Below are 136,338 nucleotides of genomic sequence, written 5' to 3'. Positions count from 1 at the left end.
TGGTTACTGTAATTTCTGACCTGCAAGCCTTGACTTTTTTTCCAAACGCTTTCAACCCTGCGGGTTTATCCAGTGATGCGGCTAATTTGTGAGTGAGACCGGTGGAATATATGTGCCGAGGAAGTGACTTTTACCGGTCCGGCCCTGTTAGCGCTGCGCTAGCGTGTTACTTACCGCCGTGTCTCAGTGATTTTTACTCATATGTTTTTTTTGTTTTAAACCGGGTCTGTTAGCCCGGCGCTAGCATTAGCATTAGGGTTAGCGCGGCACTAGCGTTAGCATTAGCTGGTGTTAACAAATGTATCGGGTGAGGCTTATCACCAGGTGCGCTCTGTAGGCCGGGAATGACGGTAATTATCTGTTTTTATTTTAAAAATAAATATTTATAAAGTAAGAATAATTTAATAAATTTCATAATAAAAATAAATCACTAAGATGTCAGCACTTAAATTGTCCTCAAATTCTAGAATGAGTGGAAAAAAAAATAAATGAAACATTTAAAAAAATGCCATAAAAACTACATGAGCTTAATTTAAAAAGTAGATTCAAATTCAGTTAAATTAAATAAATATGCTGTATATACTGTACTTAAAAATGTCAATAAGGCCTTTTGTAATGATTTCATAACTACGACTACGCGAAAGGGTGAACCCAAACCGTTGGCTTTGATGTCCACAAAGTCCCTGAAGGTCTCCCGCCACAGGTTATCCTCCGCCAACTGCCAGAAAGATGAGATGATAATCATCAAATAATTTTAAACAAACATCAAACCGGTTTCCGGCATCGACTTCGCGAGTGTGCCGCGCAGGAAGTCCTCTGACCTCGTCGGCGTCTGCCTCGGCCCTGAGGAAAAACACCCCCGAGACAAAAACGTCTGTTGGTCTTTTTTCTCCCCTCATTAAAAAAATCTAATATTAATTACCGTGAGTTAATTGTCATGTAAATGAGAAGCTCACTCCCGGGGACGTTCCCGCAGGGCCTCGAACCACAGTTTGCTCCGCGCGTTGAACGTCACCGCGGCTCGGTCCTCGCAGAGGAGCTCCAGGCGGAAGGGGAGGCGCCGCACCCGACACCGGTGGAGTCCCGAGGCCCAGGAGAGCGTCACGCAATCGGGCCGCCGCTCCTCCAGTCTCACCCTGCCCACGGGCCACGGAGGGGGGGGGGGGACGGCAAAGAGGTCAAACGAGGAGCGCTCGGGCCTCAACCCGAGAATCGGGCCAAATTCGCGCCAGCGGGCCTCACTTTTCGCACGGCGGCTCCCGGGTGAGCACGTCCGGCACCCTGTACCGCGCTTTGATGGGTTTCAGTTCGTCGATAACGATCCGGACCGTGCCGTTCTCGCAGGGCGACACGCACACGAGCAGCTTGCTCTGCGGGGGAAGAAAACCCGGCAAACTGTGCAAAAACCTCGCTTGGCTCCAAACTTACGGAGGTGAATTTGTCATTTGGAATCGCAACTGGAATCGGTATCCGTACCTGGAGGTCCGGTTCCAGCAACTCCAAGCGTGCTCCCTTTTCGGTGAGCACAAGCGTCTCCAGGAGGGCTCGGTACTGCCTTTTGGGTCCCTGCATCTGACGTCTTGAAATAGAACATTTTTTTTTTTTTTTTCAATTTTGTGACTTTTTACATATGAACAAAAAGTTACATACAAATGAAGACTGAACTCAATACTGGAATTCATATTTTGTATTATTGCGATTATTTGGGATTTTTCTTTTTGTTTCCATTTCTGGTTTCACACATTTGGTGGTATTCTGTGAAGTAATCGCATCCAAAAAAATGTAATGAAAGCATTATTATTTTTTCATTATTATTCGCTCGTTTGGTTTCACACAACTGATTGTAGTTTAATAATTAATAACATTAAAAAATTCCAATGAGAAAATATTGTTAGAAAAACTTTACTTGCTACTGTGAAATATAAATAATATATTCTCTCTCTCTCTCTCTCTCTCTATATATATATATATATATATATATATATATATATATATATATATATATATATTATATATATATATATATCTATATATATATAGCATTTTGTCATAGCAAGCATTTTGTCATAAAATCATTCCATTTTAAGTCAGATATATATATATATATCTATATATATATATATATATATATATATATATATATATATATATATATATATATATATATATATATATAAAAGGCTCCAGTACTCCCCGTGACCCTCGTGAGAATAAGCGGCAAAGACAATGTACATATATATATATACATATACATATATTTAAAACTATAGACATATACTATATACTGTGCATACACGTTTTTTAGTAGAGTTATTTGAAAATTTGATTTGAAAACTATAAAATACCGATTTAACAATTTGTAAAACACCATAAACATGAAACATTTAAATATATTAAAACATAGTTTTTTTTTATTAAAACTATATAGCGTTCATAGAACAAAAATAGGAATATATTTTGAAAAATTGAAACCACTATCAGATTATAAAGTGAATTTAGCCCAACATAAATGAATACTAAACTAAAAAAAATAATAAAGTTCAGAATTGTGATGATGAAATGACACACGCACCTGTAAAAGGCAACTTGATGACTTTTCATGAACTTGTCCTTGCCATCACCGCCAGGTACGCCACTGCGGAGCAAAAAACAACAGCGGCAAATTTAGAAGATATAAATATAAATACTTAAATTACATTGTTAAATCGAAATAGAAAGCAGAAGAGGTCGTCGAAAGACGCCGCTGTTATATTTGACGCGTTATTATTAGTAAACGGAACAAATGATACCCGGGAATGGGTTGTTTCACGTCCACCATGTCGAAGGCGACACTGCTTCTAGACAAACATTTAGATCGACACCTTCTGCTAAGATAAAACAATAACTTCACGTTTTGCCTTTTTATATTTGCTCGGAGTTTTGACAGCGACGTCAAGCTGAACTACTATGATTCGTCTTTCCGGAAGTGCAAAGTAGGGAACAGTTCCGGTTTTATTTACTTCAAAACAAAGCTAAATGTGTTTTTTTTTTTTTTAGTGTGTGTTCCCGTAAATACTGCCTACAAGTCGCCCGACCGGATCTGCGACGGGGGACCAAGCGGATGCTCTCCAGGCGTTATTCGGATTCCTCCCACTGATCTAAAAAAGATGGCTCATTGGCCACAAAAACTGAAGTCACTGAAAACGGATATCCGCCATCTTGATACTCCCAAAACAACCACGCCGACCTGTGAGTTCATCGCCAGTTTCGTGACTGTGAGAAAATATTCCACAGCGAAATTGGAAAGATTTACTTTGACTCTGTTAAAGTTTGTTTATAAAGGGGTTTTTTTAAATTTATTTATGAGCTTAATTCACTTGAGCAAAGTTTTGTTTACGGTTATTGTTGTTCACCGTTCACTCTTTTCTTCACCTTCATAGGCCGACGTTTTTTCACGAAAAAGCAATGTGAATATTTTCCCAAACGTCATCAGTGGGTAAACAAGAAAACACATTTTCTGTGAATTTTTTGGATGAATTTCATAGTTCAGAACTCTGCAAATTGAATTTAATTTTCAAATGCGAGGTAACAAGTTAAAATTTTCTGATATTGCAGAGACAACAAATGAACAATGCGTTTAGCATGTATTTTCCCATATTTCCAAAAATATATCTAACTGATTGACTTAAAATGTAATGTTTTTATGACAAAATAATGCTTAGTTTTTTGCTATGTTATGATCATGATAGTGCTTCACAGCGTATTTTGGGAAAAGTCAACAGGTCACGGAAATCGGGCCCTAGGTAATATGCAAGGTTTCTTGCTATGTCTTTCCTTTGCACTTAGCCTTTTTTGGGCGTATCAAGTCGATTTTAAAAATCCTTCATGTTACAAAACTGAAAAAAATGTCAAGCTCACACGACCGGTTTTAATAGTACATGGCAAATTTTGAGGAACAACACCACCATAATCCAACTTGGGAAAAAAAAAGGAGGCTGACTAAATGGAAGGAAAGGGGTGCGAGAATGGATGGTAGGTAGGAAGGATGGAGATGGAAGGAATAAAAACAGGATGGAAGAGAAGATAAGGCATGAAAAAGAAGTAAAGGATGATGGAAAAAAAGTGTGAAATAAAGAAAAGAGAGGGTGAATACAGCAATGGAAGAAAAGACAAAAGGGTGCAAGGCAGGAAGAAAGGATGAATGGTGGCTAAAAAGTTCGGAAAGGGAAGGATGAAGTAAAGGAAAGATGGGTGGATTAAAAGGAAAAGATGGAAGAAATGAAGAGTAGGAAAAAAAGAATTGAAGTGGGATAGATAGTGGGATAGTGGTGAGGAAGGAAGGATGGACGGACCGGGGCCCTGATCACGTGGTAAATTCAGATAATCGGTTTTGTGTAAGGCATCCGAGCGCTGTGATTGGCAGAAAGCACGATCACGTGAAATGTGGCCGGCGCTTATGACATCATCACGCCGCGACGCGAAGAACTAATGTCGCTTCATCCCGGCGAAGAAAAACTGACTGTGCGGCGGCTACATTTAGCGCACTTGCGCGATAGTTACTGACCAGGGAGTGGGGGACTTTAAATAAACCCCCAGAAATGTACGCTTAGCTCCCGGCGCCGCATTTTTCGCGACCACGGAGCTGACGTTAACCCACGAAAGAGGTGTTTACTGGGCTAGACGACGCTCCGAAGTTGAAGGTAAGCTGTTTGGACAAAGCTAACTCGCATAACTGGGTCGGTGGGGGCGGGCGGGGGAGCTAACAGGTGGAAGTATCATGCTAGCAGGGGTTTAGCCGTGTTGTTGTTCTTTTGTCCGGCAAACTTCTCAAAGTTGTCATTTTACTGCCGCGTATTTTGTCCAACTGCCGACATTTTAATTAGTCCCAGTGAATAATCTGCCGGTATTGTCATTTGATGTGAATCCGTACTTTTGAGTTTGTGTGCCTGTGTCTTTTCCGATCGTGTTTTTTTTTTTTACTCGTTGCTAATACAAATATGAATAATAGCTCTCATGTGATAGATTATAGCATTAATCGTGTGATTTTTTTTTTTTTTTTCCCTAAGAGGTGGAGTAGGCTCAGCCGAGTTTCCATGTAACCAAATAGTGGAGTTGCGACATGTTATTTCGCCGCATTGGTAAACAGTGCCAGGCGCTGTGTTTATGGAACACGCCTTTACGTATGTGCAATATGTTGACAAGGTGTGTTATTGCAATTTGATTCTGATCACATGAGCTGTTGCAGTACTATTGGGTCAAGACGGGAATATGATCGTTTTATTTTGTCCAACGGCCACTTAACAATCATATAAATTTAGTCAAACACAAAAAATATGCATTTTAATATATTTTACATACGTTTTTTTCTTTTGAACCCATATTGGCAGAATAATTTCTTGACCTATTATTGTTCCAACTAAAATCGATTTCTTTCTTGAATATTTGTGTTGAATCGGTGCTTTTCAGAAATGTTTTTATTTTCCATCTAAAGTATTTCAAGGTATTCTAAAACGTTTTGAAATATTTCTTTGTTGTTCATTCTGAAATGTTTTCCATTTTTAGTACAACATTTTCTGAAATTTTTTTTCAATCCTAGTCCCTGTCTTATACCCTAATCTTTTGTGTAATTTGTCACTGAAATATTTGTGATGCTCAGAAATTATTTTCTGTAATTTGATATATAGTTGATATAAATACAAACATGTTTATTTATATAAATGTTGATTGATTTATTAAAAAAAAAAACAAATCATGTATCAAACCTTTACTTAAAAATCAAGTTGCGAATCAAATTTTTGCTTTGTACCGTTGTAGCTGTTTGATAAAATATAACCCCCCCCCTGCAACAAATGTGTTTATGTGAAGAGGCTGTCTTAATGATATCTAAAAGTATTTGCAATATTATTACTTTTTTTTGTATGAATATTGCTTTTACACTCCACCACAGAATGTGACTGAGTTACAAATGATGTCATATTGTGCATTTCAGGGGTTTTCCACTTCTCCTTTCAGAGAAGATGGAGGGTCTGCACCCGCACTGCCTTAAATGCATCAACCGGAGGTGCATGGTGCGGCCGGAGGCGGGCCTGTCCTGTGACCTCATCGGCTGCCCGCTGGTGTGCGGCGCCGTCTTCCACGCGTGCAAGCTCGCCGAGCACCGCCTTCTGTGTCCGTACGAGCGCCTGCCCTGCCTCAACAGCGGCTTCGGCTGCCCCTTCGTCGTGGCCCGGGCCAAGATGGCGCAGCACTTGGAGACCTGCCCCGCCAGCATCGTGTGCTGCACCATGGAGTGGAACCGCTGGCCCGTCAGCTACGCCGACCACAAGTCCTACGAGAACCTGAGCCGGGACTTTGACGAGGTGGAGCAGTTGGACATGGCGTTGGCCCTGCAGGTAGGGATGAAAGATTGATCAACATTGGTGAAGTGATTTTTAATTCATGCACCAGGGAAATTCACAGTTTCAGTACACTACACGGCAAAGTGGATATGTCGAATTACAGTGAACCCCTTGGTGCACATAATGAAAATCACAAGTAATTAATGCACACACCGAAAGTTCTGGAATGATTTATAGAGCACACAAGATGCTGGCAAAGGGCATTTTTCTGACAGATAAAACTGTGGCCGGACAAAAGGAGTCAACTGTACGCTTGGCATCGATACGCCACCAGATGGCGGGACGGAGACGTGGCCGAGCCGACGACAAAAACGGCATACAACGGAACTTCCCGACCTGTCAATCACTCGTACAATAATAGCCAATCAGATAGCCGCATTGTCTTGACACCCCCCTCTCGGCGTATTGTCCCACAAGCAATGCTGCTTGTCAGTAGCGTGCGCTTGGAAAAGTTAATTTTACGAAGGAAATGGTCCTCAGATGCGCTTGGTGAACGTGCAATTCTGATGAAAGATATCCTGCGAGGTTACAAGGGGCCCGTTTGATTTTTTTTTTTTTTTTTTACCAAAGCCTAAAACACAGTTGACGAAGTGTCTACCATGGATTATATTTCGCTGTAACTCTGACATTGCGCCGTGCTCCGTCCAAAATCTTAATTCCGTGTACGTAACCTTGAGTGAAATAGTTGTGACGTCTCTGTAGAACTCTTTTGGACAAGTCTGACGCATTTGGCAAAAAATATACCCCGATATTGTCTGGAATACGCGATAGAGAATCAACTTCAAACATGTTATATATCAATCGCCATTTTGAAAGCTTGTGGGACATGGCTAAGGGGGCGGAGCTTAAGGTTGCCATCAGAAAGGTCCATTGTGGAGTTTTTCAGCAAATAACGGAGGACACCCCTCCCCGCTTCTAAAACGATATATACGAATTCCAAACTGCGATTTATGTGAGGGTTCGCTATACAACGTTAGTCCAATTTAAAAATGTGAAAAATATAAATCACAAAAAGATATGCTGGCATTCCCAGATAACTAGTTACCTTTTATTGCTCAGTAATTCTATTTTGAATATCTTTGTCTCAAAAGTACTAAAGCGGCTTCAACTACCAGAGTTTTCGACATATTTGGCATGTAAAGATGATTCAATCAATTTTTATATGCAAAAATACATAATCATTTTCATAATTCCAGTCTCCTTTGAAGGTCAAGAATGAGTTCCAATGTGACTATTGTAAATTTAAAAAATTGCCAATGTATGGAAATTTAGTGAAAAGCTTCCGCAACATACTGGCAACTTTCCCACCGATTTGCAACACGACCCGCAGGACCAGCGCATGCTCCTGGAGTCCCTCAAGGTCACCACCACCGTGTCCAAGGAAGGGAAGCGGCTCAACGACAAAATGGCCACCACACCCGACGGCGAGGCCGCCAACGGCTCGGACGAGATGGAGGAGGAGCCGTACAGCGACCTGTACCGAGCCTCGGTGGAAACCAGCCGGAGCTTGGCGGCGGCTTTGGACATCCTCACGCACTCCAAGGCCGTCGTGGGTCTCAACTCGGAAAACGGCGGCGCGGGGAGGAACGTGGACATGCGCGAGAGCGACTCTGACTCGGAGTGTGAGCTGGGGGCGGTGGGAGGCGCGGAGGAGGAAGACGGCACTCTCGGCTGGCCCGGGGTGGACGAGGATTTCGTGGAGTTGTTTTTCGACGACAAGGAAGACTGCATCAAAGACCCGGAGGAGGAGGAAGCGGCCGAGCCCGCGTGGGCCGAGGCGCCTCGGGCGTACGCGCCCGCCGCGGTGCCCGACGCCGAGGCGGAACCTTTGGCCGCGCCCGTGCCCTTCCTACTCTCGGACCAGGTGAGGAACAACTTTTTGCACCAGCTCCCCACCGAGCTCAGGTACCGCTGCCTGGAGCGCAAACTCCTCCTGCGCGGCATCAGCATGTTTACGTTCAACGGGCGCCGGGCCCTGCTCTCTGACCCGTACCTCTTCCGGGCCAAGATGGAGGACAAGGCGGTGGACACGTCGGACCTGGAGGTGGCCGACGACCCCATGGGTCTGCACGGGATCGACCTGATCACGGCCGCCCTGCTCTTCTGCCTGGGCGACTCGCCGGGCGGGCGCGGCATCTCCGACAGCCGCTTCGTGGACGGCTACCACATTGATTTCGGCACGCAGACTTTTTCCTTCCCCTCCGCCATCCTGGCCACCAACACCATGGTGGGCGACATCGCGTCGGCCTCGGCGTGCGACCACGCCAGCCCGCAGCTGTCCAACCCCAGCCCCTTCCACACGCTGCGCCTGGACCTGGTGCTGGAGTGCGTGGCGCGCTACCAAACCAAGCAGCGCTCCATGTTCACCTTTGTGTGCGGCCAGCTGTTCCGGCGCGACGAGTTCTCCTCGCACTTCAAGAACGTGCACGGCGACATCCACGCCGGGCTCAACGGCTGGATGGAGCAACGCTGCCCCCTGGCGTACTACGGCTGCACCTACTCGCAGAGGCGCTTCTGCCCGTCGGCCCAGGGCTTCCGCATCATCCACGACCGTCACCTGGGCTCCTTCGGCGTGATGCCGGGCCTCCCGCCGAGAAGCGGCGACAAGCCGGCGAGGAGCGCCTGCCCGCGTCCGGGCTCCAAGCGCGACCAGCTCAGCGGTCTGCCCTTCGAGGTGCTGCAGCACGTGGCCAGCTTCCTCGACAGCTTCAGCCTGTGCCAGCTGTCCAGGACGTCGCGCACCATGCGGGACGTGTGCGCCAGCCTCCTCCAGATGCGCGGCATGGTCGTCCTGCTGTGGGAGAAGCGGTGGGCGGACGGCTTGCCGACGTGGCAGATCACGGACAAGGTCGGTCGTGCCTCCCTGCCGTGTTTCCTAATTCTCTCTGTCGATTTACACTCGTCCATCTGGTCTTTTTTTGTTTTTTCCGTCGCAGGTGTGGCGCTTCAGCACCGCCTTCGGCACGGTGAACGAGTGGAAGTTCGCCAACATCACCAGCATGGCCGACCACCTGAAGAAGTGCAAGTTCAACACGGTGGCGCGGCGCGAGGAGGCCATCCCGCTGCCCTGCATGTGCTTCACGCGGGAGCTGACCAAGGAGGGCCGCTGTTTACGGTCTGTGCTCAAGCCCGTGGCCTAACTCCGGAACGTCAGCCTCTTCTACGCTTTGAAAAGCCGTTTGGCAGTTTATTCCAGATCCTTGGTATCCATCTTGAGGTCCATATCTCGTCCCCCTTTGAGGCGGATATTATCGCAGTTTCACTAAAACCCAACGTAAACGGTCAGCGCAAGCCCATCACGTTTTGCCTTCTGTCTAAGATTGGTTGTTTTTCTTTGGACGCAGTAGTTTCTTGCACAATAGATGGACAAGATGGCGCCAGGTAGGGTTAATATTTTGTTGGAGATTTTATTTTTTCAAAATTGCACTAGTAATTGGGGGGAAAAAAAATGTTTACTAGTAAGGCACAGTCATTCTGCTAATGCACCCAAGTGGTTGTACTGCGCTGAAATGTCTGAATTGTGTCTCTAGTTAGGACAAAGAGGATACTAGTACACGAACTTGATATCCAGGATCTGGAATAAAAGCTCCAACAGCTTTCCATGCTCAAGTGTTTACAGAAAAAAACATCCCGAACTTCTCCACTTTTTCTGAAAAATGAGCACATCCACAACCACGCCACTGTTGTGTAAATAAAATCTCACGCTCTGTTTATTTTTATAGCAGACAAAAAGTCAAGTACTGTGCATCCGTCGTTCGCAGAGGACGTTAAGAGTCGCGGCTTTATTTCTATACGGCAACACCGACCAAACATCCGCGTTATAGCATAATAATTTGACGTCGCCTCCCGGTGAATCGCGCTGGCACGCTAAAGCAATGGCGACGAACGCCCACAAATCTGCCATCTTGAATATGAAAATGTAGCAAGAACAAAAAAGTGAGTGTTTTTCAAATGGTGAGCGTCTGAGAAAACTAAACAAAACAAGTGCCCGCTGGCCCGGGACGTCAAATAATGAGCCTCGCTGTAGCTGTGTAGCACGCTAAAATTAAATAAAAATCACGTGACAAAAGGTAAAGTGAGATTATGTTTCAGAAAAGATGCCATTAAAGCAAAAAAAAAAAAACTGCTGCAAAAAATAAATCAGAATGAGGAGCAAATCTGAAATAATTTTCTTTTCATCCAAAACTTGATAAATTTATTTTAAATATTTCATGTGAAAGAGCATTCAGGTTTTCAGATTAGTTTTTTTTTTTGGAGGGGTGTCAAAATATTTATCAGAAAATGTTTTGAGATGTTAACATTTTACTTTGAATGGAAAAAGCTTTATTTTTAATAATTTCCATTATTGTCAGATTTTAGGGGGTCAAAAGAACTGCAATTTTTCCTGCGAAAGGAAAAAAAATATTCAGGAAAAATATTTCGCAATCTTTTTTTGTTGTCATTTTGGAATAAAGTTCCAAATATTTCTCCGGAGGAAATATTCAGATTTTTTTTTTTTTTTAAACCAAAGGCTTATTCTTTAATCCAGTCGTTTGAAGAGGGGGAAAAGATTTTTTTTTTTTGTAAACAAAATTTGGATTTTAGGGGGGAAAAAAATTCTATTTAATATTTTTTTAATTATTAGAATTTTTTTCTTTTCACCTGATTTTAAAAAAAAAAAATATTTGAAGTTAAATAAAATATTAGTATTCCACCCCCACTGCCCTCCTACCCAAAAATAAATAAATAAACCCTGAAATGCTTTCTCTTGATCAAGTTCTTTCAGAAACAATAAAAAAAAAAAAGAAAAAATGAAATTCTTAGTATAGGGTTAATTTGGTTTACAGCAAAATCCTGAAATAGTTTTAACAAAATTTTTTCCAATTATTCTTTTTTGTACCCTTTTTTTTTTATATTTCGTTTCAAATTGTCCCCTTTTAATTTAAGCATAAATAAATAAACCCTGAAATGCTTTCTCTTGATCAAGTTTTTTCAGAAACAATAAAAAAAAAGAAAAAATGAAATTCTTAGTATAGGGTTAATTTTGTTTACAGCAAAATCCTGAAGTAGTTTTAATAAAAATTTTTCCAATTCTTTTTTTTGTACCCTTTTTTTTATATTTCATCGTTTCAAATTGGCCCCTTTTAATTTAAGCATGAAATATTGTGAAAGTGACACATGGATTTAATCTCACATGACGTCTTACGTTCCGTTCAGCGGTTAGTGAAAGTGAAACTGACGAAAAGGGCAGTGGAAGGCGATTTATGCTGATTTACTCTTAACGTGACAACGAGGCCTCAGTATTGAAAAGAAACGTAGCAGTGTAGACGGATGACATCAACAGAGTTATTGTTTTTAATACCCATTTTGCTCTAGATTATTGAGTAAGGAATGTTTAAAAAAAAAACATCATAGGTCAAAGTGTTAGAAAGGAGTGTGTGAGGTTTCTATTTCTTTTTGTTTTTTGTTTGTTTTTTACTTTTCCTGGTACTCTGAAAGCTGCCTCCCTAAAAATCCAGATAAGTATTTTTATTTTGGGGAATTATTGATTTGCACATGAAGCATGTACTGTAAAATGTTTAGTTATTATTATTATTATTAATGCATGTAGGTTGACTTTTTTTTTTTTGTCAGTCGCTGTTGGGTTGAAACCTCTCATCTCCCCAAACAACCGTTTTTCAAGAAAATCCTATTTTTTGGGGGTTGTCGAACAGTATTTCGTTCCATTTTGGTTTTAGGCCACAGGTGTCAAACCCAATGCCCGGGGGCCAGATCTGACCCACCGCATGATTTTATGTGGCCCGCAAAGCTAAGTCACATGTGTGAACTTCTGAGGTTATAGTTGAAAACTACCAAAATTTCAAATTATAAAGAGGCAGTTAAAGGTTTTTTTAGGGTTTTACAGTCATAACGGCCTGATGAGAGAAAGCGGATTTCCAACGTGGCCCGTGACAAAAACGAGTTTGACACCCCTTGTTTTCGACTATATTGTTGCAACCACGTACCATTTTGCACTAATAGCAATACAGCAGCAGCCCTAAATATGCTTAAAAAAAAAAAAAAATAAATAAAACCGGCTAGTTTGGCACACCATCATTGATTTAAACCGATCGGGCACGGCACCCGCAGTCCACGATCAAGTCTCTAACCGACACACCGACTCGAGCAAACTTGTAGAACACGTCACAGAATCAAACGAACGTGGTCCACACCGCCATCCCCAAACAGTTTTTTTTCTTTTTTTTTTTTTTTGGACGCTGCGTATAAAAACGGTGAGCTAACTAGCCGGTGTAATTAATTTACAGAAACCAATCTGTGCCTAAACGACCCTTTGGGGATGACCGACCGGTTCCGTCTGCACCGGAGCATGACGGCGATCAATTTTTTTTGAACAAAACAGCCTTACTCAAATGTACCTAACGTCGATATTTTCACTCATTATTGTCTTTAAAAAAAGACGTCCCTGCTTTCAATGTTGAGGCGACATAACGACCCCCACCCCCCCTCCTCCCACAGAGTGCGGAAAGACATCTTTTGCAGCACTTCTCAGTTTTGAGTTCAATTTTTTTTTCCATTTAAGCTCTTTGCAACACTTCAATTTTTGTAATAATGAGTCAAAATTTAAAAAAAATGGTATAGTGACAGACCAATTGTATTAATCTCGGGGGGGGGGGTGAAATTGACAGTATTTGCACATCCGTGGCTTCTGCCCTACAGCGACAAATCTAGTAATAGTGTTTGGTTCTCAGGCACACTGTGATGTTAACGTGTGTGTGTGTTTGTGCGTACCTCCCATTTTTTTTATTTTTATTTTTTTGGCGAGTGTGTGTGCGCGAACCCCCATTTTGTTTTTATTTGTACTTCTACTTTTCTCACCGGTGTTCTCAAGTTTTGTTTTCACTCCAGCTGTGAAGTGTGCTTTCACCACAGGATGCCATCTTTTCAAGCGTTTTAATAAAGAGGCTTTACAATAAACCTTTTTATGGTGGGGGGGGGGGCATTATGTCACGTTTATTTACCTGGCGATGCGTAAATTATTTGAGTATATTTCTCTTGAATATTACGTTATGTAATGTCATCCACATTTATTGGGTACTTTTTTTTTCATGAAAAACAATTTGGAGGAATTCTCGCCATTTTATTTGAAAACAAGAGCTGTCAGAATTTTTTAAAAATCCATTTTTGAATACCGTAATTCCCGGCCTATAGAGCGCACCTGGTTATAAGCCTCACCCGGCACATTTGTAAAGGAAATATTATTTGGTACATACTTACCGCAAGTACCCACATTGAAACACGAGATATTTACAAAAAAAAGAACGGTTGCGCCGGCACGCTAGCCCCACCGCCCTAATGCTAATGCTATCGCTGTGCTAACAGGGCCGGTTTAAAAAAAAGAAAACAAACACATACTAGTAAAAAAAATCACTGAGACACGGCAGTAACACGCTAGTGCAGCGCTAACAGCGCCGGACCGGTAAAAGTCACTTCCTCGGCACATATATTCCACCGGTCTCACGCTTAGCTTTTCCACTCCAGTGCCCCCTTGCGGCCATGAGGAAAAAAATGCACAAATTAGCCGCACATCGCGTAAAGTGTGGAAAAAAAGTCACAGCTTATAGGCCGGAAATTACGGTACTTTTCACTTTTTGTAAATGTTTTAGATGTTTTTTTTTTTGGGGGGGGGGGATTTTTCACCGCAACAGCTTTTCATCACAAATGTAAACTTTATTGATCAAACAACAAATGAGCACTTTCCATCCTCTGAAAAACCTCCATTTTCTTTTTAATTTTCCTTTCTCATTTTTCCGACCCACCCCCCCGCCGGCAGACGTCATTTTCTTCGAATGTGAATTTGAGTCCGGGCTCGCTTTTACTTCTGACCCTGAACCGGGGCTGACGTCGGTTTGTCACGCAGCCCACATCAAAAATGGAGGAAGTGGAAACGTCGTATTCGAAGTGCAAAAAAATTCCCCCTGTCAGCTTAGCAGCCGCCCTCAAGGACGCTCTGACGCTTTGAACGTCGGGATTAGTTTTACTTTTGTGGACCTTGATTCGAAGCCTCACCGGCCAATGTTTGCAGCCTTCATTTGGAATCCTAACCCTTGACCCCAAGTCCTAATATTTGAAACCCGAACGCAGGCTAGGAAACAAACCATTTTTTGAACCCCCAATCTTTGTCTTGGGACCTCTTTGCCAGTCTCAAACCCCGACCCCGTCCCTTGAAACCCTTTCTTTAGTTTAAGACCTTTATTTGAAGTCTTGGTGGTCATCTAACCTTCAACCCTTGCGTGGAAACCTGAACCCTGGTGCCGAATGACTCCTAGCGGGGAAAACGGACTTGATCCCAAGTCCCAATTTGAAACCCGAACGCAGGCTTGAACCAAGATTTACAAAACCATTTTTTGAACCCCTAACCCTTGCCTTGGGACCTCTTTGCCAGTCTCAAACCCCGACCCCGTCCCTTGAAACCCTTTCTTTAGTTTAAGACCTTATTTGAAGTCTTGGTGGTCATCTAACCTTCAACCCTTGCGTGGAAACCTCAACCCTGGTGCCGAATGACTCCTCGCGGGGAAAACGGACTTGATCCCAAGTCCCAAGTTGAAACCCGAACGCTGGCTTGAACCAAGATTTACAAAACCATTTTTTGAACCCCCAACCCTTGCCTTGGGACCTCTTTGCCAGTCTCAAACCCCGACCCCGTCCCTTGAAACCCTTTCTTTAGTTTAAGACCCTTATTTGAAGTCTTGGTGGTCATCTAACCTTCAACCCTTGCGTGGAAACCTCAACCCTGGTGCCGAATGACTCCTCGCGGGGAAAACGGACTTGATCCCAAGTCCCAATTTGAAACCCGAACGCAGGCTTGAACCAAGATTTACAAAACCATTTTTTGAACCCCCAACCCTTGCCTTGGGACCTCTTTGCCAGTCTCAAACCCCGACCCCGTCCCTTGAAACCCTTTCTTTAGTTTAAGACCTTTATTTGAAGTCTTGGTGGTCATCTAACCTTCAACCCTTGCGTGGAAACCTCAACCCTGGTGCCGAATGACTCCTCGCGGGGAAAACGGACTTGATCCCAAGTCCCAAGTTGAAACCCGAACGCAGGCTTGAACCAAGATTTACAAAACCATTTTTTGAACCCCCAACCCTTGCCTTGGGACCTCTTTGCCAGTCTCAAACCCCGACCCCGTCCCTTGAAACCCTTTCTTTAGTTTAAGACCCTTATTTGAAGTCTTGGTGGTCATCTAACCTTCAACCCTTGCGTGGAAACCTCAACCCTGGTGCCGAATGACTCCTAGCGGGGAAAACGGACTCGATCCCAATTTTTTTTGCCTTTGGCGGACGATCCCAATATGCGTTCTGTTTTTTTTTTTTTTCCCCGACTTCAGTGGCAGCAGGGAAAACAACAGCAGAAGATTTTCTTGCAAGGGTTCTCCTTCTTGTACTGGAGCGCCTGGCGCACGTGGTTCCCGGCGGCGGCCACGTAGTCCTTGGCGCCGCGCACGTTGGCCTCGACGTCGTCCACCATGCAGCCCTGCTCCTCGGCCAGCACGGCCACCTGGAAGAAGAGGTCGCGCACGTCCCGTATGCGGCCCTCCAGGTCCAGCAGCTGCCGGCGCCGGCTCTCGATCTCGCTCAGCGCCGAGCGGGCGCCGCGCACGTCCGCCGCCCCCGCCAGCAGCCCGTTCCCGGCGAACACGTCCCACTTGCCCGTCTCCGTCATCTCCTCGATCTGCTCCCGGCTCACCTCCCGCCCCACGATGGCCGCCTCCCGCTGGATGCGGGCCGTGCAGTTTTCCCGCTGCGCCATCTCGGCGCGGTTGTACTGCGTCATGGCCGCGTGGAAGCTGCCGGTCAGCGCGGCGTGATGGCACCGCGCCGCGCGGGCCGCCGCCGAGGATTCGCCGTGCAGCCGCGCCAGATCCTGGCTCAGCGCTCTCAGCCTCTCCAGCCGGGCGAAGATGGCCTCCCCGCGGGTCTTGATCCCGCGGCCCACGGCGTTGGCGTCCCGCTTGATGCTGCTGAAGCGGCGCAGCGAGGTGAGGAAGCGGCTGCTCTCCTGGCCCAAACGCTGGATGTCCATGTTGAGGAGCAGGATCTCCTTCCTGGTTGCCTGCACCTCCCTGTGGATGTTCTCCAAAGCCTCCTCCCCGCTGAAAAGCGGCACGGTAGAAGCGTCCTGCTCCATATCCTCACAAATGTACACCGCCTCGTCTGGGGGCGTGGCGGCGACGGCTTGGAACTCGCTCAGTCTGTCGATCATTTTGTCCTGCGTGGCGATGAGACAAACGTAATTGATTACCGGCCGGCTCGACGACCATCACCGGCGTTAAAGTGCCACTGTCATGAAATGCAGGATTTTTAGTATGTTATTAATATATATTGAAAATAAAGGCAGCCGGAATGGACACATCCGTTTTTTTCACCACACACCATGATTTTGACATATATGTTTTTTGTGTCACTCCCGCCATGAAAATTCTCTCGAGGGATTTGTTTTTGAGAAGCAGGAAGTGACATTAGCAGCAGAAGCCCACTCAGGTGGTCTCGCATGTTTCTGCTACTTCTACCTGCGCGTCGGTTGCGCACTGTACCTTCCTGTTAGCCAAAATGCCGGCTCGTTGTATTGCTGGATATTGTTTGAACACTCGTGAGGATGGATTCGCTCTTCATACTTTTCCAAAAGACCCGGTTCGTCGTGAAAAATGGATTGCACGGGTGCAAAGGACGAGAGCTTCGTGGGTTCCAAATGACAGGTAGGTGTGTTTTCAGCTACTTAAAAAAAAAATAATAGATGGGGGGGGGGTGTAATTCTATCAGAATGTAACAAAATTTCTGCACACATAAGTCAGTGGTGCTAAATGTGTCAATGTACCCGGTCCGCCACGGATGAGGCACAGCTTCGGCCGGGCTGCCTCATACATACTGTCGGGGAGTCTGTTGTTAGTTAAAGTGATCCGCATATCATCTAAATATGGCTTCAAACCATAGGGTAGTACCGCCCCGGTCACTTCACTCGATTGTGTCCGCGGCGGACCGCTTCGGCCCCGGGGGGCTGGCTCACACGTACTGTCTGGGAGCCTGCTGTTCGTTAGAAGTGATCCGCATATCATCTAAATATGGCTCGAAACGAAACAAAGGGGTCATAATTTGAACATTTTGAAATTTTTCTTAACATTTTGGGAAACCGTATTTCAGTTTTCCTTTTACATCATAAGCCGTAGCGTAGTCACGATTTGTCTGTGCACTCCTGAGGTCGCCATGTGCATTATCAGTGGTAAAGTTAAAAATAAAAAGACGGACATTTATTTTTGCTTGATTCGTCGGAAATATGTATAAAAAATTGTATAGCTCTCGCTCATTTATTTACAGTACAAATACATACAGTACTCCGTTGCTTCCTGAACGCTGGCCGAAAAGGAAGCTGAAGTATTACTTGAAGACTGTACGCGACGTGGACTTCCTCACACTTCAACCGTAAGTACGCTGCTATTCATTTACCAATCTTTATATCGTATATCCCGCCGCACTTAAAATCATAACTTAAAAAAAAAAATAATAACCATGTCTTGAAGTCATTGTGCTGTTTTTAAACCCACCTTTGAAAACGTATCTTAGTTTGAGACCCAAAGTAAAACTTTTAACCTGTGCGGATTTCTACTTTCAGTTCGTGTGATTTAAAAAAAATATATATTATTATTATTATTATTAGCAGACATAATTATGATGGCAAAGAAAATGAATTGCAATGAAATTACCTTGTTCTCTTCGACACTGCAAGTCTCTTAGTGTTGGTTTCCTCTTTTTTTTTTTTTGTGGGTAGATTCCGTTATAAGCCGAGCGCGTTGCGACATGTGCGCGCTAAACAAAGATGCGGAAGATGGGCCGAGTCTCGTTTTAGAAACGTACTTCGAATATGGCATCTGCGTTCCCCTCGCGATGAATCAAGCAGCGAGGGGGCGACGTCGAAATCTAATCTCACCACTGAAAATCCATATTTTCTTTGATGGAAAAAGTTAAAAAAAAAAAAAAGTTGGTGTCATCTATTCTCGGCCAGCAGAGGGAGACAAATCATAACGGCGATTTCATTGGGCATTTGGACTCATTTAACATGTCGATTGTCCAATAAGAATATCCCCATCCATCCATTTTCTTTGCCGCTCATCCTCAAGAGGGTCGCGGGGGATTCTGGAGCCTATCCCAGCTGTCAACGGCCAGGAGGGGAGGGGTTGCACCCTGAACTGGTTGCCATAGAGAGTCACAATCACCCCTCGGGGCAATTTATCCATCCATCCGTTTTCTTAGCCGCTTATCCTCACAAGGGTCACGGGGAGTGCTGGAATCTATTTCAGCTGTCAATGGGCAGGAGGCGGGGTACACCCTGAACTGGTCGCCAGCCAATCGCAGGGCACATAGAGACAAACAACGAATTACACTCATAATCACACCTAGGGGCAATTTAGAGTGTGGCATGTTTTTGGGATGTGGGAGGAAACCGGAGTGCCCACCCGGGGAAAACCCACGCAGGCACAGGGGAGAACATGCAAACTCCACACAGGCGGGGCTGGGATCGAACCCGAGTCCTCAGAACTGCGGGGCCAACGCTTTACCAGCTTAACCCACCGTGCCGCCCGCAATCAGAATAGACATCAATATTTGTGACGGGATCAGATTTTTCAAGCAAGGTTTGTGATAAAAAGAGTAAGGTTTTTAAATGAGGGTCTCAAATCCGGTTTATGGTTTTAAAAGAGAGTTTGGGTGATGGTTTCAAAGAAGTTTTTAAAGCCTTGCTGAGAATTCGAACCAAGGGTTTAGCCTTAAGGTTTCAATTACCACTTAGAGTTTTAAACTCGGGTTACAGGTTTTTGAATAAAGCCAGTTTCCATTTGGCAGGATGAGCGGATTCTGTTAGTTCGGAGAACCCGCCGAGTGAGGTTTGAGGCCGCGTCGTGTTTGCGCTGCTCGCAAATACCTCCAAGTGTTGCAAGTTCAGCAAGTGAGTCCTGAAAGGACCTGGACCTGTGACATCCAGATGGCCAACATTTCCCCAAACAAGATTTCCATGTATTCATATTTTGTTTACTTGCTCAAGAAAATGAAACTGCCAAGTCATTTCCATAACTCTAAACAACCTCCCATCTAGCCAGAAAACACGCCAAATATAATTATTTTTTTTTTGTTTTGAAGCTCAGCACTTAATATGAATATTGGACGTCTATATTCGTCAATGGCAGTGAAGGAGTATAAATTGTCTTTTATGTTGGCAAAAATAAAAGTATGTGAAAGATTAAAGCGTCGCCGACGTGGACAAAAACACAACCGGGTCTGCTGAGGCCTAAATTGACATCCATGTTCATAAAAAAAATAGAAACATGACAGCCATTGAAGGCAAGAAGTCAAAAGACACTTCGGAATATGTAAATCGGATTTATTGAAGGCTCTAAATTATTTTCACAGAATGGTCAAAAAAAAAAAAAAAAATCAAATATACAAATGAGTCTAAAAGTCACAAAAATACATAATCTCTTTTTAAACTTTGTTGAAGATTAAAGACGTTGTCAACACACACACAAAAAAAAAAGACTGACCAAATGTTGCAAATGTGTTTATTTTCGTCTAGATTTAAAAATATTGTACCCTAACTTGAATATCCATATTTCATGAAGTGGTCGCAATCATTTCTCTATTTACTTGCGATTACGGTACTTAAGTGTTGTTTTTTTTTTTTTTTTTTTTCCTCCTTTTCCCCGCGCTCGATCGCACGTCTTCTTCACCGCCGTCCGATCTTGAAGACGTCGTCGCCCACCCGCATGACGCCCGTCTTTTCCACGCTGAGCAGCTGTCCAAACAGCGGCGCCGACTTGTAGATGTGCTTCTCGTCGGGTTTGCACAGCCGGTAGCTGCGCGGGCCCAGACCAGACAACCATTATCCCCCACTCGCCCCACCCCCCCCCCCAAAAAAAAAAAAAAAAAAAAAAATGCTTCAAACTTGCCCAACATTAAAATTTGGTTAACTTAGATGCACTAATTGCAGTTTGTTAGGTACACCCGCACATTTTCGAAATGTCCAATTAAAAAGCTGGATTAAAAAAAAAAAAAAAAAGCATTTTTTTTTCCTGAATTGTGTCAAATATTCTCGTTTAACGTCGTGTGCTACGGATGGTGGGATGTGCCAAAATTAAATGTAAAGGTCATTTAAAAAAAAAAAAGGAACCTCATTCAAACTCGAAAAGAAATGGAAATTTCGATGGGGTTCAAATTAATTTTGCAAAAAACGTCACTGCATTCAAAATATGAACCAACAAAATAATTACATATAGTTAGTTCAATTGTAAAATCATATCCAAACAAGATGTGAAGAAAATGAAATCAAAATCAGGCTACAACTGGAAATTGAATCAGAGGTAAAATTGTAATACATTAAATATAAATTAATACAAATACAAAATTTAAATTATTAAATTGTGAACTAACATTCAAAAATTGTATTATATTGAGCTCATTTATAATGATTGTCCCTTTTTAATGGCATTTTTCTTTATTAAATAAAATGTCCTTATTTCATATTAATTTGACATTTTAAAAAATGATTTTTGCACTTTCATTGACTTAACTGAGTTTTGATTTTTTTTAAATGACATTTGTTTTTAATGAAAGGCCTTTAAATTCATAACTTATTTTGTGACAGAAATCAAATATTCAATCATTTTATTGAACCTACTTAATCATTTTCTTCAGGACTGTCTTGTTTAAACATTTTAACAATTACATATCAAACATTTAAATCATCACTTATTTCATGACCTTTGAACCACGCCCTGACTTTTGTACTCGACGCCATTGCTACTTATTTATTTGCTAACCGTCGCGTAGCGGCTAAAACGTCCCGCAATGGCCACGAAGGCGGCGTCGGGCGGGACCGGCGATCCGACGGCTGGCAACTGTTCTGAACGCCTTTGAGCCTTTGCAGGCTGCAACGGTTTCGTACCTCTTCAGTGTTTCGAGGGGCTCTTTTCTGCTGATGACTCCGGTTTCGGGGTCCACTGTGGTGAAAACGCACCTGACGACGGGAAAAAGTTTGCAGGTCGGCTTCAAAGGAATCGTGGACCTTTTTTTTTTTTTTAACCTACTATTTAAACCACAGGTGTCAAACTCAAGGGCCGGGGGCCAGATCTGGCCCGCCGCATGATTTCATGTGGCCCACGATGCTAAATCACGTGTATGAACTTCCGAGATGTATGTTCAAATATGTACCAAAATTTCAAATTATGATGAGGCGGTCGAAGATTTTTATGGTTTCACAGTCATAATGGTCTGATGAGGGGAAAGCGGAATTCCAATGTGGCCCGCGACAAAAACGAGTTTGACACCCTCGATTTAAACGGTTCTTCATAACACATCCGTGGCATGCTTTTTATCAAAATAGCCCAAGGGTTAAGAATTAAAGATGTACGGCGGTTTGTCCCGATTTACGACTTTTCCAATACACGGGCAGTCGCCAGGACGATTTTTTGGGGTGTCGAATTGTGCTAAAAAATTTGAGTTATGAGTGCTATTTACTGACAGCGAAGTGCACCACTAGCAACAGAGAGTACACAATCCTTAAAAAAAAACTTGTTACCACACTCATCTGAACATTTACTGCCAAACTAAACATAAAAAAAATATATGTATTTAAAACGACCACTTACCCTGCACTAGCTTAATGTTACTATATAATGGGAAACACCACAGGCAACCAAAAACTAGCATCTATGTTGGATATCTGAAAACAAATGGTGCAGCAACACGTAGACTGAAAATATGAAAAAGAAATTATTCTCTGCCAAAAATGACCAATATTACCGCCGTACTGAGAACCCAAGAGAGGAGCTGATTCTCCATGAACAGTAAGCAGACTTACAGAAATCTGTCATTACACATTTTGCTGACCCTACGACCCTTGTGAGGATAAGCGGCTAAGAAAATGGATGGATGGTAAAAATGGGCTTTTTTTAGGGGCGTCCGCCGGGCCAATAGCGAGCCTAGCTCGTTTCGAATGGACGACCAGATGTCAGCGAAGCGCTACTTTTATAACCGACGGGGATACGGCCGGACCAAATGAAGTTCCTCCCTTCACATCAACAGTTTCTCGGAACCAAGATGCCTGACGACGTTTGCAAAGCGATGGGAGCGGCACCTCCGACTCACTCGTGACCAAACTTAAACGAGGATCGATGCCGTGGTAGCTTATCCATTTTTCACACAACGGATGTTTGAACAGAAATGGTGGAGCAGCACAGGCAGTCAGACACAGTTGAATAAAAAAAAAAACGACAGCAGTTCTCTCTACCCAAAGGGAAAAACGACGTTACCTCCCGCATGACATCACCCGCCGCAGACGCACGCTGCCAATCTGGATCTCTTCCCACGAATCCTGCGCACGCACAGAAAAAGAAAAGCAGCCTGCCGCCTGAGCCTCGAGTATAATTAGCCCCTCCGCCTCCGTAGCACATGGTGACTTTTTGGCTATTCTGGAGAGAAGGAGGCTCGGCGTACTTCGGCGTACGCCTCGCAGTCGCCGATGACGACGTTGGGCCGGAACCGCTCCACGGTCAGGTCCTCGTCCAGCTTGCCGCTCAGGTCCTTGACGGACGCCTCGGACAGCAGCATGACCGGAGCGCAGTCGGGGTACACCACCTCCTGGGGGACGCCCGCAAAAAACGCAGAACTTCATTTTTCTTCGCCGCTTATCCTCAACCTATCTTTGATCCAATAACGAAATGACCTCGTTTGGAGAGAAGAGCGGCACTTCGTCCGCCAGCCTCCTGGCACTCATCTGGGGTTCAAAGTGCACCAGGCGAAGGGTCCGCTCCGCCTTCAGATAGCCGACCAACCAACGGGACGCTTCGTCGCCGCAGTCCCGCCCCCGAATGGCGGCGCCGAACACCCTGCGTCGTTTAAAAAAAAAAAAAAAATACATACATACATAAATAAATTAAAAGGTCGCGCGAGGCGAGAAACGGAATTCGAACACGGACGGGCAGACCTGCAGTCCACGACGGCGTTGCCGGGCTGCCGGATGGGGAAACGCAGATCGGACACGCCGGGCCCGCTCAGGCGCGCTTGACCCCCCTCGCAGGTCAGAGACGCCAGGACCAGACGGGGCTCCTGCCGACCCGTCACCATGTTGCCGTCCTCCGTCACCACCAACCAGTGCCTGAAATGGGAGCGAGCGCACACCTATGGTCAATTTAGTGTCTCTAATTAATATTGCATGGTTTTTGGGGATGCGGGAGGAAACCGGAGTGCCCGGAGGAAACCCACGCAGGCACGGGGGAGAACGTGCGGACTCCACACGGGCGGGGCCGGAATCAAACTCGGGACCTCAGAACTGCCAAAGCAGCAGTTCTCGCTTTAATATGTTATTACCACTCCCATGTCGAATTTGACCGTCAAACTAAACATAAAACAAAGACAATCACACAAAGTGCTGCAACACATGTAAACAAACGATAGCGATATCTTCACAGCCATAAGATTTTTTTTATCCTCCGCAAAAAAATAATAATAACACTTACTCACTAGCAGCAGCCATGCAAAATTACCAAATTTCACTTAATCCGTCATAAAATTATTTCCTATTTTTTTTTCATCTCGCTATGCCAGTTGATGTATAGCGACATACAGAATATGTAAATACTCTTCTAATGAAATAAAATGAATATGTTGACTTTTTAAAAAACCTGTATGTTATATATAATTTTTGGGAAATCGTGATTGACAGGCGATCAATCCCCAAAAAAATGTCTTATTTTTTTCCCCGTTATTTATTGATTTACTTTTCCGGAGTTTTAATTTAGACATTTTAGTTTGACTTTTTAGCTAAGTAAACCCAAGCAGCTTCCCCCGCCCCGTCGCCGACTCACCGGTCCCGCATCTCTCCGCACTTGAGGCCCTTCCTGAGGCACTCGGCGAGCGGCACCGACGCCGCCTTGCCGGACTTGAGCGGGTGGACGAGGAGCCGCGACACGACCCCCACGCGCTCGCGCGTCTCCGGCCTCCGCCAGTATTTGAATCCGACGCCGAGAGCCACCGCCGCGGCGGCCGCGGCGGCCGCCCCGCCGACCAGCACAAGTTTGAACTTGTCGTGGGACAGCGCTGCCTTCACGGCCCCCTTCGCCTCCATCTTGGAAGTTCGGACTGCCTCCCGCAGGTGTTACGTTCACGAACCCTCGGTTTTATCCCTCTTGCACGCTCACAGTTGGGACGTGTGCTGCGTTCACGGATACAAACGCAGCTTTTCCGTTCACCGAGTTTTGAATAGAGCTCGCGCACCTGCGCCACCGGATAAATCACGTGACTGGCCATCTTGACGGTCGAAACATTAGCAGTAGCAATTAGCATAACATTGCTCAACGCTAACTCGTTTGGAGACGACGCGAAAATATGTCTCCCAGAGATGATAAACGAAGCTACGTGGGAAAATGAGAGACACTTGGCACCGAGGACCCACATTTAATGCCCAAGTCGATGTTTTCGCCGATAAGAAATTGGACCGTCAACCCGCTTCCGCTTGTCTTGGACAGCTGGATCTACACACGGATCTGGTGAGTAAATCGTCGAGATTTACACGGAAAAGCGTATAAAAGTCTGGATGTGTACCAATACTTTGCTGCTGGATCTGTTCTCAATCAAGAATAAATCCCACATAGTTGGATTTAGATGGAGCCACTCATCATTTTTCAATACAAATACCAATATTTCAATAAATGAACCCTGGTTTTACACAAACTCGCATTTGTTAACTATGATGGGGGGGGGGGGGGAAGTCGTCTCTGTACACGAAGCGTGTTGCGGCCACACGTGAGACTTCTCTGTGACAGACATTTTTACAAAAATAAAATAAAAATGCATTGTTTTCAAATGAGTCCAATGCATATTTAAAAAAAAAAAAAACAACTAAATAAACCGCTGGGATAGGCTCCAGCCCCGTACACGGAAGCGTGTTGCGGCCACGCGTCAACCTACGTAAACGTCACTGTGACCAACGTTTATTTTTCTTTTTTAAAATATGCATTGGACTCATTTGAGAACAATGCATATTTTTTTTTTTTAAAAATGTCTGTCACAGAGAAGTTTAACGTGTGGCCGCGACACGCTTCCGTGTACGTTGGAGAAACGCATCGTTATCAAACGAGCAAGCTTGATACTTTTAAGTAATAATAATAATAATAATTTTAATAAGTACTTTTTGGTAATTTGAGATTGACAAGAATAATTCCTACAAGAAGTTGGCAGCATCCATCACGTTTTATTGCCAAAATCTATCGATATTTTCTGCTCTTTTCAGCAGGTATTACATATTTTTTCCTTCATATTGCTGAATATGTACTGTACAGAAACCAACCTGCTTCCCACACCCAAGCAACGTCTCGTATCTCGAAAAACTCACAAGGCGAGGCGCTCATATCTCAAGACACCGTTGTACTTCCTTGACACCAACTACTACTTCCATATTATGGATGACTTTGGTGGCATCTTTTCACATTTGGGGATTTTATAGAAAGAGGTGTACAGTAAGGCCTTGGTTCTCGAACGTCCCCGTATTCGAACAAATCGGTTTTCGAACAAAAATTTTGAGATTTTCTTGCTTCTGTTTTCAAACCAAAATTGGTACTCGAAGACCCCCGACAAAACCCGGAAATAACAAATTGTGCGCGGCCAGACCCACGACGCGCTTTGTTATTGTCAATTCGAACGCCCCCTGAAAAAAACTACTACTACTACTACTACTTTGCTACAGATACGCCATTACACTCCCAGCCTAGCGTACTCTACTACTAAAGCATACATTTTAAGCAAAAAATAAATATATTTCTTAAATTCTTTTCTTATATAAAGTATTTAAACTATACATGTATTTCTACTATGCAGTTTATGATCAGGAAAAGCTAATAAAAAATGTTTTAAAAAGCCACTTTTTTTAGGCTTGGAACGCATTATTTCTTTTTCCATTCATTGTAATGGGAAACATTGATTTGGCTTTCGAACAAATTACTTCTCGAACCGTTTTCTGGAATGGGTTGTGGTCGAGAACCGAGGCATCACTGTATATCGGAATATTCCCTGCTAGGAGGCTGAAATTCCAAGGATTTGGTCTTTTAAATTGTATAATATATATATATATATATATATATATATATATGTGTGTGTGTGTGTTAAATTATATAAAGTATTTAAACAATACATGCATTTCTACTATGCAGTTTATTATCAGGAAAAGCTAATAAAAAAATGCTTTAAAAAGTCAGATTTTTTTAGGTTTGGAACGCATTATTTCTTTTTCCATTCATTATAACGGGAAACATCGATTTGGTTTTCGAACAAATCACTTCTCGGACCGTTTTCCGGAATGGCATCACTGTATATCGTCACGCGGAAGCCCCCCCCAGGTAAAATCAGACAAATCGCGCAGTTTGCAGGAGGATTTATTAATCAATACAAGTGATTACCGGCTCCCACTTAATGCACCATAAATTCCGACAGCTCTAAAAAATATAACTTTAATCTCACGAACCCCGAAAAGTGAGCGTACAGTTGAATAATTGCGAAATCGTCGACAGTACGAGACTCGACGTGACACTCGGGACATTTTTTTTGGAGCGTTATCATTTAACATCCATTTCGGCGGCCATTTTTCTTGGCTCCGCCACGGTTCTGGAAGAAGAAGAAGAAGAAGAAGAAGAAGAAGAAGAAGAGTGTAATGTGGAAGCTACACGAGAAGAAGAACTAGCACCGTCCATCTTTGTAAAATATGTATCGGCTCAAAGCGCCGCCAGGTCCATTTTAAACTAGTTTGTCTTTTTCAGGGGACCCGACGGTGCGTTCAGTGTTCAGTTGACGCAACGCGGAGGCTGACCTTCTCGGGGGGACTATTTTCGGTCTCTGACATAGATAGCCCAGCCGGTTGCCAAATCGCAAAAAAAAAAAAAAACAGCAGATGCCCGGCCGGCGGGGGGTCCAAATACGGGGATTCGTCCAACGGACGCTCCTTCTCTCGCCCGGGCCCGACGGCCGAAGGCGGGCCGGCGGCGCCGACCCCGTTCTTGACGCTTTCCCGCAAACGTTGAGGCGCGTTCGCGTGAAAACGCCGAGCTCGAGCGCGTTATCAATCGTGTACCTTTAGCGACCGAGTGACCCCCGCTTCCGGTATCCCACGGGATAATTTTTTCCCCCCGTCATATTTTGCCGCCGCGTATTTTCCGGAACTGGACCGGGGTCAGAATTCCAAAGGGGAAACCATCTGGACCCCGCGGTGAGTTCTATACGTTCTGCGTAAGACGCGTCGGTCACGTGGAAACCGACTATAGTGTGCCTCTCCTTGTCGTTAGTGATGACGATAACAGATTATTAATCCATCCACCCGTCCGTTTTCTGAGCTGCTTATCCTCACAAGGCTCGCAGGAGTACTGGATCTTATCCCAGCTATCTTCGGGCACCCTGAACTACGGGCAATTTAGAGTGTCCAATTAGCCAACCAATGTCACTACTCATTGACTCAAATATCCATCCATCCATTTTCTTTTGCCGCTTATCCTCACGAGGGTCGCGGAGAGTGCTGGAGCCAATCCCAGCTGTCAACGGGCAGGAGGCGGGGCACACCCTGAACTGGTTGCCAGCCAATCGCAGGGCACATGGAGGCAAACAGTCGCACTCTCAATCACACCTACAGGCAATTTAGAGTGTCCAATTAATGCTGTATGTTGGGGGCCCAGATTCGAATGGCCGCAAGGAGGGGGGGGGCACTCGAGCGGAAAAGGTAAGAGTGGGACTGGTGGAATATATGTGCCGAGGAAGTGACTTTTACCGGTCCAGCCCTGTTAGCGCTGCGCTTGCATGCTAATCCCATGTCTCATTGATTTTTACCAGTGTATTTTTTTTTTTTTTTTACCGGCCCTGTTAGCGCCGCGCTAGCGTTAGCGTGGCCCCTAGCTTTAGCGTTACTGCGGCGCTAGCGTAAGCGTGGTGCTAGCGTTAGCTTCAATTTCTCTGTGACAACATGGACTCACAATCACACCTTGGGGCAATTTCGAGTGTCCAATTAGTGTTGCAGGTTTTTGGGATGTGGGAGGAAACCGGAGTGCCCGGAGAAAACCCACGCAAGGCACGGGCAGAACGTGACATTTTTAAAACTCTACCATGGCTCCAGAGGAAAGCCTGGATGTTTTTTTTTTTTTTTAAATGAGTGAAAAAGTTTGAGTAGGCTTGTTTTCTTAACACTTGATGACTGTAATCCTTTGCCTCAGAAGAAATTTGCGATGATATTACGAGCAACAGATTATGTTTCTTGGTCCATAAACTCATCCTGAGCGTTTCCAATGAACTCCATATTTTTGGGATGCGGGAGGAAACCGGAGTGCCCGGAGGGGAAACCCACGGGGGCTAGCGGAGAACACGCGAACTCCGCACACAGGCGGGGCCGAGATCCGAACGCCGGTCCTCAGAAGTTGCCGGGCCGACGCTGTCGCCATTCCCCTCCACCGTGCCGCCCGATTTATTATTTTCTTCCATAAAACAGCAAAACACGAGGTCTAAAGTGTCCCTTTGGCTGGAGCGGACTTTTCTAATCGCGCTCTATCGGAGTCTATGATTGACAGCTTGCTAATTATCCTTTGTGCTAACATGACAAAGCCCCTCCCATCTGCCAGTGTAGACCGACTCTAAAGATAGTCCCTAAAAATAGTCCCCCACTTCAACCATCTACTACTCACCCCTCCTTTTTTTTTTTTATTTAACTTTTCATAAATAACGATCACTTCATAACACAACGCCGCCTCGACGCATCCATGTCGTTCTTTTGTTTTTGGTTTTTCTGGGCAGTTAGCACCGAGTGACTCTTGAGACCTCTTATCAAGTCTTTGTGTTTTTTCAGGGTCCGGAACGGCGCCCCATCTGCTGCTTATTTCGATTTTTGATATTGTCGGACCGTTGATGATCGAAGCCGCGTAACGAGATCCCCCTTGAGAACTGTTTCAGGTGGTTCCAAAAGTCCAGAACGCTAAGGTGGACCTGCGCGAAAGGACACGGCGTGAGACTTCACCGCGTTTATTTTGGGGCCTTATCGCCGGACTGCAACTTTTTTGCTAGTTTTGAGTCGATCCGCTGTTTTTCGTAGGGCCGTCATCGTCAAACCAACACTTGGACCGACTCAGAACTTGATGACGCGTAACTAGAACACTGAACTGTCGCTAATTTTGAGACACAACCAAACACCATACACCTGAAGAATCCCTAAGTCGACTGCGTGTTGGTTTGTTTTCTAGCACCACAAGGGGAATCCTCCCCTCAACTGTGTACAAGTTGTTACGTCGCTTTTGGATTTTCGGATGAGTTTTTTCCCCCTACACGGAGCTGCGTCTCCTAAACATTCGTAAAGGCGAGAGAAAGTCCAGGCGCTTCCCCGAGCGCCGGCGCGGCGTGCACACGCAGCCGGTGGACGCCGTTTCGGCGTAGCGCGTCCTGTCCCGTGGCAGGTAGGCGTCGGAGAAGCCGAGCTCCCGGGAAACGGCCGAGGAGGGATCCCGGGTCTTGTCCTCGCTACGGTACCACAGGCAAGAGCAGATGGTCTGGAAGTGCAGCACCTCCGTGTAGACGTCTTTGGCGTTGGGCGTGGACGGCGCGGAAGCGGCGGGCGGCACCAGGCACGCCACCTCCGAAGCGGGCTTGCCGCCGCCCCGCGGGGCCCCGCGCCTCAGGGCGTCCCGCCGGTCGTCCTCGGCGTTGGCGGTGAGGAAGCGCAGCACCACCAAGTTGAGGAAGGCGCCGATGACCGTCAGGCCCGTCAGGATGTAGACAAAGCAGAAGGCCACGTAGCGCGGCTCGTTCTGCAGGGCGTCGTGCCGCTGCAGCGCCACGTAGTCGCCGAAGCCGATGGTGGTGAGCGTGATGAAGCAGTAGTAGAAGGCGTGCAGGAAGCTCCAGCCCTCGCTGCGGGAGAAGGCCGCCGCCCCCACGCAGAGGGTTCCCACGCAGGAGAGGAAGCCCACCGCCACCATGTTGGCCATGGAGACCTCGGTGCGGCGCAGGGCCAGGCACTTCTTGGCTCGGTGCAGCAGGTGGCGCACCAGGGCGTTGATGCGCTCGCCCAGACTCTGGAACATGACCAGGGTGAGGGGGATGCCCAGCAGGGCGTAGAACATGCAGAAGACTTTCCCTGAGTCGGTGCTGGGGGCCGCGTGGCCGTAGCCTGTGTGGGGGGAGGGGACAGAACGCAACGTACACAGCGTGAGCGAAACCGGCAAGCCCGATCCTGATCCGGTTTCAAATGTTTTGAAAAGGAGAAAACGTTTATGTTCACATTCATAATATCGGTAGCATAATAGCATCATTGCCTAGCTGTCGATATCGTTTTCCCAGACTTCCCCTTCCCCAGCCACTTCTTCCAGCTCTTCCGGAGAGATCCCGAGGCGTTCCCAAGCCAGCCGAGAGACAGAGCCTCACCAGCGCGTCCTGGGTCGTCATCTGGGTCTCGTTCCGGCGGGACATGCCCAGGGAGGTGTCCAGGAGGCATCCGAATCAGATCCCCCAGCCACCTCACCCGGCTCCTCTCAACGCGGAGGAGCAGCGGCACTGAGCCACCTCCCGGGCGACCGAGCTTCTCACCCTATCTCTAAGGGAGAGCCCGGACACCCTGCGGAGGAAATATCAATCCAAAATAAGTTTTAACCCCAGGCTTGAAACCCAAAAAACCCTGTCTTGTGACCCAAAACACGAAATCCTAATTCTAGACTCTTACCCTCGTTCAGATCCACCACCTACCTTGAAACCCCGACTTTGAAACCGACTCTAACATTTGCTTGAAACATTCCCCCAAATTGGATCTTATCCCAGCTATCTTCGCGCACCTTGAACTGGTTGCCAGCCAACCGCAGGGCACATAGAGACGGACAACAGTCGCAGTCACAATCACAATTTAGAGTGTCCGATTAGTGTTGCACGTTTTTGGGATGTGGGAGGAAACCGGAGTGCCCGGAGAAAACCCACGTAGGCGTGGGCAGAACGTGAGATGTTTTCAAACTCTACTATGCCTCTGCAGGACTTGTGGCATTACGTAGCATCAAATCGAGGATAACGAGTGAAAAAAAGTTCGGTTCGATACATTTGAGTAGGCTTGTTTTGTTCAAAGTTGCCCACAGTGAGTTTGATACGTTCTGCATAAAAACGCATTCGACAAATAGAAACCGACTATTGTGTGCCTTCTCTCGATAACAGATCTTGATCCATCGATCCATTCCATTTTCTGAGCTGCTTATCCTCACAAGGGTCGCAGGAATACCGGAGCCTATCCCAGCTATCTTCGAGCAGGAAGCGGGGTACACCTTGATCTGGTCGCCAGGCAATCGCAGGGCACATTTTTAATAAGCTGTGGAATTTAAATTCCAGACCCTTACCCTCCTTCAGATCCACCGCCTACCTCGAAACCCCGAGTTTGAAACCGACTCTAACATTTTCTTGAAACATTCCCCCAAATTGAAATTCCTGATCTTTTCTTGAAACCGGAGGTCCGAAATGAAAGCCCCGAACGGTTCTTCCCCGGCCTTGCTCACCTATGGTGGTGATCACAGTGATGGCGAAGTAGAAGGAGCCGGCGAAGCGCCACTGCACGCCCGCCTTGTGGGCGCGCAGCTGGCCCACCACCTGCTCCAGCTCCTCGAAGTCGGCCCGGCTCAGGTTGAACTTGCGCATCATCACCTGGCGCCGTCCCTCCAGGCGCCGCTTGTTGCCGCGCTCCTCGCGGGACTCCAGCGTCTCGAAGACGGCGGCGCCCACCACCAGGTAGGTGAGGATGCTGGCGATCAGGACCAGGGTGCGGAAGTTCTGCCTCTTCATGATCCTGAAGGAGGAGGAGGAGGGAGGGGTCCCCGAAGTCGGGGTGCCGCCGCCGCCGTCGCCGCCGCCACGGAGCTTCTCCCTTCAGAACCACTTCCTCCTCCTTCTCCCCCCGGTACGCGTCACCGGACTGTTTGTCATCGGCGTCTATTTTGGAGGAGAACTCGAGGTAGGAGGAAGGTCTCGCTCGCTCGCTCGCTCGCTCGCTCGCTCTGGCTCTGACTGTCTTCGCGCAAGAGCAAATATTGACCGTGCGGCTGAAAAATGACGAGCGGAGCGCAACTCCGCGCTCGAGTCAACACTCAAGTGACTCTCCCGTTTCTTTCTCTCCCCCCCACCCCCCACCGAAGGCAAACTTGCACTATGCGGACTGTCTCTTTAAGGGCCAGGGGCACCTCTCGAGGGGGGCCACAAAGGGCAGCCAACCCTAACCACTTTTTTTTTTAGGTAACTACACAATGAAATGTTTAGAATGGAAAAGTTATTTTTGTAGTAAAAAAAATATATACTTCAACATAGTTTTTTTTCCATCTATCCGCTTATCCTCACAAGGGTCACGGGAAAACTGGAGCCTATCCCGGCCAGCTTCGGGCGAAAGGCGGACTACACCCTGCCAGTCAGTCGCAGGCCAGATATCGACACCATCACTCAGCGGGAATCGATCCCACGCTGCCCGCCGCAAAGGCGGGTATGTGTAACACTACACCATCAGTGACTCTCCGTACATAGTTTATTACATATGAATATTAGAGTTTTCGGGAGAGTTTTGCCAAATTTATTGAAAGTTTACCCGGATAATTTGCGTTTGCGGGCCGCAGAAAATGAGGGCGTGGGCCAGATCTGGGCCTGGCGCCTTGAGTTTGATATGCTGTAAATTCCGTCCAATGAGCCGCGACTTTTTTCACACGCTTTCAACCCTGCGGCTAATTTGTGCATTTTTTTCTAACGGCCGCAAGGTGGCACTTGCGCGGGAAAGGTAAGAGTGAGACGGGGGGGAATCTATGTGCCGAGGAAGTGACTTTTACCGGTCCGGTCCTGTTACCGCTGCGCTAGCGTGTTACTGCCGTGTCTAAGAGATTTTTACCGGTATGTTTTTTTTTTTTTTAACCGGCCCTTTTAGTGCAGCGTTAGCATTAGCGCAGCATTAGCGTTAGCTTTAAACTCTCTTTGTACCGTCCTTCTTTGTGCAATTTTTCTAACGACCACAAGGGGGGGGACACTCGTGTGGAAAAGGTAAGAGTGAGACCGGTGGAATATATGTGCCGAGGAAGTGACTTTTACCGGTCCGGCCATGTTAGTGCTGCACTAGCATATTACTGCCGTGTCTCAGTGATTTTTACCGGTATGTTCTTTTTTTTTTTTTTTTTTTTTTAACTGGCCCTGTTAGCGCGGCGCTAGCATTAGCGTTGAACTCTCTGTGTACCGTCCTTTGTAAATATCTCGTGTTTCAATGTGGGCACTTGCGTCTTTTACACAGCTACGGCGTATGTACGTACCAAATGGTATTTCCTTTACAAATGTTCTGGGTGAGGCTTAAAACCAGGTGCATTTAGTAGGCCAGGAATTACGGTATGTGTTTTATTGGATTGGTTTGAATACAACAAAATATTATGTAAAGAAGGATAAGCTGTCTAAAAGATGAATGGATCTATGTGTAGTGTAGTAGTGCCCTGAGATATGAGTTTAATTTATTCAGCGACCATGGTAACAACTCGAAATATTTCAAATCAGATTTCCCCATTGATGGTTAGAATGACAAAAATAGCACTCTATAATATTGTACTTTATGAAGACAACAGCAAAGACAATTAAAGATGAAGTCAAAAAGTTCATTTTTCGCTTCATTTCAATGGGCATTGTGCAGCTTCCTCTGGTGGATGCGCCTTGACCACCCGAGGCCAGTATGAGACGGACATATGTGTTTCCATGGAGATGAAAACCCAGAGTAATATTAGTCTCTCTTTGGAGATGATAAAGAATACATACCTGGGAATGCTGTAATGTTACATTATTTGTCGACATGTGTTGCCCCACCGTTAGGGTTCAAATATTCATTGGGGAGATTGTGTACTTGTGTGGTTCGTTTTGAGAATCTTGCCCAAATGCATTGGCGCGCTTTGCCAAAAACAATGATAGCGCGATTGCTAACCGTTTGGCATTTTGCTGCCTCAAATTCTAAATATCAAATTTAGAGCTGCTTCAGCGGGAGCAGGGGCAATTAATATTTGATCAATAATTATGGCTTGATAACAAAGACGAGGACAAATAAAACAGGTTGGAATAAGTAGTCAAGTTTTATTTAAATGTGAGGAGATTCTTTGACTCAATGTTAGCTTAGTAGCATAATTACCTCAAGTCATTTTTAACAAACAGTTGGGTTATACAGTATATATATTTATATATGTATATGCTAATATGCTCGCTGAAAATTGTTCCCTTTTGTGTAAAGAAAGGAAAGTTTATAAAACTGGAGAAAACAGAAAAAAAGAGGGAAAAAGAGAGGAAAACAAAACATAAAAGCACAGAAAGAAGGGAAAAGGGAATTAAAAAAAAAATTAAATTAAAAAGATAAAATAAAAGATTAAGACAGGAAAAATTAAATAATCCCCCCCCCCCACGATGTCAGCACAGTAATCGGCAAAGATTGAATAACGGCAAATGGAAACTTGTAGCAAAAATGACACGAGCAATTATGCTCCTAGGCCAACGTAATAATAACAACAAAATAAGATGAAGGATGAAAGAGCTGCTCAGACCACATAATAACACACGCGTGCTCACGAGGGCGCGTACAGTACTCGTCTTTGTGGTTTCCCCGCGTTTGAGTGCTTGACTGGACCACGGCCGTCTTCCCCGGCGGAGGGCCGCTTCTTTGCATTACAGGGCCTCGAACTCGTCGATCCGCTGCTTGGTGTTGCCCATGCGGATTTGCCGGAGCGTCTTGTACTTGTCCCGGCCGGCGCGGACGTTCTCGGCGTGCAGCAGGTCGCTGGCCGTCTTCTTCTGGTGGTTGCGCGTCTCCTCCAGCTCGGAGCTCAGCGCCTGAGGAGGGTTAGACTTTCAATCCGCAACTCTTGCACCCTGAAAGGCTTTTCTGAACTTGAAATCCAAACCCTTGCTTCAAACTTTCACCCTGGTTCAAAAACCTCATGTGAAAGACTTATCATTGCAGTGTTGAGCGGCTCCTTCTAAAACCCGAACACTAACTTGAAACCCTGTCTCAAAACCCTAACTCAGCCTTTAAACTTTCATCTAAAACCCCAAACCAGGTTTTCCATCCAAATTTAAAACGCTGATCTTTGCTTGAAATCTTCACCGATTCCAAAGCCTTAACTCCCAAACCGGTCTCGAGATCCTAACCCTGACTCGTCGCGGGCCCCGTCATCTCACCCTGAGCTTGGCCTGCAGGCGTTCGTTCTTCTCGGCCTCGGTGAGCCTGTCCTCCTCGCGGCGGTGGTCGTTGATGCCCTGCGAGTGCAGTTCGGCGCTGCAGGTGCTGTTCTCCTCGCTGTGCTCGTGGTCGCTCTCGCTGTCCGACGAGGACGAGGAGGCGGCGGCCGCGGGGGTCGAGCTGGTCATCACGGTCCGCAGCTCCTCCTGCGTCTTCATCAGGTTCTCCTCGACCTCTTTAGCCTGGGGACAGGGAACTTGGGTCTACGGGCCACCTTCGCTTACAAAACCTTCAGCAGTCCTTGAAAGCGGACTGGTTATCTTTTGTGTTTGATCTAAGAACACATTTGTAAACCATCATTTTTTTTTTTAGTTTTACTTTGGACGCACTGAACCCGCAATATCGGGACAACTGTAGTCAAGTAAAGTCCAGATGGCAGTGTTAATAGCTCACCTTGCAGTGCCACGTCTCCGCCTCCTCCTCCTTCACCCTCTTGGCCTCCTCCAGCAGCATGATCTTCGCGCTGTACTCAGCCAGCTCCGTTGCCTGGAGAAAAACCGTTGCAGGAACATTTCACAGCAGCCGTTTAACGCTAGACAATCTGACAGGCTCTACTGGGATCTCACCAGCTGCTCCTGGCTCTTCATCTGGTCCTCAGCTTGCCTGGCCAGCTCCTCCTTGGCGATGATGGCCTCCATCCTCTCGGCCTCCAGCCTGGCCGCCTCCTGCTCCACTTTCCTCCGTTCCTCCTCCAGTCGCATGGCCCGGTCCAGCTGCTCCTGGAGCTCTGAAAGGCGGCAGCGGTTCACGTGTTCTGTCATCACTGTGCGCCAAATACTTGTGTGTAGTGACTGCCCTGGATGTTGGACCCCGTTTGTTTGTGTCGGTGGTTATGCTAGCTTGCCAGCTCCTCCAAAGATCAGTTCTTACCTCTCTGGTCGCACCAAAATTCCTAAATTGAAACCATTAAATTCCCATCTGTCCCATGTTTCCTCTGGTGTCCCCCAGGGCTCTGTCTTGCCCCCCCCCCTCTTCTTTATCAAGTATATCCAATTTTGCTACATTTTCCACAAAAAGAATTTACACTTTCAGTTTTGGTTACATGTCTAGGTATTATCCTCAACGGGACACTCTCGGTCACAAAAATCGCCTCCATCCATCCCTCATCAGCTAAACTGCGACCGTCCTTGTTCATAGCCTCGTCACTTCCTGGCTGGATTACTGCAAGTCTTATTTGGTCTCCCGTACAAGTCACTACAAAAACTACCGCTTCTCCCGAACCAGGACCCCCTCAACTCACCACATCATCGAGCCTTCGTGAGCAAGTGAAGAAATAATCCTTCAATTTCGGTGTCAATCTGGCTAAGACTCGTCTTCAAAGGTATGTGATTCTGCACCGATCCGGTCACAGTCGGGTTCAGTCGAAGCCGAGCTCGCTCGGTGGTCTCACCCCTCTCAGCTCTCTTCGTGGTCTCCTCGTACTGATGGAGCTTGGTCAAGAGCTCTCGCTTCTCCAGCTCCATCTGCTCCTTCTCGCGCTCGATGGCCTCCCTGCGTTTCTTTTCACCGTCCAGCTGGTCGCGCTCCATCTTCTTCTGCAGGCGCTCCTCCTTCGCCTGGGCCTTCATCTGCTGCACTTCGATGGTGTCCGCCTTGCGCCGGCGCATGTACAGTTCGTGGTTGCCCATGCACAGCTGCAGGATGCGCTTGTTGACGCGCAGCCTCGGCGCATAGAAGATGAAGTCCTGTGTGGGGGAGACAATAATAATTATACAAGGGAAACTGTCCATCCATACCGGTTTTCCGGGTCGGGTCGCGGGGGAACTAGCTTCAGCGGGGATACCCAGACTTCCCTTCCCCCAGCCACTTCTTCCAGCTCTTCCGGAGGGATCCCGAGGCGTTTCCAAGACAGCCGAGAGACATAGTCCCTTCAGCGTGTCCTGGGTTCTCCTCTGGGTCTCTTTCCGGTGGGACATGGCCAGAACACTTCACCAGGGAGGCGTCCAGGAGGCATCCGGGAACAGATGCCCCAGCCACTTCATCTGGCTCCTCTCAATGCGAAGGACTAGCGGCTCGACACTGAGCCCCTCCCTGATGACCGAGCTTCTCACCCAATCTCTAAGGGAGAACCCGGACACCCCACGGAGGAAACTCATTTCGGCCGCTTGAATCCGGGATCTTGTTCTTTCGATCACGACCCACAGCTCATGCCCATAAGTGAGGGTAGGAACGTAGATCGACTGGTAAACTGAGAGCTTCGCCTTTCGACTTAGCTCCCTCTTTACCACAACGGACCGAAGTCCGCATCACTGCAGACGATGCACCGATCCGTCTTTCGATCTCCCGCTCCATTCTTCCCTCACTCATGAATCAGTTTTGTCACTGCCTACGAGCCAATCAAATCCTAGCCCTTGGCAGCCCTTTTTTTTTTCGTTTCAACCAATCAGCTCCGAAGTACCTCTGATTATCCTACTTTGATGTGAATTCACTTCTGTTTCTGCTTTCCAGCCAATGAAAACCTCACTTACCGCGATCCTTTTATTTCAGCCAATTAGCTTACAACCTGCATTTATGCCTCCTGTTTTTTTTTTTTTTTTTTACTGAATCAATACTTCTCCTGGCTGCCAGCCAATCACGTTGTCCACTGTCCTCCCCTTTCAATTGAGGCACTTAGCGCCTAACCTACCCTTGTATCCTACTCACCAGGGTCGATTCGTGTAGCCGTACCCTGTTGATTAAGATTTGTTCTGGCCTACCAGGGAAATCGCTACACTGCCTACCGTGCTCATCCATTTGAATCGGATCCAGCTAATTAGCGTGTTACCGTCCCCAGTTTGTGACCCGCCTTTGTCTTATCTATACGATTCGTGTAGTAGATGGTTTGTCAGGAGTAAAGTACTTACAGGGGACTTCTTGTCGATGGGCTTGATGATGAACTTTTTATCGTTAAAGGAAATGTTCCTGATTTCACTCCAGGGAAATCCGATCTTTGGCGTCATCCTTTAATGAAGGAAATGAAAACCGTTGTTAGCCGTCAAACTGTACTGCGCTGTGGTTATATTGTAATAATTCATGATGCTGTTTATAAATCAAATCTTGGGTTAGCAGGATTGTGGGAAAAATTACATTTTTGGAGGGGGGGGTGAGCAAAGGGGAAAATGTTAGTGCATTTTGGAACAGATCCATGTCCTTAAAGGGTTTATTTATCTATGTCTTTCCTAACCCAAAGTCATTTTGTGGTTATTTATGACGCAGATTCTTCGCTGGCTTGTTATTTAGCGACATAATGCAAAAATTACATTTTAGTGACACTTTACGAAGGCGTGAGAAGGCAAAAAGTTTTTAAATTTCTACGCAAATCTGCTCTGGTCAGGCCATCACGGATGGACGCCGTCCTGTAGAATCACGGGTAAGTTCGACGACCTCGCCGAACAAATGCGGTCAGCTGGACGAGGTCGACAACCGGAGGTCCGATGACGGCGCGTGAGAGCCTGCGCGAGTCTGTCAACAAATACAAAGAAACCCACTTGTCCTCCTTCTCGTAGATGTTGAGGCCCAGGGCGTCCACGCCCAACCACAGGTCGGTGCCCTTCTTGTTCTTGATCTCAAAGTAGTTGACGCCGTACATTTCCAGGTCCTGGGCGATCTTCAGGTACTCAATTATCGCCTCGTCCCTGCGTGTCAAGCAAAAACCGTTCACGCTTTTGCGGGAAAAAAAATGATAAGCTTTGGCGTAAAACGGTAGATGCGAGGAAAGACTTTCAGCAGGGTGTTTAGTGTGAATGTTTAGACCATGAGTGATTGTTTTGGCAACATGACCGAGCAGTTTTTGTTTTGACTACATGAGAAAGTGATTGTTTTGAGACCAGAAAGTGGATTATTTATATTATAAGATGTTGCAGACTAGCAGATAGACCAATTCAAAGAGGGCGGAGGTCTCTGATTGGACCTACTTGAGCATGCATCCGTGCTCCTCGTGCCAGACCCTAATCTTTTCCTCCCATTGGTCCTTGGATAAGCTGTGTTGCTCCAGGACTCTGCGGAAATTAGCGGGTTAGCATTGCCGTGTTCCTGCTGTCGTCGTCGTCTTCGGGCATCCTCTCACCTGCGCGACATGAGGCGCTCCGAGGACATGTAGCCCGGGCGGTGCACCGACTTCTTGTACTCGCCGTACTTGGCCTGGATGGCGTAGGAGGCCAGCAGGACGGCCGTCTCGGGCGGGCAGTAGACGTCCTCGCTCAGGATGTCCTCCTTCACCTGCAGGTAGAAGAGGCGGCGGGTCACGTCCTGGATCAGCTCCTCCGCCACGTCCTCCGGGTAGTACTTGGCGCGCAGTTTGAACTGCAGAGGTGTCTCCTTGCGAACGTCCTGGGACATCACCTAGAGGAACAACCCAGAAAAATGTCTTGTCATTGTCTGTCTCCTCTCAATATAATAGGAGTTCTTATATTTGCCGGATGTTGTTTTAGAAGTCCCTTCCGCTACCAGGTGGTGATACTGCGTCTCCGTTCTCATTGTCTGCCCCTTTTCGAACTGCTATTGCCGTCTTTCGTTATTGCTTTTTCCCTTCTTCTGGCTGCCTGCCTCCTCTAAAACTACAGTAGACTCAAAGTAACCAGAAGCTGTTATAGGTGTTGCTTGCTTGTCTTATCTCCCAGTCTCTCCCCTCTCAAACTACCAAGAGTTTCATATTTTCTGTGGTCTTTGGTTTCTCTGTCCGTCCACCGTCCTACTCCGCGCAAACAGTTAATCTTGCTGATCTTCTCATTAGCAATTGCGGTTTGCTCTCTGATACTCGACCTGCGTCACAGGTTTTCAAGTGTTTTCTTGTAATTAGGCTATGTTTCTCGCAACAACATCACAGGCGTGAATAAATTATTACCATCAACATATTTCAGTGTTCCAATTGACGCAAAATAAACAATAGAACCTTCTTGTTGGTGTTGAGCCAGGTGAGAAAACCTTTTCCGTCAACAAACTGGAGCCCAAAGTACCAAACTTCGCGCAGCCCGATTGTCCTGGCCACCTAGAAAAAAACAGGAACGTATTTTTAAAAAACATATATACATAGATGTGTTAGCTATTAACAACAGAAGACGATGAATCATATCATTTTCTTTTAATAATCCAGAAAAGGAAAGGCCAGTGATTATTTCAACTAAACGAGAGAGTGATCATCTTGACTATATGAGAGAGGGAAAGTCACTGATGTGGAACATATGCCTGACGTGGGTACACACCCCTGTGGTTTCAGTCCCCACCCAGTGATGGTGTGAATTATACGGTGAGTGATTTTCTCTCCGGGTGCTTGACGTCAGCTGGGCTTGGCTCGAGCTACCCCTGACACCCGAACAAGGTGGTATAAAAAATGGATGGATTGTCGGATGAGTGGAGAGTGATGGGTTTGAGACTGAGAAAGGAACCTTAAGGATCCGCAGAAAAGGAGGGATCATGTACCAGAGTACACTAAATCGGTCTGCCTGTCCTACACTAGCTTACTACCACTTGGATGTGACTGGAGTGACTGAATCTGAAACTCTAAAGCGGCTTTGGATGCCTTGGAAAGCGCTACGTAGCTATGTTGCCGAATGAAAAATATGTTGGGATTTCAAACGCATCCCTGAGGAACGCCACTGGAAATCTTGTATGAAAAACTTAATGGAACAGCCGCCCATTCTAACTCCAGGAACTCCAGCTTCTGGAAAGACTTTCCGTAAGAGATTGGCGTGTGTGTATGTTTTTAGATCCTCACACAAATTTCTGTTGTAGAAATCAAATTGAACTGAATTTTGCGGGCCAGTTTTACAGTGGGCCCCCGACCTGGTCAAAGAGTTGCTTCCCGGTGGTGTTGGGGTGGAAGGAAAACTCCAGCTCAGCATCCATTGTGGTGACACGTACGTTGACCTGGGGAGGAAAGGTTGTTTAGTCATGTGACACATCACCGTCCTCTTGTTATACGCCACTCCCGATAGCGGTATTCACAGCGGACACGTTCCTCAACCTCCAAAACTCGCACACGCCGTTGACCGGGGTCGAAATACTGATTATTCTGCGTAAAAAGCAGGAAAAACGGTGTAAATAATTGCTTTTTAAAAGTGGAAGTGGATTGCTCATAAACAATAATTGCTCACTATCTCATTAGACTTTGGACTGCAGTCACCAGTGGAAAATAGCACAGCGATTGCTAAACACCTCGCCGGCGTTAGCGTTAGGGTCCTCTTCCCCCAACCCCTTCACTCGTGCCACAAGGCAATGAATTTTTCTCACCCAAAAGGGTTACAAAAACCAAATAAAGGAGGCCGAGAAACAGCGGGTGACCCCCCCCCCCCCCCCCCGCCCGCCAATCCCTTCTGCCCCGGATTCGCGCTTACGCAACGGTTTTATGAACTCGCGCTGAAGCACGCCCCGGGCCGCCATAAAGATAAACCCAGTGGAAGTTGGGCAACGAAAACTGGAATGCTTTTCATCACCACCACCTTAGTCCCATGCGCAGATTATGTACTTTCAGATTCTTTCTAGTTAATCATTCCACACGGCGGGACAAAAGAAGAATCCATCTTTAAGTTACATTTTTATCTGTTGAAGAAGGCAGGAAATACCTGAGACCTGAGTCAGCGTCTCTGTGACCTCTCGGTCGAGAGTTTCTCCTTGGAGCATCAAAATCTAACCCTTCGTATTTGAGGTCTCGTGACAGCAACGCCAGTGGGAAAACTGATTTTTTTTTTTTTTATCTCTCCAAATGAACAGATTTCACGTAGACAGTCACAAATGACAAGCGCATCTGAGAGTCACAAATTCTTATGCGTGCGGCAACCGGTCAAGTTCTCCTTGTGGTTAATGAGTAAAAAACCAAGAAGGAAAGGAACCGATTGCAGATTGAACAAAGAGCAAGCAGCAGGGAAAAAAAATGTTCGTTCGTTGACGTGCAAAAGTTCCCCCGTTCTTACCGTTTTCGGCATCTTGGCGGTGGCGATGGGTCGTCCGGTAGCGGCAGCAGAAGGAGGAGGAGGTAGGAAGGGTGTTTCCCAGGAGGACTGAGGAAGCAGCGGCGGCGTCCACCTGCTAAAGAAGGTGGCGGGGCTGTGGCTGGCTAGCCTGGGTGTAGGAGGACAGGGCGTGTACCCTTTGAACCGCGGGGGCCGTGACGTAATGCCTTCGACTTGGTTACTGTCACGCAAACAAGGAGGAGACGTCCGCCCGAAAAGGTAGCCGGGGACGACCTTCGGTCGGAGCTGCGGTCCGTAAGCCCGACGCGCTGCTTGTGTGCGCGGAAGGTCCGGAGAGATGGATGCTTATCGACGGGGATCGAGATAACGTCGACGAGAAATGTTTCTAGTCTGTCAATCTGGTATTTATTCACGCCTGCCTTATCGTCGAGAATCGAGGATCATACCCCAATAAAAATCAGACAGACGGCACCAAAACCTCTGGACGTTTCAGGAATGATGTGTCACAGGTCGATAGCGACATTATGAACTTTGACCTCAGTGAAATCATCTTGTTTCATTAAACCTTCACAAATTGTTCCTATACAAAACCGCAATCTGAAATGAACGTTAACATCTGTAACTTGAACATAAGATCCAAGCTACTAAACTTGACGACTTTGGACTTCTTGGTTCAGATGAAGGTTGACGGCGTTGTTTTTCTTATCCAGAGAAATGATCATAGGATGAGGAAGATTAACATTATGATATAATTATGGAAACCAACTGCAAAACCAACAACGTACCTCAAGATACTTGGGAGTTCTTGTTTTTGTCATGATCCTGCCGGTCCGAGCCCTGGCTGTGCAGGTCCTCCGACACATCTGCCGTCATCAGCCCCAGTAATTACCTGGAGTACTTATAGGACCCAGCGGACGGTCGCTTTTGCCAGATCGTCGCCATTGATTCCTCGTTCCCGCACTTCCTCGACTCTGATCTTGACTCCCGGCGTACCGACCCCTGCCTGTCTCCTGACCTGCTCCGTAAGCCTGACGTCATTATCACTCTTGCTCCGGTGGACTGCCTGCTAGGTTACCGACCCTGGACTGAATAAAGATACTTCCCGAACTGCCTCCACGTTTCCCGAGTCGTACATTTGGGTCGGACTCCGTGTTCTGGTCAGGACAGTTTTAGAGATCCGTTTCTCTGTTGCTAATAACGATCCCTGTAGGTCGATGGGAGATCACACAGAAGATATCGAAGATCTTTTGAAGATCTAAGCTCTTTGACCCAACAATACGAACTCTGGCCTCAGCTACTTGGCGTTCTTGGTTCTGACAACCGTCAAAATTGATTACCACTATTTAAAGACTTTTGCCCGAAGGCTTACGGCCATGCTACCCTGAGAACGCCCGATCTCGTCAGATCTTGAAAGCTAAGCGGGTTTGGGTAGTACTTGGATGGAGACTGCTTGGGAATACCAGGTGCTGTCAGGTTCTCTCCCCGGCTCAATGCAGAGGGGTTGCGTCAGGAACGGCACCCGGCGTAAAACTGTGCCAAACAAATGTGCGTTTATCTAAAATGACACGCTGTGGCGACCCCTAACGGGACAAGCCGAAAGGCAAAGAAAGACTTTTGCCAGAAAGAAATGAATGAAAGGCAGGCTGTGTTTATTCAACAAAAGTCAGTCAGTCACATTTCAAATGTACACAAGTGTTTAAAATTCAGTAACAGCTCACAAAGCATCATCCAAACGATGCTAATAAATTCTAAAAATGATAGAAATATGAGGAAGATGAGGTCAAAACTCATCTTTGATGTGAAAGTGCGGCTGGTCCTCCGGCTTGAAGTCCTCGTTGGGACTCCCGTCCTGGTTGAGGACGCGCGCAGCCGTGTAGCCCACGATGGGGTACTTGACTTTGTACGTGCCCTCGAAGACGCTCTCCAGGGACCGGAGTTGCTCCGGCGTCAGGTCCGACTGTCGTGGAAGAGATGGGAGGAAGTGAACAACGCGGAAGTAACGCGGGAGACGGTTGCGGCGAAGTCGTGCAACGCTCACGGTATCCGATGTCAGGTCTTCTGGCTTGAGCGACATCTTGGCCACGGCTCGAGTGGAGTCCTTCCCCACCAGAGCGTTGTAAGGCGCTCCTTTGCCGTAAAACTCTGAAATTGGGAAAAAAAAAATTCAAATTGGACACATTTTCGTTTGTTTTTGCCGTCTTTGTTTTACTCGAGTACTGATCCTGAATATGGGAGTTCTGAAGCCAACAGTCCAGGTCGCATCGGAACTACGTCGGAGCTGCAACAGAGGCGGGACGGCGTCATAAACCAGCGGCACGGGGTCGGACCCAAATGCAGGACTCCGAGGCGAGGGCATGATCTTAAGAATGGTTTTATTTCAGGAAGAGGTCGCACACAGCTAAGCGGTCCAAAAAGACGTTTGCACAAAGACGCGTGGCAAAAAGTCAAAGTCCAGTAATCCTGAAACAAGATCCGAAGTACATTCACCACCTCTTTTGAATCCTCTACTGAATCCTCCCACCTCTGAAAGGTAACTAGCATGTACACCGTTTTGTCTTTTTTCACTTTGTATGTCTTATGCCGGCGGGACGATGGATTCAGCTGGTGAAGCGCTGGCCTCACAGTTCTGAGGACCCGGGTTTGATCCCGGCCCCACCTGTGTGGAGTTTGCATGTTCTCCCCGTGCTTCCGTGGGTTGTTTTCCGGGCTCTCCGGTTTCCTCCCACATCCCTAAAACATGCAACATTAATGCGACACTCTAAATTGCCCCAAGGTGCGATTATGATTCAGCTGTTTGTCTTGATGTGCCCTGCGATTGGCTGGCAACCAGTTCAGGGTGTACCCCGCCTCCTGCCCGTTGACAGCTGGGATTGGTTCCGGCACTCCTTGCGACCCTCGTGAGGATAAGCGGCCAAGAAAATGGATGGATGATTGACACCGCTTTAATCACACCTTTTGTCTCTGGTTGTTTCTTATACATCACAGCGCTAAAAGACGAAAATAATTTCACATTTCTCACAAATGATTTCATTTGAGCAAAAAATTTGATATTTGGGGTGGGGCATAACAAAGCATACTTTTGAATAAAGCGACGTCATGTTAGGACAAGTAATGAGTGTTTTCAGTGTGGACTTTTCCGCACCTTTTCCTTTGGTCACGTCGAACACCACCCCTTTTATTGCCAAGTAGATGGGCTCGCCCTCCTGTGACAGTGACACATTTTTAGCGTACATTTATTTTCAATTTTTTTCCCATCCCGGTTGGCCACTGAAGCGGTACGTACGCGGTTGCCGTCGTACCTCCGAAGTTCCTCCTCGGTGAATAACCTGACAGGTTTTGTGGCCGGTTTGTACTTTAACTTGTCCGCTAAAGACAAGTTTAATAGCGCCACGATCAACACGAAGGCACCACCGGTTGTTGCTGTTGCCATGGCAGATTCTCGTTTGTTTGCGCCTCTCGAGCCGGACCCGGAAGCGGAAAAATTAGCTCACCATTACTTCCTGGTTGCGTCTGCGTGATCGATGGGAAAAAAAAAAAAAAGACTGGACTGCTCATTGGCCACCAAAATGAAGTCACCATCCGCCATCTTGACACTCCTAAAACAACCACGCTGACCTGTGCAGGAACAGTTTGGTGGCTGTGAAAAAAATTTCCACAGGTAAGTTAGAAAGATTTACTTTGACATTGTTTTTTGGTAAATGTTTTTTTAAAATTATTTTCTGGTGATCTTAATTCACTTGATCAATGTTTTGTTTACAGTTGTTGTTCACAGTTCACTCTCTGCTTCACCTTTTATAGGCCGACGGTTTTTCGCGAAAAAGCGATGTCAATATTTTCCCAAACTTATCAGTGGATAAGCAATACAACAGATTTTCAGTGACATCTTTCATGAATTTCATAATACAGAAAGCTGCAAATTGAATTTGATTTTCAAATGCGAGGAAACAAGTTTCAATTTTCTGTCTGAAATAGGACGTCGCAGAGACAACAAATGAACAATGCGTTTACCATGTATTTTCCCACATTTCCAAAAATATATCGAACTGATTGACTTCAAATTTAATGTTTTTATGACCAAAAAAAATGCTTAGTTTTTTGCTATGTTATGATAATCGTGCTTCACAGCGTATTTTAGGAAAAATTGACATGTCACAAAAATCGGACACAAGGTAATATGCAAGGTTTCTTGCTCGTCACCGTGTTTATGTCTTTCCTATGCACTTTAGCCTTTTTTCCCTTACCAAGTCCAATTAAAAATCCTTCATGTTACCAGAACTGAAAAAAAATGTCAAGCTCACACGACCAATTTTAATTCTACATGCCAAACTTTGAGAAAACCCCCACCATAATCCAACCTTTAAATCATGTCCTCCACAAGTTTTGGGAGTACCAAGATGGCGGCCAATTGGCTTCCACCAATCGACATACCGCTCGATGTGTATGCGCTACACAGTATTTTTATTTTTTTTCAATATATATAAATAGATCAGTGATTTAAGGTCATAGGACATACAAATAAATAGTCGGAAATACATTTTGAAATTTTTATTCATCATATCAGCAATATAATAGTGACTAGCCAAAACGACAGCTAGCGATGTCTTGTAATTAAGTTTTGACCATTTTTTTTTTAATTCAAACTTCGCTTTGAAATGTTGATTCTGGCATGAATTTGCGTTTTCAACGAACATTAGCAGGAAATAAAATATGTAACTGATCCTTGGAAATGTTCCACGTGTTTGCTGTAAGATGTTGGCCACTGAGCCGGTTAAAAAATAGTCAATTTGTGTATTCATGGAGTCTCCCATGTATAACAACACTTTGATACCCCCAAATAAGATATTATAGCTCATACGCATCTATGTAATGAAAATATGTTACTATTCCAATTAAGAAACATATTTTATTCCAATTCAATTTAGCGGTTAAGACCTTTTAAAAAATGTTAGCGACATTTCTTCTCAGGGAACAAACTGGTTTGATTTAGAAGTGCAGCCACAAAATTGATCATTATGACTATACTGTAAAAATAAAAAGGAATTTATTCATCAATTTATTGTTTTGTATACACTGCAAAAAACATATTGTGTACTTAATTTGTTTCCATCGTACCATATCATAACAGACAAAATTATCAACAGATTGAATGAATAAACCCCTCGAAATCTAATTATGTTTTCATTTCAGTGACAATTCCCATGACAATCAAAAGTTTTGATTAAATTGCCACCAGGTCGGCAAGGAGCAACTGTTCTCATTTTCCTAACCTGGCTATAAATTAAAAAAAAAAATATATATATATATATATCGCCCTGAAAATGTCATGAAACTGCGGCGTCAAACTTCCGGATTCTTTTTGTACAGCTCGTAGGCGAACTCCTCCGTGTGAGCGTAGTCTTTGCAGGCGCCGATGTAGTCGATCTCCAGCTGGAAGGGGCCGTCCGCGTTGTCGCCCAGCGTGAATCCGATTGTGTTAATCTGTATGTAATTTAATAAAATAATAATCAGAATGGATACATCTTAAAAACAACAGAATTCTTTTGAGATTAAACATATGAATAAATAAATAAACATCTCATCTTGACCTTCAGGAAAAATGGGTATTTTAGCTGAAGTAACGGCCAATTAATTAACAACTCACTCCAGCTATCCCCACGACCCTCGTGAGGATCTTTTAAAAGGTTGTAATTTTGTTTAGATGCCACAAGATGGCAGCAAATAACTGTAAACAGGGCCATAGGGCATCAACACTATCGTAGAATGCACATTAATTATGAATCAATATAATATATAATGCTGCAGCCTCAAGGAATTACATTTTTCAACACAAACACTTCACATGAAGCTCATCAATAGTATCAGTTGATATACGAATACAAAATGAATTGCCATCGCACACGTCGTTAAACTAAATTTTGGTCATTAAAATCATACGTTTTTTTACAAAATATGACATCCATCCATTTTCATAGGTGCCAAACTCACGGCCCCGCCACACGATTCGTGTGGCCCGCGGAGGCAAGTCATCCGTGTGGACTTCCATGTAAGTAACCAAAATGTCAAATTGTCATCCGTCCGTCCATTTTCTTTGCCGCTTATCCTGACGAGGGTCGCGGGGGAGTGCCGGCCCCTATCGCAGCTGATGTCAAACTACAAAAACACGTTTTGAATCTACGTATTATAACCGATTGGCATCGCAATTGAGAGTCACGTGTACCTTGTCTAGCCAGAGAGGATGCTGATCATCCTGAATCCTTCCTCGATGCGTGAGAAAAAATTTGGAAAAGGGAATCTGCAAAGAGAATTTGATGGAACTAAAAGTATTAGCGACGTTTGTGCTTTTTGTTTCTTCCCCCAGGCAATCACCTTGACCTCCTGCCAGTAGGGCCCCCCTCTGGTGTACAGGAAGTAGTTGTAAATGTCGTCTTTTTGGTGCGAGAAGTACGTCTCGGCGGCGATGTTGATCATCCACGGCCGGCCGTCGCCTCGCACGCGCAGGTGGAGCGTGTTGAAGCTGGACCAGTCGTAGTGCTGCTTGCGGTTGAACGACCCCTTGGGACAGGTGTTATGATCGTGTTATTACAATTTTAACGGCAGAATAACAGGGTGGTGAGTTTGGCTTGATTTGATGTCAGCGTTTTTGCACAAAATCCCCCCAAAAACTAACCAGCGGCTGCTTGGAGCGCATGCTGCAGTAACCGCTGTACCGCGTCTCGCCGTCCCGAGGGGGGGTCGACCTCAGCGTCCCGTAGAGAAAACACGTGGTGTTGTTCCTCCCGAGCTTCAAGTAGACCTCGCTCTGGCCTCCTATCTCGCGATCCGACGACACGGTCCACCGCTCCAGGCTCTCGGCCCCCCGGAACTCCCACAGAACTTCGTTCTGCTCTTGCATGTGCTCCATCAGGGGCTTCCCCCGGGGGCCGACCCAGCGCTCGAAGAACTCCTTTTTGAGCAGCGTCGCGTGTTTCCGGATGCCCTCCAAGCCTTTGGAGAAGCTGAAGTTGATCTTCTGCCAAGGGGGTTTATCTTCTCTGGGCTTGCCGGGTCGTCTGTACTCGCCCTGCGTCACGCTTCGACTCAGCACGAGGTGGAGAAGGTGCTGATGGTGCTGCAGGTGCTGCAGCCGCATCCGAGGAAAATGAAGGATGTTGGTCATCGTGCTAGTGACGTAGACAGTTTACTGCTGGAAGGCAAAACGGACAAGTTGAGTGGGAGATGGAAAAATAAATAAATACTTTCAAATTAAGATCATATAAATGCTTACATTGGTGTCACCGACATTGAAAGTGAACATTTTATCAAAAACACAAGTTGCACATTGAAAATTGAATAAATAGACGGGCAATGTTGCCATTATTTCGCATTTACCATTCTGACGCTGTCTGTTCCGGGATTATGTGGGTAAAGGTCGTCCTTGTCTTATCTTGAAATCATTTACATTTGTACAATCGTGGTCCAAGCAGAAAAATAAGTAGAACACTCTGGAAAAGTTTGAATTTAGAATAAAAGCTTGTAAATGTAGTGGGAAATGTAGTGGAAAGGTTTGATAACTTCGATGGTCTGCCGGTAAATGTGGAGGGCGTGTGCGCATCAACTATTTGCATCCGGAGGGAATCTATGACTGATGTCAATGGTTCCACTATGTCTATGTATTTATTTTATTCGGGACGTTTATTAATTAATACGTATTTTTAAATGATTCACTTTAAATGTTTGTTCTACGTTAGTAAATGCTCACGTAGACTATTTGTATCCAGAAGGAATCTATCAGTGATGTCAATGGTTCCAGTATGTCTATGTATTTATTTTATTAGGGACGTTTATTAATGAATACGTATTAAAAAATGATTCACTTTTAAATATTTCCTCTGCAATGATAAATGCCCACGTAGACTATTTGCATCCGGAGGGAATCTATCGCTGATGCCAATGGTTCAACTATGTCTATTAATTTATTTTATTCGGGATGTTTATTAATGAATACGTATTAAAAAATGATTGACTTTTAAATGTTTATGTTGATAAATGCTCACGTAGACGATTTGTATCCAGAAGGAATCTATCACTGATATCAAAGGTTCCACTATGTCTATGTATTTATTTTATTCGGGACGTTTATTAATTAATACGTATTAAAAAATAATTCACTTTTAAATGTTTGCTCGACGTTGATGAATGCTCACGTAGACGATGTGTATCCGAAAGGATGCATTCAACGAGTACAGGGAAAAGCTCGTGATCTATTTATTTTGTTGAGAAAATGTTTTAAGAAATCACATCAATCTATTTTACATATATGAAAATATATTTTTTTTAATTGTAGCCGAACACAGACACGCGCACACAGAAATTAACGCGGGAATGTGATGTCGTCGGCAGCGCGCATGCTCAGTGACACCTCGCTTGCTGCGCTACATTTATTAAAAAAAAGATTTAATCCAAGTAATTACATGTTACACATCCAACGTTATTTTTAAGATAATTACTAAAAGTGCTTAAAATAATAAATTAATAATTTTGAACAGTAAAAAAATGAAGTCTCGCGACAGGTTCCATGTTTGTAGCAGCACGCAGGCTCGGTGTCGCGTTATTACGAATACCACTCTAGTTATTGGAAAGCCCCTCTTGATAAAAATATATGATTGGCTGTTGAACAGGTGCTTCAGCCAACCATATTGCAGCAGTCGCGTTCCGCAACCAATCATATTGTAGAAGAGCGTGTCTTGCCGACAACACGAGTGGGATTCTGATAGGCTACGGTCTGCTAGCAAGTGGCAACAGCGGTAACCCTCCCCAACTCCCCCCCCGCCCCCAAGCTAACATAAGGCCACTCCACCGCGGTAGTGGTGGTTCTACCGTCTTAGCTTGGCCCGCTTTGCACGTTGTAACCATGGTGAACGTCAAGAAACGGAAAGGTCGCGTCGTTATCGACTCGGACTCCGAAGACAGCGCCAGCGACGACAACTTGGACCAGGTGAGGACACGGCCGGGCGAGTTGTCAACACTTTTTTTTTTTCTCCGCTCAAGTCAAACAAATGTATGCTAGTTGTTAGCTCACTTGGCCTCGCTCTGGAAGGTAGCGGTAGAGGGGGGAGAAACAACCCAAAGTAGACTCATCCTGTTGAAATTCTTCCACACCGGAGCCATAAAGTCGACTAAATTGTTTGTTGTTTGGCACGTGTTACGCCAGTTTGTCTTCATTGTGACAAATAAACAACAACACGGCAGTGCTAGGTCGGTCTTGCTAACGCTAAGGTGAACGTTTGATTTCAGACACAGGCTGCACCCGTGTGGTGAGCAATGCCAACATTTTAAGTCTACTATTTGGATTTTAAGTGCCCGGACTGAGCGGTGTCGTACTACCACCACCACTAACTACTACAACCAGCAGCGCTGCTGATGGCGGCGCCTCGTCTTAAATAGCAAACCCTATCGTCCTGGTGACGTCACTGACGTGCTATTTTGGTGCGTTGTTGTCAAACAAGAGAGAGCGACTCGACCGAGTCGTAATCCGCCAAAGCTCCAGTTTGCGGGAATGTTGTCGGTTTTGTTTATGGTGTCGCTAGCATAGTCGCCGTAAACGTCAACAATGCAGAGGCGTTTGAGGATTTATTCGATCTCCTTGCTCAGAGATGGGATCAAGTCTCAAGTAAGTATCGGGTCGTCCGCTTCCAAGTCTCAACCGAGCCGAGTCACTCAAGTTCATTCCCAATTTTAATTGTAGGTCACTTTCAAAACACTGCTGAGCCAAAGCGGACACAACAAAGAACAAACCCAAAGTAGACTGTAACGTAAAAATTATAACACATAAATGATGAATGATTAAAATGTAATTCAATAACTCCTGCAGTGCCTTTCCTTTCTCTAGTAAAACACACAGTGATGCATCCAAACGCGAGAGAACTGTTGCGAAGTTTTCATTTTAATAATCGCTTAATTGGTAAGATCCAACTTTTAATTTAAAGGTCAAGTGTCATCCCTATAAACATTCTAAAATACATGTTGAAATTAGAAATATATATAACATTCGCTTCAATGCCCATACGAAAAAATAAATATGAGCGGAGAGCTCGTCATCCATGCGCAAAGTTGTGGAATTGTCATTCGACATCCAAGCGGTCGCCATATTGGCTGTATCTCCTGTCAGTGACGTCACCCCGGACATTCGCCAATGAAAACAGGCGGTGCACCCTACCTATGGGAGACGAACACACCCCTTCAGACACGGAAGCTCTTCATAGAAGAGAACGTCTCAACAACCGAGTGAAGTTACCGGGGCAATATTACCCTATTGTTTCAAGCCATATTTAGATGATATGCGGATCGCTTCTAACTAACAACAGACTCCCAGACAGTATGTATGAGCCGGCCGAAGCCGTGCTCGTCTGCGAGGCACGACGCGGCAGCTTTCGCCGGCGAGCCCGACACGGAAGCCGTCTGACCGCACACACCAACACGTTTAGCACCCCTGTCATATGTACGCGGATCTTATGGTACATTATGAGAGACGGATTACCTGGTCCCTAACTATTATTTTTTTTTTTAGTAGCTGTGTACACACCTACCTGTCATCTGGTACCCACAAAGTTCTCGTCCTTTGGACCCGTGCAATCCATTTTTCTCGACGAACCGGGTCTCTTGTAAATTTATGAAGGGTAAATCTATCCTCCCGAGTGTTCGAACAATATCCAGCAATGCAACGAGCCGGCATTTTGGCTAACACGAAAGAACAACGAGCCATCTTCCAACAGGTAAAACTCATAGAAAGAAACGAGTCCGCTTGAGCGGACGACTGCCTCCAACGTCACTTCCTGCTTCTTGTCAAAAACAAATCACTCGAGAGGATTTTCATGGCGGGAGTTACAAAAAGCCATATACGTCAAAATCATGTTTTGTGGTGGGGGAAAAAAACAGAGGAGTCCATACCGGCTGCCGTTTTTTCATTAATAACATACTAAAAATCGACCATTTCACGACACTTGACCTTTAAAGTTGTGCATATCCCTCGCGTTCAGCCCTTCAACTGTAAATATTCAGATTTTTGTAGTCTTTCACTACAGCAGGTTATCGTTTGTGTCTGCTCAAAATAAGACATTTACAACTATCTGCTTTTACTTTGGAAAACAGTGATCATCGTTTTTCTCTTTTTGTGACATGCTACAGAGCGAGCCAGCAACTGAGTCGTCATCATCAATTTCTCTAAAAATTATACATCCATCCACGCTCTTTCGCCTCACTTGGTTTGCAGGTGTGCAAATTTTGCTGTTTGAAAGAATTTGAATGTTGTGTAACATTTTCCGTGATATCAAGAAATGGCTTCAAATTTGAGTTAAATGCTGTAACTTGAGTATTTTGCCTTTAAGTCTTCAAGTTGGCTGTCTTTTCTGCCAGGGTATCGACTTGATCGCAACTGAACTGTTCTATTTGTCTTAGAAGACTTTTCACTACTCATCTGAGCAGACCTCATCGGTTCATGCAGCGAGTCATTGTTAGGATATGTTAGCCAATGTTTGTGTGGAAAACTGCAATATTTATGCTCCAACTTAGTGACATCACATTAAACTTGATGAGCGACTGTGGCTAGGAGTTGTCCTCAAGTTCCCAGCTGTTCAGCATTTTCACTTGCCCCAATTTTGTGGTTTGATAAGTATGTTTAATAATTTTAAAGATGACTATAGCTTGCAAAAGTTTGCTTGAACTAGATTTACAACCTTTCTAATTGTGAGTGACGCTTGTACACACTCAAATGCAGACAATATAAACGTTTAACACAACAGGTGATTATCAAGAATCCACATCTGATCAGGTTGTGCTCACTGAATAGGAAAATATGCTTCTTTAGTAAGTCTCCATTTTTTTTTGTCATTCTCTGCAATATGAAATGTTAATTACGATTACATGAATGTAACAGAATCAATTGAGTTCATATATCTACATCGTGCACTCCACCCCCAGGAGCTGCTGTCACTGGCGAAAAGGAAGCGGGTGGATTCTGGCGAGCAGGAGGAGCCGGTGAGCAAACCCGCGGCGTCCACCGATTCCGAGACGTCAGACAGTGACGATGAGGTAGGGCAGTCACGTTTGTTCGAGATCTTTAATTTCATGTGACAAAAAAAAGGCAGTTGACCAACTCTTTTGCCATTCCCTTGGCATAGTGGACTGTTGGGGGCACTAAAGGGAAAAAAAAGGGGAGACAAGGCAAAGGTCCCGAGAAGAAGAATGCCACTAAGAAGAAGCTTCATAAATCAACAGCGTCCGGAAGCTCAGGTGGAGACAGCTCAGGGGAGAGCTCTGCACCAGAGGAGGGTATGTTTTTTTTTTTTTAAATTATGTTATCAAAGTTGTTATAAAATTGACGTTTTGGGGGAACTGCTAGCCCAGGGGTCGGGAACCTATGGCTCGCGAGCCACACTTGGCTCTTTCGGTGGTTGCGTATGGCTAAAGGGTACACGCATAATTACAAATGTTACAGTCCTTTCGCAGCCCATCAATGTGGTATATAATGACAGGGTGCTTATGCACCGCCCACCACTGTAATTTTTTTTACATGAAGACGTGCCTCTGTCGGCAAGCATCGTTGCCGAGCACACATAAGTGGGGATGAAAAAAAAATTCAACCTGCAGACCAGCTGATTGTGAAAACTTTGCGTCACAGACACCTCAGTGTTTGAGTATTGCTGTACTGACAATGTTTTGGTTCTACCTATGCGTACGAAAAGTTAAAAACATTAAAAAACAACAACTTTAAAACCAATCTACGTTTACGAATAACGGATGGAAGTCTCAAAGGCTGCATGAAGTTTAATGACGTATGAAATGGACGACAAAGCCATCAGCATGGAAGTTGTTTTAATGGTAAGAAGTACTTTTGTCATCATTGGTTAGCAACATTATGTTTTTTGAAATGCATCTAGAGACTTATTGTACTCCTAAAGTGTTGGTCTTACATAAAATGCACAAATACACTTGTATTTAGTTTTGAAAAATATTGGATGGCTCTTTTGGAATGACGTTTTAAAATATTTGCCATTTATGGTTCTCTCAGCGTAAAAAGTTCCCGACCCCTGCGCTAGCCTTTTTTAATCAAATGTTTTGTTTTTTTTTTTTTTCAAAATTAAAACTATCGTTCTCAGTTTTTAGCTTCCCTTCACTAATCTCTCTGCCTGACTTTGACTAAAGCTGTGCCCCCCCCAACTGATGTGCAGAGTTGTCACCAGATTCTGTCCCATCTTTAAAAAAAAAAAAAAAAAAAAAGAAAATAAATTGCGCCAGCAATATAAAACTAGCATTGGCGCTTGAAAGAAGCAAATGCTAGCAAGCCACAACTGCTAATGAGATTTGGATGTGGAATAAATGTATGAATCCCCGTGAGGGCACTTGCGGCTTCCAGGTCCAAGTGCACACTCAACAGACAAGACTCGTAATAAACAACGTCGTAAAGGACATTGCACACGTGGGAACACTTACGAGAAGTTAATAAATAAAAACAATGAAATAAGAGCAATGCAACACAAAATCTCAACATATGAAGTTTCAGAAAAGATGATTTACCGTTATCTAAAAAGTGTGATCGCCGGAAGGAATTAAAGACTTGAGTATCCTCACTAGAGCTAAAGAGCAGGGCCCGTTGGAGGGCATTTTGATTAATTCTGTGGCAAGAAAACTTTCTTTTCTTTGATAATTTATGTTCCCGTTTGTTCCAGTGAGAGTCTTTTTGATTGATTCTTTCCTTGGGGCATACGTTGACAATGGCGTTTATGCATTTTTTTTTTTTTTGTCTTTGATGACAGCTCATTGAAGTGACTGATAAAAGAAACGTTTGAATACAAGAAGTATCGTAGTAAATTAATCCTCTCTTTACGAACATATCTACATATTATCCTTTGGAATGTAGAAACAGAGTTTAAAAAAAAAAAAAAGACAGAAATGACAAACATCACTGCTGAATGGCCTCAACTGACAGAGGTTCCCTTGTTCCGCCTCCATTTCTCAGTCTTGTCCATCTTTCTTTATTTAGTCTTTCTAATTTTTGTGTGTGGGATGTTTAGTTTCGAGGGTGCATAGCGACTGACCGGCTGGCAACCAGTTCGGGGTGTAACCAGCCCTTTGTCCGAAGTCAGCTGGGTTTGGCTTAAGCACACCCGCAACCATAATGAAGATAAGCGGTATAAAAAAAAATGTACGGACGTTGGATGGTTTAATATGGAGCAGATTATCTGACTCACTCTTTGATCCTCTTCAACCGAGCTGCTCATCTTTAAGATGGCTGCTCCGTACCTGGCTCACAACACGAACTGAACACGGCTATACACCAATGTCACTACTCATTGACTCAAATATCCATCCATCCATTTTCTATTGCCGCTTATCCTCACGAGGGTCGCGGGGAGTACTGGAGCCCATCCCAGCTGTCAACGGGCAGGAGGCGGGGCACACCCTGAACTGGTTGCCAGCAAATCGCAGGGCACATGGAGACAAACAGCCGCACTCACAATCACACCGAGGGGCAATTTAGAGTCTCCAATTAATGTTGCATGTTTTTGGAATGTGGGAGGAAACCGGAGTGCCCGGAGAAAACCCACGCAGGCACGGGGAGAACATGCAATCTCCACACAGGGGGGTCCGGGATTGAACCCGGACCTCAGAACTGTGAGGCCAACGCTTTACCAGCTGATCCAACCAAGCCGCCCTACTCAAATAAATTAATTAAAAAAAAAAACCTAATGACAGTTCACGTCTTTCTCAGGCGAGGTGTCCGACTCGGAGAGCAACAGCTCCTCCTCCAGCTCGGATTCGGACTCGTCAGAGGACGACGTCTTCCGGGACGGCTACGACGACGACCTGATGGGCGACGCCGAGGACAGGGCGCGCTTGGAGCAGATGACGGAGAAGGAGCGCGAGCAGGAGCTCTTCAACAGGATCGAGAAGAGAGAGGTCCTCAAGAGACGGTGAGACTGTGCTTTCTTTTTCTTGCCAATTTTTGGATAGACTCTTTTCATAATCTTTATAGATTATGAAAGATGAATAAAAAAAAAAGGTGATATTGTATTTATGGGTAGCAGAAAATGATTGACTACTGCTAAGTTGAACTGTAAACATCCATCCATTTTCTTCACCGCTTATCCTCACAAGGGTCGGGGGGAGTGCTGGAGCCAATCCCAGCTGTCAATGGGCAGGAAGCTGGGTACAGCCTGAACTGGTTGGCAGCCAATCGCAGGGCACATAGAGACAAATGGCCGCACTCACAATCACACCTAGGGTCAATTTAGAGTGTCCAATTAATGTTGCATCTTTTTGGGATGTGGAAGGAAACCGGAGTGCCCAGAGAAAACCCACACAGGCACGGGGAGAACATGCAAACTCCACACAGGCGTGGCCGGGATCAGACCCGCGACCTCAGAACTGTGAGGCCAACGCTTTCCAGCTACGCCATCTTTCCCCCGAATTGTAAACAAAGAGGAAAAAATAGTTTGGGGTTACACCTCTAGAAATAACCCAAAATATTTGCATATTAATCCCGCAGAACTCTGCACAGGCCAGTATCATATTCTAACAATATGATAATCATAAGAAAAAATATTGTGGTATTGACATTGAAGCGCTAAAATGTATTTTTGTGAAATATTTGGGTAAATAAAAATACAGAGTGACTCATTAAAATAAAAAAAAAAACAGTATTGTACTTTACCTTTCCTTAAGTGAGCAGAACCTGGAGCACAACAATCATCACAAAAATGATTTTTTTTTTCTGGGTAAAAAAAAAAACAAAACAAAAAAACCATCCAACTGCTCAAGTGCTTTTGGAGACACTGCAGTCAGTCCTACGAATGTCCGAAGAAGAAAACAAATACAGATGTAAATTTACTCTAAATCTAAACGTGGATTAAACATACATACATTTGAAAACAATTTTAAACAATCTCATTTATTTTACATAAAAACATATACCACCAGACTTCGTACTACTACTGTGTATAAAATATCAGCTAATGGTGCAATATTAGGGTCGAGTTGAGTGTTTACTCTATACACGGACGTTTTCTCTGCATCCAACGCATTGTAAGTCCCACTTGAGTTCATAGGAGGACACGCCCCGCTGCAATATTATTGGCTGTCTGAAGCCATATTTCCTGGTTAATCTGACATCATAACATCTTGCTTTGAACTCAAGTGGGATTTATAATAGACTTGTTGGCCGGAAACTGCCAGTGGCCTGCACTTTCTTTCATTAAAACAAAATACAACTAACAAAACAAAACAAAAACACGTATGTGGTGATGGGAAGGTTTAGCAGATTTGAAACCATGACATTTTAAAACTGCAGGATAAAAACTGGTTTCTGGATGATATTTTTTCACAGGTTTGTATAAAACGTGGTCGGGTCGGCTTTGAGTAATTTACAAAATCTTTTAATGGCTACCCTGCTAGCGAACATCGACTCTATAACTCACTATATTTTTAAGCTTCTAGAGAAGCACTTTGGTCCCAATAATCTGAGTAACAAAAGTCCTCAAATGACCTCACGTTCCACTTTTTATATTTCACACAAACTACGGTGGGAGAGAAAAAGACTAAAATGGTCATTCAAGTAATTCTTATTCTTAGTTTTTTTTGTTTAAGAATTGCTCTGCCTCGCTGAAATGAGGATTTGTTTTGAGTGATGGAATCGGAGATAGCTATGAAGTCTAATTACTTGACATTTGTTTGGAAAAGGTTTGAAATCAAGAAGAAGCTGAAGACGGCAAAGAAGAAGGAAAAGGAGGAGAAGAAAAAGAAGCAGGAGGAAGAGCAAGAAAAGCGCAAGCTATCTCAGGTTCAAGACACACAAGTGGTGAGTGCCAATCGGCGCCAGATTATTATTTATAGCACAATCTGAATTTGACAAATTTGCAGTGTCGGGTGGAGTGCCCCCTGCCTCCAAAATGACAACTTTTCAGGAAGTCAAAACGGAAAACTGCTTTTTTGAAGTTGGTGTTATCTCTTCTATTAGTATCATGCAAAAAAAGCAAATGAAAAGAATGCTAATGATAAAAAATAGTGAAATACTACACTGATGGTACAAAAAGCCTTTAATACTTCACAAAAGCAACGGCCTGTGTTGCGTCACATTCTCAAACTCTTTTTCATTGGTCTTGGAGCCGTGAGAACGCCAATAAACAAATCAATGATCCGACTAATCCTGTCTATTAGGTGGATATTATTCATGCACTCCAATTGGCCTCCATGACTCAGGAGCTTCCTTCAGCAAGGATGCGTTACATTAATATATTTGAACAAAACAGGCATTCTCAAACGTTATATTTCGTAATGCATGAAACTAACAGATGACATGGAGATGGAAAGAGTATTAAATAGTTAAAAAGAAAAAAATCAAATTGACCATTTTTGGACATCTACCGTTTCCGTCAGACAATGAATTTGTGCGTGAAATAAATAAACAGTAGGACCAGAAATAAAGGTGTCTGAAAAGATGTATTCCACAATTTAAAAAAAAAAAAAAAAAATGCACAGTAACGAGAGAGGGAAAAATGCTCATGTCGTGTCTCTTATGTGTCTTAAGGTCATGTCACACAACAAGGAGCGGCGGTCTAAGCGTGATGAGAAGCTCGACAAAAAGTCTCAGGCTATGGAAGAGCTGAAAGCCGAGCGAGAAAAGAAGAAGAACAAAACTGGTCAGTGTAGTGTTTGTTTTTTGGGCTGGTCCTGACCCAAAAGCAAGTACATACTGTACTTTTTTGAGCCTTGTCTTGTGCTCCACTCAACAACAAAAAAAAGATATCAAGTCCTGATCTTTGTTTTCCAAAGTAAAAGGAAATGTTTGCAAATATCTTAATCTGAGTAATCAAGAAAAGATCATATTTTTGCCTTCATACTGAACTATATACAGTAATTCCTCGGTTTTCGAACATTCCCGTTTTTGAACAAATCGGTTTTCATATGAAAATTTTGAGATTTTTGTGCTTCTGTTTTCGAACGAAAATCTGTACTCGAACGAATACCCGGAAATAACATATTGCGCGCGGCCAGGCCAGCTGACCCACAACGCGCTTTGTTGTGAATTCCCACGCTGCCGAAAAAACCCGGAAATAATATATTGCGCAGGGCGCAAGTAGCTGATGCACCCACGATTCGTTTTGTTAATGTCAATACCTTATTAACCCCCAATCATGGCTCCAAAGAAGGCAAATTGCTTGTTTAAAGTTATTCTGCACTTTTGTTAATAAAAAAATGTTTACAAGGCTGGGGGCCGAGTCGTTACAGATACGGCAATGCACTCCCAGCCTAGTGTACTCTACTACTAAAGCATATATTTTAAGCAAAACATAAATATTTCTTAAATTATTTTATTATATAAAGTATTTAAACTACTACTATGCAATTTATTACCAGGAAAAGCTAAAAAAAGGGGGCTTTAAAAAGCCTTTTTTTTTTTTTTTTTAGCCTTGGAACGCATTCTTTTTCCATTCATTGTAATGGGAAACATTGATTTGGTTTTTGAACAGATCACTTCTCGAACCGTTTTCTGGAATGGATTGTGGTCGAGAACCGAGGCATCACTGTATATCTGAGAATATTCACTGGTGGGAGGCTGAAATTCCAAGGATTTGGTCTTTTAAATTGATTAAGCGCTCTATGAAGTTGATGATCGAAATGGTTTGCAATTTATCGATTTAATCTTTAGTCTACAGTGTCGCTTCCCGAGCCTACAAACACTCAGCAAGGGGGGGACAGTTGTCGTGTGTGTGGTGTGTGTGTGTGTGTGTGTGGCATTGACTAATTTTGTTTCACCAAGCAGCAGAACTGTTGGCCAAACGCGAGCCCCTGAAAACCAGCGAGGTTTACTCCGACGACGAAGAGGAGGAGGAGGAGGAAGATGACGACAAGTCGTCCGTCAAGAGCGACAGGAGTTCGCGCTCTTCCTCATTCGACGACGACGACGAGTGTGTGTCGTTCCTAAACCTCCCCGCTGAGTAAAGGCCATTTTGTTCTAAGCATGTCCGTCTTTATTTGATAGAAAAGAAGAAACGCCGCCGAAGTCTCAGCCGGTGTCGCTGCCCGATGAGCTCAACCGGATCCGCCTATCCCGACACAAGCTGGAACGCTGGTGCCACATGCCCTTCTTTGCTAAAACGGTCACCGGCTGCTTCGTCAGGATCGGTATCGGGAACAGCAGCAGTAAACCAGTCTACAGGGTAAAAAAATGACACGCTCTACCCTTGAGCCATGTTCGATTTTTGCTAACCTTTCAGCATTTTCGGACATGCAATCTGTAATTTTGAAGCACTCATTTTTAACAAATCCTTCAAGTTCCCCGCAGTGTCTCTAGTAGGTTGCAGTCACCCTCTCACATGTGTAAACTAGTTGCCAAACTTTACACAAAGTACAGCAGTTTCATCGATTTCGGGTGTGTCTCTATGTGCGGGGGTAGATTTCTAATGTTTTTTTTATTACTGTGTGTTAAGGTTGCTGAAATTATGGATGTCGTGGAGACAGCGAAAGTTTACCAACTGGGCACGACGCGGACCAACAAAGGCTTGCAACTACGGTTGGTAAACTGCAGTGAAATCTCCACCAAGAATGACCAGACATGTACATTTTTCGAGCCACAAACTTAATCGCTAGGCTGATTTTCCTCTCTTATTTTCTTTGTCTTTCTTTTGTTGTGTTCTGAGCAAATTTTGAGTTACAAGAAGTATATATGGTGGCGCCAGACACGAGTTTGGCAAATAATAAACAATTCTTAAAAAAAAGGAGTGCTTGCTTTAAGCTGTTTAATGGCAAATAGTGTAGACGACCCAAGGAAACTAGCATCATTCAGGCTAATTATAAACCTTTGTACATCTTTTATAAACTTTTACTTTTTTATACAAACAACAGCAACATGAACAGCATGCTGACAGACCATAATAATACTAATCCCTGCGAAAAATGGCTAGTATTACTGTCGCCTTGCAACGGCCATCTGCATTTTATCTGCGTTTTATCGAATACCTTACATTTGATATTCCTGCGTATTATACCGCGCCCTGGTGATCCATGCATATAGCAGAATAAGTAGCACCAGACCATTGTATTATGATGCAAAAATTTTTCAATTCTTTTCATTCTGTTTGTTATTGCTGTCTGTTTTTATAAAGTGCAATACAGTGTAAAAGTATTTTTTGGAATAAGGAAAAAAACAAAAAACTCTGGAACGGATTCTTCTTTTTATTCATTAACTTCAGTGAGGAAAGATGTTTTGAGTTATGACCGTGGTCATGGAATTGATTACATTTGTAACGAAAGATTTTCCATAGTGCTACTGTGTGACGTATTCCTCAGGCACGGTGGCGACACGCGCGTTTTCCGGCTGGAGTTTGTATCCAATCAGGAGTTCACCGAGAACGAGTTCATGAAGTGGAAAGAGGCGGTAAGTCGAAACACCCGCGTGAACGGCAAAACCACCAGGACGGACTAAGAGTGTTGCTTCACTCTCCCGCGGTCTCGTTTCCAGATGATAGTTGCCGGCATGCAAGTTCCAACTCTGGACGAAATCACGAAAAAGGAGCAGTCCATCAAAGAAGCCATGAACTACAAGTTCAATGACAAAGACATAGAAGACGTAAGTGTTTTATTTTTTTATGTTTTTTTTTTGGGGGGGGTGCTCTTTTGATCATTCACAAACCTCTTGGAACTAAAACCACCATCACCTTCTCTGTCACTCTTGCTCCCTCTCCGTAGATCGTCAAAGAGAAAGACAGATTTCGAAAAGCGCCACCAAACTACGCCATGAAGAAAACTCAGTTACTTAAAGATAAGGTAAAAAAAAAAAAAAAAAAAATCATCACATGCTGTAAGTGTCCTTGTATGGTACATGAGAGGTGTAAAAACTCAGCTCAACTTCATTTACAATGACATTATTGACCATCAAATATGATAATATTGAACATACAATATGTAAATGTAGTACAAGAGATGTATAGAGACTAAAAGAGGTAATTTAAGCCTATGTGGAACATTAAAAATGATTGTAAATATGGTACATTGGAGGTTTAAAACTATTAGACATATTGGAAATTTTAAGAATGCACTGCTACCGCTTGACACTGTGCTGATTTACAACATAAATAAGATAGAGTAGATGTTTATTAATTGTGGCGTAAATATGGTGAAGTGGAGCTATATTGAATCTAAATGACACATTAATCGTATTAACTAGACTCATTATTTATGTTTATTTATTTTCTATTTACTTCACATAATTCCCGGCCTACAGAGCACACCTGGTTATAAGCCTCACCAAGTACACTTGTACAGGAAATAACATTTGGTACATACGTATGCCGCACCTGTGTAAAAGCCGCAACCGCCCACATTGAAACATGAGATATTTACAAAGAAAGACGGTACACAGAGAGTTTTCAAAGTTTGAATACCTTAGCTTAGCTTAACGTAGCAACAACACGGAACAAGGCTGTTTTTAAAAAAAAAAAAAAAAAAAAAAAACACTAACAAAAAACAGCTGTGGTAGCAACACGGTAGCACAGCACTAACCGGGCCGGTTAAAAAAAAAAAACATACCTAAATCACTGAGATGCGGCAGTAATACAGCAACAACACGCTAGCATGGCGCTAACAGGGCCGGTTAAAAAAAACATACCGGTAAAAATCACTGAGACACGGCAGTAACATAGCAGCCAACACGGTAGCACGGCGCTAACACTAGCGCAGCGCTAACAGGGTTGGTTAAAAAAAAACGGTAAAAATCACAGACATGACAGTAACTCAGCACCAACACGCTAGCACAGGGCTAACGCTAGCGCAGCGCTAACAGGGTCGGAAAAAAAAACTCACCGGTATCACTCTTACCTTTTCTGCTTGAGTGCCCCCATGCGGTTGTTAGGGAAAAAATGCACATATTAGCCGCATCACCGCATAAACCGCAGGGTTGAAAGTGTGTGGAAAAAAGTCGCGGCTTATAAGCCAGAAATTACAGTGGTTTTTATTTTTTTTTATTTTATTTTTTTTTTTTTTTGTCTGAAGGCCATGGCGGAGGAGAGTGGCGACGGCGACAAAGTAAAAGTTATCCAGGATGAGTTGAACGAGCTGGAGGAGCGAGCGGAGGCACTGGACAGGCAGCGGACCAAGAACATCTCCGCCATCAGGTTTGAAGACGGTCGTTCACCGCGTCGCCGGTTTCCAAATTTGACACTTTGTTGTTTATATTTTCTCGTGAAGCTACATTAATCAGAGGAACAGAAGCTGGAACATTGTCGAATCGGAAAAAGCGCTGGTGGTAGGTCACCTCGTCAAATAAGAGGAAATGCGTTTCCATAACAACAGAGCAGTAACAGTTCGATTGTGTGTTCCTACAGGCCGAAGGACAAAATTCCAAAAACCAACAGATGGACCCGTTCACTCGGAGACAATGCAAACCCACCATGGTGTCCAACGTAAGGACTCTATTATGCAACACTGCCGCCGAATATACATATTGCTATTGCCATGAACTCATCGCATTCGTGCTTGGGCGGGTTCCAAAGGCCAGAGACCCGTCGGTGCACGCCGCCATTCTTGCTCACCTGAACCAGAAGTACGGCTCCGGGTCCACGCCGGATCCCGTCACTCTCGAGAAGAACAAACAGGTCAGAGAGATGATCCCCAAAAATGATTTAAATTTAAATTTTAATCACCAGTCGGGTCGTTCAATCGTTGCTTTAAAATTTTTGTGCTAATTTTTTACACCAAATAGTTGATAAAAAATGCGTAAGATGTCATCACATTGGTCACTTCTCTCTCGCTTTCTTTTTGGGACTTTCACACGTTGTCGTATCTCTCATTGTGTGATCAAGCGTAACTGCAGTGTGTGCCACAAAGGCTCGAAAAAGAAGCACGGGGTTACTGTGATAGAGCGTCGCACGAAATCCTGAAAAAATGCACGTTGTGTGTGTGCTTCACAAAAATCCGAAAAAGACGCACAGATGGAAAGAAGTGACAAACTTCATATTGAAATCCAACAGGATAAAATAGTGGAATCGTACTGCGCATGTAAAGCAGGGTGAGTCGTTTTTTACTTGGAAAGATCACGAGTAGTATCATTGTCAGGGTTCGTACGGGTCAGGGAATTTCTGGAATATCATGGAAAGAAACGTTGGCTTTTAGGGGTTTTGGAAAATCCGTATAAAAAAAAAATATTTGGCTTTGGTCAGGGAATGTCATGGAATTTTCAGTCAGTGGCACGATCGCACTCAAGTCTGCACAATCGAGCACGAAAAATCACACGCGTAAAATTTGTTACGAGTGGAAATACATAGACATTCTCAGCGCACATGAAAACCAATCCAGCAGTGCTAGTTGTATGTGCGCTCTTCCGCGAGGCTTAATTCATCATAGACACTTCCGTCAAGTGTGTTTTAGGCTTTGGAAAATGAATCAAGCGGGGCCCGTGTAAGCTAGCAGGATATCTTTCATCAGAATTGCACGTTCCCCAAGTGCATCAGAGGGTCATTTTCTTCGTAACATTAATTTTTCCAAACGCACACTACTGACAACCGGCATTGCTTGTGGGACAACATGGCGGCATGGGCGTGTTAAGACAACGCGGCTATCTGATTGGCTATTATTGTTCGAGTGATTGACTGGTCGGAAAGGTCCGTTGACGTCAAGTTGAGCGCGACTTCCCCAGTCTTGTTTGTCTGATCCCGTGTATAACGCGCCCCTCGTTCACCGCAGGGTCCCACGGACCCGAAGGACAAAGACGTAACCAAGCCAACCACTGACCTCTCTGAAGACTTATTCAAAGTTCATGATTTTGATGTGAAGATTGACCTTCAAGTTCCTAATGCAGGTGAGTAGGGGAGGGTGGGGGGCCCTCCGCACCCCCCCCCCCACGCCCCTCTCTCGCTTCCCTAATCGATGCTATGCTAATGCACAATGCTAACGTGCCCGTCTCCCCACGCCAGAAGCAAAGTCGCTATCCGTGAGCTCCAACGCACTCCCGGTGAAAGACGGCGCCCCCCGCCGCTCTCTCAACCTGGAAGACTACAAAAAGAGGAGGGGGCTCATCTGAAGACCAGCGCGCCGCACCAGGAACAGGCTGTGAAAGAAGCGCGTGCGTGTGGAAGATTTTCGTCAGGTGTGTGTGCGACAATGGACTTTTTATCAGAGGACATACTGATCCAGATGCGGTTTTTTCTCAAAAAGGTTTTGTCTCTGAAGAAACGTGAAAACATTAGTATTTTTCTGCATTGTTTATTTTTTAAATGTAATTTTCTTGGAGGGTCTTCCCGCTCCCCCTCCCCCCCCCCCCCCCCCAAAAGGACTCACCTGCGCTGGACTACACTATACTCATTGTTGTGTTTTGAAGTTACTGGACATTTCATAGCTTTTGACCAGCAATTAAAATATTCCCTCCGTACTTCCCAAGCCGCAAAGACGTCCTCCATGTTTGTCAAAGATCTCCCACCAAAAAAAGGAAAAAGGAGCAGATACTTTGGGGTACATCACGACATCTGTCACTTTGTAAATGCTATTAATTGGCCAAAGGGCAATATGTAAAAGTGTTTTTTTTTTTTAAGTTTCTTTTTTTTTTTTTTTTTAATGGATGTCGCTTCATTCTTCTTGTATATCTCTCAATAGGTTGCTTAAAACAAAAGAAAAAAAAAAAAAACCAACACCCTCGCCCTTAACTCCCGGAGCACATTCTATTTGTTATTAATTGTCAATAGTCGGTTGTTGTATTGATGTGGCATGCCATGTAAATATGCATTTTGGGGTGAGTTCGGGAGGAGAGAAAAAAAATAAAGAGGCACTGTTTCATATTCATTTTTTTTTGTTGTTGTTTTTATTATTCCATGTCGGCTACTGCTTTTCTTTGCCAAGCACTCCCTGGAAATGTTACACAAAGGACGTATTTTCACATTTATTACTTTGAACGTATTTATAAACTACTGTCAGAATAAATGAATTCATAGGACCTTTATGTATTTGTAAATGTAAAAAAATCTGGCATCTTTGTGGCCACCTATGTGAAGAGAAATGCTGTGCTAATTTTTATTTGTATATTTCGTATGATGATTTCTTTCACATTTTTGTGTTTTCACTCAACGATATTCCATGAAGGTTGTAAACTTTTTTTAAAAGTTATTTTTTTCGTGCGTTGTTTTTTGTTTTTGACAAGGCAACCTATGTCGCCACCTTTTGTTGCGGGGTCCTTCCATATCGCTTCCTGGTCCACGTCGAGAATATTGTTTTGTTTTGTTTTTTCCCCCCTTTCCCTCTCCTAATTTTGTTGTTATCAGCAATGACATTGATTTATTTGTCCCGATTCGACACTGCGCTCACTTGTTTGTCCGCTCAGCCTAAGAGATAGCTCGGCGGCCGAGGAGGAGGTTTTTGACGTTGGGACGTCGTTTTAAACGGTAAGCTGCAACTTCTGTAGCTTGAGCTGGACAGCTAAGCGTATAAACGTACAAGCGCCCGTGTCACTTTTATGGTCATTTTTTTACTGAAACTAATCGTTTAGGGGGATTAATCAACCAGCATTGAATGATATTTAAGAAAGATAGTCGCTTTTTAATTTTTTTTTAGCAATTTTCACGCCGCTGACGTCTATTATTGATCTAGCAGCATCATGCTAGCTGGGGTTGCAGACCCCATTTTGCCAAATCAAACTTCTCAAACGTATTGCACAAAGTACAAACTCATCATCTTGAGAACATGCAATTAGTTAAAAAGGAGCTGACATCATGACAGCAAGATTCAAACACAGTCCAAGCATCCATTTTTGTTGGAAATAGCCATATGAAAACGCAAGCGTCACAATTTGCGGCTAGACCTTCACCGATGGTCGAATCTCTCCCCCCCCCCCAATTGCTTAGAATTGACCTGCACAGTCTTGTATCTATCTCCAGAGCTTTTCTACCAGAATTTGCTGAGTCTCAACACCCTGGCAGCACATTCTCATGCACTTTCGCAAGTTCCCAAGTCTAGTCTTACAGGGCTGCGCCTGCAACGATTGAATATTTTTAGAATTTAGAGTATTGCTGATTCACCAACAGATTTGAATATTTGGTTGCAGTTGGTTTTGCATTGCCAAACACAATTAGGTGTACTCATGAGTTGCTGGCATAGCTATTCACCTTTTGGACCTGCCATTCTCACTTTCTACTGTAGTGTCTGTGACTTTGAGTAGGTTTTTGGAGAATCTAAGTTGTTAAAAAAAAAAAAAAATTGCATCTTCACTTTGTGATGTTTATCATGTCTTTCCCACCAGCACTCAAAATGTCCTGGTTTGCCGAGATTGCCGGCAAAGCCGAAAACTTTCTGAATCAAGTCGATCAGGGAGCTGCCACCGCCTTGAGCAAGAGTCAGGCCAAAGCGTCGTTCCTGGGTTCCTACTACGATGGAGATGGCGCGACGGTCCCGCCTGAATACGAGGCAGAGACCGGCGCTCCTTCTCACCATATTCCAAGCTTTATCTCCTCAGCGGCAGGCAACATCAAGAAGTCTGCACCTCCTCCTGTGCCCACTTCTGCGCACAAGCAAGCGTCGGGCAGAACTTCCAAGGCTCCCCCCTCCGCCTCTTCAACTTCCTCTTCTGGCTTCGTGAAGAGCAAAAAGAGCGCTCACGATGTGGACGACGATATGCTCTTTGACTTTTTGAACAGCTCGGATCCGCCAGTCAGTGCTCGCCGTGATCCCAGGAGGGATGCTAGCGTCAAAGTGGCGGTTGCAGAGGCTAAAAAGCTATCTTCGACTCCTCCTACCGCTGACTCGTCGCTCCCGTCCACTCCGCCCTTGACGGGCGGCATGTCCCGGGCGTCCAGCCTCGGCTCTCTGTCTACTCACAGCGTTAAACCGTCAGAGGAGAGCTCCATGAAAGATCAAACCCAAGGTATGACACACCATTTTTCAAAGTAATTAAATAAGGTGTGGAATACTTTTTTTTGTCAGAGCCAGGCAGCCCCACCCAATGTGGTACCCTAGGTGAGATTTTGTACGGCAACCTCTAAATTGGCTAATTACATACCCTTAAGAAATAAACTTTTGAATATGAAATACAATTTAAACCTTTTTCTGAGCCACTTATCCTCACAAGGGTCAGGGGAGTCCTAGGTGTATCCTAGCTAACATTGGGCAGAAGGCAGGGTACACCCCGAAGTGCTTGCAAGTTAATCGCAGGGCACATAGAGACAGACAGCAGTCATTTTCACAATCAAACCTTGGGTCAGAACTGTGAGGCCAAGACTCTAACCAGTTTAGCACCGTGCTGCCTCAATCAGAAATAATAATACTTAAAATTGACTAAAACTGATTAAAAAAAAAAACCCTCAAAATTATATCCCAAAAACATTGTATTGTAGTTATTTTTTATCAAAAAGAAAATGTTCCTAATATTTCAAATTTAAAAGAAAAAGTCATAAAACAACAAAATGTAAAATATATTTGAATAAAATACTGTCGCTGTCCAACAAAGACAGGGTAAATTCATTTGTTTGTCATCTCAGCCAGTCCAGACTCAGCTGAGACTTGCAACGCGGACTTGGCTGACCCTCAGGAGTCCAGCCGACCGGAGTCATGTGGTCCCCCGGAGGAGTCGCAGGCTCAGGTTCTGTCCAGCCTGCGTCTGGAGAACCAACTCCTGCGTAATGAGGTGGCCTCACTCAACCAGGAGATGGCCACGGTCATCCAGAGATCAAAGGACATGCAAGAAGGTAGGACTCGTTTTATTGGATGAATACAGTGGTACCTCGGTTTTCCAACGTCTCAGTTTTCGTACAAATCGGTTTCTGAACGAAAGTTTCAAGATCTTTTTAGATCTTGGAGGATGTCGAAAAGTTGCTTCTTATTTTCGTAAACGAGCAGCAGTTGGCTGATGAGGCTGAAGGCAGGAAGGATGTCTCATGCGCCGATATAAAAGCTATCTGCGCTAAATGGAATGACATCCATAATTTTGTCGAACTCCATCACCCTAACAAAGCAGAATGTTGCAGAGCACTGCAAAATTACGTTGTTTTGAGCCACTTCAGTAAGGTGCTCAAAAGACGGCAGAAACAGTCTACGTGAGATTCGTTCTTTGTGAAAAAGGGGCGAGTCACCCCCACCGAAGACATTTGAAATTGTTGTTTTGTATTGCTTTTTTCTTTTGTTCCATTAACCCTACTTCTAGTTGCAAGTTATTTTTTTTTACGTTACATACTTTCTGTGCAAAAAAACAATTTGTCCTCCTCCCCCTTCATTATTGCTTGTTTAAAGTTATTCTGCACTTTTGTTGATTAAAAAAAGGTTTACAAGGCTGGGGGCCGAGTCGCTTGCAGATACGGCAATGCACTCCCAGCCTCGCATACTCTACTACTAAAGCATACATTTTAAGGAAAAAATAAATATTTTGGGTAAATGATTTAATTATATAAAGTATTTAGGCTATACATGTATTTCTATTATGTAGTTTATTATCAGGAAAAACTAAAGAAATCGTTTTTAAAAAATAGTTTTTAGGCTTGGAACGCATTATTTCATTTTCCATTCATTGTAATGGGAAAACGCGCTTCGGTTTTCGAACGTTTCAGTCTTCAACCGGCCTTCTGGAACGGATTGTGTTCGAGAACCGAGGCACCACTGTACAAGTTTCCCAGGGAGTTTTTAAAATGTTTTATATATGTATGTGGGTTCTATAAACAAGCAGAGTGGAACCTGAGTACCAAAAGTTGTCAGTAAATTTAGTGACACCTCTCGAGAGTGTTTTTCAAAAACATGACTGGAAATGGATGAGGTGGATTGATTCATTGTCACGTAAATTTCTGTAGGAGCTCGTCGGATCGCATTTATCATTGCCAAAGACACAATAAAAAAAACGCCGGTCTCACAGTTACCACTGCTTTGAACAATGGGTTGAAAACAAACGGTGGCGCAACAACGTGCACTGACAATATACCAGTACTCACTTCTATTCATATATCCTTTATCCTCTGCGTAGAACAACTAATATCAGTGCCGTACTGATGATCAGGGAGAGGAGTTGATGCGTTATTACACCTACGAGAAGGTAAGCAATGGTGAATTTGGAAGAATAATTTTTTTTCAATCTGATCCCCGTTGTCACTCACGCAGAACTGAGCCAGGCCCGACTGCGCGCCGACAAACGCAACGCCGAGAATTCTCAGAGCGACCGCGCGCTGCGGGGCCTGCGCTCGCAGGTGGACGACCTGAACGAGGCCCTGTCCGCCAAGGACGGACAGCTCGCCGTGCTCAAGGTCCGACTGGATGAGGCCGACCAACTGCTGAGGAGCCGCAACGTGGCGCTAGAGGAGGCGCAGAAAGAAAAGTCCAGGTAGAATCTTCGTTTTTTTTTGCGAGGGGCATTTTTTTTTTTAAATGCATGTCAAGGACACCACTGTGCTCTTTAGGATCTTGGAGGACCACACAGAAGGTAGCAGCATGCACTCCCAAGCTCTGGAGAGCATGCACGAAAGGTTGCGAGAGGCCGAGAAGGCCGTCAGGAGGGAAGAGGACAACTTTCGACAAATGCAGGTGATGCATTGTTGTTCTCGTTTTTTTCACGACAATTGTGGATTAGTAGCCCAAAGGCTCATTTACCGACGGACCAATTTGATTTGTTGGCTTAGAGCGAATACGCCGGCCGCCAGTCGAGGCTGGAGTGCGAGCGGCAGAGCCTGGCCGAGGCGTTGAGTGTGGCGGAGAAACGTGCCTTTGAGGAGAAGCTCCGCGCGGACAACCTCCAGCAGCAGCTACGGAGCGCCAAGGCCGCCGCTGAGGCCGTCAAGGACGAGCTGCAGGACTACAAGAACAAGGCCTCGCGCATCCTGCAAGTAAGCAGGCGCTCGGTTCATTTGCTACGGGAGTTGTTCTCATCTGGTCAAAAGATACTTTTCATTGACGTCACGCCGACCACGTGTTTTTTGTTTACGACACCTTTCTGGACGGCAAGATCTTGTCTACATATCATGGCTAGGAAGTGAAATGTTATGTTAGGACCTGCGCTAATACCTGGTTCCAGCAACTGCCTTAGATGCAGTTGTTTTTCAGCAGGCACCTGCCTTGAGTGTCTAGTCACAACAGAGGTGTCTCTCAGCAGACTCAACGGTCTTGGCTGTCTAGTCACATCAGTTTGATCCCGTTTTGAGACTTGTCCGCCAACGACAGCTTTCTAACATTGCCTATATAATCTTTGTTCTGCTTTCACACACACACACTCCGTGTCGAACTACAGCCTTTGCCTTTGTCACAGAGCGCTCTGTTCATTAAACTTCGAAGTGTTTGTCACATTTCACGCCTCTGGAGTCCAGTTATTGACCGAATCTGGAATTGGACGAACATGCGGAAGGATCCCAAAAGGACCTCCTTCCAAGAGAAGCGATAAGTGTATACTGTAATGTTTTAGCTACGGGTTATCGTTTTGATCTTTTATCTTGAAAGTCCTTTGACAAACGAACGCTGTAACCAGAGGCGATTGAGGCACCTGTGCTGGAGTGAGGATTAAAGAAAACCTGGAAAGCAAAGTTTCACTGCAGGTTCTAGTTGGCATATTGATAGCCCAAAGACATCCGTAAAAATATGTAACAAGTGTGGAGGATACCACAGTAAATTAGCTGAATGCTTTTTCTGTCCGTTCTTACAACCATAAGCCACACAATGAAATACCTTGATGAAAAGGTCGTAAGCAAGCCAATATTCACAAAAAGATCAGTAAAAAACCCGAGTTGTCCGGTAGGCGTCGTGAACGAAAGTCAGGTGACACATGACGTCACGTGACAAGTATCTATCGGGCAACAGTTGCGAGCCACTGGTTTATTGGATGTGTGTGTCTAATCTCAATCGATCTCAAGTCCAAAGAGAAGCTGATCAGCAGCCTGAAGGAGGGATCCGGTTTGGACACGCTGGACGGCAGCGGCGCGGCGGCTCTGGAGATGGAGGAGCTGCGGCACGAGAAGGAGCTGCAGAGGGAGGAGATCCAGAAGCTGCAGGGCCAAGTGCACTCGCTCCGAACTGAATTACAAGTGAGAGAAAATGAGAAAGAAAAGTTACATCTCATGTTTGGATAGTTGTGACCAAAGTGGAAGTAGTTTACAAAAGCAGTCTCAAGTCTCGGATGGAGAACTCGACGTATGACTTGGACCCGTAGGATTCGGAGACCCAGTCCCTCGCCGAGGCGGAAACATGGCGGCAGCAGACGGCGCAGTTCGAGGAACAGCAGGCGGCGCTGAACCGCGTCAAACTGGAGCTGGAAGCCGAAGTGGAGCGGCACAAGCAGGTGGGAAAAGGGGGTCGATCGCGTCGCGTCGTCTCAAATTGGACCCTGAGCGGTTTTTGTCAAACCCTCGGTGTTTTTCCCTCAGGAGTTGCAGTATGTGGAGGAAGAGCAGAACCGCGCCAAAAGCGCCCTGCAGAGCCGAGTCAAAGACAGAGAAGATGAAATTCAGAAACTCAGGAATCAGGTTGGTCAGACCACATTGCAATTTTCGGGTATTTTTTTTTCCCCTCTAACAAAGAGGTCTCATAAGGTATCCCTATCTTCTCATTTATTATTCATTTCAAATTATTATTTATATTCTCGTTGATTTAAAACTGTTTTTGCTTTTTTTTTGGGGGGGGGGATTATTCACAAAATATCTTAAAATGCCTTTTTTATGGTTTTTTTTTTACTTTTTTTTCCTAGGATTGATTTAAAATATTTGTCTTTTTTTCAAATTTATTTCAATTGTTAATTTGTTGTATTTATAATTGATGCAAATTTGTTTGTATATTTTTACTATATAACTAGAATGTTGTGGCGACCCCTAACAGGACAAGCCGAAATAAACTTTTTTTTTTTTTTATTTGAAAAATTTAAATGTCTTCATGTTCTAGTTCATCTCATCATTCATTGAAATTCATATTATATAGATTTTTTTTTTTGCTCATTTCAAATTATACTTATAATTTGTATGTGTAATTTTGCAGTAGTCAACTGCAAAAAAATTATTTATTTGATAATTAATTTTATTCGTTGTATATTTTTTTAAGTCTGTGAGGAAAATGTCTTTTGACATTTCTTTTATATTTTCATTTTCGTTATTTTGTTTTTGTTCCTTGTCGTAACGTAAACAAATAAATCGTAACGGCGTACCCGACTGCAGTTTCATACCCGTGTGCATGCTGCATGACACTTATTGTTTTCCTCCAGTTGACCAACAAAACGCTGAGCAGCAGCAGCCAAACGGAGTTGGAGAACCGCCTGCACCAGCTGACCGAGACGCTGATCCAGAAGCAGACCGTGCTGGAGGCGCTGGGCACGGAGAAAACCTCGCTCGTCTTCCAGCTGGAGCGACTGGAGCAGCAGCTGAAGAGCACCCAGGGGGGACCGAGCACGGGAGGACCCGCCATCAACATGAGCGGCGTGGAGGGGCTGGGTAACCTCCTGCGCGCGCCACTTTCGACAACCAATATTGGAGTTATCATATTCCATTTTTTTGGTTTTTTGGTTTTCAACTTTCAGGGGCCAGACACAGGAACATTCCAGTGCTTTTCAGTAATGAAGAGAGTCCTGGTATGTACGGGAAAGTGCAAAAGGCAGCCAGCACCATTGACCGCTTCAGGTAAACGGGCGCTGCACTTTGCTTTGTCACCGGTTGCCCGGTATCATTAAATATAGCTTTGCTTTCTCTCGTTTCAGCATCAGACTGGGGATCTTCTTGAGACGCTATCCCATGGCCAGGGTTTTTGTCATTTTGTACATGGCAAGTATTTGTTTAAAACGGCCAGGCAGGGGCTGGGATGATTAACCCGTTGCAAAAGTTTAGAAAAATATTGTGGGGAAACAAAAAAATTATCTATCTATCTATCTAGCTATCGCGCTCTCACTTTATCGATCTTGCTAGCTATTATCTATCTAGCTATCTCTCTCACTTTATCGCTCTATTATCTAGCTAGCTATTTTCTATCTATCTCGCTATCATCTATCTATCTAGCTATCTCTCTCTCACTTTATCTATCTATCTATCTATCTATCTATCTATCTATCTATCTATCTATCTATCTATCTCTCTCGCTAGGTAGCTATTGTCTAGCTATCTAGCTATCGCGCTCTCACTTTATCGAAAAATTCATTATCTTGCTAGCTATTATCTATCTAGCTATCTCTCTCACTTTATCGCTCTATCTATTATCTAGCTAGCTATTATCTATCTAGCTATCTCGCTATCATCTATCTAGCTATCTCTCTCTCACTTTATCTATCTATCTATCTATCTATCGCTCTCTCTGTCTCTCTCTCTCTTTCTCTCTATCTATCTATCTCACTATTGCGCTCTGTCTATCTATCTATCTATCTATCTCTCTCGCTAGGTAGCTATTGTCTAGCTATCTAGCTATCGCGCTCTCACTTTATCGAAAAATTCATTATCTTGCTAGCTATTATCTATCTAGCTATCTCTCTCACTTTATCGCTCTATCTATTATCTAGCTAGCTATTATCTATCTAGCTATCTCGCTATCATCTATCTAGCTATCTCTCTCTCACTTTATCTATCTATCTATCTATCTATATATCTATCTATCTATCTATCTATCTATCTATCTCTCTCTCTCTCTTTCTCTCTATCTATCTATCGCTCTCTCTGTCTCTCTCTCTCTCTCTTTCTCTCTATCTATCTATCTCTATCTATCTATCTATCTATCTATCTATCTATCTATCTATCTATCTATCTATCTATCTATCTATCTATCTATCTATCTATCTATCTATCTATCTATATATCTATCTATCTCACTATTGCTCTCTCAGTCTATCTATATCTCGCTATCTCTCTCTAGCTGGCTAGGTAGCTATTATCTATCAATCTAATCTAATTTTAATATAGTAATATATATATCTAATCTATTATCTTGTAAGATAGCGAGCTTCTATCTATTTTGATCGCCTCTTTTTTACAGTACATTATTTTAATTATAAAGGTAAAAATTTTGCAAAAGATATGTATGTGTCTTGTCTTAGGAGTTTAAATTGTTCTGTTTGGGGAAAAAAAACTGTAATGTACATTGTAATATTAGTTCAATAGAATGTAAAATATTACAGTGCTCGTGAATTATTCTGACTCCTTGTTGTAGTGTAGCAGTACATTATATGCATATGATAGAAATGAAGAAGTCCCAAATGCAGTTATAATAATTTTCTTTGCAGAATAGAAAGAATGCGAGTATTGTTACTTTGTATACATGTTGCGGCACCTTTTGTGATTAAATAGCTTTAGCTGAAGAAAAGGATTATAAGTACTTTTGTGATGCTCGTTCCCTTTACCAGCTTATGCGCACTGAAAACGTGCAGCGGGTCACATCGACCCGTAAGCACATTTTCGCGTAGCAAAGAAATGTAAATGTAAACGAAGGAGTGTGAAGAATCTTGGGTTAAAGATGTGGTTTCTGCACCTTAACCTGTTAAGATTTGTCGTTGTTTTTTTTTTTTTTTTTTTCCAGGCAGTACTGCATCTGTGGGTGATGATTGTGCTCCTGACCTACTCTCCCGAAATGCACCACGCCCGGCCTGATGGAAGCTAGGTGAAACTGTCACTTCCTGCGGACCTGCAGGGGTTTTGGGTTCTGATTTTTTTTTTTTTTTTTTTTTCCCGTTTGTTTTGCACATACGGGCACTTGCTGATTGATTCATTCTCCCAATACCCAACTGACAACGGCATTATGTTTTATACAAAACGGCCGCGTGCTAGTCGATTCCTGTCTCATGAACGGTAAATGGGATCAAGGCTAAGTCGTCGCGCTTCTTCCGACGCTGCTTTCAAAGTCTTTCGCGGTTGTATTTATCGATGTAAAAAGATTATTTTAATAAATGACTTAAAGATGAAAGAGTTGTATTTATGTTCATTCGGTGCCGAAGGTATGTATTTGTCTGATTATAGATCATGCAATTTGAAAGGATTTTGTCATTTCTTTTATTAACCCATTCGTGGGCAGCGTCCCATTTTTGGGACATCATGATTTTCACGCATTATATCCTTCAGTATATCAAAATATTTAAGTGTTTTATTCTGATTCTGGGTTTTGGGATGATCTACTAAGAAAACCCAAGTACCCTCTCGCGGGCATTGGGACGAGATTATAAATGAGTAAAGTTATCATATAACTTAACCATAAATGAAAAAGAAGTATTTCCTTGATTGTGGCCTGTTAGGAGATTTTTTTTTTTTTTTTATCAATAGGGCAAAAAGTTCCCACCCTTCATGGGTTAATGATCCAGTATTTGTGAGGATTTGGTGATCTGAAAATGTTCACACATCGATGTGAATTGCTGCATTCAACCATTAAAAAAAAAAAAAAAAAAAAATCCAATGCTTTGTATGATTGGAACATCTCTGAAATTTGCTACACATGGATTTTTGACTTTTTCTTTTGCCTCACATTGTAATATCAAAAAGAGGAGTTTGTGTTAATTTGAGATGAATTAGGGGAGGGGTGATGTTTTGATATAATAAGAAATACAATATTTGCAAAAAAAAAAGGAAGGGTAAAAATACGTAATCGATTGTATTCCATTATTTTGACATTTCTTTCATAAATCCCATGAAGAGTTTGCATGTTCTGCCCACGTTTGTGTGGGATTTCCACGAGGAAGTCCTGCTTTCTCCCATTTTACTAAACAGCTTCACTCAATACTCAATTTCAACATGTCAATATGAGGGTGAATGTTTGTTTTGTTTGTCTGTGTGCTGCACACTGTCCGAAGTGTATCCTGCCCCTTGGCTGAAAATCAGCCGATAGAGACTTTAACTCACCAGGGGCCCTACTGAAGACAAATCACAAGTGTTGTATTATATTTCATACATGGTCGTCACCATGCATAAACGCGTCATATAAAGTCTTGCAACCGGATTCGCTTCCTTCACCCACGTCACCATTTCTACAATAATTCGTAAACATTCATTAAATGATTTTTAGCGTCATTTTGCAACTTAAAAATAAAACCGCGATAAAATCGTACGCCACTTGGCTACTATAACGAGATAATTGACAAAGTTAACGACGGGAACGTGACATTCGGTTTGTCCGCTTTGTGCTGACTGGCCCTTTAAAACCTGGTGCTTGTTCCGCCGGGTGTCCCACAATGCACCGCGGCGGTCACGTCCACGTCACAGCCGACAAGCCTGCCGGCCCGATAATGGCCGCCGCGGTCGAGTTGGCAGTCTAATCAACCCAAATGCGTGAAAGTTATTTTCTAACTGTCAAGGTAAACCGCAGAGGGGCTACACTACCTCATATTTTTTTTTTGTATTGACATTTTAGCTTAATGAGCTAGCTTGCTAGCTAAGCCGAAGCGAGGCTAAAAGCTATCCCTGCCCGGGTCGCCCTCACCGACCCCCGCCGTTGGCTGTTTTGGTTTGGAGACGGCGGTGTTGTTGTCGAGAAAAAGATGTCATCGTGGCTCGGGGGGATCGGCTCCGGCCTCGGCCAGTCGCTGGGTCAGGTCGGCGGCAGCCTGTCGTCCTTCACGGGGCAGATTTCCAACTTTACCAAAGATATGTTGCTGGAGGGAGTGGAAGAAGTCGGAGGTTAGTCGCCACATCATCATCCCTCGTTGTACCACTTCATGCCATCAACACTTACATAAATAAGCATATTTCATAAATAGCTGACGTCGAGGATGGAATCACATGTCTATCTCATGAGTTAGTAAATAAATTGTGAGGTACAAGATAGAGTGATCGGAAAATGTAGGTGAATCATTTGGAATTTATTGGAATTCCTGCAATCATTGGTCATAAGAATAATTGCTCAAAGGAAAACAGGCACACATTAGCCAATGCAATTTAACACGAGTGTTAAATATATCGACTGCACAGGGCGGTCAATGTGTTGTCTGTCTGCCTGTTACATGGTAGAGACACGTGATTTGTTTCCTTTCTTGCACACGTGGTTGCATTTAGTCATGAGTGGAAAATAATAAAAATATGTCGACTGTTGTCAATGCAGATGCTGCCACGGAGCTCCAGTTGTCCAATTCCAAGTTGGCGGACGTGGAGGCTGCCTTTTCCTCTCAGAAATTTGAGGTTGGATTATTATTTTATTTTTGTACTCCTCTTATTGATTTCCGAGCCACTTATCCTCACGAGGGTTGCAAGAGTGCTGGAGGTTATCCCAGCTCTCATCGGACAGGCGGCGGGGTACACCCTGAACTGGTTGCCAGCCAATCGCAGAGCACATCGAGACAAACGGTCTCAAACAATCACACCTAGGGGCAATTTAGATTCTCCCATGAATGCATGTTTTCGGGACGTGGGAGGAAACCCACGCAGGCACAGGAAGAACATGCAAACGCCACACAGGCTGGGCCGGGATTTAAACCCCGGTCTTCAGAACTGTGAGGCCGATGCTCTAACCCAGGGGCGTCAAACTCATTTTTCTCACGGGCCACATTGTTGTTCCGGTTTCCCTCAGAAGGCCATTGTGAAACAAAAAATATTTATTCATCTCATCATATTTACATCATCAATTTATGAATGAGTTTTGGAATCAGAAATCAAGGGTAATGTGTTTTTCAACTATTCACATTTGCTAACACAAGAATGGTTGTCTCAAGTTTATCATTGATGATATGTGACAATTTGAAATTTTAGTACAGATTTTTACTAGAATCGTGGAAATTGACACTATAGATTTGGCTTTGCGGGTCACATAAAATCATGTGGCGGGCCAGATCTGGCCCCCGGACCTTGCATTTGAGACCTGTGCTCTAACCAGTTGCCTCATGCTGCATGGGGAAAAAGTTTTACTTATGGAATTGTACTTATTTTTTCCACAAAAGAGGAAGTTTTGGTTAATAGTATTTATCATGCCAAATTCTGCGATTTGTTTCAATAACAATCAACAAATTTGATATGTCTTCCTTATTAGGGCATATTTAGAGTATATTTTATCACTTGTTTGCATCAAGGTTCACATCAATAGGAAAAACTGGCAAAATATGATTTTTCATTGGATGCGCTGATGTATTATTCAATAATAAATGTAAAACAATGTATTAAAAGCTTTGTTTTGATTGCCGACTTTCAAAAATTGAACAGATTTTATTTAAGATGCCACCCGATGCTCAGCCCGCACAACGACATGTACACTGGCGGTGTTGACGCTCATATCGTTGTAAGACGGTAACTCCACACCTCTTTTTAACGGAACTTTGACTGCTCGAGGTGTTTAGCGACGATATTATCATCGTGTTGTTGACATGGCAGGAATGTTTACCATCTCGTTTGCTTGCTTGCTTTTTTGGCCAACAGAACGCGGCCGTCTGTCAAACACTCCTGCTGACATTGTTTTTGTAATTCAACGCGGCTCGGAATTGTTGAAAAGCAACTTTCCTTTTTTCTTTTTTTTTAACAGTGTGAAAGATTGAAAAAACTCAACGCCGAGCTGGAAGAGAAGCTGGAGGCGTCAGAGATCCAAAACAAGCAGCAGTCGGGCGAGTACAGGATGCTTCTGCAGCAGAAAGATGTACGAGCATCAAGTTCAGTTGGTTGGAATGGAACTCTCGTTCATTTCACCTTGAAAGAAAACTCCAATTGGCTATGTTAAATTCTCATTTCTACCACAATCAAATGACAACGACGCTGCCCGTCTCCTCCAGGTGGAGATCAGTCACTTAAAAGCCCGACAAAGCGGCCTGCAGGAGGACGTCCAGAAGCTTCAGCGCTCAGCCCAGTCCGCCTCGGCCGTGGCCGCCCTGCCGTCCAGCGCCACGGCGTCCTCCGCCGTCACCGCCGCGGCTTCGTCCTTCCTATCCCGGCCCTCCGCCTCCCACCATCACGGCTTCCACGGCGACGACATGGACCTGGGCGAAGTCATCTCGTCCCAGCAGGAGATCAACCGGCTGTCCACTGAGGTGCTGCGACTAGAAGCGGAGGTGGCGCACTGGAGGCGAATGTCGCAGGTGAAGATAAGTGAGAGAGACTTGCTTACTGAACTTCTCTTGTTGCATCCATCCATCCGTTTTCTTTGCCGTTTATCCTCACAACGGTCGCGGGGAGCGCTGGAGCCGAACCCAGCTGTCAACGGGCAGGAGGTGGGGTACACTCTGAACTGGTCGCCAGCCAATCACAGGGCACATCGTGGCAAACAGTCTCACTCAGAATCACACCTCGGGGCAATTTAGAGTGACCAATTAATGATCCATGTTTTTTTCGGATGTGGGAGGAAACCGGAATGCTCGGAGAAAACCCACGAAGGCACAGGGAGAACATGCAAACTCCACACAGGCGGGACCGGGATTAAACCCGGGTCCTCAGAACTGTGTGGCCAATGTTTTACCAGCTGGCCACCGTGCCACCTCTCTTGTTACATGTAAAAGCAAAATTTTCGAATGTTACTTTAATTACTTTAAATTTAATTTCTCAATCGGTTTAAAAAATCACATTTCCAGAATCATGCAGACGATATTATCATTGCTCAATTAAAATTTTATTTCTAAAAAAAAAAAAAAATCGTGGCAAGGTAATTACATTTGAATGTCAAATAACTGTAAAATTAAGTTGAATAAAAAACAATATCAATAAAAATACTCAAAGAATTTACTTTAAATTAAAATTTGGTTCAAATTTTCTTAATAAAATTGAATCAAACAATTTTTTTGTTCAATTATTTCCTTTAAAATTGAAAAATTATCCTGATTAATTACAATTTAATTAATGTACAAATTCAAGTGAAAAGACACTTAAGTAGGGTGTATTAAACCTAAAATATTTTACCACTGAAGTCACAGTTTTTGCATTTTGTCCTTTTAGGCGTCAACAGCAGTGGGGGAAGGTAATTCTGACAAGGGTGAGATTCTCAAGCTTCAAAGAACAGTTAAGGTAAATTCACATTAAAAAAAAAAATGTTCCACTATAATGCTAAATTGACCCGACACTTTAGCAACGGCATTAAACTTGACCTTTGTTTCTGGGTTTTTTATTTTTTTTGCAGGAGCTACGGGACGAGATGAACCGCGAGGTGGATGAGCACCAGCACGAGCTCGCCGCCCTGCAGGACGCCCAGCGCCAGAAGATGTCTGACCTCAGCCGGCGCCACCGGGAGGAGCTTGCCGAATACGAGGAGAGGATCGAGGAGCTGGAGGAGCAGCTGCAGAACGGTCAGATGATATTTCTATATGTGACCTCCGACAGTGAAATTACAGCGTCCCCTCTATTGATGCAAGCAAGGGAACGAGCCCTGCCGCGAGAAGCGAGTAGCCGCGAATAATTGGACTAAATAATTGAATTAAAAGGGATGAATAAATGCCCCAAAACAGGGGTGCTCAATGCGTCCATCGTGATCGACCAGTTGAAAAAAAAAAAAAAAAAAAAAAAAAAAACGATGTAAGCCGTATTTACGCTAGTCGCAAGTTCCCCCCTATTTTAAGCCCTCGCTTTTTTCTTACAGTAAAGAAATCTTATCAAGCATGAGTATGGATGCTGGAACAAAGAAGAAGACAAAAACGTATCACTTTCATTCGGGATGGGAGGCGGACTTATTTGTTTTCCCACGATGTCATTTTCCACGTGCGTTTGCCTCATCTGCCAGTGTAGCGAAATGTGCATCGGCATTGTCGAACTGTTCATGTCGAGCTAAAATCCCAATTGGCCGCACAGCAGTCACTTTTCACACAATATAATTCAACGGCGAAAGGCGCCACCGAAGCGTCACATCACCGTTAATAACAAGAAGTACTTCCAAGACGGAGAGATGGTAAAAGAGGCATAGCTGACTCGTTGTTCTGGTCTTTTAAAGATAAGGCGGGAATATTATCTTCAATAAAATCTCTGCAGCTGTAAAGGCGCTGTGAAGCCATAGCTGATGTGTTCAAGGACATCGGAGATTGTGAGTGTTTCCCACTGCAGTTGGACGAATCCACTGACGTGAGTGACACAGCCCAAATGTGCATTTTCATTCGTATGGTGTTTAGTGATCATCGTGAACTCAGATAGTTACAAAAAAAAAATGGAATTATGTTGTGTAATATTGGCTTGTGCGGTTATGCAAGGCACTCAAACACACATTTACACATAAAGAATGCTCAAAATACTTTGAAATAAATATGTTTTGCATTTTTGTCGTGGGTAGATCTTTGTGGCTTGGTCATTCTATTTCGTCATTGATCATTCTAAAAATAAATAACTGAATAAAAATGTTGATCACGAGAGTCTGTGTGCTTGAAAAGTAGATCTTGGGGTAAAAAAAAGTCTGGGCACCGCTGCCCTAAAATGTCACAAGAATGTGGCAAAGAAGTTAAAATATGCATTCGTGACTTTGTTATGTACAGTAAGTGACTCTTCAGTAGTTTATTCACCTTATGAGGTTCATCAATAATATTTGCTAGCATTCTAGTCTAAATAGAGTTAGCACAAACTGATGGGAAAATCTTAATATGCGCACTTGATCTTTACACAAATGGTCTTAGTCACAAAACTCACCTTTTGGGAATTACTCAGGATGATAAATGTTGTCAAAATAGATTATCTGACCTTTTTACTGAGGGAAGTAAAAATTCAGTTCAAATTCAGAACAATTCAAGTTCAGTTGAACGCTGCACTGTACAAAAAATCAGAACCCAAAACCCCTGCAGGCAAAACAGGATGTCTCAAATGCTGATGGGGGGGAGGGGGGGGGGACACCATCAGTGATGGTGATAGGTTTGATGTATACATACAGGTGTCATCTAACTTCTCAAAGTGTTTTTTTTTTTTTTTTACAGGGTCCTCTCCAGCTGGTTCCCCATCAAACCCTCCCAAAGAGCTCGAGCTGCAGGCCACTATCGCCGGCCTGCGCGAGGCGGCCGAGGAGCGGGAGACTCGTCTCTCTGAGCTGTCCGCAAGCCTAGAGGAGGCGCGGAGGGACCGGTCCTCACTCCAGTCGGAGAGGGATGAAGTCCAACAGGAGAACGCCGCGCTGCTGCAGAACTACGCCCGTTTGCAGGCCTCCGTGGAGGAGCTTCAGGCGCGGGTGCGAGAGCAGGAGAGCAAGGCCGTGCAGAAAGCCCACATGCAGCACGAAATCCAAGCGCTGAGGGACAACCTCGCCGGCGCCGAAAAGGAAACGGAGAGACTGAAAAATCTCCTAGTGGTAAGCCCCGTGATGGCTCACAATTATTGTTTTCTAAATAATGACTTTTCTGGCGTTATGCTCACAAATCAGGCAGAGCCAAAGGAGGAGGTGGAGCACGCTGACATCCTGGAACTCAACACCATCATCGGCACACTAAGAGAAGAAAAGGAGGCCCTGGAGCAAGAAAAGGTACGATCACGTCATCTTTGTGTAATGGGGCTTCACACACAAGACCAGTCATGACTACAATCCACGTACAATTAAAATAAGTGTTCCTGTCATATGATAAATGCAATTGCTCCTCAACAATTATTCATCACTGCCGCCTTCCATGAATACAAACACGACTACAAATTATCCGAGTTTCTAAAGCGCTTTTGCGAGTTTCATCATCCAAAAACTAGATGAATACTTTGTTCATTTGCCTCTCGAAGCTCACTCTGCAGCAGAGACTGAGCGCGGCTGCGGAAGAAGTCGGCGGGGAGCGCGTCGCTCCACCGGCTGAAACCGAGTCGACGGAAGACCTGAAGGAGGCGCTGGAGAGCAAAGAAAACACCTTGAAGGCCACGCAGGAGGAACGTGACACTCTGTTGACTGAGCTAGAGGAGCTGGACCGGCAAAACCAGGAAGCGACGCAGGTGCGACTGAGCTCCCAGTACCTAATTAGAAAATATGAACAATTCTCACGTGAATGCAGCATTCACATATGCTTTTCTGCTGGGGGGGAAAAAAAAGTTTTCTTCTTCTGCCACTTGTGCTTTTAAGACATTCACAATTCTCATCCACCGTCAATATAATGCGCTCCTTCATTTCAATTCACATTTTTCCTCACAATTCCACATTTCCATGAAAAAAAAAAAATCAAATTGAAATTCCATATTTCCTTTTACTCAAAATGCTCATCTCGTTTGTGATGGATTGGAAAGTATTGTCCGAGGAAATTAAAGGACAAGTAAAAAATAGTGATTGAAAGCTCATCGTTCAGCCGTCTATGAGTTAATCAGCTTCTCATCATTCATGCACAATTCTAATATAAACTGCAACGCTTCCATCTTCATTTTTCATTCCGCTTTCCTCTCCCCAGCATCTGATCTCCATGAAAGAGCAGCTGAAGAAGGCCGAGGTGGAACACGGCGCCACCAAAGACCAGAAGAGCGCGCTGGAAAAGGAGCTGGAGGCCCACAAGGAGAGGATGGGCCAGAGCGCGTTCACGCTCAACGACCTGCACATGAGCAAGCAGCAGCTGGAGGGTACCATCCGGGAGCTGAAGGACAAACTGACACAAGCTCAAGAGCGGACCAAGGAGGCCCGCAAAGAAACGGTGGAGCTGAAGAAGAGCTTGCAGGAGAAGGAGGAGCATCTGTTGGCAGCAAAAGAAAAGCTCGCTAAGAGTGAAAGGACAAGAACGGACGAAGAACAGCTGGCGACGAAGGACCGAGAACTTTTGGATCTCCGAGGAGAGCTGGAGAAAGTCAAGTCGGTGGACTTCGAGCTGAAGATGGAGAACGGGAGGTTGAAGGAGGCTGTGAGGAAAGCGGAGGACTCGTTGAAAGAGAGCCAGACGGCGGCAAGCAGGACGCAGCGGGAGAAGGACACGCGCATCGAAGCCCTCAAGCTGGAGAAAGACCAACTGGACGGCGAGCTGCAGGGGGCCCAGCGCTCGCTTGCGGAGCAGGCCAAACAGTACCAGCGCACCGTGGACGAGCTGAGCCGAGCCCGTTCCATGGATGCCTCGGCTCTGCAGACGGAGCACGAGCGCGCAGTTAAGCTCAACCAGGAGAAGGACACGGAGATTGCGCAGCTGCGCCGCGACGCCGAGCAACAGGCGGCCGACCACCGGGACACCAACGAGATGCTCGCCATCACCGTCGCCGGGCAGAAGCAGCTTACGGACCTGCTCCAGGAGAAGGACGCCTTCGCCGAGACGCTGAAGCAGAATGTGGCGGATACGCGTGCAGAGCTCGAGGCGAGCGTTGCGGCGGCGAGGAGGGAGGCCGACGTGCTCAGGCAGGCGCTGGAGGAGAAGGACAGACAGCTAGCAGGCATGAAGGAGGACAACAGCCACTTAAAGGAGGAAATGGATCGCGTGCAGGATCAGCAAAGCAGGCCTCCGCGTACCCTGGACATCATCACTGAGCTGGAGGCCGAGATCACCCAGCTCAAGTCATCCAGAGGCAGCCTAGAAGAAGAGCTGGGGGATCTCCGGCGGAGCCTGGAGGAGCAACAGACGTCGCTCCTCGGATCTCGGAGCGAGCTGGAGCAGGCCTCGCTTGACTTCGACAGGCTCCTGCAGGCCAGGGACAAAGAGCTGGCCAGCCTGCGGCAGATCCTGGAGAGCCGAGGCCCCGCCGAGTCCCCGGCGGAGCGGGGCGACGTCATACTGCAGGAAGACAAGACCGTGTCTCTGAACCAGGAGAGCGGCAACGAGAAGCACGACCTCTCCAAGGTGGAACTGGAGCGACTAGTGAAGGGCATGAAGGAGAAAGAGACGGAAATCAGCCAGCTAAACGAGAAGAACCTGTCCCTGACCAGGCAGCTGGACCAGTTAACGGTGTCTCACGATGAAGTCGGGAAGCTCTCCCAGGTAATCCTGCACATATTTAATACTACTAGCAATATTATATTAGCAAAACATCCAGATATAGTGAGTTCTGTACCATGTTTTTGATGAACAGCGTTTTTGGCCTTCACTGACATCCAACGATCTTAAACATTTGATGTCATTTTGACATTCTGAGTACACAGATGACTACTTTCTTATTAAATGGCTTTCGGGACGTGAGGTTTCATCGAATACCGGATCAGCGTGCCCAAATTAATCCACGATAATGCAGGGTTATCTGGGGCTTTTTTGTGATGTGGTAGTACTGTAGTTTCAAAATGTTTTTATAGTATTAGGATGTTTTATCACCAGGAGAGGAACTGTGGAACTGCATGCAGAAGTCTGGTGTGGCGGAGAAATATTTTAGAATAGTACAGGACCATGTATGAGGGCAGCAGAACAGCGGTGAGAATTTATTTAGAAGTGGGACTGCATCAGGGTTCCGCGCTGAGCCCCTTCCTGTTTGCGGTAGTAATGGATAGGCTGACAGATGAGGTTAGACTGGAATCGCCTTGGACCATGATGTTCGCAGATGATATTGTGGCGGAGGAACAATTAGAAAGATGGGGGCACGCACTGGAAAGGAGAAGAATGACGAATATCCGAAGTAAAACAAGTATATGTGCGTAAATGAGAGGGGCGTTGAGAGAAGAGTGAAGCTCCAGGGAGAAGAGATGGCGAGGGTGTATGACTTCAAATACTTGGGGTCAACAATACAGAGCAATGGTGAGTGTGGTAAGGAAGTGAAGAAACGGGTCCAAGAGTGATAGAACAGAAAAAGAAGAAGGATGTTTTATTGTTAGAGATTTCTAATTTGTTTTTTGTGGTATTCCAGATGATCCTGCAGAAGGACCTTGAGATCCAGGCCCTTCATGCGCGAGTCACCATGGGCGGCGGTCAGGACGTCCTCTTCCTCCAGCAGCAGGTGCAGGCCTACGCCGTGGAGAGGGAGCAGGTCCTGGCCGTGCTCAACGAGAAGACTCGAGAGAACAGTCAGCTGCGCTCCGACTACCACCGCCTCATGGACATCGTGGCGGTCAAGGAGGCGGCGCTGCTGAAGCTGCAGCAGGAGAACCAGCGGCTCTCCAACTCCGGCAGCGACCCCTCGGGGAGCCAGGAGATGTTTAAGGAGACCATCCAGAATCTCTCGCGCATCATCCGGGAGAAGGACATCGAGATCGACGCGTTGACGCAGAAGTGCCAGACGCTGGTGACGGTGCTGCAGTCGTCGGGCGGCGACGCCGGCGCCGGCGGGGTCAGCAGCAATCAGTTCGAGGAGCTGCTGAAGGAGCGCGACACGCTCAAGCAGCAGGTGAAGAAAATGGAGGAGTGGAAGCAGCAGGTGATGACCACCGTCAAAAACATGCAACACGAGTCGGCGCAGCTTCAAGAGGAGCTGGTCAACCTCCATGCTCAGGTGTCTGCCGACGGCGACGCCGGCTCCAAACTTTCAGTGGACTACGAGAGGCTTATACAGGGTTACGAGCACAAGGAGCAGCGGCTGGGGAGCTTGAGTGTGGAGCTGGCCCAGGTCCAGCAGACCCTCAACCAGCTCAACACCACCAAGGATCTCCTATTGGGCCGTGTAGGCTACGCCCCTCCCAAAAGCGAAGGTCAGCCGAGCGCGGTCGACGCGCCGAGCCAACCCCTGACATCACTGCAAGCCCGGCTGGCCGAGCAGGAGGACCTGATCCGGACGCTCCAGGAGAACAACCACCGGCTCTCCTGCTCGGCGTCCTCCTCCGAGAGCGAGCAGAGGAGCCACGCCGCCGAGCTGCAGCAGGTCCGAGCCAGTCTGGAGGCGCTACAGAGGTCCGTCCGGGAGAAAGACCTGCTCATTAAGACCAAAGGGGACCAGCTGGCTCGGATGGGCGAGACCTTGCGCAACCGCGAGAGCGACAACGAGGTCCTGAAGCAGGCCGTCACCAACCTGAAGGAGCGCGCCGTCATCCTGGAGATGGACGCCAAGACGCTGAAGGAGGAGAACGAGCAGGTGGCCGCGCGTTCGCGGGAGAAGGAGTCCGAGTTCCGGGCGCTGCAGGAGACCAACATGCAGGTCTCCATGCTGCTGCGCGAGAGGGAGTTTGAGCTCAGCGCCATGAGGGACAAAGCCAGCACCGTGGAGAAGATGCTCAAGGACAAAGAACAGGTCAGTTCTCTACCAGGGAGCTTACCCGTGTTTAGAATTTCATTTAATGAAATCATAAAAATGACCTTTGAACTTAGTGCAGTGTGCAAGGGTCAGAACCACTACAATCTTAAATGTTTTTCAAGTCTGAACCAGGTTGTAATTTTTTTAACATTTATTTTTGCCTTTTGTTTTTAAAGAAAAATTCTTTAAAATACGTAATTTATTTTATTTTTTTTTTTTTTGGGGGGCGGGGTCGTTTCACTGGCGCAGGGCAAATCGAGTGAGCTCAATCAACTCCTGAATGAAATCAAGTCCATGCAGGACAAAGCGGTGGCCTTTCAGCAAGAGCGGGACCAGGTGGTGATGGCGCTCAAGCAGAAGCAAATGGAAACCACCGCGCTACAGACCGAGGTGGGAATGTCTGCCTTTTCCCATTCGTGGCCCCTCATGTTTGTGGATTTTTTTGTTCTTGTTTTTTGTTTTTTTTAATTTCACGTATTTGCATGGTCATAAAGGTCTTAAATTGTCTTTTCAATAGATGAGGGACAACAGTACAAATGGTACTCTTAAACTCACTGGTTACACTGTTAGCATGCATACCAGCACATGTTTTATCGTCTACGTATGCTACCATATGATGGCGCTTATGAGGCAATGCGGAATAATTGCATTTCATATGTGTAAAAAGGAGACTCTTGCATTTCTCCACATGCTGTCTGTGTTGGCAGATTATTACTGACGATGTTATACACACTCACGCTGTCACATTGAAACTAAAATGTTCACGCCACAGCAAACAGAGTAGCATAACTAGCAAATAAAACAAATAAGAATAACTCATGAAATAACTGACACAAAACATACTCTCCAAACGCTATTTACATGCTCCCAGCATGCTTTGCGGCATGCCCGTGCGGCACGAAGAACCTTCGCAGCCTACACAGGCAGCATGTGGGGCAATGTAAGCTTCTTCTGCTTTTTGCCATTGTTCCCAATTTTTTGCAAACGGGTATTGCTGCCACAGTGCCAGGAATGTAGACTTGCATCGTATTTATTTGTGTTTTGTTTTTTGGGGGGTAAAATCCTCGACCCTTCATTCTGGTTACCCGTAGTTCAAATATGTCACATACAGTAATATGGATGTGAGCAAGTGGCGAGTTAGAAAATTGGGAGAGAAACACCAAGGTTTAAACAAAATCAACAATCTGTCTCGGGTATTTGAGTTGAAAAGGCGAGAGAGAGAGAGAGAGAGAGAGAACACGATCAAGGGATTTAGCGATTGGGGCAGGGACAAGGAAAAAAATGGGGACTCCAACTGCAGCTGAACACGTTGCCCGTGCATCCGGACAGCTGCAGCACGTGCGGGACAAAGAGCAGCGCCTCAACCTGGAGCTGGAGAGGCTGCGCAACCACCTCTTGGAAATCGAGGACTCGTACACGCGGGAGGCCCTGGCCGCCGAGGACCGCGAGACCGAGCTGCGGCGGCGCGTGGCCCTGCTGGACGAGCGGCTGGCCTCGTCCTCCAGCGCGGTGGAGACCGCCAGGTCTGCGTCAAAAGTCAAATGAGTGAGCTCAAAAGTTAAGATTGTTTTTTTTTTTTTTTCTTCATATTTTCATTGTGGTTTTAGTCAGCAGGCCAGCATGCAGGTGGAGTCCCTTCAGGAGCAGCTGAGCGGTGTGGTAAAGCAGCGGGACGATGCCCTCCTGCAGCTCGGAACCTCCCAGGAGCAGGTCAAGCAGTACGCCGTGTCCCTCTCCAACCTGCAGATGGTGCTAGAGCAGTTCCAGCAAGGCAAGAGCCCCGGAGTCGATGCAGCTTGTGTCCCCAGTGAAATCTAGTATAGATCTCAGATGGCTTAAAAAAAAAAAAAACAAACAGCTAAAAGCCCATCCATCTATTTTCTTCGTCGCTTATCCTCACGAGGGTCGCGGGGAGTGCCGGAGCCTATCCCAGCTGTCAACGGGCAGGACACTCTGAACTGGTCGCCAGCCAATCGCAGGGCACGTAGAGACAGACAACAGTCGCACTCACAATCACACTTTAGAGTGTTCAATTGATGCGGGAGGAAACCGTAGTGCCTGGAGAAAACCCACCCAGGCACGGGGAGAACATGCAAACTCCACACGGGCGGGGCCGGCAATCGAACCTGGCTCCTCAGAACTGTGAGACAGATGACCCACCGTGCTGCCCGCCACCTAACCCCCCCCCTTTTTTTTTTTTCTTTCAAAGAATATTTTATCATTATAATTGCTAAACTACCGCTTGTTGTAATGTGAGTTGTGTAATTTGCCACCATGTAACGCTCCTATTTTAGGTTTTGCAAGTCAATGCTAATAATTTTCTGCATCTCTGTTGTCATAATTCAATTTTTTAATGCACTCGTATGTTTTAATTTCACACGTCACAGTCATAAACTTAAGCCGCTGTGCTGTCTGTGAGAAAGGTTAGTGCGGGCTTCGGGTTCGACCCCGTGACTTGGCAGCTAAAATGTTAACGACCTTCCGCTTTTTTATTTATTTTGGACGACATGCGAACGATATCGTGTCAAAGGCAAAAGCTAAGCAGAGCTGCGGTTTTGTGGGGCGCACAGATTAGCGTCACAATTTATAGCCACCAAAGCCACAAAACCTCCTTTTGAACCGTGTTTGCGGCACGTCCCGACGTACAAGCAAGTTTTTTGTTTTTTTTTTTTTACAAATTGTCTGTTTACGAAATGAATAGAGTGGATATTGATTCCAATTTCGTCACAATTTGACAGTTTCTACCTGGGAAGTGTTCTAAATTCTACTTTTCTGCCATTCAGAGGAGAAAGCCATGTACTCGGCAGAGCTGGAGAAGCTCAGGAAGGAGAAAGAGGAGTGGCGAAGGAAGGCGGACACGCTGCAAGACCAAGCATCTGCCCTTCAGGTGCTTTAACCGCCGCGTGCTTTCCTTCCGCTCGAACACGAAGCGTGGGTCTAAACGCGGGAATGACGCCCACGTCGCAGATGAACCTGGAGGAGGCCCACGCAGCTCTGGACTCGGCCTCTCGGCTCACCGACCAGCTGGACTACAAGGAGGAGCAGATCGAGGAGTTGAAGCGGCAAGGTTGGGGCCGCGGGAAATCTTCGCATTTTGCGTCTGACGTGATTAACAAACAGAGTAAAAAGAACGACACCCTTTATTGTACCCTGCCCCCCCTCCCCGAAGGGAAATTTTCAGCTTTCACACGTTAGCGGCCAATTTCCGTAGCCCCCGCTGCCAACGAGCCTTCCTTTTAACAACAATAGTGATTTTCCTCTCGCTTCCAATGAAACAAACGACCCCAGGAATTTTCCGACAACACACATGAAGGCCTCTTTGTGTCAAGGGCAAGAGTATGAATATTGTGTGGCTGCCTATAGCTTGATCGAGATTAATGTCGTGTTTTCCACGAGTTTATTTGAACGTCGGGGTTGTTGTTAAACTGTCTCGCTGTTAATTCAGAATTTTGTTTTCTTGAAAACAAATGACCCAAAAGACTTTTCCTGCGGCCTACTTGAGTCTGGGGCGAGTTATTCTCCCACGCCTTTATTTGTTCTGGTACGCAATATCTGATATGACTCAGTCTTGATGGGTTGTGTTATGATAGGCCTGCCCGATGAGTTCATGTGTTTGCCCTGCTTCTTATCTGACCGCCACCCTATGGAACATGTACAGTACGTGGCGTCGATGAATGGATCAGCTAATGTGTGTGTTTGTAGTGGACGTGAGACAAGAAATGTTGGAGGAGGCCCAGAAGAAACTGATGAACCTGTTGAACAGCACCGAGGGCAAGATTGACAAGTACGTGACACGATTGGTAGTGGAATTTGCTTTTTTTTTTTTTTTTTTTTTTTGGTTAACATTCATTTTTTTGCTTCATTGGTCCATGTCGTCTTGCTAAGGATGCTGCATTATACCGTGTCAATGCGTCTTCCTGCTACAGTACTGTACTAATGTATGCTGGCAGTATTTTATTTCATTTTTTTTATAAATTTTGTTTTTTTTTTTAATTTTGCTTCATTAGTCCATGTCGTCGTGCCAGGGATGGCGCATTGGTACATAGCGTTTTTTGTTTTTTTTCCCCTCCATTTTTCTTCTCCACGGGGTGGGTCCAGGCATCCGTGATGCACTGAATCCACAATAGGTGATCCGCGAAGTAGAGAGGGATTACTGTATTCCATAATTATTTGGGGGGGGGGTGAAAAATGCATAGTGATTATTCACCAAAGAAATAAAAACAAAAATCAGATGCCTATCCTGAGTGTGGATTTTTCTCGACGCGGTCCCTGAAGCTGCGATGGACATTGTAAATTCCTTCCACGCCAAGCAAATGACATTTAAAAATTCTGTGTCGTCAGGGCCCTGATGCGTAACCTGCTCCAGGGCTACTTCCACACACCCAGAGCCAAGCGCATGGACGTGCTCAGGCTCATGGGCAGCGTGCTGGGGCTGAGCCGAGAGGACGTGGAAAAGGTCAGAGATGAATTGCGAGGCGTATTCCTTTTCAAATGAATGACATCGTTGTAGCGCAATTCGGGTGCGGGGGAATAACGCCGCTCCTGTTTGAAATGTGTGGCGTGTGTTCAAAACGCCCCTTTCACGAATGTTCCGTTCATTAACGCAATATACTGTATTTACGACCCGTTCAAAAACAACAAAGTGTGTTTGTTTTCGTCTATGGAAAAGAAAAAGTCAGTCAGTGTTGGCCCGTTTCTTTGTCATTTCAGCGCGACAAATTTAGTGTCGGCCTCCCAAACGTAAAACTTCTTGTGAGCTCGCGCTGTCCGCACGTTGACTGATGCGTGCCTGTTAAAAAGTGTGAAAATTGGAGCATTTTTAAAAGGGGAATCGATGCGATTCCCAGGTGGCGCAGTATAAACTCGTGCATTCTTCCGCTGTCATGTCATGCTTAAACCTAAGCCTCGAGGTTGAAAAAACACATTTGAAAATGTAAATCTGTTCTTCTCCGACCACAATAAAATTCTACGAAAGGGGTTTTTATCCAGAAGATGTGGCGGCGGCCCAGAAGAACCCGTTGCGACCCTCCTAAAGGGAAGCAGATACGGCAAATTGCATTAACGCCCCCCCCCCCCCCCAAAAGACGGAATATTTTTATAGTGGTGCACTTTTGTCATGGTGTGTCCCTCACCTCCTTTTTTTTATGATTTTTTTGGAACACCAATGTTCCTCCCTGCCCGTGTTTACATCCCCCTTCCGCGATCGCAGAGCGCTCGCTTAAGTGCATCCAGCTGCGAGCGGGCGACATCGACGGCGAGGCCGCTTCCTCCTCTCGCGGCGACGTGTCGAGTCAGCAAAAATAAAAATAAAAAAATACCCGGCGGATCTAATTATGCGGACGGAGCGCGTCGGGAAATGAGGACCATTAAGTCTTCGACTTGTCTCGGGCCTCTGCTGCAAAATTGCGGCAGCAGAAGATCTGGCATTTGTCAACCGGGTGTGCCGACGGGGGTGTTAACACACAACCTGATGGAGGAATATTGACCCGTTTTCACACGGCAACACTGCACGCCACACTCAGATAATTAGAAGACATCAATGTTAGCATCTGCTGTGACAGATTCATCTTTCGCAGTTCATCGGTTACATTTTTTGTCTGGGAAATCTGGCAGCACAGTGGCCTCATATTTTTGAGGGCCCGGGTTCGATCCCGGCCCCGCCCGTGTGGAGTTGCATGTTCCCCCCGTACCTGTTTAGGTTTTCTCCGGGCACTCCGGTTTCCTCAAACAACCCAAAAACAGGCAACAATAATTGGACACTCTAAATTGCCCCGAGGTGTGACAGCTGGGATAGTTTCCAGGACTCCCTGCGACCCGCGTGAGGATAAGCGGCAAAAGAAAGTGGATGGATGGATGGATATCTTGGAAATCCTTGCTCTTGTCTTGTATCTCTGCAAAATCCAAACTAAAATGTGTGATACTCTAAAGACATCAACCTGTGTCGCCTTTGAAATGGCAAAACCGCAACCCCCCCCAACTGGCAGGATTACGTGCGGTTTTGGTTTCGAAGGCGATCTCCCGAGTTGATGCTGATTTCCAGATGTGGTCTTTTGCGGTCCAGATGCTGGAGGAGGACACGGCTCGCGGCGTGGGCGGCTGGGTGTCGAGCTGGCTCGGCCGAGGAGCTCAGAGCGTCCCCGGCACTCCCCTGAGGCCCGGCGGCGGACACGGATTTAACACTGTAAGGAGAAACATGGCCGACGCGCTCGCTATCGCCGCCCCTCTGATAACAACAATAAAAGTCATGAAATGTTTTTCTCATAAAAAAAAAAAAATATCATTGTAATATTTTTTTGGGGAGATGGTTTGTGTTAAGAGCGTCATTGTGGAACAGATTACTCGTATGTCAAGTCTCTTTTTCCACCTGTCACAGTCCTTCTCTGAGATGTTTGTCAAGTTCCTGGAGACGGAATCGACGCCGTCGCTCCCTCCGCCCAAACTCTCCGTCACGGACATCAAGCCGCTGAGCGCCCCGCCCAACAGGAGAGCGCCGGCCGGCAAGCCCAACAACCCCTTCCTGGCGCCCCGGTCCGCCGCCGTGCCCCTGCCGGCCGGCGGGCCCGGCGGGCACCTGCTGATGAAGCCCATCTCGGACGCCCTCCCCACCTTCACGCCCGTGCCCGTGTCGGCCGAGGCCAGCGGCGGCGCCGTCCTCAAGGACCTGTTGAAGCAGTAGAGCGGCCGCGTGCGCGGAAGCGCCGTAGATGTTAGCCCTATGCAGAGTAATCAAAGTGCTTCCTCACGTAAACCAGAGCTGGGTGAGACCATTTGATCCAATTCTCGAGTAATACCAGAACTTTAAATCACCCCCCAAAATTGCTTCAAGCTAACATGTCGTACTTGTCATTTGTGTTAGGAAATGATCCGAACACAACAAGCTACCCAATTTGTCGTTATCTGATAAAACGCCTTCCAGCCATCTGTCTAGCCAAAATGGAAGATTTCCGGCACAGGTCCTTGAGACCTTTTTGCCAATCTGTTCATAAGTGCTCAAATCTTGCGTTGCTAAGGGAAACTAGCTTAGGTACACACGCCTGCCTTTGGTGCGGACAGCGCGGGATCAATTCCCGCTCAGTGATGGCGTCTATCTGCCGTGCGACTGACTGGCGACCAGTTCAGGTTGTAGTCCCGCCTTTCGCCCAAAGCTAGCTGGGATAGGCTCCAGCTTTCCCCGCAACCCTTGTGAGGATAGGAGGCTTGTATAATGACATGACATCTCGATTGCACTACTGTTGTTAAAATGGCCGCTTGGAACCAAAATGGGTGGCACGGTGGGTAAGTTGGGAAAGGAGTGGCCTTACACGGGTTTGATCCCGAATCCCGCCTGTGTGGGTTTTCTCCGGGCCCTCCCGTTTCCCCCCCACATCCCAAAATACATGCATCATTAATCGGACACTCTAAATTGCCCCAAGGTAATATAGTGAGTGCGGCTGTTTGTCTCCATGTGCCCGGCGATTGGCTGGCAACCAGTTCAGGGTGTAACCCCGCCTCCGACCACTTGACAGCTGGGATAGGCTCCAGCGACCCTCGTGAGGATAAGCGGTGAAGAAAATGGATGGAAACCAAAATGATGGATGTCTTTTTCAAGGGGAAAAACGGCTTTCCTGACTCGACCACTAGGTGACAACAATCTACCATCAAAGTTCACATTTAGAAGAGGGAGGAAATTTTTTTTTCACGTTTCATAAATCGACACGGCACATAAATTTCATGTTGCTACGTGGAAATGACTTATTTGCTACTTTGAACGTGACGAGGGGAAAGAAAAGCACGGTAGTAGTTCATCTTGGCCAGGGTATTTGAAACAACCCCACTACGTGATAAATATCTGCAGCGAACCTTTGGAAAGGAAATAATTCGAAATATTTGGGAAATAATTCAATCTTGTCCCACCGCATTGTTTCTTAACCCAAGTGACCTTGTAAACATTGCAATTTTCCGCCTTTTGGTTTTTATTTATTTTTTTTGTAGGGGTGAAGTTTTTATTTCATTATAATGGAAATGATATCGAGCACGCACACTGCGGACATATTTGCCAAGAATTCTGTGGGCGCACAACAGCCCGTGCTCGAGTCGTAAATGGGCGTACATAAACGACACTGTTATTACACGGTTATACACGTTTATTGGCGGGGCTTGATTTTCGTGGGTTTAATGGCGACGGCTTTGAAGTGCCTATTTTGTGCAAATAACTTGTATAATCAGGAGTGTACATGATTGATAGGGATATTTATATTTACAGACTTCTTTGTACATTTATTGTAAATCAGGACTTATTTTGTAAATTGGAGGAAGAATGGAGGGAGGGGGGTGAGGGGGTGAAATCCAATAAAAGTACTTCTGCCCCCTGTTGGTGGTTTGACTTTATTTGCGGCAGAGGCATGAAAGGCGGGGGGGGGGGGGGTGTCCCTTCCCAGTTTGATGTAATCCAGCTGCGGAGTGAGGAAGGGGGCGGGTGCGGTTGGGGTGAGGGGGGGGGGCGGTTCATTGCAAAATCATCTTTTTAAAAAAGAGGCAATACCAGCGGTGCCTCAGTCCACTTTGGGGGAGGGTGGAGGGGGGGGGGCAGAGTTGTGGTGTATGACATCGTGCGGGCGGGGGTCTTAACTGACTGAGGGTGGTGGTGGTGGGGGGGGGGGGGGGGCGGTTCATTGCAAAATCATCTTTTTAAAAAAGAGGCAATACCAGCGGTGCCTCAGTCCACTTTGGGGGAGGGTGGAGGGGGGGGGGCAGAGTTGTGGTGTATGACATCGTGCGGGCGGGGGTCTTAACTGACTGAGGGTGGTGGTGGTGGTGGGGGGGGGGGGGTCTCTCTCCACGTTTTAAGGGTCGTCGAAGTGAAAGGAGCTGCGGAGGAAATGGAAACCGCGCTCGGTGACATACGTGGCTCGACGCTTTGCTCCTCTGCAAGGTCAGTATTGGATCTTTCCGCGCAAGTGTCGATGTTGTTTTGCAGCGCACCCCAAAAGTGTGTGTGTGGGAGGGGGGGGCGACAAAAAAACCCCCAAAAACAAATTTGACTTGACTTGCAGGATGGTCGCCGCTCTGCTATTTATTTTGCTTTGCATGCAGTCAGCACACAGCCAGGTAAGCCGTTTTCCTTCCACATTACACTAAAAAATCAAGTCAAACGGGGATAAATTGCATTTATGAACAACAAACAAAAATGTCACTTTTAAAGGTCTTTTTTTTTAATGTGCATTTTTCCCTGAACATGTTCTATTTTGGAGCGTAGTGCACGCAGTACCTGTGAATTAAATTTAAAGAACCTTGACGTTCCTGTTTGGAAAATATAACTTCATTTAGTAAAAGACAATGAAAGCATTTTATTTTTTTTTTTTTTTGAAAATGTGAAACAGGATGTACATCGTGTTCATGTGTCAAAAGTGTAGCTTGGAGTTTTCCCCTATAAGGCGCGATAAAGACGCTTGGATGTGGGGGCAACTCCGAGCGGGGCTGACAAATGTGCTGAAATTGAACGCAAGAGTCGCCTCGAGAGTGTTCACGACGTGCATTTTTGAAAGAGTCTTAAAGTGTTTTGTTGTCCTCGCAGACATGCACGCAGGGCTTCAGATACGATCGCAGGTCAAGACAGTGCATAGGTGAGCGCTCTCGAACTTCATTACAATTTTCGAATCGCAATTTATTTAATTTGCTTGTCTGTTTAGTGTACTTGAGTGTGATAGCCAAACAAAAACGCCAGACACCCTATTTTTTTTTTTTTTTTTTTTGGCATGGATTCCTGAAACTTTTTTTTTTTTTTGGGGGGGGGGGGGGTTTACTCATGGTATGTAAAACCCATTAGTGGTTTTTATGAGGCAGCACGGTGGGATCAGCTGGAAAGTGTTGGCCTCACAGTTCTGAGGTCCAGGGTTCGATCCCCGGACCCGCCTGTGTGGAGTTTGCACGTTCTCCCCCGTGCATGCGTGGGTTTTCTCCGGGCACTCCGGTTTCCTCCCACATCCCAAAAAACACGCAACATGAATTGGACACTCTAAATTGGGAATGCGGCTGTTTGTCTGGATGTGCCCCGGGATTGGCCGGCGACCCGTTCAGGGTGTACGCCGCCTCCTGCCCGTCGACAGCTGCGATAGACTCCCTGTGACTCTTGTGAGGATGAGCGGCAAAGAAAATGTATGGATGGATGTCTGTTTAGTGTACTAGCCAAACAAAAACGGCAAACGTCCTGTTTTTTTTTTTTTTTTTTTGTGATTTTACTCATGGTATGTAAAACCCATTAATGGTTTTTACGCATGGGACAGCCACCAGAATGAAGTCACGCGAACATGAACGTAACCTTGCAGATGTGGACGAGTGCCGGACCCTTCCAGACCCCTGCAGGGGGGACATGCATTGCGTCAACCAGAACGGGGGCTACCTTTGCCTGCCTCAGGGCCTCTACAGCCAGTCCTACGGCCCCGACCCCGCACAAGTGCCGCAGGTGCAGCAGCAGCCCGATTCGGCTTACCAGGGCCGCAGGGGCAGCGGCGGCGGCGGCGGCGGCGGCAGCACTTCCCCGGGCCAGCCGGACAGTTACGTGCCGGCCCCCCCGAGGTCGGCCGAGCCCAGCTACCCGCAGTTGAGCTACCCGGTGCCGTGCATCCTGGGTTACTCGCTGGCTGACGACGGCACCTGCAACGGTGAGCGCTTTTAGGTTTTTTTTGTTCTTTGTGCATCTTGTTGTCATTTGGTTGCGTGTGCAAGCGTGACCAGAACATTTGGGGGAGGTTCTAGTTGGAATCGTTTGTGAATATTAATGTTTCTATCAAATATCATTTCTGAGTTTAGGGATCGGCAAACTTGTGGTGTGCGGGCTCGCAATAGTGATAGACGTATACAATTATTACACTGTACTGTATCGTACGTCATGTTGGTAGTACTCGGAAAGAGAGTCGTTTTTTTTTTTTTTGCTGGCACTGGGTGTAAAGTTTGACAACCAATGTGATAGTTTTCAAATTTAAAAAGCTATTAAAAAAAAAATTCTGTATTTTTAGCTTATTACAAAATAAAGCATGTTTTTACAGTTATTTCTTTTTAGCTTTCAGCAAAATGAAAACGTGTTTCTAAAATGGTTATATTCCGTTATTCCCGTCTGCTGTACAAAATTAATTTCAGTTATTTACCGAGATGTTTTGCACTTCCAGGCCACCGTACTGACGCCTGCAGACTGCAACCACGATAAAGAACATTGTTACTTTAATACTCTTATCAAACAACTACGCTCTTGTTTTTTCTTCTGATGGATGTTATTGGGGGCGTGCAGGTGTACCTAATAAAGTGTTGGTCAAAAGAGCGCCTTGTTTTGGGGAACACCGGGGCACCTTACCGGGCCCATACGTGAAGTCACGTTGCCATACTTGCGTCGTGTAGAACAGGCGCGCTTGTGTCAGCGTATAATCAACATGCCAACATGCAATGACGTAACGACGCCACCTACAGACTGCAACTTCCTGTCTGGATGTGGAACAAACGCGGCTTTGACAGGAGCCGTGGTGTCATTTATTTTTTGGGTGGGGGCGCTGTATATATTTGTGTGTGTGTGTGTGTGCGCGCAGGAGATTGTTGTCACATTTAGGAGAGGCACAGCCAATACCTGACAGAAATTCCTGCACTTGCTTTTATTTAAAAAAATCAGGTAATTATTAATTATGAAGCCTCATTGTCGTACGCATTACATTAAAAAAAAAACACCATTAACGATGATATTCAGGAGAAATATGGTCTTCAAGTCACATGAAATAGTGAATTGTCAAGCGAGCATAGTTTTGTGGTTTTGCTTTTTCTTGGGCTTTTTTTGCCACATGAAAATTAATATATTACATACACATGATATGCAGTATATGTACAGTGTGTATGTATATATACAAGTATATATATTATCAATGTAGGGTTCAAATTATGTTATGTTCTTTTAATGGACATAAAAAAAGTTTTTATAGTATTTAAATTATCTTAAAATGATGGAAAAGGTTTTAAAATATATTTTGAAATGTTATTTTAAATGTTTGACAATAATAGTCTAAAAAGCTTTTTTGTTTGTTTGAGAAAATCAAGAAGGACACAAAATTATTTCAGAATGAAGACTTTTTTTTCGGGGATGAAACAGATATTTCAAGTTATTTTTAATGTTATTATTTCAAAATATTTTTCCCAAATGTATTCAAAATAGGAAATTAAATTGGGAAAAAATTGGAATTTTATTAATGTATGTTAATGATACTTGGAAATCAAATAACTAACCAAATCCTAATTTTTTTCTTTTTCCGTCTGTCACTTCACGCCTCCCGACTCGCTTTTCGGTGGTCGGACGACGTTCCTCGAAGTGCTGCACGGGGTCCCGTTTATCGCCGGTCTGGCCCGCCTGAGCAAACAACCCCCCCCTGTCTCCCCCCCCCCCCCCCCGCTTCCCTCCGGCCCATTCGATTTTCGTCATTGCCTCTTAAGGAAGTCTGAGGAATTGCGCATGTAATCGGAGCAATCTGGTAATGCGGAGCCAAAACAAAATGGGAGCCGATAGTTTGGAATGTTGTTGAAACAAAGGCCGGAGGGTGGGCGGAAAAAAAAACACGGCAAATAACGGGCGGGGGGGGGGAGCGGCTGGGACATTTCTGGGATTACTTGGAAGAAAGTGAAATACCTCCAATAGTACGACTACTACTAGTACTGCTCTGCCGCATGCTACATTCACAGTCTCCATTTTACAGAAACTATTTTTATTTATTTTTTGAGCCTCAGATTTGTCTTTTTTTTTTACATTTACTTGTATTGGCTAGTCTACATTGATCAATCAAATTATATTTGTACAGCATTTTTCAATTCACATTATGCACGGCGCAACTAATTTGCAGTTTAATGAACTCATTTACTGTGTGATTGATTTTCATTTACAACAAATATATGTACAGTTTCAATTTAATATTTTAATTTGAGGGGATTTTCAGTTTATTCAAGGGCCACAGCCATTGAATATTTATCGAATCAAGTATTTTATTGACTTTATTTGTATCATCAGATAAAAGATGATTTTGCATTTAAAAAAAAAAAAAAAAAAGATTGTGAGGTGCACGTATTATTTTTGTCCATTTGGGGTCGCTGTTTCTCTCTTTATCCACTAATGCCTGTGTCTTTAAATGTGAAGAGTGGTGCGACCAGTTGGAGCGTCTGGCCCATAGTTCTGAGGACGGGGGTTCAAATCCCGGCCCCGCCTGTGTGGGTTTTCTCCGGGCACTCCGCTTTCCTCCCACATCCCAAAAACATGCGTTTAATTGGAGACTCTAATTTGCCCCTGAGTGTGATTGGTTCTTCGTTTCCGTGTGCCCTGTGATTGGCTGGCTAGTTCAGGGTGTACCCCGCCTCCTGCTGGATGATGCCTGGGATAGGTTCCAGCACTCCCGCGACCCTTGTGAGGATAAGCGGCTCAGAAAATGGCTTTAAAGGCGGAGCCAGTGACGTTGGCATCAGCGAACGAGACTGTAGAGTTGGCTTGCTGTTAACTAGCTAACCCGTTAGCCAGTCTGCGTATTACGTGATTCGTGGCCATCGGCAGTTTGTGAATTAACGTGATTATTACGTATTTATTTTCTTACTGCGGCTGTCTATTCTTGACCACTTGTGAGGATTCCGATATGTTCTAGTGTATGGCTTCTTTTTAATCCAATTTTTTTGGGCTGTCTTTTCCGACTTTCAGACATTGACGAATGCGAGACCAACTCGCACCACTGCAATCCCACCCAGGTGTGCATCAACACGGCGGGGGGCTACACCTGCTCCTGCACGGAGGGCTTCTGGCTCATAGGGGGGCAGTGTCAGGGTGAGTGGATCTTCTCCGTGTCCAGGGTGGGCCTCGCCCGCAACTGGGGCTCCACAAACGCCACCAAAAAAAAAAAAAAATCAACCTTCAGAATATTTATATTAAAAATCATTCCGAATATGAATTCTTAAAATGGAAACGCTAACATAGAAATAAATGTAACACAATACTCTATAAATGTGAACACAAATGAGTAGTCATAATGATGGTTTTACTAATTGTTTGTTGTATTTTCCTCTGGCTAGCTTAGCTTTTCATAGTCGCTCCCTTTTTAAACCTTTAATGTTTGTCCAATTTTTAACTGCTAATTGATTGCAGTTACAGTTGAAATTCATTTTTTTCAAAATTTACATTTGTGTTAAAGTACACATGATTTAAAAAAAATATTACCCAGTAACTACTAATAATTTAGCATTAGCATGCAATATTAAACTGCAGCTTTCTGCTAATCAGCATTTCGCAATACTGAGAGTAGTTGCATCTAATCTAAGCATAACAGACATCATAATTACATTCTAGTATTTTCATTTTTCTGTTTTAAGTGGTGCGAATTAAATGTTATACATTTTATTCTGTACTGTGTTTTAATCTTCCTGCCAACTGTAATAACAATGCAGGGCGGCACAGTGGATCAGCTGGTAAAAGCGTCGGCCTCACAGTTCTGAGGCCCCGGGTTCGATCCCGGACCCGCCTATGTGGAGTTTGCATGTTCTCCCTGTGCCTGGGTGGGTTTTCTCCGGGTACACCGGTTTCCTCCCACATCCCAAAAACACGCAACATAAATTGGACACTCTAAATTGCCCATAGGTGTGATTGTGAGTGCGACTGTTGATCTCAATGTGCCCTGCGATTGGCTGGCGACCAGTTCAGGGTGTACCCTGCCTCCTGCCCGTTGACAGCTGGGATAGGCTACAGCGCTCCCCGCGACCCCTGTGAGGATAAGCGACAAAAGAAAATGGATGGATGAATAATAATGCTGTTTCGAAGTGCACCGTAGATAAATTACCGATGCAATTCTTGGATGTTTAATTTTATCTCAATGCAGATTCTTGCCAACTTTTTTTTTGGGGGGGGCAGGTGATTAATTCACATCATGTGTAATAAGCGTGTTCTTTTCAGATATCGACGAGTGTCGCTACGGTTACTGCCAGCAGCTGTGCGCCAACGTGCCGGGCTCGTACTCGTGCTCGTGTAACTCGGGCTTCGTCCTCAATCCGGACAACCGCAGCTGCCAAGGTGCGTTCGGCGACGTCGCGTATTTCCGCAAACTCCGCCGCGCGAGCCTGAATCTTAGCCAGCGTGTGCAGGTTTTACGATTTTTTGTTTTTTTCATGAACTATGGGACATAAAGTGGAAGGTTGTGCGATGTTTCCGGGAGGTCTCCCGAGAATTGCGCAACCTTAACGACACGCAAATGTTTGGACACTTTTCCAGAAAAAAGAAAAGTTCCGGGAATTGTTGCACAAAGTGTGTGTGTGTGTGTGGTGTGTGTGTGTGTGTCAGACGTGGACGAGTGCGCAGACGGGCCTTGCAGCCACGGCTGTTTCAACAACCACGGCTCCTTCATGTGCAACTGCGACGAAGGGTTCGAACTGGCGGCCGACGGAACCTCGTGCAACGGTAAGCCCCGATGCCGCGTTATTACAACACACACATACACACTTAGGCTCAGTTGAAGTTGACTGTCAAAGTCAACGTAAAACAAAGAATTATGCCTTGTGCATTTAACGCAACACATAATCCAAAATGCCATAGACGGGCTAACAAATAACATCATTAGTTCCTTCTACCCGAAAAGCAACAGATATTTGAAGACAAATATGCGCACCCATCAGCACGTAGATGGACAATATAAGAATAGTCACATGCATATACAATATTCTTTATCCTCTGCAAAGATTAACTGCACTTTACTGAGTCGCTTTTTTGTCTTTTGTCCCAATTAATCAGTCATTATGCACAATTATGTATATTCTAAAGCACGGGTATCAAACTCATTTTTATCACAGGCCACATTGTAACTATGGTTTTCCTCAGAGAGCCGTTATGACTGTGAAAGCATAAAAAGTTTTAATAGTCGCATCATATTTGCACCTGAAATTTATGAACTAGTTTGGGAATCAGTAATCAAGGGTAATGAGTATTTTTCAGCCATTATTCATGTTTGGCATCACAAAAAAAGGCTTATAATATCTTAACATTATCATTAATATGACAATTTGAGGGGCAGCACGGTGGATCAGCCGGTAAAGCGTTAGACTCACACTTCACAGGTCCCGGGTTCGATCCCGGACCCGCTTGTGCGGAGTTCGCATGTTCTCCCCCGTGCCTGCGTGGGTTTTCTCAGGGCACTCCGGTGCCCACATCCCAAAAATGTGCAACATTAATGGGACACTCTAAATTGCCCCAAGGTGTGATTACGAGTGTGGCTGTCTGTCTCGATATGTGCCCTGTGATTGGCTGGCAACCAGTTCAGGGTGTACCCCCGCCTCCTGCCCGTCGACAGCTGGGATAGGCTCCAGCGCTCCCTGCGACCCTCGTTGAGGATTAGCGGCAAAGAAAATGGACGGATGGATGACAATTTGACATTTTGGTCCAGATTTTCACCAGAATCATGGAATTTGACACCGATGATTTGCCTTTGCGGGCCACACAAAATCATGTGGCGAACCGCATCTCGCCCCCGGGCCGTAAGTTTGACACCTGCATTTTCCTCGTTTTGACTGTGCAAATCATCTAAATTTATCATCACCTCTTTGTATTATTACGTACTCTAGCCACATTTTTTTGTTTTTGGTAATCAGAAAAGGCCGAAATAAAAAAAAAAAAAATTATTCTTGACATCCATAAAACGTGGAGCACATTTTCAGTTTTTGTACACAAAATAGAAATAGCAAATCTGTTTAGCGAAAGAAATTTGAAGTACACCTCACTTGATTTGCTGTCATGGACCACAAAAAAAAAAAAGAAGAGGCAATTGACAATTTATGCATTTCCCTTTCCCAAGTTACGTATTTCCGCCGTCGGTCATTTCTGCAGACGTGGACGAGTGCAGCTTCTCCGAGTTCCTGTGCCAGCACCGCTGCGTGAACACGCCGGGCTCCTTCAACTGCATCTGCCCGCCCGGCTATTACGTCTACGAGGACGGGCGCAGCTGCGAAGGTACACCCCGAAAAAAACAAAAAAAACAAAACAAAAAAAGCCGTCCAAACGTTGTCTCTCCCTGCGCCCTGTGACCTTTTGAACTGACCCCGAGTGGTGTTGTCGTGTGCTTGATTTTGAAGATATCAATGAATGTGAGAGTGGTAACAACACCTGTACAACAGAACGAGTCTGTTTCAATTTCCAGGGAGGCCACACATGCCTGGCTCCTTTACAGTGTCCGCCTCCTTACGTTGAAGTGGGCGACAAGTGAGTGCCGGCGTCCCGCTTCTTAACGCGGGCCGCGGCGTCGATTTTCTCACCTTCGCGTTCACCCCCCTACTCTGGTGTGCGCAGTCAGTGCATGTGCACCACGGGCAACCCCGCCTGCCGGGATCAGCCCTTCACCATCCTGTACCGACACATGGACCTGTCGTCGGGTCGCGGCGTCCCCACGGACGTTTTCCAGATGCAGGCCACCACGCGCTACCCGGGCGCCTTTTACATCTTCCAGATCAAGTCCGGCAACGAGGGCCAGGAGTTCTACATGAGGGTGAGTTGCCGTCTCCTTAAGATACGAGGGAACCGACGGGAATGTGCGTGACGAAAGTCCAACTTTGTCGCTGCACATTTCATTGATTTATTTCCTGTTCCAATATTGGCGCTTGGCTCTTACGTGGCCCTTCGCCTAAGGCAGTGGACGCTGCCCTCTCCTGGTCGTACTTAGACATTGCACCCTATTGCACTCTTACAGTGGTACCTCGGTTTTCGAACGTCTCTGTTTTCGTACAAATCGGTTTCGAGATTTTTTTTTTTCCTTTGGTTTTCGAACAAAAATCGGTATTCGAACGCCCCCGGGCGGGCGACCCGCGGCGATCTGTTATTGTGCTTTCGAACGCAACCCCCGAAAAAAAAAAAAAAAAAAACGTAAACGACGTAATGCGCTACGCAACCAGTTGACCCACTTGCCTTTTTTTTTCTTCCAATCGAGCAACATTAACCCCCGATCACGGCTCCAAAGAAGGCAAGTGGCAACCGCCGGTGCTGAAAAAGGGAAAGTGGTGCGTAAAACCGTCGACTTCAAGAAGGATTTGATAGCCGAGCACGAATCTGGTGCTCAAAAAACGCTTCAGAAACAGTCTACATTACATTTTCTTGGTTAAAAAGGGGCGAGTCACCCCCACCGAAGACATTTGAAACGGTTGTGTTGCTTTGCATTTTTCTTTTCCATTAACCCTACCTCTAGTTGCAGGTTAAATTTTTTTGGACATGTTACTTTCTATGTAAATATAAAATAATTTGTCTGTCTCCCCCCCCCCTCATTATTGGTCATTTAAAATTATTCAGCAATTTTGTTAATAAAAAATTTTTTATAAGGGTGGGGGGCTGAGTCGCTACAGATATGGCAATGCACTCCCAGCCTAGCATAATCTGCTACTAAAGCATAAATTTTAAGCAAAAAATAAATAAATAATAATAAATAATAAAATATAAAGTATTTAAACTATACATGTATTTCTACTATGCAATTTATTATCAGGAAAAGCTTACAAAAAACGCTTTAAAAAACATTTTTTAAGCTTGTAACGCATTATTTCATTTTCCATTCATTGTAATGGGAAAACGAACTTCGGTTTTCGAACATTTCGGTTTTCAACCGGCCTTCTGGAACGGCTTGCGTTCGAGAACCGAGGCACCACTTGTATACGCTTTTATTTTTCCCCTTCACCAAACAGTGACGTGAAACTTAACCACACTTTGAGCATGAGCTATAAAATACTTCATTCAATCTTCATTTTGTTGTTATTTTCGGTATTTATGTTCATAATTGGCGGCACGGTGGATCAGCTAGAAGGCATTGCGCCTCACAGTTCTGAGGTCCTGGGTTCAATCCCGGACCCCGCCTGTGTGGAGTTTGCATGTTCTCCCTGTACCTGCGTGGTTTTTCTCTGGGCACTCCGGTTTCCTCCCACATCCCCAAAACGTGCAACAATAATTGGACACCCTAAATTGCCCGTAGGTGCGATTGTGAGTCTGGCTATTTTGGCTCGATGTGCCCTGAAATTGGCCGGCAACCAGTTCAGGGTGTACCCTGCCTCCTGCCCGTCGACAGCTGGGATAGGCTCCAGCACTCCCCGCGATCCTCGTGAGGATAAGCGGCCAAGAAAATGGATGGATGGGTGTTAATAATGTTGAAATATTCTCATTTCTTTAGTACGTAATATGCTTCAAATGTAGCGGTTTAAAAAGGAAAAAAAAAATCGTGACTGCAGGAAAACCACCAACAGGTGGCGCCAAAACCATAGTTTTCACGGCTCACCATGTTTTCATATCATGCAGAATAATAATTCTCTGCGTGTTCTGTGTTTGTAACGCGTCGTTGACTCTGCCGCCATTAGCAAACCAGCAACATGAGCGCCACGCTGGTGCTGTCGCGGCCCATCAAGGGTCCCAGGGAGGTGGTCCTGGACCTGGAGATGGTGACGGTCAACAACGTGATCAACTTCCGCGGCAGCTCCATCATCCGGCTGACCGTCTTCGTTTCGGAGCACCCCTTCTGACGGAGCCGTCACGGTCGGGAACGGGCCCGACGGAACGCACCCCGCCCCGCCTTAATGGACTCCGAGCTCTTAAGGCGGCCAGACGGGACGCGATGGCGGGATGCGGCCGGTGTACAATTTCTGGCATCCTCTTCTTAGAAGCACCGCAAATGTTGTATTCTCAGCACGTCCGCCGCTGCATCTTTTCCGCTCCGGATCAGCTGTGAACGAGACTTTTTATTGTGTATCGTCAAATATGAATTATTGATTGCAATAAACGTCCGCACGAGCCGGCCACTGAAACCGCTCGCAGCGCCTTTTTTTTTTTTTTTTTCATTCATCACATCCGTCCGCAGGGCTCGTAAGCACACGCGCGGACGCATCCATATTTTCAGAAATCGTACAATCGCCACGCGGAAAGGCTGAAAATTCGAACCCAGAACCTTAGAAATGGGGCGTCGCGGATGGTGCAGTGGTACACGCGCCTGCATTTGGTGCGGGCAGCGTGGGATCGATTCCCGCTCGGTGATGGTGTCGATATCTGCCCAGTTCAGGGCGTCGTCCGCCTTTCACCCGAAGCTAGGCTCCGGCTTTCCCGCAACCCTTGTGAGGATAAGCGGCTTGGATAACGACACAACCTTAGAACTGTGAGGCAGATTTGCTCACCGCAATTCCACCGGGTTACGTTGGGGCAGGCAGTAAAAGATTTTAAACTTGCCGAGTCAGTCTCCAGACTTAAACCCGATGGAGTATGCAATTTTTGCTCGAAAGGGGTTTTTATCCTCTTTGGGGTTGCGGGTGAGCTAGTGAGTGAGGCAGAACTGTTAACCACTCACTAGCAAAGTTTGCCGCCCCCACTTCATCTCAAGACAAACAAATAATGCGATGGAGGGAGAGGAGAGAAGTTTTTGCTTCAAGTAAACGAGTGCTCCTTCCCTGAAGCGCTAACGCCGCGTCAGTCCGGGAATTAGACACGTCCGCGGCGAGAGGAGGAGGAGGAGCTATTTAAGAGAACAAAGGTTTTAAAAATAGACGCACGCACGTGCAGCTAACGAGATAGACTTGAGGAGCAAGTAACATTGGTCGGATATTTAAAATGGTTTTTAAATGAAATAAAGATTAAAGCATTGAGGAAGGAAAGTCTCGGAAAAAAGCTTGCGAAGTGATTGCTCCCCAAATTGCGTAAACTACGTCAAATATTTTTCAGTCAGAATCATAATTCAATTGTCAAATTTAGTTTTACGACTTATGTATATGTACATGTATTATATGTATGTAGTAGCAGCACTGTTGTCATTAATTTGTGCATATATGGAGGAGTAGTATGTATCTATAAATACAATTATATTTCTATAACGTAAAAATGTATCATACATAAAATTACATGTTTTTAATTATTAAATACCTTTTTTTTAAACTAGGGAATCTATAATATGTAAGATACAGATCTTTTTCAAATATTGTTAAATCACAACATTTATTTTGGAAATAATTGTAAATTATTTAAATATAAATCTTATTCATAAAATATATAATTTTTGACATCAAAACAATATAAAATTTATTCATCGTAAAATACAAAGTATGTTATCCACTTTTAAATTAATGTAAAGATGCATATGTAGTACATAATGATTATACTGATTTATTTTTTTTACATATATATATTTTTTTTTTAATAAACTTGACAGCTATATTTTGGGAGAAGTTATAACAATTTGAATAAAAATAGATAGATCGATAGATAGATAGATAGATAGATAGATAGATAGATAGATGATAGATAGATAGATAGATAGATAGATAGATAGATAGATAGATAGATAATAGGCTTAGATGGAAATAGATGACACGCTGCGGCGACCCCAAAACGGGACAGGCCGAAAAGAAAAGAAGAAGAAGAAATATCGAAATACAAAAAAAGCAAATTCAAGATATATCTGAACTTCAAAAACGAGCAGAACAATTGAATTAAAAGGCAATAATTTCACCAGCAGGAACCTTTTTTGACCTTTCAAATTTGTGTATTGCAGTAGTGAGCAGTACTTAGTACCGAGTCCCACAACACAAGACGCCTCCACTTTTCCCGACGACAGGATAAAAAGATGCTTTTATAGGATGGGGGGTGAGGGGGGGGGGGGACGAATGAATGGAGGAGGAGGAGGAAGGAGGAGCGCAAACATGAACCGGCTGACATTTCTCGTCACTCTCTCGTCGGCTCGACTGGTTTGGAGCCGCCACAACATCAACAACAAGAAGCCTTCAATGAAAACGCACACACAATCCCAGTCCGGGTAAGATTTGGACTTTTCCTTCATCTTCATCTTCATCTTCATCTGACCATCTTTTTCTTTCTTTTACCGCCCGGCGACTTCCCTTCCTTTTCCTTTTCGTGACCGGCCTCGACCTTCTTCCACTTTCCCTTCTCCGCCGCTCTTGAAACTGAACTCACGGAAAGTGAAAGGCGTCTATGAATTCAAACTTTTATTGTACTATTACTTTGATGTCAGCAGATATGACAGACATAATTGTTACATGTACATGCAAACAGTCATTTGTTAGTTACTTGAAGTTGTTTTTTTTTCTTTTCTTTTTAAATTAAAGAATTATTAGTCATAGACAGCAAAACAAGATTTTTATTCACATATAACCATCTGTCCATGCATTTTCTTACCGGCTTATCCTCACAAGGGTCGGGGGGAGCACTGGAGTCAATCTCAGCTGTCGACGGGCAGGAGGCGGGGTACACCCTGAACTGGTCGCCGGACAATCGCAGGGCACATCGAGACAAACAGCCGCACTCACAATCGCACCTACGGGCAATTTAGAGTGTCCAATTAATGTTAATGCTAACACCACACAGGCGGGTCCAGGATCGAACCCGGGACCTCACAACTGTGAGGCGCAACGCTTTACTCGCTGATTCACCGTGCCGCCCACATATAACTAATATTACTATTTTAATAATCAACGATAAAAGGCCCAACATTTCACGTAGATATTACTGCTACTAACGTAGACAAGTTTTATGCGCAATGATTAATAAACGGCAAATCGATGATTAAATTGATGAAAATCGATCAGTCGTTTAGAGACTTTGCTAAAATTAAAATTGCCCGAATGTTTGTAATTTTAGCCTCTCAGTAATAAATATTGTCCGACCTTCTGCGCTCTCCGTGAAAGCTAACCGATTAGCTTGGCCGCGGGTGTCAAACTGGAGGCTCGGGGGCCAGATCTGGCCCGCCACATCATTTCATGTGGCCCGCGAAGGCAAATCACCAATGTCAAAATCAGTGATTCTTTTGAAAATATGTCTCAACATTTAAAATCGTCATATATCATAAACAATAACGTTGAGATATTTTTGCTACCAAACATGAACAATGGTTGAAAAACCCGTCACACTCGATTTCTGATTCCAAAAGCAGTTCATAAATTTCACGTTTCACGATGACGGCCCTCTGAGTGAAATCGTAACTAGAAATGTTTTCCCGCGAAAAAAATGAGTTTGACCCCAACTGATCTAGACATTTGCATCCATCTACTTTTATTTTGGAAAACAGAATTCAGTGTCACAAAACAGATCATATTTTTCCTATGAAATATGCTAACTTACAAGCGACGTATTTGCGGAAACTTGTAATTGTTGACTTGTTTCAGGCATGGAGTGCATCAAAAACTGCTGCAAGAGGCTCGCTGAAAAGCGATGGAAGGCGCCCGAGGAGACGCAAGGTAAACGCCGCCGCCGCGGGGCAGGGGGCGTCGCTGCCCCACCGGGCACAAAAATGACGGAGAGGGTTGGCGGCAACGTTGGGCGAGTTCAAATGCGATGACTGGCGTGTCAATTCTGCTGCAAATTGAGTCACATTTTTATTATTATTATTAAATTCTGGTCCTATGGTAAAGCTCGTAACTTTTATGTATAACATCCTCATTTCATATTTTTTTAAGCAATCAAAAGGCTAACTCGGAAAAAAATCAACTTTTATATTCAAATGGGTTTTGGATGCTAACAATACATTGTGTTGAGTATGATTTGTTTATATTACTAATTCATTAACACATTCAAAATGCGGCAAAAAACCCTAAAAAGTACATATTATATTAATTACGTTTTTTTCGGCTTGTCCCGTTCGGGGTCGCCGCAGCGTAACGTCTCAGATGATTTCTTTGGCACAGTTTTTTTTTTTTACGCCGGATGCCATTCTTGGGGAGTAGAGGCCCCACATATAATATTAATTAATAAATGAAATACGGTTTTCTACGTGAAATATGCAAGAAGGTCTCCCGTCACATTGGCGTTTGCCACGCAGCAGTTCCAGGCAGCGTTCGGCGAAATAGGTCGGATTATTTTTCCGGGTCACATCTCGCGTTTTATGTTACTGGTGGGGCACTTTCCCACTTGCCCCTCCACCCAAATAACGCAAATGGGGGGAAATGAAATCGTAATCATTTGTTCCTTGAAGGCGTTGCCGTACAGATCCCCGTCGGCGGCGCAGGAGCCCCCAACAGGTGGGGGGTCGACGAAGACTACCTCCTGTCCCGGATGCCCGCCGACGGCAAGGAAGTCCCGTTTGTCCTGCCCACCTTGAAGGCGTCGTACGTGCAGCCGGGGGCGTCCACGTACGTCGACCCCCAGTACGGCATGCCCGGTACGTAGCGATTTCTGGCATTTCTGTCAAAAATAGGGGACGGGGGTGGGGGGGGGGCAAATTACCCCAAAATTACAGCGGGAGAACACGTTGAGCCTTGGGGGAGGTCAGCTTTCCATTTGGCGCTGCAGACATTGCAATGGGGTGACAATTCTTGTTCGACTCCACCCAGACGCTCTGAGAAAAAGCCTCAAGCTCGGCGTTGGGCATTTCCCCCGCATGCGCCAAATGAGCTTGTTTTTTTTTTTTTTTTTGTTCCCTAAGTGAACAACATTAAAAAAAAAAAAAAAGTTCAGGTTCATATAATGAATGGACAATTCCTGAAGAGGAAGCTCGAGAGATGTGAAAAATGTAGATGAAAATGTGTTTTTTAACTCTCAATAACAGTGCAATGTGGAGTAGGTTGCGGGGCACTCAACCGGTTGCCCCAAATGTAAGTCAGCATTTTACAACTCACTTTAGTCTACAAAATAGCACAAAAAAAGAAAAAAAAAGTCCCATCTGCAGGAGGTGGTGGGGCACTTCCCCATTTGCCCCAAATGCAAATTAGCTAATCGTTGACGTTTTCAAGTCTCGAAAATAGCCAAAGTGCCATCTGCGATATGTTGTGGGGCACTCAACTGGTTGCCCCAAAAGTAAGTCAGCATTTTACAAGTCTCCAAAATAGCACAACAAAATGATGAAAACATTAGTAAAAAAAAAAAAAATATATATATATATAAGATTTGTCATCCAAATCTCATCTGCAGGATGTGGTGGGGCACGTCCCGATTTGCCCCAAATGCAAATTAGCTAATTGTTGACGTTTTCAAGTCTCGAAAATAGCCAAAGTGCCATCTGCGATATGTTGTGGGGCACTCAACTGGTTGCCCCAAAAGTAAGTCAGCATTTTACAAGTCTCCAAAATAGCACAACAAAATGATGAAAACATTAGTAAAAAAAAAAAAAATATATATATATATATATATAAGATTTGTCATCCAAATCTCATCTGCAGGATGTGGTGGGGCACGTCCCAATTTGCCCCAAATGCAAATTAGCAAATCGTTGAGGTTTTCAAGTCTCGAAAATTGAAAAAGTGCCATCTGCGATATGTTGTGGGGCACTCAACCGGTTGCCCCAAATGTAATTCACCATTTTTCAACTCACTTTAGTCTCCAAAATAGCACAACAAAAAGACGGAAAAATTAGTAGGAAAAAATAAGTAAATAAATCAGGTTTGTCATCCAAGTCCCATTTGCAGGATGTGGTGGGGCACTTCCCCATTTGCCCCTCATGCAAATTAGCAAATACTTGAGGTTTTCAACTGTTTGCCCCAAATGAAATTAAACATTTTAAAAGTTACATTAGTTTCCAAAATAGCACAACAAAAAGACAAAGATGAGTAAAAAACTAATTAAAAAATTAAGATTTATCATCCAAGTCTAATCTGCAGGTTGTGGTGGGGCACTTCCCCATTTGCCCCTAATGCAAATTAGCAAACCGTTTAAGGTTTTCAAGTCCCGAAAATAGTAAAAGTGCCACCTGTGGGGCACTGAAGTGGTTGCCCCAAATGTAATTCAAAATTTTATAACTCATTTTCATCTCCAAAATAGCACAAAAAAAGATGAGAATATTAGTAAAAAAATAAAAATAAATTCAGGTTTGTCATTTGAGACGCTTCGCAGGATGTGGTGGGGCACTTCCCCATTTGCCCCTAATGCAAATTAGCTAACCGTTTAGGTTTTCAAGTCCTGAAAATAGTAAAAGTGCCATCAGTAATACGTTGTGGGGCACTGAAGTGGTTGCCCCAAATGTATTTCAAGAATTCACCTCACTTTAGTCTCCAAAATAGCACAACAAAAAGATGGAAAAATTTGTAGAAAAAAATGAATAAATAAGGTTTGATATCCAAGTCCCATCTGCAGGAGGTGGTGGGGCACTTCCCCATTTGCCCCTAATGCAAAATAGCAAATAGTTGAGGTTTTGAAGTCCCGAAAATAGCAAAAGTGCCATCTGCAATATGTTGTGGGGCAATCAACTGGTTGCCCCATATGAAATTAAACATTTTAAAAGGTATTTGAAGTTTCTAAAACAGCACAACAAAAAAATACATTCAGGTTTGTCATCCAAGTCTCATCTGCAATATGTTCCGGGGCACATAACTGGTTGCCCCAGATGAAATTTCAAGTTATTTAAGTTTCTAAAACAACGCAACATACAGATGAGTACAATCATAGTTTAAAAAAAAAAAAATTGCGCCCCAATGTCATCTGCAGGATGTAATGGGGCACTTTGCTACTTGCCCCTAATGCAAATCAGAATTTAAAAAATATATATATTATAGGTTGATGTGATGTTTTTTTAAGCCACGATAATCTTTTTTTGTGTGTGTGTGTGTGTGTGTTTTGTGTTTTTACCAAATTTTTACGACTATTCTTACGATAGAGATTTTAAAAAGTCTCCAAAAACATGACCGATGAGGCGTTCAGGTCCAACAAAGCCCTCAACGGGTCCGACTTTGATGAAATTGTGCTCCGAAGTCATCGAGGCGTGACTCGCGGGTGCGAGCAGGATGTCCTGTTTGGACAAGAATTGGACGTTTGCCTTCTCTCCGTGCGGCCGCCGGCTCGGCCCGCTGACCTCCCTCCGCCGCTCTTTTGTGTTCCGAGGTCCGGCCCGCTGGGTGTACGCTCAGAGGAAGGCCGAGCTGCGGGCCCCCGCCGCCGGTCCCCAGGGGGCCTCGTCGAGCCAGAGCCCCCGAGACGCCGGGAGAAATAAAAACTGCTCAGGTTAGAAGACCCTCAAAAAGTACTAACGACTAATCGGGTGAGATATTTGTGGGGCACGAGTATTTCTCCAATCTTACTTGCTCTCGCTAATGCAGTGGGGCACTTCCCATCTTGCCCCTGGCGCAAGTTAGCAATTTGTTTTCAAAACCTACTAAAAACTATTAAAGCATATGTACATATATATATATATATATATATATACACACACACAACATTTGCAGCATCACTTGTTGCCAGGTAGAATTCACGAGGGACGAGGGTCCCCCCCCCAACTGGTCGGGCATAGATAACATTTTCATTTGGTGGGGCACTTTCCCACTTGCCCCTAATGTGAATGAGGTTTTTGGTTGTTGTTGCCACGGTTCTCGAACCACAATCTGTTCCAGAAGGCACTTCGAGAACCGATTTGTCCGAAAACCGAATCAACCGCCGCACGAGTTACGTTATTTCCGGGTTTTGTTAGGGGGCGTTCGAGTACCGATTTTCGTACGAAAACCGAAGCAAAAAAAAAAAAAAAAAATCTTGAAATTTTCGTTCGAAAAACAAGACGTTTGAAAACCACTGTATAAAAAAAACAAAAATTAAAAATTAAGCTTTGTCATCCAAGTCCCATTTGCAGGATGTGGTGGGGCACGTCCCCATTTGCCCCTAATGCAAATTAGCAAATGGTTGAGGTTTTTAAATCCCGAAAATAGCAAAAGCGCCATCTGCAATATGTTGTGGGGCACTCAACTGGTTGCCCCGAATGTAATTCAGCATTTTACAACTCGACTTTAGTCTCCAAAATAGCACAACAAAAAGATGGAAAAATGAGTCGAAAAAATAAATAAATAAGGTTTGATATCCAAGACCCATCTGCAGGAGGTGGTGGGGCACTTGCCCATTTGCCCCTACCTAATGCAAAAAATGCAAAATCGAAATTTTCGTTTGAAAACCGAAGTTCCACCGTCTTTGCTTTTTCGTCCGATTCCAGGTGGCGGTGAGCGACTGAGTCGGTCCATGTTCGAGCTCGACAGCTCTTACGGTGCTTCCCTGAAGGTCAGACTCTGAATGTTTGTTTTTGTAATTCAAACATATTATCAGGAATATTACACATACATATTTCTCATTTGCAGAGTTTCGATTCCACATCCAGCGTCCTCAGCACTCCGGCCTCCGTCACTGACTCAATTAAAAGCAGCACAGGTACAAACGAACAAATACATATTTGATCGTCTTATTCATTGACTCCGGTCTTTTGATGGCGTCACGGGTCGCTAGGCAAAATTGATGGGGCGCGAGTATTTCTGCCCCGCGATGCGGACACGGAGGTAACATTGCGTTCCCGCGGCGTTGCAGAATCTTTCCCACAGTCGGGCGACGACCTCGGGAGATTGTGCGTCCGACTGAGCTACCGGGAGGAGCTGGAGCAGGTGTGGATCACCCTGGTCCAGGTAAGGTTTCGGCGTTCGGGTCCACACCGGGGGTGGACAATGACGGCCTTTGTGCGTCCGGTCAATGGGTCCTCTGTGCGAAGCGCCGGGAAGTGTGCGTCAAAGCACACAATGGCGCTCTAACGCCAAGCTCAAAGGCTCTCAAGGCTATGGCGCCGCTTCCATCGGTAAAGAGCAATCAGTAAACTGGCTTTTGGATCGTGCCAGAACCGCGTAAAATATAAAATGGCAAATTTTTCTCCGCAGATAAATGCTTCGATGGCACCGATAAAAACATATTTGAGTTTTACACGATCCCAGCGCCACCGACGCTAGCCGGTGGGGCACTGCCCCTAATGTGAAAATGTCTCAATAAGTGGATCCAGTTTTCGTGTGTTTCTTCCCACCCAGTGTTCAGAACTCAACCTGCCGGTGAACCCGGCGCAAAAGCCGAAGATCCGGATCAAAGGTGTCATCACGCTGCCCAAACCGGTCCACTTCAAGACCTCCGTCCAGGAATACTCTCAGGTGGGCAAAACTTTTTTTTTGACATTTTTGAAAAATGTCCTTTTTTTTTTTTCTTTTTCTTCTAAATTTCCGAAATAAATTTTCTTTTCTGAAATTTTCCTAAATTTTAATCCTGATGTTGTGTATCAAATGTCCACATAAGATGATTTTTTTTGTAATAATAATTCCCCAAAATGTAATTATTAAAGTATTAATTATTGCGCCTACTCCTGCAATTCCTTTTTTCAAGATTCTGATTGGTTTTTATTCGTTTTAAAGTTTAAAAAAATACATTCTGAGATGGCGGCATGGTGGGTCAGCTGGTAAAGCACCCGCCTCACAGTTCTGAGGACCCGGGTTCGATCCCGGCTCCTTCTTTGTGGAGTTTGCATGTTCTCCCCGTGCCTGCGTGGGTTTTCTCGGGGCACTCTGGTTTTCCTCTTACGTCCCAAAAACACGCGACATGAATTGGACCCTCTAAATTGCCCGTAGGTGTCATGCCCTGCGATTGTCTGGCAACCGGTTCAGGGTGTACTGCCCGTCGACAGTTGGGATAGGCTCCGGCGCACTCCTCGTGAGGATAAGCGGCAAAATGAAATGGATGGATGGGATGGACTTTTCTAGATTTTAAGTGAAAGTTACACTCGGTCCAGTTTAAAATGATTGCCAATTTTTGGGATTTGTCATTTTTGCCTTTTCCATTAACGGCTTTCTTCCATTTTTTGATTGGCTAAAGCGGATTAACTTCAAAGTTTATGAAAAAAAAATATATATTTTTTAATACCACTCGTGTGTGAGAATTTTTTTTTTTCGAGATCCTTAAACATTTGTTTTGGAAATTCCAGCATGGGTGCGTCAACGTAGCTTTGTGATCCAGATGTTTGCTAAGCTAACACGCGATGTGCACTCAACTGTTCCCGCAATTGTTCCGCGGCGGTCGTGACCTTTTCCCCAAGTCGACTTTTGCGCTCTCTCCTCGCCCAGGACGCGACCTTCATGGAGACCTTCGTGTTCGCGCTGAGCCTGCAGAGCCTCCGACGCGGCGCCCTGCGGCTGAGCCTGCAGACGCGCGGCGCCAGGAAGCGCACGGCGGCCCAGTGCGTCCTGTCGCTGCGGCAGCTCGGCCCGCGGGAGACGGAGCGCTGGCTGCGACTCGGCTCCCCGGGAAAGTCCTCCGTGAGTAGCCGAAATGGGAACGGGGCCAGATCTGATCCCGGCAGACCCCATTAAACGGTTCAAAGATTCGATTTGGAGTCAGTCGATCGGTCAGTCACCACAGCCATCCGTCCGTTTTCTTTTACCGCTTATCCTCACAAGGGTCGCGGGGTGTGCTGTAGCCTGTCCCAGCTGTCAACGGGCAGGAGTCGGGGTACACACTGAACCGGTTGCCAGCCAATCGCAGGGCACATCGAGACAAGCGGCCGCACTCACAATCACACCTAGGGGCAATTTAGAGTTTCCAATTATCCATCCGTCCATTTTCTTTTACCGCTTGTCCTCACGAGGGTCACGGGGAGTGCGCTGGAGCCTATCCCGGCTGTCAACGGGCAGCTGTCACCTAGGGGCAATTTAGAGTGTCCAATCAATGTTGCATGATTTTGGGAGGAAACTGGAATACCCGGAGAAAACCCACGCAGGCACGGGGAGAACATGTAAACTCCACACAGGCAGGTCCGGGTTTGAACCCGGGTCCTCAGAACTGTGAGGCGCAACTCTTTACCAGCTGAGCTTCCGTGCCGCCCAGTCACCACATTTTTTTGGTGAAATTTTAAATGCCGGCTCAATCAAATTGAATCCAGATTACGCTCTCACCAAAATATGGAAAGTCTTGTGAAACCCTGGCACATATGCTGCTCATCCTCACGAGGGTCGCGGGAGAGTACTGGAGCCTATCCCACCTGTCAACGGGCAGGAAGCGCAGGGTACACCCTGAACTTGTGTGCATATAATTTGACGGTGAAACGAAGCTTAAACCAGATCTGATCTGGATTGCCCTTTTTACAGCAGTGTAAATGCGACGTGGAAAATGCCACTTTTAAATGCAACATTTTAAACGAAGTTTGATCAAATTGAATCCGGATCCGATCTGAATTGTAAAAACGATGGTCCAGATTCCCACACGGGCAGGGACAGATTGCGGGCTACTGTTTGCGCAGCGCGTGCCAGCTAATCATCGCTCACGACGGGCCTCCCTCGTAAAACCGGTTCTATTCCGGGCTGCGGCGAAATGCGGTCGGACCCGCCGCGCAGCTGTCGCCGCCAAACACTCACCCCCCCCCCCCCCCCCCCGTCTCCTTACCCGTGGGAGGGAACATTCCGGATTTACCGGTTGTTAACCTGCGCGCGAGGCCCGATCCTTTGATTGTGTATCACAAAGTTTGTTAATTCAACTTCGAAGCACATCGAGAGCACACAAAAGTTATTATTTTTTTTCTGTTCATAAACGGGGGCAATTTGTGGCAAGTAGGGGGAAAAACAGAACCTGCTTGTACGCTCGGGAAATCGGCGTTATATCCTTTTTTTTTGTCCTCGCCTCAATCTGCCCAGAACACGCACAAAGCCTCCATTTTGTTGCAATCACTGCAGTTGATGGCTTCCATCTGGTTCTTGCAAAACCACCGAGATAAAAAAAAAAAAAATGACCTCCGTTAAAGCTTGGGGAGGGGGGGGGGGAGTCCAGGAGGTCTGGACTACGGGGGGAAAAAAGAGGGTGGGGTGACGTATTCATCCGAAGTCGACTGTTCCTCAGGCAGGAGGATGCGAGCTGCACCTGGCGACCTGCTTCCAGCCCGTCTCCAGGCGCCTGCAAGTCCGAGTCCTCGCCGCCCAAAACCTGCCGGCCGGCTCCTCGCCCCTCCCGCCGGGTAACTCGGGTTTTCGCACCCGCCCCCAAATTCAATCGACTTCCTGACCGGCGTCTTTCTCGCGCAGCGTACGCCGCCCACGTGGAGATGCGCGCCCCCGAGCGGCCGCCGGACAAGAGGAAGACGCGAGCGCTGAAGGCCCACGCGGGCCGGTGCCAGTGGGACGCCACCTTCTACTTGGAACTGGACGCGCTGCACCCGGCGGCCTGCGCGCTAGCGGTCAAACTCTTCAGCTGCGGCTCGGTCAATAGGAAGCAGTGTGTCGGACAGGTGCGGCGGTCGGTTCTCGAACCTTTCGCTCCCGGTACCGCCTTGGAAAAATACTTGGCTGTGTGCCGCCACCATGATAAACTCGTTCGATGCCATTGACGGATTTACACGTCAAAGATCCCTGAGTACTGGGAGGGCTGGCAGTGATTAAAACTCATTCACTGGATACAGGAACAGAGTAGTGTTAATCAAAAAATGTGATTTTTATATTTTATGATTAATAATAATATTTTATAAAATGTACATTTTAAAAGATTTAAGAACTAATTAAGTCCATTTGTGCGCATAAAAATTGTCCTAAAAACTCTTCATGTAACATATGAATTGCAACTAAACGCAAGAAATGTATGATGACCACAAGTGGTACATGCGCTCCCTCTAGTGGTATGGTAAAAGAAATCTGCATTATCCATACATCCATTTTCTTTTGCCGCTTATCCTCATGAGGGTCACGGGGAGCGCTGGAGCCTATCCCAGCTGTCAACGGGCAGGAGGTGGGGTACACCCTGAACGGGTTCCCGGCCAATCGCAGGGCACATCTAGACAAACAGCTGCACTCGCAATCACACCTATGGGCAATTCATCCATCCATCCATCCATTTTCATTGCCGCTTATCCTCATGAGGGTCACGGGGAGTGCTGGAGCCTATCCCAGCTGTCAACGGGCAGGAGGCGGGGTACACCCTGAACGGGTTGCCAGCCAATCGCAGGGCACGTAGAGCCAAACAAGGCACACCTAGGGGCAATTTATCCATCCATCCATTTTCATTGCCGCTTATCCTCACAAGGGTCACGGGGAGTGCTGGAGCCTATCCCAGCTGTCAACCGGCAGGAGGCAGGGTACACCCTGAACAGGTTGCCAGCCAATCGCAGGGCGCGTCGAGACAAACAGCCGTACTTGCAATCACACCTAGGGGCAATTTAGAGTGTCCAATTAATGTTGCATGTTTTGGGAATGTGGGAGGAAACCGGAGTGCCCCGAGAAAACCCACGCAGGCACTGGGAGAACATGCATACTCCAGACTGGGGGGCCGGGATCGAACCCAGGTCCTCAGAACTGTGAGTACAACGCTTTACCAACTTTATCCACCGTGCTGCCAAAATTTACAAGATTTCCAACATAAAAAATAATTTTCCTCTTTTAAAAATTTTTTTTTATCAAATTTTATACATTTGAAGTGAATCATCTTTCAAATCATTGTTGTATTTTCCTATATTTAAGAGCAGTGCTAATATTTTTATGGCTGCGATAATATATTTTTCAAGAATATTGAAAGAAGTCGACGAACATTTGGGCCCGCTACGTCACTGTATTTTAATGGTAACATGATGGTTGTACACAGTGAGCTTCTGTAAGTATTTTTGGAGGTAATACTCGGTGTAAAATGTTTGTGTATCACTACTGAAATCCACTTGAGGTCTCGGCCGGTCTAATATGGTTACGTGTTGAAGTTACTGGTCGGTCTAATCTCTTTGCTACCGATTTTTAGTCACTTATCTGTTTAATACACACGTAAAGGTTTGAGTTGTTGTTTAGTCTGATAGCCTGAAGAGCAAGTTTTAGTTTTTGGTTGGTTTCACCCACTTACACGTTGTTATTGTTCGGTCTAATCCATTTATCAGTGATTTTTTTTCTTCCTTGACAATCCCGCAGGTCCAGCTAGGATCGGACGCGCCCACGCAGGAAGCCGCCGAGCAGTGGAAGGAAACCGTGGAATATCCTGAGAAAGTTGTGGCGGCGTGGCACGCCGTGACATAAAAAGTCGACTTTTTTTTTGTTTGTTCTGCACACGTGAAACGCGCAACGGGGGCAGCCGCGGGCACGTCGTCGTCGCGTCGACGGACGATGCCGAGAAGTCGCGCGCGTTCTCCGCGTCGGCGTACTTCGCACGTGCTCATTAACGTACTGTATGAGAGGCAACTCCGCGACGAGCGGGCTGCTTTTTTAACACCTTCCAGTCTCTGGTCGGTCTAATACACATACTCAAAGGTTCTAGTCTAGTACTAATAGCTGGTAGAAGGAATTTATTTATTGAACATGTTCAAGTTATTGTTTGGTTTAATTGACTTATTAACTGTCATTAGTCATCGTAATGACTTACTGACTGGTTCAAGGCGTTAGTCAATCTGCTACACCCAAGTTATTGGTCAGTCTAATACTCAATAACACATTGATGTTATTGGTCTGTCTAATGAACGTATTGACAGTTTGGAGTTATTGGTCATTCTTATGACTTACTGACTGGTTCAAGGCATTGGTCCATCTACTACACCCTGAGGTTTTGGTCAGTCTAATACTCACAGGTTGATGTTATTGGTCTGTCTAATGAACTTATTGACAGTTATCGGTCATTCTCATCATTTACTGACTGGTTCAAGGCTTTGGTCCATCTGATACACTCGAGTTATTGGTCAGTCTAATACTCACTAATGTGTTGATGTTATTATTTGTCATAAGAACTAATTGACAGTTTGGAGTAATTGGTCTTTCGAATGACTTACTGACTGGTTCAAGGCATTGGTCTACCTGGTACTCTTGAGTTAATGGTCAGTCTAATACTCAATAACAGGTTGATGTATTGGTCTGTCTAATGAACCTATTGACAATTTGGAGTTATTGGTCATTCCAATGACAGACTGATTGGTTCAAGTCATTGGTCAGTCTAAAATTAACTAACACGTTCATGATATTGGTCAGTCTAATTCACTTATTAGAACTAATACTCACTAACAGGTTGATGTTATTGGTCTGTCTAATTAACTTATGGACAGTTTGGATTTATTGGTCATTGAAATGACAGAGTGATTAGTTCAAGGCATTGATCCATCTGCTGTACTTGAGTTATTGGTCAGTCTAAAACTCACTAACAAGTTCATGTTATCGGTCAGTCTAATTCACTTATTAGAAGTTTGGAGTTATTGGTCATTCTTATGACTTACTGACTGGTTCAAGGCATTGGTCTATCTGCTCCCCTTGAGTTAATGGTCAGTCTAATACTCAATAACAAGTTGATGTTATTGGTCTGTCTAATGAACTTATTGACAGTTTGGAGTTATTTGTCATTCTCATGACATAAGGATTGGTTCAAGGCATTGGTGCATGTGCTACACTTGAGTTATTGGTCTGTCTAAAACTCAGTAACAACTTCATGGTATCGATCAGTCTAATTCACTTATTAGAAGTTTGGAGTCATGGGTCGTTCTAATGACTTACTGACTGGTTCAAGGCACTGGTTCATCTGCTACACCCGAGTTATTGGTCAGTCTCACAGGGTCATATTACTGGTCATTCTAATAACTTACTTATCAGATGACCCAAATAGTGAGTTAAATATTAACACCTTGAGTTATTGGTCGTTCTATTAGACTTATGAGGTAGATTTTGAAACATTTCATTCCCTTGTCGCTTGAATATTGTGTGTAGTACTTTTCGTTTGTAACTTATTGATCGTTGTCATTTGTGTAACATGCAAACCTTAGCTGACATAAGCACTTTTAAATCTTTTTTTTTTTATATTTAATGTTTGTATTAGTTTTGTGCAACTAAGCATAGGCGTCATCGTGTGTGTTTGAGCCACTGGCGAGGATGCGGGCACGCCTTTGGTGAGACTTTGACGGGAAGGGTTAGTCACATGTAAGGCGGCCATAAAGGGACCAGGACACGTCATTGTCATAAAAGAGGTCAACAATGGCAAATCGAGAAATCGGCGGCGGGAGAGGGGGAAAAACAGTCCCCATCTCTTTTCTCTGTTGGCCCATTTTTATTTTTTATTTTTATTTTTTGCTGTATTAAATTTTGTCAAAGCGCCAATTTCAGTTCCAAATGAGATTTTGGGGAATGGCCGCCAATCATTGCACAAGAACGGCGGCGCTGCGGAGGACTGACGCAACACAAAATGGCGGCGGGCGCTTTTGCAAGCGTAAAACCGGGATTGGCACCAGCGACCCTCGCGTTCGTCTACACTTGATAATTGCTCCCATCTTCGCTTGCTTTTGTCTCAATGTGAGCCAATAAAGAACTGATTCACTTTTGTGATGAAAATCATGGTCTATGATTATTTTTTTAAATTTTCAATTTCATTTTTGTACTCTTATCATTAAAGTACATTTTATTTTTCATTTTTTATTGCAAGATATGACACACAGCATTATTTTTTTCAAGATATTGCAGCATTGTTTTATTTTGGTTCCATTTTTATTTTAAGACTGCTATTTTTTTAAATTTATAGTTATGAAATTAGATTTCGTGTGTATGTACGTATTAATAATCCTCACCATGATCATCATCATCATAGTCAAAATCATAATTCATTCATTCATTTTTAGACATTCTCCATCCATTTTCTGTACCATTTTTCTGATTATTATTATCTGAGTTTAATTTCAAGATACTGGACGTATATTTGGTATGTATTAATAGTAGTAACAGTAAGAATAGGGGTGACAGAAGAATTTTGAAATTTGCAGGTATCACATTTTAGTTTTTTTGTGTATAATCATTTTTATTATGTTGTTGAACGTCTGCTGTGTTACTTTCAGTATTATTTTATTTTCCTCCTTCGCATACTTTTAATCCCATTAGCCAGTTTTGGTAAACATAAAAGTGGAAAATGTCAGGCCCCTTCTATTTTTTTTCTTTCTATTTTTTTTTTTTGGGGAAGAGGTGGAAGATATGAAATAAAAAGTAAAATCAATCGCTGGTAGTTTGGCGGTAGAGCACCCCCGTGTGGTCTTCAGAGAAGTTTTCAAGTTGTCCAAAAATTGTCAGATTCATTAACTATTTTCGTAGAGTAAAAAAAAAAAAAAAAAAATCAACACATTCCAACAGAAGACGAAGATAATATTCGGTCCAACATTTAAAAAAAAATCACCTTTGAAAATCCGTCGATTTTTTTTTTCTCTGTCGTTAAGTTAAACAAACAAACAAAAAAAAAAATCATCAAATATTCTCCCTGTAGTGCATATATTTGATATTGTGAGGTTTTGGGGACCAGAAAAAAACATTTTATTCATTTTATATACACCGTATTCGCATTTTGAATGAAAAAAAAAAAAAGATAATCAGTGAAGCATTTTATCAGCCAACGCACATGCGCATAATTGGGCGATTAGAATCGTTCAGCGGGAAACAATCAGTGATTCCGTTCATTGCTGAGTCACAATAAGTGAAATTAGTTCAATTCATTCTTTACGTTTATTGCCTTTTTCCTGGATTTTTTTTTTAGGAAATCAACAATGTAATTTCAAACATTCGGACCTACTCCTGAACAGTCCTCACCAAAACGGGGAAGAATTTCGTCGTCACTTTCAAGCTAGCACGTAGGACAAACAAAAATGGCGAGCTGGATGTTAGCCACAGGTGAGCAAACTGTCTCCTCCCTTTTTTCCTCCACGGAACACAAAGTTTTGTTATGATTTCAACAACCTTCACACTGCTAGCAAGCACGAGCGTGGACTTTATGCGGTAAAACGCCTCGTTTCGTGCACTCAAAACTGCCTCGGCGGAAAGAACATTCATACGCTCATTCATGCTTTCAGAAGATCAAGTCAGATGAAAGTTTCTACGACAAAGTCCTCGTGGAGTTAACCAAGAAGGCCCGTGGGGTGTAATTCACAAGGTAGGACATTGATTTATTATTGAGTGTTTGTACTGTAACTTGCCCTTATCAAATATGTCACCGTATTCATTAATATTGGCAAATTTTGTGGGCATGTAACTGTTTCATTTCACTGAGCACGGAGCTTCTTACATAACACTGTTTCCGTCCACCTCAATATATCCGCTTTAACTTTATACCAACATAGTAAATTCCTATTATTGTTTCTAGTCTATGGAGTGAGTGTAAGAGTGTCTATCAAAATCAAGTTGATATTTGTACAGTCAGTGGTAGTTATTTTTTTTTTTTAATAATTAAATACCCTAAATGTATTTTTTTTTTTCACACCGCTCACCACTGAATGATGAGAGGGTCATTCGATTGGGTTTGTGCACTGAGTTCGGGCCTGACAGTGATGGAGGGAGCGAAGTGAGCCGAGTGTCAGCTCATCCATCACAGGTGTTAGTGTCATTATTCAATTACCAACCATCCTTAACAACCCCCCCCCCACACACACACACACACACACACATATTCTGGGGGGGGGGGAATTAGCCTCGCTGCCTTCCAGTGTTTCGTTTTGGACACGTATGAACGAGTGTCGCTCCAAAGAACGTGGAGTTATTTCACATCAAGCGGTCGCCCAATCGAGATTTTGTCGCATTTTATCTCTGAGCCACTGTAATGCACTTGTCCAGAATTAAGATGACCTTTAAAAAAAAAAAAAAAAAAAAAATACACGCCCTTGGAGGAAGCTAACACTGCAGCTCTGCTTACCTTTTGGCTTTGACGTGATTGCTCTTCGGGCAATGTGGTTCTTTAGCGCCAGAAACTTTGGCTCTCAAGTTGTTGGTAAAGAAAGTATACACCCACTCAAGTGACCAGAATATTTGTAGATTAACGTTATTACGGGTTTGATCTATGTCATGCCTGTGTCAAACTCAAGGCCTGGGGGTCAGATGCGGCCCGCGGCGTCGCGTTATGTGTCAAAAGCAAATCGTTTTCGTCAACCTTCGTGATTTTTGTTGCTCAAATCTGTACCAAAATGACTGATTTTCCCCATGTAACAAAATAATTCAGAGATATTGAATTTTTCAGTTACTAATTCATTTTTCTCCAGTGACTAAATAATTGAACACCCATTATCTTTGCCTTCTGTTTTCAAAAGGAGGTATCCCTCAATCTGTTGTGCACGTGCGATAATATGATTACTTTTGACATTGATATGGAGTTACTGTTCCAATGGTCGAGTGTGGGGAAACCACAATGTGGCCCGAGACAAAAATGAGTTTGGGACCCCCGATGTAATGTCAAGTTGGTTTTCTTCAACACACAACTGTGATGATGTCGTGAATGCAGTTGATGTGGCAGCCGGTAGATGGCAGTGTCTGTCAGCAGCGTGCATTTTTTTTTTTTTTTTTTTTTTTTTGAATTTTAACAAGTAGAATCCGATTCAGTTTGACAAAACGTGTGTGTGTGTGTGTGGGGGGGACTTTATCCAAAATGGCTGGGATAGGCTCTGGAGTTCTGAGTTCTCCAAGTCATAACAACGGTGCAGCGCATCCATCCATCTTGATCTTTTCAGACTTCACCTTCCCTGGCGCTTCTCTTAATTCTCTCTCTCTTGCGTTATTTTATTTTTTTTATATCCCAGCGTGTCCTCCGCGAGGTTGTTAGAACATGCACGCATTAATAACCTCCACTCCCCCAGTCTTTGCAGGTGGTGCGTGACTCCCTTTGCCTGTGTATGGAGGGGCTGGGGGAGGCTTGGGATGGGGGCGGGGGGGTGCATGAACTGTGTGTATATGTGTGTGCGCGCGATATAGCCAAAGGCAGAGCTTCTCAAGGTCAAACGCAGGGGCGTGTGTAAGCTGAACCACTCCGTTCGTTTTGTCATTTTGGATTTGAAATTCTGCGGGTTTGCCCTCGTTTGTATTATATTATGCATGTATTAGGAGCCCCACATGATTCACAGGCTGATTTGAGCCCCTTAAAAAAAAAATCACTCTTTGTCAATTTTGCTGATGAAATGCCGATGAATTCTTAATTTCTCACGTAATAGTAAACGTCGCCAAGTGTGCTGTGGAATGAGGTCATTGCACCATTTTTCCACTAGGCGGAGATCTGACGCTGGTGCGTGAACACTGTCAATCACTATTACAGCAATATTGCTGTTACGTTCTTTTTGCCAAATCTCCTGGGCTTTATAATTTTGCTTTTACAGTATAAACGTCTAAAGTGGCGATGCGGAACAGTACATCCCACATTCTATGGGGGTAAAAAAGGAACACCAAGGACCAGAAGTTCAGAATTTAGGAGAGGAGAGTCAAGCGAGAGCGCTAAAGAGAAGTTGAAAGGTCAAAAGAAAAGTACATGAAAAACATGTTAAGTGGTTTGAACTGGGTTGATTTGGTTTAGGATTGGGATGATTTTCCTTTTCATCCAGGACTGTCTACATGAGTCAAAAAGCTGCCACATTTGCGTAAGAAATGGAGTGGAAGAACCCATCGCGTCGTGAATATGAGAGCAGCAACGCGTCACTTGACGTAGTGGTGGGGGGCTCCTTAGGAATACTGCACACACCCCTCTCGCGACTCCTGTATGCGTGTTAAAAGCTTTTCGGTCTACAATGACAGCTGCTCCACAAATATCAAAGTGCGCCGCACATATTTTGGAAACGCACGCGGCTCCCGCATAAGCGAAAAGGGACGTCGTTCGTCATTGTTGTGCCGAGGCGCATGTCATTGCGCGTACTGTAAGTGCTAAAAGAATATGAGATGTACATTAAAAATAGATTCATTCATGCAAATTATGTGGGATTATGCAGTTGCAAGAAAAAAAAAAAAGTACAGTGCATCCATAAACTTCTCGGCGCTTCAATTTTTCACGTTGGGAAAATGGCTTAAGTTTATCCACACGGTGTCCTGTTAAGATGGTGACTCAAAACTAGGATTTATGTTATTATATTTTTGTTATAGGGCAGGGTACCTTCAACCAACAGCCCCAATCTCTCTCTTTAGGGGTTCAAATACAGTAAAAAGCAGCAAAAGTAGTCACTCATAGCTACTATTAAAAAAAAAAAAAACTCTGCTCCGATTTACCAAGCAATATTCTTTGAGATTGGAGCAGAATGTTTCCCCAAGTCGGTTTTAAAAAGAAATATATTAAAAATTCAAATTCCAAATTGCATACAACTTCGTTTGTAGCTTTGATTAGATTTCATTTGAAGGGAATAAGCGACCTCGGTTTGACATTTTCCACTTTCGAAGTCATGCTGCCTTCATGACACATTTGGGTGACTATTAATCACAAAAGTGACAGCACCTCGAGACAAAAAGCGCTCCCCAAACATCTGCTCACAAAACGGGGATATTTACTCTTAATAAAAATAAAATAAAAACTGCCCTCGGTCCAATTCACAATCGTTATGAAAATAAGTACGGACCTTCGAGGAGAATGGAAGCAACTGACAAGGTCCTTGAAGGACATCAGCATCAACATGGCCTCGCCTAAATGCATTTGAGATATAGTACAATTTTTTTTTTTTTTTTAATTTTTTTTTTTTTTTTTTTGGAAAAGAGTTTTATCACACTGTGGTGGAACCCGGGTAAGCCACAAAATCTTGATTTTTATAAAGGTCTAATTGATTACCGATTCGGCCGCCATAATGGATTCTGTAAAATGTCAAAATACTTCTAGTAAATTGCAAGTGAGAATTTTTTTAATTGTGTGAAACGAGCTCACTCGCTCAATTTTGCCATGAAAAGATTTTTTGGCATGGCAGAAAAAGATGGATTGACAAACTTACTCAAACCATTTTATTTGGATTTTGTTTTACTATGATTTTTGTTTTTCATTGCTGCTCCTTTTTATTGTCCCTGTAATGCACATTTTTTTTTCAATTTTTTTTTTTTGTTTTTCACAGTTTTGTTACGTTTTAACTTCATGTAGGTTCACATGTGGCCCATCATAATAATATGCAACAGAAGCATTTGAAATGAAAAAAATGGACATAAATGGGAATATAAATATATAACAAATATTGTATTTCTTTGTCTGCAGACCACCTCAATAATTAACACTGAATTAATATCATATTTAGATAAATGTACGTGTAGTATCAGTGCGACAGGCTGTCATCAGCCCGCAGTTGCAAGCACGACACAGACAAGCGTGTAAAAATGACTTTTTTTTTTTTTTTTTTTTTAATTGATGGCTTGATGATTCACTGTTGCAATCGTAAGAATCAGAGCCAGAATGATGATGAAGACTACGCATACAGAAAAGGAGCCTGAGACAGACTCCTGATTTCAACAAAGTCTCAATCCTGCACTTAAAAAACGTCAAAATAAACAATTAAAAAAACAATAATTACAAAAAAAAACAAAACAGGATTGAGACATTTGGGTTGTTTTGTTAAGACATCATTGGGAAATCATTTCAGTGAAATTAATTGGACGTTTTGGAAAGTGAGTAGTACAGTGGTGCCTTGAGCTTGCGAGTCGTTGTTCCAAGGATATGTAAAAAATAAATAAAATTGTTCTTGAGACACAAGCGCTTTATGGTGCCAGTGAACTCAATTCACTTCACAACAAGCAGATAGAAAATAATTCTTCAAAAAGCAGGATTCAAGACTTCTGTCATTAGCAGTTGAAGTTTACAAACCTTTAGGTTTATTTTATAACCCCTTTAAATTACAAATATTTGGAAAACAAACGGTGTAACATCAAATGTAGCCAGACAAAACAAAAATACTCACAGGTATATATTTTGTCATCTGCCAAAAACTAATTTTACTGCAGTAGTTTTGAAAGCCTTCTCCGTTTGTGTCCGCATGACCGGTGGCCTAGTCGGCACACCGGAAGGGGCTGCAATCAATTCTGATGCACAAAATATTTCCTTGTTTACATTGTATTGAATCATATTCATTCATGTTTGCACGCAGTACAACATTACTATTGTGGTTTTAAAAAAAACATTTTTTTTTTTGGGGGGGGGAGAGACTGGAACAGATTAAAAGCACGTCTATTCCTTTCAATAGAGAAATGTGATTTATCTAAAGGCACCACTGTATATTTAGCACAAATAATAATAAAAAAAACAAAATATCTCATGGGACCCAAATGTGAAAACAATTAAAAAAAAAACAAAAAAAAAAACAGGCAATCCACTCTGGATGTTTCCTTTTTGATTGAAAGCGTGCTCCTTCGTTCAGTGACGCGACCGCTCATCAATCGTACATTCGATTTTTCCTTCTCGCCCTCTTATTGGTTGTCGCCACCGACACCGGGGTTGGGTTTTAACGGCTTGTAACCGACGCAACACAAATCTTCTCATTAGGTTTCAGTCATGCAGATGCAAATGATTACATCACCGATCCTCAACATTTTTAACTTTTACGCCTCTTTTGGTTACAGTTGGTATGGTACAAAGTATTTGTCCAACGCTTTACAAGTTTCCAAGTTTCTCAAACAACTGAGAAAAATAAATCTTGAAATGATGAAATAAAAAGATACAAGAACATATAAATTCATTTCCATTAAATTCAAACTTTTTTTTTTTTTTGCACCATTCCAATTTAACCAAATATGGCACTTGGTCACCAACATTTGACTGACTAGCTAATTTCTCCAAATGTGGATTCGATAGCTATGAGGTGATTTAAAAAAAAAAAAAAAAAAAAGTAATAAAATGTCCTTTCCCCTTAGTTCATCCAGTATTTTTTTTTTTAACAACTAAAATAACAAAGGATGGCATTCTAATTTTGATAAGGCTGCGTTTGCTTCCAGCACCAGAACACCATGTTTAGAAAAAACAAAAAAAATGTGCGAAAATGTTTCCTCAAATACAGTAATTCTTCAAAAATGCCATCAGAACCCAACCCCGTCATATTCTCAGTGAGCAATAACTGGGGCGGGGGGGAGATTACCTAAATGAAGATATAAATAAAGAATATACCAGTACAATCACCTGATGGCAGGGGAGGGGCGGGTTATTGGTCGCTATGGCAGCAAGGTTGATTAAACAACACAAATATTAGTCATGAAAGTCTTCGCATTCACTCAAGCACACTATTTACAAAGGCATACACATACACCAGTAGGAGGCGTACTGTACATAGTATTTACACACAGGCGCACGCACACAGACACACACAACAATCACGGCATGACGAGTTAAGAAAAATGACTCGAACTTCAGAATGTCAGCTGGCAATTGGATAACGCAAAGCACCGCCGGGGAAGCTAGCACAGTGATTCCCAAGCACCGCGCCGTCGCGAATGAGCCAATTTCACTCGATTGGCAGGAGGAGGGAGGAGCTAAGTTTAACCTGGGTCGTTACATGTTACGTGGAGTCCTTGGTGCGCGTGCATGTGTTTTGCTGGTGCATCTTTTTTTTAAAATTAAAAAAAAATCACTGATACTTAATTTTAAGGGCAATGTTACCAGATGAGTCTGAAAATGATCGTAATGTTTTTGGCTAATAGTTGGTGGTATCGTTACTATTTGAATTATTAATATTGGCAATGATATTTTTTTTTTTTGTGGTTGTCAATGCTGTAAATAGTGAAACTGTAATTGACACCCCAACTCCTTTCAAGGTTTTGAATTTCCTTTTGAAGCATCACTGTAAAGAAAAAAAAAATGTAAAAACTAAGATGGAGTGGGGAAAAAAAATAATCTCCCAATGGAACTCATATTCGACTTGGTTCTTACAGAAGGATCTTATATTTTTGTCCTTTTTGTCTTAAAATAAGTACAGTGAGAGGCTTTCATGAAGGTAGGTAAAATTTAGCATTTTTGCAGGTATTAGCCTAACGCAATGTCATCCAATCCATCATAGATCCTCGGCCTTAAGATGCTCCAAATCATCTTTTAGACATGTGGCATCTATAGATAAACTTTTTTTTTTTTTTTTTTTTGCGGATAGGTTGCCCCCACCCAAAACAAAATGTTATGTAGGATTGTGAATATGTCACTGTATATACTTTAAAAATATCATTTTGTGGTGTACCCCAAATCCAACATGCACAGTAGGTTAGGAATCACTGAGTTAGTGTAAGATTTGATGATGAGCAGACGACATCAGATTGGGACTTAATGCCCTCTGCGGGGGTCCGCATGTGGCCCACACACCGCAGGTTCCCCGTATCAAAGCTGTTTGATGGACCACACTTTTGGTCCTGGGGGAGCCCCCCTCACTAAATGAAGGGCCACGGCGAGCGCCTCTTCCCACCCTCACGTGCGGCGTTTAAGGCCTTTGCCGTGACTTTGATAGCTCGCCCCAGACCGACCGGCGCGAGCCGTGCTAATTGGCCGTCAGACGTCTTGCAGGTGAAACGGGGAGCGAGCGGCCTCGACGTCGGAGTGAGGCGAGGCTTCGCGCCAGCGGGCCACGACGCTCGGACGCCAACTAAAACTGAGCTGAAGCAACAAAAACAACAAAAAAAGTACATATGGAAAGCCGTTTGAGCATTTATTTGATATGCTTCACTAGTAGAATGCCTTAATAGTATCATTTTTCACACTAGTGCCTTCAACTGGGCTAAGTAGTATTCGATGGGGCTGCACTGTTTGCATACTAAGAGCAAAAGTCGCATTAATAGTGGTAAAGTATAGCCAATAAATGAAAAAAAAAAATAGTTTTCAATAAATCTGACCATTTCTTGTAGTGTGCCGAATTGTTTTACTAGTGAGGATAGAGCGTGTACTAGTGTAGGGATACTCAAAAAAAATGCTCAAACAGCTTTACGTGGTGAAGAAGAAATCTTCGGGCATCCATGTTGTTCTCAGTGTTACTACAATTCTGCTTTTTTTAAATAAAAAAAAAAAAAAAGCATCAACCCACGCAGACGACACGATGAGCTAACATGGTCTGAAAAGTGAGCAAAGGGGGCTTTGGAGCACACCGTCCAGGAAATAACCGTATCCATCGCCGCCGAATCCACAAATTCACACGTTTGAGGAAGAGAAAAATGCATGTCAGCGTCTTTAAAAACATCAGTCGCTAATGACGGCTGGAGGTACAGAAGAACTCAGCGGGAGATGATGGGCGAGCGCTACTGAAAGGGCGAACCCTGAGCCAGCCGGCCCCTGGTTGTCATAGTTACGGCGCAACCTTTTTTTTACTTTTTTTTTTTTTTTTTTTTTTTTTTTTTTTAACGACGGTCACTTGAAATGCAAAAGCAGCGGCGCGTCGGTCGCTACCAGCGATTGATAATCTGGCTCATATAGTCCTCGGTGGGGAGCCGACCGCCCCCCACCGCCCCTTCCTCCGTCCGGCCGCCCTCTTCCTCGTCGCCGTCGTCGTCCCGCTCCTCGCCTCGGTCAGGACCCGGGGGGCGGCGGGCCGAGGGCCACAGGCTCAGGCCCGGACCCAGGTGGCCCTGCTGCATGTGGTTCTTGATGCGCTGCAGCCGGCGCTCCTGCTGCCTGGTGTACTGGTAGCGCTGCTGGAAGAGGTCGCGGGCGTAGTCGTACAGCTCCATGTCCAGCTCGTTTAGCTCCTCAATACGCTGCACCTGGACAAGTGGGCGGAGCGAATCATAAATGATACGTTATTCCTTGTACGATTCTAATATGGGGAAAAAAAAAAAGAAATTTAATCATTTAACTACTGGTCATTTTGTTTCCACACTAGAAAGACATCAGCTGGCGCAAGGAAACACTTTTCCCTTTGGAAAAGCTGTTGTCAAAACACTTTATTTTATTTTGTTTAAAAAAAAAAAAAAAAAAAGGCTTACTTTAACCAGGATCCCTCACAGCATCGTGCCCTGCCTGTTTTAAGATGGTCTCAGTGCCGTAAAACGCAAAAATCCAAACCGATTACGTTTGCTTCAACAAAGTCAGGTAGCGGGTTTAGCTGCTACTTATCGTTAGCGCTTGTCAATCTACTACCACAATGTGTTGAATGAATCTTGCATAACGCGACGATTCATCTTCCCCAGACATGTATTTGTGTAGTTCGTTTTCATCGGACACTTCGTTTGGCGGGGATTGTCTCTGGTTCTGCGAGATCCTTATGACCAGCTAGTGGCCCCAGTACAACGGTGAGGAGGAATTCTGATAGGACAAGTTTGAAGTACAGCAGTCCCTTTTCACGAGGCTCTGGGGGGGGGGTGCCGGTCCACAAAATTATAACCACTGGGTCTAATCCGCTTCATCCCACCTGATTTATGCAGGTTATGAAAAAACAGATGAACTGAAACTGTATCATACCTTAAAGATAGAGTTAAACAATTTCACAAAGGCAAAAAAAAAAACCTAAAAACATGAAGCTTAGTTTGTTTGCATTAAGCAAGTAGAAGGCACATTTATGTGGTTGTTTTAAATCCCACAAGGTGTAACTGTTTTTAGTTTGACATAAACATCAATCCAGGTTGGTGTTTAAAAAC

General features: G+C 44.6%; 15 protein-coding genes and 1 long non-coding RNA gene across 31 annotated transcripts in view; 8 read left to right on the top strand and 8 right to left on the bottom strand.

The window, feature by feature from the left end:
- The window catches only part of ganc (glucosidase, alpha; neutral C), a 10,281-nt gene extending 7,121 nt beyond the window's left edge, over nt 1-3,160 (bottom strand). For 2 of the 4 annotated variants that reach the window (XR_009798591.1, XM_061844775.1), the window contains exons 1-7: nt 2,790-2,969; nt 2,573-2,635; nt 1,477-1,579; nt 1,243-1,370; nt 957-1,136; nt 822-843; nt 658-718 (exon numbers count right to left, since the gene is read on the bottom strand). Coding sequence is in view for 3 of the 4 variants with exons in the window: in XM_061844775.1 (XP_061700759.1) it covers nt 658-718; nt 822-843; nt 957-1,136; nt 1,243-1,370; nt 1,477-1,579; nt 2,573-2,635; nt 2,790-2,818 (586 nt within the window). In the remaining variant the exon portion in view is untranslated. Of the gene's footprint in view, nt 1-657; nt 719-821; nt 844-922; nt 1,137-1,242; nt 1,371-1,476; nt 1,580-2,572; nt 2,636-2,789; nt 2,970-3,074 lie in introns of those variants that run through there. The other 2 variants (XM_061844777.1, XM_061844778.1) reach the window with 2 other exon arrangements.
- fbxo30a (F-box protein 30a) lies at nt 3,096-14,792 on the top strand. Of its 5 annotated transcripts, XM_061844786.1 has the most exons (5): nt 3,955-4,679; nt 5,969-6,371; nt 7,708-8,241; nt 8,386-9,225; nt 9,314-14,792. In XM_061844786.1, the coding sequence occupies exons 2-5, from the start codon at nt 5,997-5,999 to the stop codon at nt 9,515-9,517; spliced, it is 1,953 nt and encodes a 650-aa protein (XP_061700770.1). In that variant the 5' UTR covers nt 3,955-4,679; nt 5,969-5,996; the 3' UTR covers nt 9,518-14,792. The 5 variants fall into 5 exon arrangements, with proteins under 5 accessions (XP_061700769.1, XP_061700767.1, XP_061700768.1 ...); XM_061844785.1 differs by lacking the exon at nt 3,955-4,679 and adding an exon at nt 3,096-3,228 and having other exon boundaries at nt 5,992-6,371; nt 7,708-9,225; XM_061844783.1 differs by lacking the exon at nt 3,955-4,679 and adding an exon at nt 3,101-3,228 and having other exon boundaries at nt 7,708-9,225.
- An 87-nt stretch (nt 14,793-14,879) lies between these two features.
- On the bottom strand, nt 14,880-18,151 carry stx11a (syntaxin 11a). The gene is made up of 2 exons (XM_061844922.1): nt 18,115-18,151; nt 14,880-16,625 (listed from the first exon to the last, which is right to left on the bottom strand). Exon 2 carries the CDS (start codon nt 16,617-16,619, stop codon nt 15,741-15,743), a length of 879 nt encoding a protein of 292 aa, XP_061700906.1. The 5' UTR covers nt 16,620-16,625; nt 18,115-18,151; the 3' UTR covers nt 14,880-15,740.
- Nucleotides 18,152-19,813: 1,662 nt separating this feature from the next.
- On the bottom strand, nt 19,814-24,633 carry marc1 (mitochondrial amidoxime reducing component 1). The gene is made up of 7 exons (XM_061844917.1): nt 24,265-24,633; nt 23,385-23,555; nt 23,124-23,286; nt 22,895-23,038; nt 22,711-22,772; nt 21,345-21,416; nt 19,814-20,256 (listed from the first exon to the last, which is right to left on the bottom strand). The coding sequence occupies exons 1-7, from the start codon at nt 24,522-24,524 to the stop codon at nt 20,127-20,129; spliced, it is 1,002 nt and encodes a 333-aa protein (XP_061700901.1). The 5' UTR covers nt 24,525-24,633; the 3' UTR covers nt 19,814-20,126.
- A 5,106-nt stretch (nt 24,634-29,739) lies between these two features.
- On the bottom strand, nt 29,740-32,227 carry kcnk3b (potassium channel, subfamily K, member 3b). Its single transcript, XM_061844915.1, has 2 exons — nt 31,945-32,227; nt 29,740-30,584 (listed from the first exon to the last, which is right to left on the bottom strand). Exons 1-2 carry the CDS (start codon nt 32,225-32,227, stop codon nt 29,740-29,742), a joined length of 1,128 nt encoding a protein of 375 aa, XP_061700899.1.
- Nucleotides 32,228-34,511: 2,284 nt separating this feature from the next.
- Nucleotides 34,512-42,740, bottom strand: ezra (ezrin a). Of its 2 annotated transcripts, XM_061844913.1 has the most exons (12): nt 42,566-42,740; nt 41,439-41,522; nt 40,549-40,644; nt 39,724-39,998; nt 39,572-39,655; nt 39,146-39,292; nt 38,522-38,618; nt 37,069-37,363; nt 36,245-36,405; nt 36,072-36,164; nt 35,618-35,860; nt 34,513-35,269 (listed from the first exon to the last, which is right to left on the bottom strand). In XM_061844913.1, the coding sequence occupies exons 1-12, from the start codon at nt 42,575-42,577 to the stop codon at nt 35,105-35,107; spliced, it is 1,752 nt and encodes a 583-aa protein (XP_061700897.1). In that variant the 5' UTR covers nt 42,578-42,740; the 3' UTR covers nt 34,513-35,104. The 2 variants fall into 2 exon arrangements, with proteins under 2 accessions (XP_061700898.1, XP_061700897.1); XM_061844914.1 differs by lacking the exons at nt 39,724-39,998; nt 40,549-40,644; nt 42,566-42,740 and having other exon boundaries at nt 34,512-35,269; nt 41,439-41,497.
- A 1,443-nt stretch (nt 42,741-44,183) lies between these two features.
- On the bottom strand, nt 44,184-46,040 carry nenf (neudesin neurotrophic factor). Its single transcript, XM_061844923.1, has 4 exons — nt 45,849-46,040; nt 45,708-45,768; nt 44,604-44,707; nt 44,184-44,522 (listed from the first exon to the last, which is right to left on the bottom strand). The coding sequence occupies exons 1-4, from the start codon at nt 45,993-45,995 to the stop codon at nt 44,346-44,348; spliced, it is 489 nt and encodes a 162-aa protein (XP_061700907.1). The 5' UTR covers nt 45,996-46,040; the 3' UTR covers nt 44,184-44,345.
- Nucleotides 46,041-46,086: 46 nt separating this feature from the next.
- LOC133513819 (uncharacterized) lies at nt 46,087-49,064 on the top strand. Its single transcript, XR_009798625.1, has 3 exons — nt 46,087-46,223; nt 48,538-48,608; nt 48,924-49,064. It is a non-coding gene; the product is annotated as an uncharacterized LOC133513819 (long non-coding RNA).
- On the bottom strand, nt 47,140-52,662 carry ndufaf1 (NADH:ubiquinone oxidoreductase complex assembly factor 1). Of its 4 annotated transcripts, none has more exons than XM_061844921.1 (5): nt 51,624-52,662; nt 49,233-49,745; nt 48,932-49,117; nt 48,783-48,857; nt 47,140-48,043 (listed from the first exon to the last, which is right to left on the bottom strand). In XM_061844921.1, the coding sequence occupies exons 2-5, from the start codon at nt 49,719-49,721 to the stop codon at nt 47,903-47,905; spliced, it is 891 nt and encodes a 296-aa protein (XP_061700905.1). In that variant the 5' UTR covers nt 49,722-49,745; nt 51,624-52,662; the 3' UTR covers nt 47,140-47,902. The 4 variants fall into 4 exon arrangements, with proteins under 4 accessions (XP_061700905.1, XP_061700904.1, XP_061700903.1 ...); XM_061844920.1 differs by lacking the exon at nt 51,624-52,662 and adding an exon at nt 49,934-50,918; XM_061844918.1 differs by lacking the exon at nt 51,624-52,662 and adding an exon at nt 49,934-50,899 and having other exon boundaries at nt 47,142-48,043; nt 49,233-49,748.
- On the top strand, nt 51,358-67,369 carry rtf1 (RTF1 homolog, Paf1/RNA polymerase II complex component). The gene is made up of 18 exons (XM_061844912.1): nt 51,358-51,539; nt 54,521-54,631; nt 54,721-54,871; nt 57,312-57,513; nt 59,279-59,396; nt 60,126-60,237; nt 61,362-61,506; nt 61,581-61,758; nt 62,029-62,111; nt 62,888-62,975; nt 63,060-63,167; nt 63,287-63,364; nt 64,589-64,710; nt 64,784-64,841; nt 64,921-64,998; nt 65,089-65,190; nt 66,278-66,392; nt 66,508-67,369. The coding sequence occupies exons 1-18, from the start codon at nt 51,456-51,458 to the stop codon at nt 66,612-66,614; spliced, it is 2,040 nt and encodes a 679-aa protein (XP_061700896.1). The 5' UTR covers nt 51,358-51,455; the 3' UTR covers nt 66,615-67,369.
- Nucleotides 67,370-67,771: 402 nt separating this feature from the next.
- On the top strand, nt 67,772-77,406 carry golga5 (golgin A5). The gene is made up of 13 exons (XM_061844911.1): nt 67,772-67,965; nt 68,820-69,440; nt 70,054-70,260; nt 71,657-71,876; nt 71,953-72,076; nt 72,172-72,375; nt 73,393-73,563; nt 73,689-73,817; nt 73,903-74,001; nt 74,730-74,955; nt 75,042-75,141; nt 75,219-75,286; nt 77,022-77,406. The coding sequence occupies exons 2-13, from the start codon at nt 68,828-68,830 to the stop codon at nt 77,096-77,098; spliced, it is 2,238 nt and encodes a 745-aa protein (XP_061700895.1). The 5' UTR covers nt 67,772-67,965; nt 68,820-68,827; the 3' UTR covers nt 77,099-77,406.
- A 1,240-nt stretch (nt 77,407-78,646) lies between these two features.
- trip11 (thyroid hormone receptor interactor 11) lies at nt 78,647-97,717 on the top strand. Its single transcript, XM_061843992.1, has 20 exons — nt 78,647-79,101; nt 79,523-79,599; nt 80,930-81,040; nt 81,174-81,476; nt 82,327-82,395; nt 82,508-82,673; nt 84,276-84,643; nt 84,716-84,814; nt 85,060-85,263; nt 85,710-87,209; nt 88,063-89,376; nt 89,629-89,769; nt 90,709-90,902; nt 90,987-91,150; nt 92,163-92,266; nt 92,347-92,446; nt 93,082-93,163; nt 93,721-93,835; nt 95,441-95,560; nt 95,753-97,717. Exons 1-20 carry the CDS (start codon nt 78,963-78,965, stop codon nt 96,053-96,055), a joined length of 5,673 nt encoding a protein of 1,890 aa, XP_061699976.1. The 5' UTR covers nt 78,647-78,962; the 3' UTR covers nt 96,056-97,717.
- Nucleotides 97,718-98,151: 434 nt separating this feature from the next.
- fbln5 (fibulin 5) lies at nt 98,152-109,177 on the top strand. The gene is made up of 11 exons (XM_061844650.1): nt 98,152-98,290; nt 98,412-98,466; nt 98,933-98,981; nt 99,684-100,019; nt 103,067-103,189; nt 104,309-104,425; nt 104,693-104,809; nt 106,229-106,351; nt 106,474-106,600; nt 106,688-106,883; nt 108,730-109,177. Exons 1-11 carry the CDS (start codon nt 98,238-98,240, stop codon nt 108,889-108,891), a joined length of 1,458 nt encoding a protein of 485 aa, XP_061700634.1. The 5' UTR covers nt 98,152-98,237; the 3' UTR covers nt 108,892-109,177.
- Nucleotides 109,178-110,659: 1,482 nt separating this feature from the next.
- LOC133513748 (tandem C2 domains nuclear protein) lies at nt 110,660-125,370 on the top strand. Of its 2 annotated transcripts, XM_061844799.1 has the most exons (12): nt 110,660-111,164; nt 112,531-112,602; nt 113,337-113,522; nt 116,174-116,293; nt 117,267-117,331; nt 117,409-117,478; nt 117,632-117,726; nt 118,117-118,233; nt 119,197-119,388; nt 120,962-121,076; nt 121,144-121,346; nt 123,001-125,370. In XM_061844799.1, exons 2-12 carry the CDS (start codon nt 112,533-112,535, stop codon nt 123,103-123,105), a joined length of 1,338 nt encoding a protein of 445 aa, XP_061700783.1. In that variant the 5' UTR covers nt 110,660-111,164; nt 112,531-112,532; the 3' UTR covers nt 123,106-125,370. The 2 variants fall into 2 exon arrangements, with proteins under 2 accessions (XP_061700783.1, XP_061700784.1); XM_061844800.1 differs by lacking the exon at nt 116,174-116,293.
- Nucleotides 125,371-126,436: 1,066 nt separating this feature from the next.
- uggt1 (UDP-glucose glycoprotein glucosyltransferase 1) overlaps nt 126,437-136,338 on the top strand; it is a 207,237-nt gene continuing 197,335 nt past the window's right edge. The window contains exons 1-2 of the mRNA XM_061843555.1: nt 126,437-126,705; nt 126,885-126,964. The gene's annotated coding sequence lies outside the window, so the exon portion shown is untranslated. The remainder of the gene's footprint in view (nt 126,706-126,884; nt 126,965-136,338) is intronic.
- The window catches only part of hs6st1a (heparan sulfate 6-O-sulfotransferase 1a), a 75,422-nt gene continuing 70,213 nt past the window's right edge, over nt 131,130-136,338 (bottom strand). For all 4 annotated transcript variants that reach the window (XM_061843559.1, XM_061843560.1, XM_061843561.1 and 1 more), the window contains one exon: nt 131,130-135,465. In XM_061843559.1, coding sequence (XP_061699543.1) covers nt 135,148-135,465 — 318 coding nt within the window. In that variant the 3' untranslated portion in view covers nt 131,130-135,147. The remainder of the gene's footprint in view (nt 135,466-136,338) is intronic.

This window comes from Syngnathoides biaculeatus, chromosome 15, assembly GCF_019802595.1.
Source record: "Syngnathoides biaculeatus isolate LvHL_M chromosome 15, ASM1980259v1, whole genome shotgun sequence".
NCBI lineage: Eukaryota > Metazoa > Chordata > Actinopteri > Syngnathiformes > Syngnathidae > Syngnathoides > Syngnathoides biaculeatus.
This window is presented reverse-complemented; position numbering and strand designations above follow the sequence as displayed.

What these genes read in the sequence shown, in the direction of transcription:
- fbxo30a (XM_061844785.1), top strand. Translation starts at nt 5,997, where the DNA reads ATGGAGGGTCTGCACCCGCACTGCCTTAAATGCATCAACCGGAGGTGC. An exon ending in ACATGGCGTTGGCCCTGCAG is followed by an intron (nt 6,372 to 7,707) that starts GTAGGGATGAAA and finishes CACGACCCGCAG; the next exon opens with GACCAGCGCATGCTCCTGGA. An exon ending in CGTGGCAGATCACGGACAAG is followed by an intron (nt 9,226 to 9,313) that starts GTCGGTCGTGCC and finishes TTTCCGTCGCAG; the next exon opens with GTGTGGCGCTTCAGCACCGC.
- stx11a (XM_061844922.1), bottom strand. Translation starts at nt 16,619, where the DNA reads ATGATCGACAGACTGAGCGAGTTCCAAGCCGTCGCCGCCACGCCCCCA.
- marc1 (XM_061844917.1), bottom strand. Translation starts at nt 24,524, where the DNA reads ATGGAGGCGAAGGGGGCCGTGAAGGCAGCGCTGTCCCACGACAAGTTC. An exon ending in ACTGCGAGGCGTACGCCGAA is followed by an intron (nt 22,773 to 22,894) that starts GTACGCCGAGCC and finishes GTGCGTGCGCAG; the next exon opens with GATTCGTGGGAAGAGATCCA. An exon ending in CCCCTCGAAACACTGAAGAG is followed by an intron (nt 20,257 to 21,344) that starts GTACGAAACCGT and finishes GGGCCCGCGCAG; the next exon opens with CTACCGGCTGTGCAAACCCG.
- kcnk3b (XM_061844915.1), bottom strand. Translation starts at nt 32,227, where the DNA reads ATGAAGAGGCAGAACTTCCGCACCCTGGTCCTGATCGCCAGCATCCTC. An exon ending in CACTGTGATCACCACCATAG is followed by an intron (nt 30,585 to 31,944) that starts GTGAGCAAGGCC and finishes CCCCCCACACAG; the next exon opens with GCTACGGCCACGCGGCCCCC.
- ezra (XM_061844913.1), bottom strand. An exon ending in ATCTACGAGAAGGAGGACAA is followed by an intron (nt 38,619 to 39,145) that starts GTGGGTTTCTTT and finishes CCTTCATTAAAG; the next exon opens with GATGACGCCAAAGATCGGAT. An exon ending in TGAAGAGCCAGGAGCAGCTG is followed by an intron (nt 36,165 to 36,244) that starts GTGAGATCCCAG and finishes GTTTTTCTCCAG; the next exon opens with GCAACGGAGCTGGCTGAGTA.
- nenf (XM_061844923.1), bottom strand. Translation starts at nt 45,995, where the DNA reads ATGGCAACAGCAACAACCGGTGGTGCCTTCGTGTTGATCGTGGCGCTA. An exon ending in GGAGGTACGACGGCAACCGC is followed by an intron (nt 45,769 to 45,848) that starts GTACGTACCGCT and finishes TCACTGTCACAG; the next exon opens with GAGGGCGAGCCCATCTACTT. An exon ending in CGACGTGACCAAAGGAAAAG is followed by an intron (nt 44,708 to 45,707) that starts GTGCGGAAAAGT and finishes TCCCAATTTCAG; the next exon opens with AGTTTTACGGCAAAGGAGCG.
- ndufaf1 (XM_061844921.1), bottom strand. Translation starts at nt 49,721, where the DNA reads ATGACCAACATCCTTCATTTTCCTCGGATGCGGCTGCAGCACCTGCAG. An exon ending in TGCGCTCCAAGCAGCCGCTG is followed by an intron (nt 49,118 to 49,232) that starts GTTAGTTTTTGG and finishes ACCTGTCCCAAG; the next exon opens with GGGTCGTTCAACCGCAAGCA. An exon ending in ATCCTCTCTGGCTAGACAAG is followed by an intron (nt 48,044 to 48,782) that starts GTACACGTGACT and finishes AATTACATACAG; the next exon opens with ATTAACACAATCGGATTCAC.
- rtf1 (XM_061844912.1), top strand. Translation starts at nt 51,456, where the DNA reads ATGGTGAACGTCAAGAAACGGAAAGGTCGCGTCGTTATCGACTCGGAC. An exon ending in AGGTTCAAGACACACAAGTG is followed by an intron (nt 59,397 to 60,125) that starts GTGAGTGCCAAT and finishes ATGTGTCTTAAG; the next exon opens with GTCATGTCACACAACAAGGA. An exon ending in CTCAGTTACTTAAAGATAAG is followed by an intron (nt 63,365 to 64,588) that starts GTAAAAAAAAAA and finishes TTTTGTCTGAAG; the next exon opens with GCCATGGCGGAGGAGAGTGG.
- golga5 (XM_061844911.1), top strand. Translation starts at nt 68,828, where the DNA reads ATGTCCTGGTTTGCCGAGATTGCCGGCAAAGCCGAAAACTTTCTGAAT. An exon ending in CGCTCCGAACTGAATTACAA is followed by an intron (nt 73,564 to 73,688) that starts GTGAGAGAAAAT and finishes TTGGACCCGTAG; the next exon opens with GATTCGGAGACCCAGTCCCT. An exon ending in TTCAGAAACTCAGGAATCAG is followed by an intron (nt 74,002 to 74,729) that starts GTTGGTCAGACC and finishes GTTTTCCTCCAG; the next exon opens with TTGACCAACAAAACGCTGAG.
- trip11 (XM_061843992.1), top strand. Translation starts at nt 78,963, where the DNA reads ATGTCATCGTGGCTCGGGGGGATCGGCTCCGGCCTCGGCCAGTCGCTG. An exon ending in ACTGGAGGCGAATGTCGCAG is followed by an intron (nt 81,477 to 82,326) that starts GTGAAGATAAGT and finishes TTGTCCTTTTAG; the next exon opens with GCGTCAACAGCAGTGGGGGA. An exon ending in AGCGCGGTGGAGACCGCCAG is followed by an intron (nt 90,903 to 90,986) that starts GTCTGCGTCAAA and finishes TTGTGGTTTTAG; the next exon opens with TCAGCAGGCCAGCATGCAGG.
- fbln5 (XM_061844650.1), top strand. Translation starts at nt 98,238, where the DNA reads ATGGAAACCGCGCTCGGTGACATACGTGGCTCGACGCTTTGCTCCTCT. An exon ending in CAGGTCAAGACAGTGCATAG is followed by an intron (nt 98,982 to 99,683) that starts GTGAGCGCTCTC and finishes GTAACCTTGCAG; the next exon opens with ATGTGGACGAGTGCCGGACC. An exon ending in CGACGGAACCTCGTGCAACG is followed by an intron (nt 104,810 to 106,228) that starts GTAAGCCCCGAT and finishes TCATTTCTGCAG; the next exon opens with ACGTGGACGAGTGCAGCTTC.
- LOC133513748 (XM_061844799.1), top strand. Translation starts at nt 112,533, where the DNA reads ATGGAGTGCATCAAAAACTGCTGCAAGAGGCTCGCTGAAAAGCGATGG. An exon ending in GGCGCCCGAGGAGACGCAAG is followed by an intron (nt 112,603 to 113,336) that starts GTAAACGCCGCC and finishes TGTTCCTTGAAG; the next exon opens with GCGTTGCCGTACAGATCCCC. An exon ending in GGAAGCAGTGTGTCGGACAG is followed by an intron (nt 121,347 to 123,000) that starts GTGCGGCGGTCG and finishes ACAATCCCGCAG; the next exon opens with GTCCAGCTAGGATCGGACGC.